Below are 122,897 nucleotides of genomic sequence, written 5' to 3'. Positions count from 1 at the left end.
GACAATCTAAAAAGACTATTGCATGTGATTCATTTAGCTCCAGATTCAAATTCTTCCTCTGCTATCTTATCATTAGATGTTGAAAAAGCCTTTGATTAGGTTAGAATAGCAATACTTATGGATGGTACTACTGTAGGTCATCTGGTCTTAGGTGCTAAATATATCAATCTGATTAAAGTTTTATACCTCAACTCTGGCGCAATGGTGATGACTGGTACTAATTGTTCATCTCCAGAGCGGCTATGCCAAATGATGTGTCACTCCCTGGCCATAGAGAGGCTTTTATTCTCTATTTTGGTTAGGCCAGGGCGTGACTAGGGTGGGCATTCTTGTTTCTTTACTTCTATGTTTTCTATTTCTTTGTTTTTGGCTGAGTGTGGTTCCCAATCAGAGGCAGCTGTCTATCGTTGTCTCTGATTGGGAATCATACTTAGGTAGCCTTTTTCCCACCTGTGTTTTGTGGGTAGTTGTTTTCTGTATAGTTGATTTGCCTTACAGAACTGTTTGTGTTTCGCGGTGTTATTTTGTTAGAGTATTTTGATTAATAAAGTATCATGAACACTTACCACACTGCGCTTTGGTCCACTATTCCTTCCGACGAGAGACGTAACATGATACAAAATGCACCATATGTAGATCATTTATGTATTTTAAAAGTTACATACATTATCTTGAAAACTTTTGGGACCATGTCAACAATAAGCCTTGTTCACACTGCAGGCCTTAAAGTGGCAATATGTCATTATTTGGGGTGACCTGACCAAATTCACATAAAAATGTGAGTTATAGATCTACACTAATACTTGAAAGCAAGTCTAAGAAGTGGTAGATATGTTATATGTGCGCTACTTCTATTCTTAAGTTTTGTTTTTGCTTCTTCTACTTTAAGTTTTCTACACCAGCTTCAAACAGCTGAAACAACAGTATTTTTCACAGTGGTTTAGAAATCAGGCAATGGCAAAGCATTTTCTACATAGTGCAACTTTAATGCTCAAATATTTTTTTTTAAAATCAATTTTAAAATACTGACTGTCCAAACAGCAAGTTCCAAGTGACCAAATAGGATTTGTGTGTGTTCAGACAGCCGTCATTTTCTGACATGGCTATGCTAGTTGTCATAGTAACGGTGGGTGTTTGCACAGTGGTGTAAGCTGACTGGTGGTGCTGTGCTTCCTATCCCTCAGAAGTTCTGTGACAAGCTAAGGTGACACAATGCCTACCATGGTTGTTTCCCAGTTGCTTTGAATGTTTAAAATCATAGTGTTAGAACACTTTTAAAGCCTCAAAGGATAAGATGATCCAACTTTCAAAACAAGTCCTTTTTGGCTAGCCAAGGCAGTCCACTAGGTAGCTGTTCAGCTTTCTAGCACAATCCATCATTTACTTCTAAACAATTAACAAGCTAATTAGCTACCACATGTTGTTGTCAAACTGTCAACAGAGAGGCTAGTAAGCAACAAGATATGCCAAATAACAGTCTAAAAACCATTTGTGGGCAAATCAACCAGATTTGAATGTTCAGACACAGGTCACATGGCCAAGAATCAGATTTGTATCTGGCTTCAAACCACCTAGGAAGGTAGTTTGAAATGTGGCTTGAAATATCGGATTCCATGTGTTTTTTGAATGTTCAGACTGCAGGAAACATTTTTGACTATGAACACGGCTTTAGATACCAGGGAGATGACATTTACAAGAGTCTGGAAGCGATTGTGACCAATAATTATACTTCCTTTTTTAAATAAGGTTTAATGTGATTATATAGATGGACTCAGTCCACATTATTGTTCCAGTCTCGCAATTAAAATAAATGTGTCACCTCTAAACTCTATAATTCCTCTGTGGCAAGTAACAGGATATTGGGACAGGCTTCATAGTGCAATCTCCAGTTTTATTTGGAATAGAAAAAGACCAAGAATCAAATATATAAAATGTCTTTAGTACCCTCCCCGTTATGTACCTTCTGTTCACAGAAAGCCATCGGCTCATTTATGCATGTAATGTGGAATTCTCATCAGGTTTATTGTTTTTGAAAAAAGATCACAATATCCCTATCCCACATACTTGGTACCTTGCTCTCCTGTTCTGTTGCTGTTGAATGGCAGCACATCAGTATCAATGTCGTTAGATCACAAAAGGACAGTGGCTAGCAGGCCTAACCACTGCAAAGATAATATTGCCCAAGATGGAAGCCCTAACGTACACTGGCATGGCTCCAATGGCTATTCTCGTTTTTAAGATGCTGTTCTTTTAGAATTGACCACTGCTCATTGTCATGGAGCCAATGAAATAACCTTATTAATGTGGTCAAATGCAGCTGAAAGTGTAAGATCTCTTACTATGAGAAGTTCAATCTAAAGGGTTACTCGGGTGGGAGGTGTTGGGTGGATTTTATTTTGGGTTTATTTTCTAATGAATCTTGTTGTTGTTTTTACTTGTAGTGGTAGAATCCATTAGAGTAGCATCTATTGTTTATTGTACAATGAATGTACCTTATGTTATTGATAAGCATGTAATTATTATCATGTGATATGGATGTGCAGTGACATGGTATGTCATTTGTCCAGTGCTGTTTATTCTGCCGATTAATTGAATACAGAATAATAATACAAGTTGTAAAAAATAAAATGAAATTAAAAACATCCCATAATGCTGAGGGTCATGTATAAAAATGCTGGGCATTATTTTGCCAATTATTGTAGTTACCGTGGCTATGCCCCCATAGGATGACAATGCCCCGATCCACAGGGCACGACTGGTCAGTGAATGGTTTGATGAGCATGAAAACGTTGTAAACCATACGCCATGTCCGTCTCAGTCACCAGATCTCAACCCAATTGAACATTTAGGGGAGATTCTGGAGCGACGCCTGAGACAGCGTTTCCCACCACCATCAACAAAACACCAAACGATGGAATTTCTCAGGTATGTGTGCAGTGGTAGAACGCCATGCTCTCAAGAACATTTTGATTTTCGGGCATTACTAAATTACATCAAAGCTCTTGCACTGAACAATTTAAAACATTGAATCGAAATTTTTGTCAGAACCGCCTCTTACCTTTCGGTCTCATTAAATATTTTGATGCGTCTTTGCCTCTGTAATGAGTTTAGCTACACACATACAGTATGCACGCGCGCAAACACACAGTTTCAAATATACAGGGCTTCAAACATCTGAGACTGCCAGTCTCCCTCTCTGTCAGCACGGATGAATCCAGATGGAGGGATCCTATGTATCAAACTCGACAACACACACTCCAACCAATCAAAGAACATACAGTGTGGACCCAGACCCAGGAAAGCCATTATCTGAACAAAGTAATCATACCATTTACCCATGCACATGGAAGTCTGGGGAACTTATTTGCGTGTATGTGTGTGTGTGTGGTGGCAGCGTGTGTGTCTCTAGAAACAATTAGCTGGATCTCTCTGTTCAGTTCTCTTCATGGACTATGTTTGATGATTAACTATCCATCCCTGTGCCCACATCAGTACCACTCATGCGTAATCGGGTTGGCTGGCATTTGTCTGAATCAGTCGGGGCGGATGTACTTACTCAAGTGTTCTGTTTCAGGGAAATGTACAGTCCCAACCCCCTTAGCTTTATTACTAAACTCACCATAAACTCACTATAGTAATCATAGAGTATAGCTCAGTACCACAAATACTATAAAATTCACTAGATTAAATGCTAGCCATTCTGCTCACAGAGCCAATAATGTTATTTTTATATACAGGTAGATAACCAGGCAATTCCAATCGAAATTCACTTTCTGAATTGAAAATAGCCAATTAAGGTCTGTGAATATATTGTCAATTCACTTCCAGAAATGATCAAATTGAAAAAGGAATTGACCCTGGATGTTCAGCTTACAGTCACTTCGGAAGCCAATGTGTTGCTTTGCTGACCACCAACATGGCCTTGATATCATAGTATAATATATAACCACTAAGCATAGAGTCTTGCTCCCAGAGACAGGACAGATGAAGGCAGAGGCCAAGCCATTAATAAACCTATTTACATGAATAACACAGCCCACATGGCAGAATCTACAGCTGCCATCAGAGGCTCTGACTGCATCCAAAATGGCACCCTATCCCCTTTACCGTGCACTACTTTTGGCCAGAGTCCTTTTGGCCCTGGTCAAACGTAATGCACTATAACAGGAATAGGGTGCCATTGGGGACGTAGCCTCCGAGACCGCTGTCACAATCTCCTGTCACGCGGGCATCAAATGATGTAGCCAGGCAGTGCTATAGCCACACGAGAGATCGACGGTGACATTTCATAACAACTAGCCAGTCTGGAGCCATGCACATGCAAAGGCTTTTGGCTGCCGGAAGCTGTTGATCATACAAGGTCTGACGTAGTGCAGGGGTACCATGTCATTGGTTAAGGGTGGGGGGAGGGTTGTGTGTGTGCTCATGCATGCGTGTTTGCATCTGTGTTAGTGGACAATAGAACAAGGCCCACAAGCAGTAACCCTGACACCTTTCTGACAGTAACAATTGCCACAGGCAAAGTTATTAGAAATAGAGATTAGGGAGATGAAGGTACAGCAAAGAAAGAGAGAGACCTTGAGAAGAAGTCAATAGCATAAACATGTATCAGGCATTAGTTACACCCAATTCTCATTCTCCCCATTCATGAAAAACAGAAAAGGTCTCACTGTAAATAGACAGGCTTTTAATTTCAAAGGAAGGGGGGAGAGAGTGAGAGACCTTAACTGAAAGTCAATAATGTAATTTCTCTGTAATTTCACTCATTTCTCACTACCCATTTACCAGTTACACCACACCTAACACACAGTGAGGGGCTCTCAATCATGAAAATGCTGACTGCAACTGCCAAACGTGCTACTGGCCCTAATCGAACGGTGTTGAGTAGAGCAGGTAATGTACAGTGCCTTCGGAAATTATTCAGACGCCTTAACTTTTCCATATTTTGTTACGTTACATCCTTATTCTAAAATGGAAAAAAAAAAAATCCTCAGCAATCTACACACAATACCCCATAATGACAAAGCAACAACAGGTTTTTAGAAATGTCTGCAAATGTATTTTAAAAACTTCAAAAAATATTCAGACCCTTTACTGTTAAACTCAAAGTTGAGCTCAGGCTTGTCCTGTTTCCATTGATCATCCTTGAGATGTTTCTACAACTTGAATGGAGTCCACCTGTGGTAAATTCAATTGATTGGACATGATTTGGAAAGGCACACACCTGTCTATACAAAGTCCCACAGTTGACAGTGCATGTCAGAGCAAAAACCAAGTAATGTGGTTGAAGGAATTGTCCAGAGAGCTCCAAGACAGGATTGTGTCGAGGCACAGATCTGTGGAAGGGTATTAAAAAGCATACAGTGGCCTCCATTTTTAAATGGAAGAAGTTTGGAAACACCAAGACTCTTCCTAGAGCTTGGTCAGGGAGATGGTCACTCTGACAGAGCTCAAGAGTTCCTCTGTGGAGATAGGACAACCATCTCTGCAGCACTCAACCAATCAGGCCTTTATGGTAGAGTGGCCAGACAGAAGGCACTCTTCAGTAAAAGCCACATGAAAGCCAGCTTGGAGTTTGCCATAAGGCACCTAAATACTCTCGAACCATGAGAAACAAGATGGTCTGGTCTGATCTGATGAAACCAAGATTGAACTCTTTGGCCTGAAGGCCAAGTGTCATGTCTGGAGGAAAACTGGCACCATTTCTACAGTGAAGCATGGTGGTGGCAACATCATGCTGTGGGGATGGTTTTCAGCGGCAATGACTGGGAGACTAGTCGGGATCGAGGCAAAGATGACTGGAGCAAAGTACAGAAAGATCCTTGATGAAGAGCACTCAGGACCTCAGACGGGGGAGAAGGTTGACCTCCCAACAGGACAACAACCCTAAGCACACAGCCAAAACAACACAGGGGTGGCTTTGGGACAAGTCTCTGGACTTGAACTCGATCAAACATCTTTGGAGAGACCTGAAAACAGCTGTGCAGCAACGCTCCCCATCCAACCTGACAGTGCTTGAGAGCATCTGCAGAGAAGAATGGGAGAAACTCCCCAAATACAGGCGTGCCAAGCTTGTAGCGTCATCCCCAAGAAGACTCGATGCTGTAATCGCTGCAAAAGGTGCTTCAACAAAGTACTGAGTAAAGGGTCTGAATACTTATGTAAATGTCAAATGTCATTTATTTATTTTTAATAAATTAGCAAAAAAAAACTATTTTTGCTTTGTCATTAAGGGATATTGTGTGTAGAAAATATGAAGAAGAAAAAACAATTCAATCAATTTTAGAATAAGGCTGTAACACAACAAAATGTGGAAAAAGTCAAGGGGTCTGAATACTTTCCAAAGGCACTGTATAGAAATAAAATTAAGGGAAAATAGTGATTCTACTCAAATGTTTTTCCTAATTTGTGTGATGCCAGAACTGCCAGACGTATCAATATTACTTTCGCCACATCCGTTTACGAACCAATAAGTTGCTGCAAACAACGAACACCGTTTCTTCCCCTCGGACATCAATGCACGCGCGAAGAGCACAATATTTACTGCAATTCTTATCTTTTTTTTTCACAATGCTGCGTGAAGTCTCCTCAGTTCGCGCAACAGAAACAATAACAACAATGCTGGGGGGAGGGGGGGGCGTGGCGCTGTTTCCACCTACTACAGAAAAGTTATAACTGGAAAAGTATAAACATTTGAAATGTTTATGACTTTCTAATGTCAAATTATTTTTAATTTGGAAGAGTAGTTTTTACTTAACCAGGTAGTCCCATTGATGTCAAGCAAGAGGGTGTGTGGTTGCACACCCACACACAAGCATAAACTTCTCAACCTTAAAGAGATCCTTCAACACATTAGAAATCACATGAACTTAAAAAGGTTAACATAGATTTTTCCCTCATTCCTCACTTTTGAGAGTAATCTAAATAAAATGAAAATGACGAGTAAGCATACGGGTATCAAATGTTCACACAAGCAATTTCCACTCAAGCAGGTGAGGGGAAAGGGGCTCTCCTTCCACAATGACCATATACTTCTGGGCCTTCTGGGCCTCTACTCCTGACCGGCTCCTTTCACTCAGGACTCCTTTATAAAAAAATGTATACAGTGCCTTGCGAAAGTATTCGGCCCCCTTAAACTTTGCGACCTTTTGCCACATTTCAGGCTACAAACATAAAGATATAAAACTGTATTTTTTTGTGAAGAATCAACAACAAGTGGGACACAATCATGAAGTAGAACGACATTTATTGGATATTTCAAACTTTTTTAACAAATCAAAAACTGAAAAATTGGGCGTGCAAAATTATTCAGCCCCTTTACTTTCAGTGCAGCAAACTCTCTCCAGAAGTTCAGTGAGGATCTCTGAATGATCCAATGTTGACCTAAATGACTAATGATGATAAATACAATCCACCTGTGGGTAATCAAGTCTCCATATAAATGCACCTGCACTGTGATAGTCTCAGAGGTCCGTTAAAAGCGCAGAGAGCATCATGAAGAACAAGGAACACACCAGGCAGGTCCGAGATACTGTTGTGAAGAAGTTTAAAGCCGGATTTGGATACAAAAAGATTTCCCAAGCTTTAAACATCCCAAGGAGCACTGTGCAAGCGATAATATTGAAATGGAAGGAGTATCAGACCACTGCAAATCACCAAGACCTGGCCGTCCCTCTAAACTTTCAGCTCATACAAGGAGAAGACTGATCAGAGATGCAGCCAAGAGGCCCATGATCACTCTGGATGAACTGCAGAGATCTACAGCTGAGGTGGGAGACTCTGTCCATAGGACAACAATCTTTCGTATATTGCACAAATCTGGCCTTTATGGAAGAGTGGCAAGAAGAAGGCCATTTCTTAAAGATATCCATGAAAAGTGTTGTTTAAAGTTTGCCACAAGCCACCTGGGAGACACACCAAACATGTGGAAGAAGGTGCTCTGGTCAGATGAAACCAAAATTGAACTTTTTGGCAACAATGCAAAACGTTATGTTTGGCGTAAAAGCAACACACCATCCCCACTGTCAAACATGGTGGTGGCAGCATCATGGTTTGGGCCTGCTTTTCTTCAGCAGGGACAGGGAAGATGGTTAAAATTGATGGGAAGATGGATGGAGCCAAATACAGGACCATTCTGGAAGAAAACCTGATGGAGTCTGCAAAAGACCTGAGACTGGGACGGAGATTTGTCTCCAACAAGACAATGATCCAAAACATAAAGCAAAATCTACAATGGAATGGTTCAAAAATAAACATATCCAGGTGTTAGAATGGCCAAGTCAAAGTCCAGGCCTGAATCCAATCGAGAATCTGTGGAAAGAACTGAAAACTGCTGTTCACAAATGCTCTCCATCCAACCTCACTGAGCTCGAGCTGTTTTGCAAGGAGGAATGGGAAAAAATGTCAGTCTCTCGATGTGCAAAACTGATAGAGACATACCCCAAGCGACTTACAGCTGTAATCGCAGCAAAAGGTGGCGCTACAAAGTATTAACTTAAGGGGGCTGAATAATTTTGCACGCCCAATTTTTCAGTTTTTGATTTGTTAAAAAAGTTTGAAATATCCAATAAATGTCGTTCCACTTCATGATTGTGTCCCACTTGTTGTTGATTCTTCACAAAAAAATACAGTTTTATATCTTTATGTTTGAAGCCTGAAATGTGGCAAAAGGTCGCAAAGTTCAAGGGGGCCGAATACTTTCGCAAGGCACTGTATATATATATATAATTATTTTTTTACCCCCTTTTCATGGTATCCAACTGGTAGTTACAGTCTTGTCTCATCGCTGCAACTCGCGTATGGACTCGGAAGAGACAAAGGTTGAGAGCCGTGTGTCCCCCGAAACACAACCCAACCAAGCCGCACTGCTTCTTGACACAATGCCCACTTAACCCGGAAGCCAGCAGCACCAATGTGTAGGAGGAAACACCATGCACCTGGCAACGGCGTCAATATGCACTGCACCCGGGCCCGCCACAGGAGTCGCTAGTGCGATATGGGACAAGGACATGCCTGCCGGCCAAACACTCCCCTAACCCGGACGACGCTGGGCCAATTGTGCACCAATTGGGCACCGCCTCATGGGTCTCCCGGTCGCGACAGAGCCTGGACTCGAACCAAGAATCTAATGGCACCAGACCACTGCGCCAAAGGCCCATTATGCTCAGGACTCCTTCTACGATTACCACCTTCTCCGCAAAGACATTTACATATAAATCATTCCATCTAACCCATAACACATTCATTGCTCTCTACTTATATAGTTATAAACACACTAAAACACTTGCTCAAGTCAGTTGCAAAAAATGTGTTTCCACCAATCCCTCATCTGGAACAATGATCACTTTCATGTTCTACCTAACTAAAACCATATTGACTTTCACAGGGAAGAGAGGACACATGTTATAACACTTACCAACCTTGATAAGAATGATATTGGGGCAAGCTACATTCTAGTGGCTCCCCTCACTGTCTCTAGAAGCCTTGCCTTCCCAAATCATAATTAGACCCATTGATAAATTATCCAACCCAAATTTCGAACGACATTGCTTAGTGATTCATGTTAGTTCTATCACTCCAAGTTAAAACCCTCAACGTAGCATACACCGTCACTAGAAGAATGTACATTTACATGAACATACAGTATATTAATTTTATACTTCTAGTATTAACTTCTCTCATCACGGTCATAATTACAGATCAGTATCTTAATGCATTCTTAGTCAAAATGACTATAAATTGTGCAGTGTGTAGTCCTCCACAATCAACTTGATATCCCAAATAAACAATTTTGGGCAAGTCTAAATCAATTATGGGCACGGCACTCATTCTTCTGAAGTCTCTTCGTTGTCTTCTTCAGATAGCTTTACAGTTCCTCTTCCCAATGGCACACATGTTCAAAGTGGATGGCCCATGATAATGTCCCCATTTACAATGTATGAGGAATAATCTGATTTTCCCAGACAGACTCATGTCTCACCTGAGCCGCCACCACCTTTATCACCCATTATGTTTTCTCTATTTGCCGACCAGTATACCAGAAACATGAGAGAAGTTTAGAACGAATCTCTCTCAATGCTCACTCCATGTGGACGGTCTCAGGACTCATGTAGAAGTGGTGAAGGACAAGGCCATAGTGAACGCCATTGTCGCCATTACTTAAGCCGGTTAGTGGTGGTTGAGGATCACACTGTTCTCGGTCTAATTATACCTTCCATGCATTTAGTCGCCTTTGCCATAACCTCGAAAGAGGACAGACCAGAACAACGGTTTAGTTTGTGGCATTTCTGAGTCAGGAATTCCAGGAAAACTCTTCACTGTATGACAAATTATTACTTCAACCAATATTCTTAATACAAATGTCTAAGACACATGTCAAAGAGAATAACAACACATAGTTGAAAAAAAATTGTAGACCTCCACAAGTCTGGTTCATCCTTGGGAGCAATTTCCAAATGCCTGAAGGTACCACGTTCATCTGTACAAACAATAGTATGCAAGTATAAACACCATGGGACCACGCAGCCATCATACCGCTCAGGAAGGAGACCCGTTCTGTCTCCTAGAGATGAACGTACTTTGGTGCGAAAAGTGCAAATCAATCCCAGAACAACAGCAAAGGACCTTGTGAAGATGCTGGAGGAAACAGGTAGAAAAGTATATATATCCACAGTAAAAACGAGTCCTACAGCAGGGCAAAAAAGTTTTTAGTCAGCCACCAATTGTGCATGTTCTCCCACTTAAAAAGATGAGAGAGGCCTGTAATTTTCATCATAGGTACACTACATCTATGACAAACAAAATGAGAAAATCCAGAAAATCCAGAAAATCACATTGTAGGATTTTTTATGAATTCATTTGCAAATTATGGTGGAAAATAAGTATTTGGTCAATAACAAAAGTTTATCTCAATACTTTGTTATATACCCTTTGTTGGCAATGACAGAGGTCAAACCTTTTCAGTAAGTATTCACAAGGTTTTCACACACTGTTGCTGGTATTTTGGCCCATTCCTCCATGCAGATCTCCTCTAGAGCAGTGATGTTTTTGGGCTGTTGCTGGGAAACACGGACTTTCAACTCCCTCCAAAGATTTTCTATGGGGTTGAGATCTGGAGACTGGCTAGGGACTCCAGGACCTTGAAATGCTTCTTACGAAGCAACTCCTTCGTTGCCCGGGCGGTGTGTTTGGGATCATTGTCATGCTGAAAGACCCAGCCACGTTTCATCTTCAATGCCCTTGCTGATGGAAGGAGGTTTTCACTCAAAATCTCACGATACATGGCCCCATTCATTCTTTCCTTTACACGGATCAGCTGTCATGGTCCCTTTGCAGAAAAACAGCTCCAAAGCATGATGTTTCCACCCCCATGCTTCACAGTAGGTATGGTGTTCTTTGGATGCAACTCAGCATTCTTTGTCCTCCAAACACGACGAGTTGAGTTTTTACCAAAAAGTTATATTTTGGTTTCATCTGACCATATGATATTCTCCCAATCTTCTTCTGGATCATCCCAATGCTCTCTAGCAAACTTCAGACGGGCCTGGACATGTACTGGCTTAAGCAGGGGGACACGTCTGGCACTGCAGTATTTGAGTCCCTGGCGGCGTAGTGTGTTACTGATGGTAGGCTTTGTTACTTTGGTCCCAGCTCTCTGCAGGTCATTCACTAGGTCCCCCCGTGTGGTTCTGGGATTTTTGCTCACTGTTCTTGTGATTTTTGACCCCACGGGGTGAGATCTTGCGTGGAGCCCCAGATCGAGGGAGATTATCAGTGGTCTTGTATGTCTTCCATTTCCTAATAATTGCTCCCACAGTTGATTTCTTCAAACCAAACTGCTTACCTATTGCAGATTCAGTCTTCCCAGCCTGGTGCAGGTCTACAATTTTGTTTCTGGTGTCCTTTGACAGCTCTTTGGTCTTGGCCATAGTGGAGTTTGGAGTGTGACTGTTTGAGGTTGTGGACAGGTGTCTTTTATACTGATAACAAGTTCAAACAGGTGCCATTAATACAGGTAACGAGTGGAGGACAGAGGAGCCTCTTAAAGAAGAAGTTACAGGTCTGTGAGAGCCAGAAATCTTGCTTGTTTGTAGGTGGCCAAATAAATTCATTAAAAATCCTACAATGTGATTTTCTGGATTTTTTTTCTCATTTTGTCTGTCATAGTTGTAGTGTACCTATGATGAAAATTACAGGCCTCTCTCATCTTTTTAAGTGGGATAACTTGCACATATGGTGGCTGACTAAATACTTTTTTGCCCCACTGTATATCGACAAACCTGAAAGGCCGCTCGGCAAGGAAAAAGCCAGTGCTCCAAAACAGCCATAAAAAAGCCAGACTACGGTTTGCAACTGCACATGGGGACAAAGATTGAAAAATAGAACTGTTTGGCTATAATGACCATCGTTATGTTTGGAGGAAAAGGGGGAGGTTTGCAAGCTGAAGAACACCATCCCAACCGTGAAGCACAGGGGTGGAAGCATCATGTTGGGGGGGTGCTTTGCTGCAGGATGGACTGGTGCACTTCACAAAAGAGATGACATCATGAGGAAGGACAATTATGTGGATATATTGAGGCAACATCTCAAGACATCAGTCATGAAGTTAAAATGTGGTAACAAATGTGTCTTCCAAATGGACAATGAACCCAAGCATACTTCCAAAGTTGTGGCAAAATGGCTTAAGGACAACAAAGTCAAGGTATTGGAGTGGCCATCACGAAACCCTGACCTCAATCCTATAGAAAATTTGTGGGCAGAGCTGAAAAAGTGTGTGCGAGCAAGGAGGCCTACAAACCTGACTCAGTTACACCAGCTCTGTCAGGAGGAATGGGCCAAAATTCACCCAACTTATTGTGGGAAGCTTGTGGAAGGCTACGCAAAACGTTTGACCCAAGTTAAACGATTTAAAGGCAATGCTACCAAATAGTAAACTTCTGACCCACTGGCAATGTGATGAAATAAATAATAGCTGAAATAAATCATTCTCTCTACTGTTATTCTGACATTTGACATTCTTAAAATAAAGTGGTGATCCTAACTGAGGATTAAATGTCAGGAATTGTGAAAAACTGAGTTCAAATGTATTTGAATAATATGTAAACTTCCGACATCAACTGTATCATTTTATACACTTCTATATCCCACTCAAGGTGTATATTCCAACCAACTTGGAGTAACTGTCAATCATTACCAACATGTATTTCTTCCTTTTACAGTCCGGCATGTGAACAAAATAAATGTGCATATTTAACCAAAAAAGCCTTAGGGGACTGGTCATAGTAAAATAGACTAGAGACAGGCTTTCCTCATTCAGGGGAAGCGCTCGCTCTCTCACCCCTGTGGTCCGAATCACACATAAGACTATTGACAAATTATAAACTTCTTCGTAATTATCAGTTTTAAATATTAGCTTTAATCTCACCCAATATCCAAATCAAATCAAATTTTATTTGTCACATACACATGGTTAGCAGATGCTAATGCGATTGTAGCGAAATGCTTGTGCTTCTAGTTCCGACCATGCAGTAATATCTAACAAGTAATCTAACCTAACAATTTCACAACAACTACCTTATACACACAAGTGTAAAGGAATGAATAAGAATATGTACATAAAAATATATGAATGAGTGATGGCCGAACGGCATAGGCAAGATGCAGTAGATGGTATAGTAGATGGTCTCCCTAGTCTTTCTAGTGAGGGTGATCAGGCCACACCAGAAAGTCAGAACAGAGGTCAAAATTAAATTTGTGTGCTTTTTAAAGTGCATCCTTTGTTAACCGTAAAAGAAACAACACTAAAACCAAATAAAATAGACAAATAGTGCAAATTCAAATTCACACACAATTCACAGACCCACTCTGACTCTCACTCAGTCAAAACAGAAAACAAAGGTGGTGCCCCAAAAAGATAGACCAAAAAAGCGCTCTTTACGCTGTGTAAAATGTATCGATTTATTTGCTCAGAGTTCTGGTTCAGGTGCCATGTCTGTTTCTCTGTAAAATGACAAATCAGCTGCTGTGGTGCAGTCGAAGTAGGAAAAACACACTCACGCACACTGACACAGTTCATGTAGCCTACTGTTACCAGTTAGGCCTAATATGTTGGCTGTTTATTGTATTGAATATATTTCATACCTGTTGTATACTGTAGTAGTCTAATTAAGAAAGGGGGTTTCAGGCAAACATTTAGACACTAGGCTACTTCAATATAGCCTAACAAGTTGTTAGATGGGCTTTTATAACACATATGTAAGACAATAGGCTAACGAGTAACAGCAAAAGCACTAGCTCATGTCAATCTAATATCCCCCATAGTACAAAAGTTGACCTATTCTATTCTGTGTGCAAAATAAATATTCCAAACATAAGGACAGTTGTGGGCACGATAGATCCCAAATTAATACAACCACTAGCTTCCAAAAACTTTTTTACACAATGAGGCTGACGCAACAGTTCAGAACATTTAACTTAAAATATAATAAACTATTACGCAAAAAACACCATTCTCAAAAGTGGCAGGATTTGCGCATTTTTATGGTGAAAATTGTCTTCCCCAAAACTTGAAATTTGCGCGCTTTGTATGTATGTTAGTTTGGCTCTACACCCCTTGTAAACTGGATTAATGTGCTTAATTTTAAGAAACTATTTGGCCACTTTAGTTGTGATACAAACTTTATCAAAACGTATAAACTATGGGCTAGGCTACATGAGGTGTGCAACTATGATTCAAAAAAGGTGCAAAAAAAGGCATTGTTTCTTGCCTTAAGCTGTGCATCATTCACAAGTGACGATGTATAATTCAAAGGGATAGGCTAATATTGTCACTCAGACTATTCTTGATTTAATCTTGTCTTTAAATATACTAAATAAATATACAGTATGTGGAAAATTTGTTTTGATTTAGAATGGACCATTATCATGCACCTGTCTCGAAACAGGGAAAAAATAGCCTTTAAAAAGCTGATGGGATCCTCCTCTTTTTAATAGAGGCCATCACTCTGTTTTCTCGCACAATTGCATATCCTATAGAAATGTTACGCAACATGAGCATATGAGCTCTCATTAAGTGTTTTGATAAGATTTTCGATTACATTTGCATTGATAGAGTGATTAGAGGGACAATAGAGTGCTGAGTACCAGGCAGTTAGCAAGTTTGGTAGGCTACTAATGACCATCAGCAGCATCAGAGCTTGGAGGAGCCTAATAACCGTGATTAAACGGTCACTTGGAATTTGACTGCCTTCATTACTCATGACCGCCGGTGTGGCGGTAATACGTTCACCACAACAGCCCTAGCAATAGACATCTACTAGACATATGTGCAGTGCTTTTTTACTAAACACAAGTCATCATGTATTATAGGAAAGGTCAATTCGGGGACTTGCTGTGTATTTTAATTGTTTTATCAATGTTTATTCACTTCTGAATCTCAGTCTCTTCAGCCCAGCTAGTGAGTTTGAGCTGTAGTAGCAAGTGACTATTGGTGTCGGATTACATTACATAGCCACCGCACTGAAGGTTGGAAAGCCCTCCTTATTTCATTCGCTGAAAGGCACCACTTCTTGGCAAAAAGATACGCATTCACGTGCCGCACTGTCCAACGAACCACAACACAGGAAACCTATCCGCATCCACATAAACTAGTTCTTTCATTAACAAAGAACGTTGTATGTGGAATTCAGTTCCTTAATGTAGCCTTTGGATGTATTACACAGTCAAAACATTAAGGAACTGTCAGTCTCTCTCAGTTTTCTTCTTTTGAATTATATGAGGCCTAATATTTAAACATTTAGATGAGTGGGCAGGGGGGGGGAAACTTAAAATGCACTCATTTTAAATATGTAGTTATAAGGTATTATATAATCCAATGGTCATCTATAAGGAATTAATTCAATGAATTCCTTTGTCTAATATATGTATCTATTCATTCACCACTAGGAAGGGTTCACTTAATTTTAAGAGTCCATAAAAGGACATTTATAAGGCATTTAGGGGTAATAATAAAAGATATGCCTAAAACGTATTAAGCCCTTTAGTCCTTTCAATAAACCATTTGGAAGACCTTATTAATAAGAGCTGTCCTAACCTGTTAGAAGCTGACAGCTGCAAGCACGCGTTTGCATGAATCTGCCTGCGTCAAAGTGTGGAAAATGGTTTGGAAATTATGAAGATGTATCAATCAATTGCATCGCCTGTCAGTGTAACGTAGGTGTTTGTGAGCAAAATGAACAATTTGCCTTCTCTGGAAGATAATGGAAATAATATTCTTCCTCTTGTTTTTCTTATTTTTTAGTGAACCACCTTTGTTTGATGATTAACCTTGCTTGAGACCTGATGACTTGATTTAGCTTGCCAAGCTAATGTATAGGCTTTAGCTCAGTGGGCTAACACAATCTTGTAGTAAAAAGGAGACGTGGGTTTGAAACCCGGTGGGTCACACTGGCAGTTATAAATTGATCAAGCAATGCCCGGCAATGGCTAAATAGGTGCTGCGTTAACTCATCTGAATAGAGGGAGTTTACACTTGATTTAGGAATTGGCAGTCCCATTCAAGCTCATTCCGATATCACTTGCTACCTGTAAAATTCCTGCTGCAAATTTGGCTCCTGCTTCGCACCATTCACAGCGATCTAAGACTTCCAAGACACACCATAATGCTGGAACAAGCCCGGTGCCCAACAGACTGATCAAACCTCTCTCTAACACAAAACACCAGCCAAAATACTGTCCAAACACTACAGTTCACCTCCTGTTCTCAATTATAACTTCTTTAGAGGGCATCAAAAATCCACCAACTCAAAAATGTTGTAACACGATCTGTCAGATGCTTTAAGACAAGAGGACTCTCACCACGTTGTGGAGCTCCCCAAAAACAGACGGTTCTGTCTGACTGAGACATATTCCACACTTCAAGACACAGCCACGCAGAGCCTCTTGTGTCAAGTGGGCCACACACAGCAATAGAAGAGCTGTAACCAGTCAATCCTTCGAGTGAACCATTGCATCAGTACATCAATAGAGGTCTGGTTATGCTGCAGGCGGTCTCTCTGTTTATTGGCTAACTCCCCTTATTTTTAGAGGGAGCACAGAGGGATATGTGCTAATCATGTTAATGGAAAAATTAAAACCCAAAGGACAGCCTGGTAGCTGGTTGGATGGCAACATCAGTGTTCTAGCCTTCACATGGTCAAGCCTGGAGTTATCACACTCATTGGGGACCTATGGAACATACATGTCTGAACAGTACATGTGAGAAGTGATATTTTTTTATTTAGGCTACTATAGCTCATATGATTGATATATAATTATTGCTGGTGCATTTTATACCGGCCGCCCCACAGCTGAGGGTAGGACAGCAAATACTTTCCATAAACTGCAGTGAGCTCAGTAATGCCGTACAACAAACTAGTAATATGTCGGAACCTAGTCTCCATTCTTCCAGTACCTTCTGATATGTCCATTCATATTGTCCATGAACTTCAATCCAGTTAGCAGCATATGTTGAACGATTTGAGTGAGAACACCAACTTGGCACTGGCCCAAATGTGTGCCCACAGTGATTTCTCTGCTTGCGTTGATGTTCGAGGTGCTAGGAACACCATCAATTATATCCTTTCTGCCAGGGATGACAGGATGTCGATCTTCCTCTTCCTGCTCTGGACCCCCTGGACTCCTCCGGTGCCTGTTGTGTTCTTTGTCCTCATCAGAAGACACAGCATAGAGGTTGTGAGATCTGTGGCAGCTCTCTATTGTCACATCCTACTTCTTCTAAGCAGCCTTCGAGTGACTCATGACTGCCTATGACTGCTGTCCACCCTCAAAATATGATCTGATTACCTGGCATTGGTTTATTAATGAGTCATGCAGTTGCACAATAATTCAAACCCAGCATATTGATTTGAATCCCTTACATATTTTAGCAGTGGTGCCATCTGCACTGTGCTGCAAATCGCTGCATAGGATGATATGTTGGTTGTCTGAGAAAGTTCATGTTTCCCAAGACAGACACAGTATATCCTCCAACCCCTTGGTGTTGAATTGGAGTAAACGAAATAGCTTAGCTCACTTTGTACCATATAGTCTGGATGGGCAGACAAATGCTGATCAGCTGCACAGGTGTGCTGAGTAAGAAATGCTGCAGTGCTGTCCTCGGTGAGCAGGCTAATGCGGTGAGAGGAGCGGTCCAGGGATCTGAAATGACCAGGTGTGGGGAGCCGAGTTGTCCATGGTGCTGAAATGGGAGACACAATTGAGCTATAGTACACCGAGCTATCTATGGTGCTAGAGTTGCCAACATGGTACTTAGTGGCATTGTCCATGGCACTGTAATAGTAGCCAACATGGTACTATAGTACACCTTGGTACTTAGTGGAGCTGTTCATGGGTCTGAGATGAACAGCGCTCTGCTGTGTTGAATTGATCTGTCTTTGGTGCTGAAATGACAGCTGTACGTCTTGCCATGGGTTTTCAACATAATTAATCGGATTGATCAAAATTGCAGCGACGTAAAGTACTAAAGTAAAAATACTTTAAAGTATTTTGACTTTTTCTCAAATAGTATTTTGCTAACTTTTACCTGAGTCATTTTCTATTAAGGTATCTTTACTTTTACTCAATAATGACAATTTGTTACTTTTCCCACCACTGCAAAATTGCAATATTGACAATATTATAACAACATCAAATAGTAGCCCCTTTTTCTCCCCAATTTTGTGATATCCAATTGCGATCTTGTTTCGTTGCTGCAACTCCCCAACCGGCTCGGCAGAGGCAAAGGTTGAGTCATGCATCCTCCGAAACATGACCCGACAAGCCGCACTTCTTAATCACACACTCGATTAACCCGGAGGAAAGCTGCACCAATGTCTTGGAGGAAACACCATTTAACTGACGACCGAAATTAGCTTGCAGGCACCCGGCTGCCACAAGTAGCTAGAGCGCGATGAGCTAAGTAAAGCCCCCGGGCCAAACCCTCCCCTAACCCGGATGACGCTGGGACAATTGTGCACCGCTCTATGCAATATATTTTATTGCATCTCAGCCGCATTTAACCCCCTAGAGTCAATTGACGCACCAGTGCAAAAAAAATCCCATCAAAATCCATCCGTTTTGCTCAGGGACCACAAGTGTCATGGGACCCGTCTGAAGGTAACCGGCACCAGTTTAAAAGACAAATGGAAGTGTGAAGGTAGTTTTGTGCCTACCCCCCAAAAATGGGGTTAAATAATTATGTGTTAAAAATATCTCCTAGATTTAGGACAGACACTTCAAAACCTTATTTCTTCTGATAATTTTTTGGACTGTCCTTGAATGTGTTATTCAATGTGTTTCTATGAGCTTTAGTAGTAAAGGCCAAAATCACAATTTTATAAAATCATTTTGTCATATTTTTTTTATATTCCTAAACGGGTCCTAAAATTCTAATTCAAATAGCTAAATGATACATAGTATGACATAGTATTAAAACAATTCCATGTCAGTTTAGAACCCCCCCCCCCCCCCCTCCCTCCCCCCAACGATTTATACTTTAAATATATTTTGATATATCATTTTAAAAATGAGTTTTATGGTCTACTATAGCGTTTTTTTATATTGTCACATTTGACTTTGGAGTCAAACATTTCACATATCCCGGACAGAGGTGGCCAGTAATTAAGCGTTTTATATCTACCGTTTACTGTCTGCATATTTAATGTACAGTATGCCTGTTTGAATCATGTAACAGTTCCTTTGGGGATATGGTGTCCCCATGCATACATACTTCCATAAGAAATTAGAACCACTCTAGAAACTGAGAAACAAATTAGATTGCTGTAATAGTGCTGCACTAGTATTCAGATGGCTGAGCGCCACATCAAACCAACAGCTCTCTCTAGCAATAATGGAAAGCAAGCAAACATATTTCAGTACCAAGGCAAACACTTCACCTGTTACTTGTGTGATTTTAGTAGCCTAGCGGTGGTGGTGGCAGTGGTAAAGATGAAGACAGTGAATGATGAGCGTTCATTTGGCAGAAATGGGCTGGACCACTACCAACTCCCATTCAATCCACTTATGCAACCTAGCCCGGAGTTGTACGACGACCTGGGGAAATAGACCGTAGCCTGGCTGAGAACTCAAGCACACGCCGGCTTCATTCTGTAGCCCAAACTGACGTGCTGACTTCGGAACTTTGTCACACATAAAAATGAGACAGTAGAGAGACAAGAGAGAGACAAGAGAGAGAGGGAGAGAGAGAGAGAGAGAGAGAGAGAGAGTGTCACTACAGCCCATATGTTAACGAAGGCCAGAAAGTATCACAAGAGAGTATCGTTCTTCGAAGAGGAGGACGAACAGTGCTGGCTGGATTGAGGAAAACGACGGTGTGAATGAACATGACCTAATACCCGTTCAACAAGTCCGGAACTCGTCGGGATATTGTGTTTATAATATGTGAGTAAACTAGCCTACTGTCTATGGATAACTAATTTTAGGCTTGATAACGTGGGCACGGGAACTGTGGATTAACTTGTTTACTTAAAACTGTAGAAATGTCATGAATTATTATTTTATGACACAGACTACTTTAAATATACATTTCTATACATTTCTTTCATTGGTCCAATGAAAAATTATAACTTGTCATGCGCTCTTCGAAGATCAAGACTATTCACATTTGTTGCACTGACATGTCATATAAAGTCCTCCAATACGAAGCTTTTAACCTGGTAGCTAATAGTGCAATGGTGTTGTTTTGGGCCAAACCCAAATGTAGAATTATATCCTATTGTCGTAATCTAGCTGCATTTTTTTGGACATTGGCAGCGTTTGTGACAATATTTGCGCCACTTCGTTCGCTTGTCACACATGACATTGTGCAGACAAGAGAGCGTCAGTTTGGTTGATAATGCATGACATGCTGACTAGACCGCGTCCGCGTGCGCCATCGCATGTTCGTTTTGTCCACCCACACCAGACGCGATCAGGACACACAGGTTGAAAAATCAAAACGAACTCTGAGCCAACTATATTCATTTGGGGACAGCTCGAAAAGCATTAAACATGTATGGCAATTTAGCTAGCTAGCTTAATGTTGCTTGCAAATTTGCCCTGGGATATAAACATTGGGTTGTCATTTTACCTGAAATGCACAAGGTCCTCTACTCCTACAATTAATCCACAGATAAAAGGGGAAACAGAGTTTGTTTCTAGTAATCTCTCCTCAATCAGGCTTCTTCTTCTTGGGTACAATGATTGAATAAATCTTTTTTGTGTACATTTATTTTGTGATGCGAGCGGTTTTGTCAGCATGTAAGCCGACATGTAGCCTACATACACTACATGACCAAAAGTATGTGGACACTTGCTCGTCAAACATCTCATTACAATATCATGGCCATTAAATGGAGTTGATCCCCCCTTTGCTTCAATAACAGCCTCTACTGTTCTGGGAAAGCTTTCCACTAGATGTTGGAACATTGCTGTGGGGATTTGCTTCCATTCCGCCACAAGAGCATTAGTGAGATCAGGCACTGATGTTGGACGATTAGGTCTGGCTCGCAGTCGGCGTTCAAATTCATCCCAAAGGTGTTCAATGGGGTTGAGGTCAGGGCTCTGTGTAGGCCAGTCAAGTTCTTTCACACCGATCTGGACAAACCGTTTCTGTATGGACCTCGCTTTGTGCATGGGGGCATTGTCATGCTGCAACAGGAATGGGCCTTCTCCGAACTCTTGCTACAAAGTTGAAAGCACAGAATCGTGTAGAATGTCATTGTATGCTGTAGCGTTAAGATTTCCCTTCACTGGAAGTAAGGGGCCTAGCCCGAACCATGAAAAATAGCCCCAGACCATTATTCCTCCTCAACTAAACTTTTCAGTTGGCACTATGCATTTGGGCAGGTAGCGTTCTCCTGGCAACCGCCAAACCCAGATTCGTCCGTCGGACTGCCAGATGGTGAAGCGTGATTCATCACTCCAGAGAACGCATTTCCACTGCTCCAGAGTCCAATGGTGGAAAGCTTTACACAGTTTGGAACTCGGTAGTAAGTGTTGCAACCGAGGACAGATCATTTTTACGCTCTACGCGCTTCAGTGGTCCCATTCTGTGAGCTTGTGTGGCTTACCACTTCGCGGCTGAGCTGTTGTTGCTCCTAGATGTTTCAACTTCACAATAACAGCACTTACAATTGACCGGGGCAGCTCTAGCAGGGCAGAAATTTGACAAACTGACTTGTTGGAAAGGTGGCATCCTATGACGGTGCCACGTAGAAAGTTTCTGAGCACTTCAGTAAGGCCGTTCTACTGACAATATTGAGCTATGGAGATTGCATGGCTGCGTGCTCGATTTTAAACACTTGTCAGCAACGGGTGTGTCTGAAGTAGCCAAATCCACTAATTTGACGTGGTGTCCACGTAGTTTTTGTGTATATACAGTTGAAGTCGGAAGTTTACATACACTTAGGTTGGAGTCATTAAAGCTATTTTTTTCTACCACTCCACAAATTTCTTGTTAACAAAGTATAGTTTGGCAAGTCTACTTTGTGCACGACACAAGTAATTTTTGCAACAATTGTTTACAGACAGATTATTTCACTTAGAATTCACTGTATCACATTTCCAGTGGGTCAGAAGTTTACATACACTAAGTTGACTGTGCCTTTAAACAGCTTGGAAAATTCCAGAAAATAATGTCATGGCTTTAGAAGCTTCCGATAGGCTAATTGACATCATTTGAGTCAATTGGAGGTGTACCTGTGGATGTATTTCAAGGCCTACCTTCAAACTCAATGCCACTGCTTGACATCAAAATCAAAATAAATCAGTCAAGATCTCAGAAAAGAATTGTAGACCTCCACAAGTCTGGTTCATTCTTGTGAGCAATTTCCAAATGCCTGAAGGTACCATGTTCATCTGTACAAACAATATACGCAAGTATAAACACCATGGGACCATGCAGCCATCATACCGGGGCGGCAGGGTAGCCTAGTGGTTAGAGCGTTGGACTAGAGCGTTGGACTAGTAGTTTGAACTACACTAGTAGTTCAAACCCCCGAGCTGACAATCTGTCGTTCTGCCCCTGAACAGAACCCACTGTTCCTAGGCCGTCATTGAAAATAAGGGTTTGTTCTTAACTGACTTGCCTAGTTAAATAAAGGTTAAAAAAAATACCGCTCAGGAAGTTCTGTCTCCAAGAGTTGAATGTACTTTGGTGCGAAAAGTGCACATCAATCCCAGAACAACAGCAAAGGACCTTGTGAAGATGCTGGAGGAAACAGCAGTACAAAAGTATCTATCTATAGCCACAGTAAAACGAGTCCTATCGACATTACCTGAAAGGCCGCTCAGCAAGAAAGAAGCCACTGCTCCTAAACCGCCATAAAAAAAGCAAGAACACGGTTTGCAACTGCTCATGGGGGCAAAGACTTTTTGGAGAAATGTCCTCTGGTCCGTTGAAACAAAGATATAACTTTTTGGACATAATGACATTATGTTTGGAGGGAAAAGGGGGAGGCTTGCAAGCTGAAGTACACCTTCCCAACCGTGAAGCATGGGGGTGGTAGCATCATGTTGTGGGGGTGCTTTGCTACAGGAGGGACTGGTGCACTTCACAAAATAGATGGCATCATGACAAAGGACAATTATGTGGATATATTGAAGCAACATCTCAAGATATTAGTCAGGAAGTTGAAGCTTGGTCGCAAATAGGTCTTCCAAATGGACAATGACCCCAAGCATACTTCCAAAGTTGTGGCAAAATGGCTTAAGGACAACGAAGTCAAGGTATTGGAGTGGCCATCACAAAGCCCTGACCTCAATCTTATAGAACATTTGTGGGCAGAACTGAAAAAGCGTGTGCGAGCAAGGAGGCCCACAAACCTGACTCAGTTACACCAGCTCTGTCAGGAGGAATGGGCCAAAATTCACCCAACATATTGTGGGAAGCTTGTGGAAGGCTACACGAAACATTTGACCCAAGTTAAACAATTTAAAGACAATGCTACCAACTAATTTAGTGTTTGTTAACTTCTGACCCACTGGAAATGTGATGAAAGAAATAAAAGCTGTATTAAATCATTCTCTCTACTAGTATTCTGACATTTGACATTCTTAAAATAAAGTGGTGATCGATCCTAACAGGATTTTGCCTGTGCTTAGCCCTATTCCGTTTCTTATTATCCTAAAAACCTCCCTAGTCCTGCTGATGACAAGCATACCCATAACATGTGTTGTGTTGGATTTGCCCCAAACATAACACTTTGCTCTTATGTCCTTAATACATTAAGTTCATTTCTTTGCCCCAAAAAATGCAGTTTTACTTTAGTGTCTTATTACAAACAGGATGCATGTTTTGTAATATTTTTATTCTGTACAGGCTTTTTTCTTTTCACTTTTCACTCTGTAATTTAGGTTAGTATTGTGGAGTAACTACAATGTTGTTGATCCATCCTCAGTTATCTCCTATTACAGCCATTAAACTCTGTAACGGTTTTAAAGTCAGCATTGACATCATGGTGAAATCCCTGAGTGGTTTCCTTCCTCTCTGGCAACTGAGTTAGGAAGGGCGCCTGTATCTTTGTAGTGACTGGGTGTATTTATACACCATCCAATGTGTAATTAATAACTTCACCATGCACAAAGGGATATTCAGTATCTGCTTTTTTTTACCCATCTACTAATAGGTGACTTGCTTTGCGAGGTATTGGAAAACCTCTCTGGTCTTTGTGGTTGAATCTATATTTGAAATCCACTGCTCCACTGAGGGACCTTACATATAATTGTATGTGTGGGGTATAGATATGAGGTAGTCATTCAAAAATCTTGATAAACACTAATGCACACAGAGTGAGTCCATGCAACTTATTATGTAACTTGTTAAGCACATTTTTACTCCTGAACTTATTTAGGCTTGCCATAACAAAGGGGTTGAATACTTATTGACTCGAGACATATCTGCTTTTCATTTTTTATTAATTTGTAAAAATTTCTAAAAACATCATTCCAATTTGACATGATGGGGTATTGTGTAGGCCAGTGAAACAAAATCTAAATCTAATTGATTTAATATAAATTCAAGCTGTAACACAACAAAATGTGGAAATAATAATGGGGTGTGAATACTTTCTGAAGCCACTTTACATCTAGCACAGTCCTTTGGTAAGTCATGCAGTGTTTAATGTCCTTCTAACTATGGGTGTTTTGTGTTGGGTGTTTTGGGTGTTTTTGATGATTAGCGAGCTGGTGCCACCTTACATTGTCAGGCTAAGCTGATTTTACGGCTGTATATTAAAAATGACGTTTGAAAAGTCAGTAGAAATACTTTAAAATGAACCTGTCAAACAGTTCCCCAACCCTGCTGTATTGGGGATAGTAATAGCTCAAGTCTTGTGTGTTGTGATTTTGATATTTACTTAGATATTCCTTGGGTATGTGTTGAGTTTGTGAATACGACACAAGTGGATATCTTGCATTTTAAGATACCAATGCCACATGCCTTGCTTTCATGTGATTTGCGTCTTAGGTGTAGAGACCCTAGCCTGGTCTCTGATTTGTTTGTGCTCTTACCAACTCCATTGCTCATTGTCAAGCTCATTGTTTGGCATGACAATCAGTGACAATGAATTGGCATGATATCACAACCAGACTGGCACTCAGGCTATGGAGACCCAATAGAATTAGAATGAGTAGAATTTATATACTGTATTTCTTCAGTCCATGGAATTTTTTTTTTGTGGTCTGTCAATATGGCAACACAATAGCCACTTGCGTGTGTAGAATAGTGAGAGAGGCACAGAATTCAGACAGTATTTTCAGCAGAAGATACTTTCTTGTACTCTGTCAGTGGGTATTGTTGGACCTTGACCACCCAGGAATTAAAGGTCATGAATTTCTCCAGGCAGTGACATTTGTCCTCTGAGAAGATCATCTGTGACCTTCCAAGACCTCCCGTTGTCTTTATGTTTAAAAAAAAAAAAATCCTAGACAAAAACAAAACATGAAGAACGTGAACTGGGTCATTCCACGAAATGAGTGCCTTTGGCATCTCTTTGATATTTTAAGTGGATATTGTGCACAAATATAGAATTTTAAAAAGCTTGATATATTCAATGAAGTCCTCTTTATTATGGACCATATGGAAAATTGATTGAATCAGAATAGAAACTGGTTGAATAAAGACTTGCTAAAGTGCCCAAAAAAATCAGCATTTTGACATGCCTCTCAGTGTGACATCCACTGTGAATTCTGGGAATATTTTAACCCACTTAATCCCAACATTTATCCAAGTTTTCAACATCATTGTAAAGCCATAGGTATGTTGTTGCTTTGACAAAGTCATTTCTGAAGATTAGTGATTCAAGGTTAAAAAAAATATATATATAAAAAGACAACCTGTCCCTCATTTTAAGGTCAACCCTGTTATGTGAACTGAACTCTTGTTTTAATATCAAATCAAAGTTTATTGGCCGAGTGCACAGTTTATCAGGTGTTGTCGCGGGTGCAGCGAAATGCTTATGTTACTAGCTCCTAACATTGCAGTAAAATGTCAAACAATTAAATGTAAGAAAATAAAAAAAGACATGAAATCAAGAACGGCTGGACAAATCTGATTAACCACCCATATAGCACTGTATCAGTAATCAAATGCAATCTATACATATGTACACCGGGAGAATTTGCACAATATCAGCTAAGAATGTACAGCAGTAGATACTGCATATTAGATTAAGCAATATCACGAATCCAGTGTATAAATACATATGCAGTGTGTATAAACAGTGTAACTAAAATACAATGTACAGTAATATAAATATTATGATGAGCTACGTCGGGATTATAGTATTTAAATTCACGGTGTGAAACAGGAAGTTCAATGTCTCTAGCATATAGCAGTGTTGGGTGTGTGTGTAGGTGCGTGCGTGTGTTTGTGAATATGAGGTGTGTGTGATGGCTTGTGTGTGTTTGTGTGAGTGAGTGTGCATCACCTGGTAGACGGTTAGTGGTGGCTGTTCAACAGTCTGATGGCCTGGTAATATAATCTGTTTTTTAGTCTTGGCTCTGATGCACCTGTACTGTCTACATCTGTCAGACGGTAGCGAAGTGAACAGTCTGTGGCTGAGGTCCTTCTTGGCCTTCCTTTGACACCGGGTGCTGTAGATGTCTGGGAGGGCAGGCAGCGTGTCTCAGGCGATTCGTTGTGCTGCCTGCACCAACTTCTGGTGAAACTATTGCTTTTAAAATCATTTTTTTCAAATGAAACAGTTAACATCTAATAGTCAAATCATAGTGTAAAAGCAGGTGAGCTGGTTCTACCTTTTTTGGCCATTTTCCGGTGTTTTGTGGTGGAAAACTGAGCAGGTTGAGCACAACACGATAACCCTGTTACCCATAGATAGACAGGCTAGAAATGTTTTATCAATTTCTTTGTTCAAGTGAAGCTTGCATTGAATTGCCCCTCCCTGTTGCACACAAGGGGACGGTTAACCCTGTGACTTTTTTTGGCACTTAATAGGCACTTAGTAGTCATTTTATTTAACCTCGCAAAATGGTTGAACATGTGCTCTTTATGAATGTTAAAATTAGGTTAAATAAAATGTTGTTTTTTTTAATCACCAAGTTACACTACTACTTGATGGCTCAATCCTACTACTGTATGTGTTTTTACACATTTTTACACATTGGATTGGGGTACTAATTATGGTGCAAAGCAACTGTATTGTCAAAACAAAAATCTTTGGTAGTTTGTTCCAGGGCAGTGGTAATATTTCCATTTCCTGACAAATTTGGACAAATTCTGACCTGGCATATGCTTTCTTTTGGACTTAAGGTATATCAGACAAGCTACAGGACCAGTGATTTATTAATGAATGTAATTAACAGACCTGTTCAAAATGTAGTCTTGATCAAAATGTAGTCCTGACCTAATGTCACTCAATGTCCCATTGCAGCTTACGTGTACTAAAATCCTCTGGAGTGTCATGGAAATAGTGTAGGTCTACAATAGTAATTAGTACTATATAATAAGGCCCCACAATAGACTAACATACTGTCTAGTAGGTGTACTTGTACGTTAAGCAACCTCACTCTACAGAAACAGGAGACAGGCTCATGCACTATGGGCCGTTCATGCTCTGACAAGGCTACTTACAATAGCGATTGAGGCCTTTGTATTGTATAATTAGTTGGGGCCGAACCTGTGACTAAATGGCTTTGTCAGGTCCAGGCATTTTCTTAGGCAGTGTATCAGGCCAGTCAGTGTCCCCACCGGCTGTGACTGTAAAAAAGGCCAAGCCTGTACCTGTGACGTTACCCAATGCCGAAGTTTGGCTGCCGACTAAGTTATCAGTGTGTTTACTGTTTACTATTCAGGGCCAGTGAAAATTGTCGAAGCTGCGAGTAGAGATGGTGAAGCTATGGCAGTGGATGCCCAACAGTCTGTGGATGTCAGTCGGTTGAGAGATCCTGAAACACTAATCATGAAGGTTGATTTACTGCGCAGGGGACTAATTTTACAGGACAAACTAACAAAAATGTAAGAAACTGGACATTGTCAAAGCGGCTAAAAGATTCTTGGATCTCCAGGATTTCATGGCTGAAACAATGCAGGGTATACTGTCTGAAGATGCTTCCCCTCTCAGGCCTCAGAGCCTGTGTAGGAATCTTGAGTACTTTTTACTAAGTGAAGGAGTACATTAACTTTTGTTTAATTTTTTGAAAAATTACATTACTGTGTCCTATTTTTATTGTTTAGTTATTTTTTGTTAAAGGATCTCAGTTTTTACCCCACCCAGTAGGTTGCAGCAATACACCTATTTGGATGTAGTATGTCAATAAAACCTTAAAGAAGAAGATTGTGCATTCATCCCTTGTGGGTTTTACGTTTCCTGTCTTCTTTGTAGGCCAAGTGTTTCCTCAAGTAAGTCTACTGCTTTCCCAGTAGGTCCAGTCTATCTTGCCCTATCGGTAGGTCAAGAGTATCTCGGCCCTTCGTTAGGTCAGATGTGTCCTTCTCCCCCAGTATACTCTGTTTTTTTATTTATTTTATCTTTATTTTTTTCTACTTTTTACCCCTTTTTATCCCCAATTTCATGATTTCCAATTGGTAGTTGATGTGTGTTTTGTCCTACTTTTTAATTTTTAATCCCAGCCCCCATCCCCTCAGTAGGCCTTTTCCCTTTTGCTAAGCCATCAATATAATTAAGAATTTGTTCTTAACTGACTTGCCTAGTTAAATAAAGGTTAAATAAAATGTATTAATTAATTGTATAAAATATTCTGGGCCCTCAGTTTCCTGCGCCATTGAGCTCGGAAATAACACAGTTGTAGGCATTTGTGCAAGGGATAAGAGGTCATTAGGTAGGCCTGCTTCTTTGCGTAATCAGGTGCTTACTCAACATTGACAGGAGCACTCTAAACCAAAGACAATGACTAAATTGACAACTCATAAATAAAATGAAATAAACCAAAACTTGTCTCTCAGAATCATAGGTTGTGCATTCTGCAAACAATGTGTCGACTCCGACAATAAGGACGGTAAAAGACTGGAATAATAGTATTTTGAATGCATTAACATAAATCACCGTAACCAAACAAACGTTGTAGATTAGAAATTGTAGGAATGAACTGTAAATGTGCTACTGGTGATACAGCGTATGTAATGGGGAATTGATAGACACTAACAATCAAACGCAAACAAATCAAATTAAATCAAAGTTTATTTGTCACGTGTGCCGAATACAACAGGTGTAAACCTGACAGTGAAATGCTTACTTACAGGCTCTAACCAATGGTGCCAAAAAAAAAGGTATGTGTGTGTGTAGGTAAGTAAAGAAATAAAACAACAGTAGAAAGACATTTGTGAAAATAGAAGCAGGGCTACAGTGGGGCAAAAAAGTATTTAGTCAGCCACCAATTGTGCAAGTTCTCCCACTTAAAAAGATGAGAAAGGCCTGTAATTTTAGGTACACTTCAACTATGACAGACAAAATGAGAAAAAAAATCCTGAAAATCACATTGTAGGATTTTTAATGAATTTATTTGCAAATTATGGTGGAAAATAGGTATTTGGTCACCTGCAAACAAGCAAGATTTCACGTCATAGTTGACAAGTACCTATGATGAAAATTACAGGCCTCTCTCATCTTTTTAAGGGGGAGAACTTGCACAATTGGTGGCTGACTAAATACTTTTTTGCCCCACTGTATATACAGACACCTGTTAGTCAGGCTTATTGAGGTAGTATGTACATGTAGGTATCGTTAAAGTGACTGTGCATACTGTATATGATGAACAGAGAGTAGCAGAAGTGTAAAAAGAGGGGTTGGCGGGTGGTGGGACACAATACAGATAGCGCGGTTAGCCAACGTGCGGGAGCACTGGCTGGTCGGGCCAATTTAGGTAGTATGTACATGAATGTATAGTTAAAGTGACTATGCATAAAAGAAAAACAGAGAGTAGCAGCAGTGTAAAAGAGGGGTTGGAGGGAGGGGGCACACAATGCAAATAGTCTGTGTAGCCATTTGGTTACCTGTTCAGGAGTCTTATGGCTTGGGGGTAAAAACTGTTGAGAATCCTTTTTGTCCTAGACTTGGCACTCCGGTACCACTTGCCATGTGGTAGTAGAGAGAACAGTGTATGACTGGGGTGGCTGGGGTCTTTGACAATTTTTAGGGCCTTCCTCTGACACCGCCTGGTGTAGAGGTCCTGGATGGCCGGCAGCTTTGCCCCAGTGATGTACTGGGCCGTACGCACTAACCTCTGAAGTGCTTTGCTGTCGGAGGCCGAGCAATTGCCGTACCAGGCAGTGATGCAACCTGTCAGGATGCTCTCGATGTTGCAGCTGTAGAACCTTTTGAGGATCTCAGGACCCACGCCAAATCTTTTCAGTCTCCTGAGGGGGAATAGGGCCTTGTCGTGCACTCTTCACGACTGTCTTGGTGTGTTTGGACCAATCTAGTTTGTTGTTGATGTGGGCACCAAGGAATTTGAAACTCTCAACCTGCTCCACTACAGCACCGTCGATGAGAATGGGGACGTGCTCGGTGCTCCTTTTCCTGTAGTCCACAATCATCAGTCTTGGTTACATTGAGGGATAGGTTGTTATTCTGGCAACACCCGGCCAGGTCTCTGACCTCCTCCCTATAGGCTGTCTTGTCGTTGTCGGTGATCAGGCCTACCACTGTTGTGTCGTCAGTAAACTTAATGATGGTGTTGGAGTAGTGCCAGGCCATGCAGTTGTGGGTGAACAGGGAGTACAGGAGGGGACTGAGCACGCACCCCTGGGGAGCTCCAGTGTTGAGGATCAGCGTGGCAGATGTGTTGCTACCTACCCTCACCACCTGTGGGCCGACTGTTAGGAAGTCCAGGATCCAGTTGCAGAGGGAGGTGTTTAGTCCCAGGATCCTTAGCTTGGTGATGAGCTTTGTGGGTACTATGGTGTTGAACGCTGAGCTGTAGTCAATGAACAGCATTCTCACATAGGTTTTCCTTTTTATCCAGGTGGGAAAGGGCAGTGTGGAGTGCAATAGAGATTGCATCATCTGTGGATCTGTTTGGGCGGTATGCAAATTAGAGTGGGTCTAGGGTTTCTGGGATAATGGTGTTGATGTGAGCCATTACCAGCCTTTCAAAGCACTTCATGGCTACGGACGTGAGTACTACGGGTCTGTAGTCATTTAGGCAGGTTGTCTTTGTGTTCCTCCTGCACAGGGACTATGGTGGTCTGCTTGAAGCATGTTGGTATTACAGACTCAATCAGGGACATGTTGAAGTCATTAAACAATGAATGTGCACAAATTGGGGGGAGAGCGCATTCACACTCCCCTTCATCGACTGTGTCATCCGCTTAGCCTCCCCAATGGATTAGTTCACTAAGATGGGCGCAAATCAGACATAATCTGTTAAAATATTTTTGCTACTGCTCCAGCAAAAAAAAAATATTGGTCGACAAACAGCCTAACGATCAAACAATCAACCAATCAATGGACCAGTTGACTAATTGGGGTCAGCCCTAGTTTCAACACCAGTGTATTAGCCCTTTCTTGGTTTGTTTGTTGTTATTTTATGCAACATGTATTTTCCTTCTCCGTTTGCATGCATTCTGTAATGTTGATATTTTGCATCAGAAGTATGGACTCTATTCGCCTTACACCCTCCCCCTGTTCAGAAATGGGAGTCCATTTTTTTCTGCCACAGCATTCGCCTCAAATGGATGCATTTGGAACGGTGAAGGCTCCTCAGAGGAGGAAGGGGAGTACCATCCTCCCCAGTGAATTTCATAAAAATGTCAATTGTAAAACTAAAAAAGACAGAAAAAGAAAAAAGAAAAAAAAAGATAAAACTATACTAAATATATTTACGTCACCAAATGTATTAAAACACACTGTTTTTAAATCAAGGTCTACAGTAACCTCCACAGCACTCTATAGGGTAGCACCATGGTGTAGCCGGAGCACAGCTAGCTTCTGTCCTCTTCTGGGTACATTGAGTTCAATACAAAACCTACAAAACCTCGTTAGATACTACTGCACTGTTGGAGCTAGGAACACAAGCATTTCGCTACACCTGCAATAACATCTGCTAAGTATGTGTATGTGACCAATAAAATTTGATTTGATTAGATTTTTAGGAGGCTCATGGTTCTCACCCCCTTCCATAGACTAAACAGTAATTATTACAACTTCCGGAGGACGTCCTCCAACCTATCAGAGCTCTTGCAGCATGAACTGACATGTCCTCACAATCAAAGGATCAGATAATTAATCACTACTGAAAGCATAAGCCTCAGTTAGCTAGCACTGAAGTGTATACAATGTGGTGAGTAGTTGACTCAAAGAGAGAGAAAGACAATAGTTGAACCGTTTTGAAGAACTTAATTTAAAAAATAAAGGAGAAGCAAGAGAGCGTGAGAGAGATATTTCATAGCCAAAACAATTAAACTCAGTTTTTCACAATTCCTGACATTTAATCCTCTGTCTTAGGTCAGTTAGGATCACCACTTTATTTTAGGAATGTCAAATGTCAGAATAATAGTAGAGAGAATGATTTGTTTCAGTTTTATTTCATTCCTCACATTCCCAGTGGGTCAGAAGATTACATACACTCAATTAGTATTTGGTAGCATTGCCTTAAAATTGTTTAACTTTGGTCAAACGTTTCGGGTAGCCTTCCACAAGCTTCCCACAATAAGTTGGGTGAATTTTGGCCCATTCCTCCTGACAGAGCTGGTGTAACTGAGTCAGGTTTGTAAGCCTCCTTGCTCACACATGCTTTTTCAGTTCTGCCCACACATTTTCTATGGGATTGAGGTCAGGGCTTTGTGATGGCCACTCCAATACCTTGACTTTGTTGTCAAGTTATTGGAGCAGTGGCTTCTTCCTTGCTGAGCGGCCTTTCAGGTTATGTCAATATAGGACTTGTTTTACTGTGGATATAGATACTTTTATACCTGTTTCCTTCAACATCTTCACAGGGTCCTTTGCTGTTGTTCTGGAATTGATATGCACTTTTCGCACCAAAGTACGTTCATCTCTAGGAGACAGAACGTGTCTCCTTCCTGAGCAGTTTGACCGCAACTCCAATTGACTCAAATTATGTCAATTAGCCTGTCAGAAGCTTCTAAAGCCATGACATAATTTTCTGGAATTTCCAAGCTGTTTAAAGGCACAGTCATCTTTTGACCCACTGGAATTGTGATACAGTGTGTGTGTGAAATCATCTGTCTGTAAACAATTGTTGGAAAAATCACTTGTCATGCACAAAGTAGATGTCCTAACCGACTTTCCAAAACTATAGTGTGTTAACAAGAAATGTGTGGAGTGGTTGAAAAACAAGCTTTAATATCCAACCTAAGTGTATGCAAACTTCTGACTTCAACTGTATATAATGTATTCTATCCTATTCTACTGTATCTTAGTCTATGCCTCTCTGACATTGCTCTTCCAAAGATTTATATATTCTTAATTCCTTTCCTTTACTTTAGAGTTGTGTGTATTGTTGTAAAATTGTTTGATATTACATTGATATTGATATTACTGCACTGTTGGAGCTAGAAACACAAGCATTTCTCTACACCCGCAGTAACATCTACTAAACACGTGTATGTGACAAATAACATTTTATTTTATTTGTACAAATACTTCCCAAATATCAATATTAGTATTGATATTATTAAGCCAAAATCAAAAACAAGTAATCGAATGTGCCTTATGCCTATGACTCTCATCTCTGGAAAGAGCAATTGCTCAGATTCAAACCTGGCTGAGAAAGCCATGATATGTCAGTGCAAACTGTAGTTGTATTACTCATGCATCTGTTGTGTTTCATTAAAATGCTATTAACGCCAGGAGGATTTCTCACTCGGTATGTGTGGCGCTCTGTCACTGGCTCACCTCTCACTGAGACGGCTGGGGTGGCTGGGTTCTAATGAATACACTGCTGTCCGGCTGCCACTCTCCATTCTGTTGTGAAAGTCGGGGTGGCGTGGGGTGGTGGAATTACGTGGCTGTGTGTCAAGGAACAACAGAGACTGTGCAGACAGCAAAGATGATACCCTAGATGAGCCCTTATGCCAGAACGTAACATTAGCTCCGAGCTTATATTACTGGTCTCTTTGAATGGTGAAGGGTCATTTAGTAGACTTTGTAAAACAGGGCCACAACTGAAGTCAGCTCTTTATAGTTGAAGGACAAAGCAGCTTGTTTTAACTTGTAGAGGGGCAATTTTCTTTTCTTTTTGGTAGTAAACTTGGTGGTAAGTATGTTTGCAAAAGTCAAGGCTCTTCACAGAGGAAGTAACCATGATGTTGTTTTCTCCGTCTCTGCAAGGAAAAGGGCGGCGGAACTTGAGCTCCCGGCCCACCGGCGGATGACAGGGGCGCGGGAGAAGGGTCGTCGACCAGCGATGCGTGGGCCGGCCTTCATGTTCAACGACCACACCACCAGCATGACCGCCGAGGAGGAGCGCTTTCTGGACGCCGCCGAGTATGGCAACATCCCTGTGGTCCGCAAGATGCTGGAGGAGTCCACCACGCTCAATGTCAACTGTGTGGACTACATGGGCCAGAACGCATTGCAGCTTGCGGTGGGCAACGAGCATCTGGAGGTGATGGAACTGCTCTTGAGGAGGGACAACCTGGCACGCATTGGTGACGCCTTACTCCTGGCTATCTCAAAAGGGTATGTTAGGATCGTGGAAGCCATCTTGGCCCATCCATCCTTCCAAGCCAGCGAGCGGCTGACGCGGAGTCCGTGTGAGCTGCAGGACGATGACTTCTACTCGTATGACGAGGATGGCACACGCTTCTCGCCCGACATCACCCCCATCATTCTGGCTGCACACTGCCAGAAGTACGAGGTGGTACACATGCTGCTGTTGAAGGGTGCTCGCATTGAGCGGCCACATGACTACTTTTGCAAGTGCCCAGAATGCACCGAGAAACAGGGCAAAGACGCTTTCAGCCACTCACGTTTGCGCATCAATGCCTACCGGGGCCTGGCTAGCCCGGCATACCTTTCGCTGTCTAGCGAGGACCCGGTGTTCACTGCACTGGAGCTCAGCAATGAACTGACCAAGTTGGCCAACATCGAGAAGGAGTTCAAGGTAGGACACTTTTGAGCTACTCTCATTCAGGATTGCAAAATTCTGGAAACGTTCCTAAATTCAGTTAAAAAAATAATAATCTATTTCTAAGAACGTTCTCAACATTGTTTGGTTTTTCAGAAAAACCTAGGAATTTGAGGAAATGTACAGAATTTTGCAAACCTTCTACTCAGAAGCTTAATGTTCAATGTCTGTTGTTTTTTTCTGCATTTATTTTGATGCCATAACCATTTTTGATCGGTTTCTTGGCATAGTATCTACTAGGGCTGGGCGATATGGCCAAAATTCAAATTTCAGTGTTTCCTAGGGGACCCTATAATCTTTGGCTACATCTTTATTCATATAGCCAACATATTCATGCTTCGCCCATTCCTCTTTGATTTAGAAGATACTGTTGCACAAACAACATGCTGATTTAAGCCTCTACCAGTACTGGCATCAGGCTGTATTAGCAAGCTACGTTTGCTCTGACTCAGTACTTTTATTAGCTAGTTAGCTAGCCAGCGAACTAGTGATTAGCATCAGTGGCTAAAACAATTTAGCTTAACTTGCTAAGAAAATACAAACTTGCTGTTTGCAGATGTAAGAAACACAAACTAATATTGTAATTATAGAACGCTTGTGGATGTATATTAAGATCAAAAGTGGAAACAATGTCGTTGACCATGCAGACTGAATGAAAGTGTCTCGTAGTCAAGCAAAAACAAATGCGCTCCTTGAGTGACAGGGGTTGGGACAAGGTCTGTGTGGAAAGCGGCTTGGAGAGAGAGAGAGAGAGCGGAGAGGGATGACTCAAGTAGCGGAGTAAACTATAAAAATGGACGTTACACACGGCGTATCACATTTAACAAATCAAACATTAAAATACCATTATAGAAGGTAAAGTAAAAACCCAAACCGGTCCGTGCATAAATACCGGTATATAGTAAAATATGGTATATCTCCCAGCCCTAGTACCTACAAGATTGATGATTGTTATCAGGTAAAGTCTTGTACAATAGCAATGTGTTGATGCGGCTTAACTGCTCCTTTAATTTCTGCCTCATGTTTTTATTTAACACCGATGTTGTCATGTAATGAATCTTCAACCTGTGTGTGTGTATGTGTGTTATGTTGCTGCCACCACCAGGATAAAAAGAGCCATAAAAAAGAGACCATGCAGCACAATTGCTTCTCCCTGGTAAATATGTTTAATTACATCAATTTATTGACATTGTAGATAAACATTCTGAAATAGACTTGAATTACAAGAGCAGTTAATGGGAGATAGGGGGGGAAAAAACTAACATGTCCTCTTAAGAACTTTGATTTTTTTGTATTGCTTGTAAAAATGAGTTCACTGAACCACATTGCCACAAAACCTTGTTATCCACATTTGCTAAGGTGTTCCATGCTGTTAAACATATGAAACATTAACAACCATTTTGAGCTTGTATGATGCAACAAGCTACACTAAATTTGTTTTAAATGAGAACATTTTAGGAAAGGATGCTTGTTTGTAGTCTGGACACCAGTTTTTTTTTGCTTTTTAGCTAACATTCCACTCCCCACTGGGCACAAACGGGTTAAATCAATGTTGTTTCAACATAATTTGTCAATGTATTGTGACGTGAAATCTACATGGAAAATACATTGGATTTGAAAAAGTCTAAACTGTTGTTTTGAGAGGGAAATTACAACCACATGACTGTCACCATGGTAACCAATTGTCAACAAACCTTGCATAAAATATGTTGAATTTCTACCTTTGAAACAATGTCAGATCTTCAATGTAATGTCCACAGTAAGAAAAAAACTATAGGCTGGGCACCACCTCCTACTGGAAAGTTGATCTACCTATAGATACCCTTTGGTTTCCCATCCAGGGTTTTAACCAAGCCCGGTCCTGCTTAGTTTTGATATCTGTCACCAACTGTTACCAATGTGCTATTGTGAGGATGATTGTTGAAAAATGTCAATTTAGTAGATTCACTGGTGCTGCTATCGAAGTCATTCCAAAGTGTAGGTTTAACAGAGCAAATGAAATGTAACCATACTGTATATCATCAATGATGCTATTTAGGCCTGTATGGGATTTGCGAAGTCATCAACAGCTATTGTTAAAATTCAACCCAGGATTAAACTAAAAATAGACAATACATATAGTCCTAGGTTTTCACACGTTACATAGCTCAATATCCGGCCTCATACAGGGCTTGTTATCTTTTTGCTCTGAAACCGGTTTTCTTCCATCTGTTCTCTGAATTGTCATTTGCCTCCCTCTGTGAGAGATCATATCAGAACATGTTCTAGTGAATCAAGCGCAGTAAATGGTTCACTGCCTCTTACCACATGGTGCAATGCTTCACTTTACAGTTGGATCACAATGTTCAGTTATAAGTAACTGGAAATGTAGGAATCGGACTTGCCTAAAACTGTATTCAAATTGTCTCCCATTCTATTCTGTCTTTGGACAGATGGATTACGACAATCGATCGATCACAATGAGAAAGAATAAAGCATTAGACATGAACAAAGTGGCAGAACAAAGTATACTCTGAACGTCGAGTTGTTCCATGGAAATTAAATCAAGAATACAGTGCCTTGCGAAAGTATTCGGCCCCCTTGAACTTTGCGACCTTTTGCCACATTTCAGGCTTCAAACATAAAGATATAAAACTGTATTTTTTTGTGAAGAATCAACAACAAGTGGGACACAATCATGAAGTGGAACGACATTTATTGGATATTTCAAACTTTTTTAACATATCAAAAATTGAAAAATTGGGCGTGCAAAATTATTCAGCCCCCTTAAGTTAATACTTTGTAGCGCCACCTTTTGCTGTGATTACAGCTGTAAGTCGCTTGGGGTATGTCTCTATCAGTTTTGCACATCGAGAGACTGAAATTTTGTCCCATTCCTCCTTGCAAAACAGCTCGAGCTCAGTGAGGTTGGATGGAGAGCATTTGTGAACAGCAGTTTTCAGTTCTTTCCACAGATTCTCGATTGGATTCAGGTCTGGACTTTGACTTGGCCATTCTAACACCTGGATATGTTTATTTTTGAACCATTCCATTGTAGATTTTGCTTTATGTTTTGGATCATCGTCTTGTTGGAAGACAAATCTCCGTCCCAGTCTCAGGTCTTTTGCAGACTCCATCAGGTTTTCTTCCAGAATGGTCCTGTATTTGGCTCCATCCATCTTCCCATCAATTTTAACCATCTTCCCTGTCCCGGCTGAAGAAAAGCAGGCCCAAACCATGATGCTGCCACCACCATGTTTGACAGTGGGGATGGTGTGTTCAGCTGTGTTGCTTTTACGCCAAACATAACGTTTTGCATTGTTGCCAAAAAGTTCAATTTTGGTTTCATCTGACCAGAGCACCTTCTTCCACATGTTTGGTGTGTCTCCCAGGTGGCTTGTGGCAAACTTTAAACAACACTTTTTATGGATATCTTTAAGAAATGGCTTTCTTCTTGCCAGTCTTCCATAAAGGCCAGATTTGTGCAATATACGACTGATTGTTGTCCTATGGACAGAGTCTCCCACCTCAGCTGTAGATCTCTGCAGTTCATCCAGAGTGATCATGGGCCTCTTGGCTGCATCTCTGATCAGTCTTCTCCTTGTATGAGCTGAAAGTTTAGAGGGACGGCCAGGTCTTGGTAGATTTGCAGTGGTCTGATACTCCTTCCATTTCAATATTATCGCTTGCACAGTGCTCCTTGGGATGTTTAAAGCTTGGGAAATCTTTTTGTATCCAAATCCGGCTTTAAACTTCTTCACAACAGCATCTCGGACCTGCCTGGTGTGTTCCTTGTTCTTCATGATGCTCTCTGCGCTTTTAACGGACCTCTGAGACTATCACAGTGCAGGTGCATTTATACGGAGACTTGATTACACACAGGTGGATTGTATTTATCATCATTAGTCATTTAGGTCAACATTGGATCATTCAGAGATCCTCACTGAACTTCTGGAGAGAGTTTGCTGCACTGAAAGTAAAGGGGCTGAATAATTTTGCATGCCCAATTTTTCAGTTTTTGATTTGTTAAAAAAGTTTGAAATATCCAATAAATGTCGTTCCACTTCATGATTGTGTCCCACTTGTTGTTGATTCTTCACAAAAAAATACAGTTTTATATCTTTATGTTTGAAGCCTGAAATGTGGCAAAAGGTCGCAAAGTTCAAGGGGGCCGAATACTTTCGCAAGGCACTGTAAATGCTCTCAGCAAACAATCACATTTGGACTGTTCTCCATGCTCCTATCCGGCAGGCAGTACCGGTGCATCAAGGCTTAGACCAACAGACTCTTAAACTGCTTCTATCCCTTGGCCATAAGACTGTTAAATGGCTAACAACTACTGCTCCCCCTCACACCTACGCTGCTGCTAAAATGATTTTTAAAATGTTTATTATTGAATATTAAAACATACAATCTACTTGCAGTGAAGCCGCTTAACATTTACATTAGATTCAGACATCTAACAGATACCCATGCAGAGCGACTCACAGAAGCAACCAGGGTCAACGCCCTGCTCAAGAGCACATTGACAGATCTCTCACAAGGTCAAAAACTGGGACCTGTCATTCTATCGTCGTTCTATCCCCAGCCCAGAAAGTCCACTCCCACTTGTCTCCAATCTAATCGAATAGAATCCACAGATTGCAAGTTGAAGATTAATATTTTTACTAAGAGTATTAGTATATTAGTAATTGACCGACCATGTCTCTCCAGATCTCCCAACAATGCTATTTCTAGGGTCAATTTTAGATTAATGTTATACTTTTTCAGCCATTCCTGAACTTGAGACTGCGTATCCTCACAACATAATCTGAAGAGCTGCGATGATTGTATGACCCAAATATTCAAAAAACAATTGGTGGCAAGAATTCTATATAATAATTTAAGTCTTGAATCTTGTGTCGTTTTATTTATCAACTCTTATCAATACACCCTGTAGCATGAAAATGATACATCAGAAATCTCTTCCCAGCAATCTGTAAAGCACAGTTTTCAAAATCCTGGTCCTCAAATGAAACTGGTATACTTTCCTATTTATGCTATTTTTATTCCTCCGCCAGTTTGATCCTTTATATTGGGAAGACAGACCAGTTCCCTACCTCCTCCCGCTGCCACCTGCTTCTTCCATTTTGGGGGTAATGCTGTAGTCAATTGGTTGTAATCTTGGATTGAGCCAACCTTCCTACACAATTCTGATAACTCCATGAAAGACATCTACCATTCCAATTTAAAATATCATTTAAAAACAAAATACAATTTTCAAACATATTTTCCATAAATACAGGACTTTTATCAACCAGCACATTTGAGTTGTAAAATTATTATTGATTTGATATATTACTACCACTATGCTGCTGTTCATTGATTGCCATTAGTATCTATATATTTATCCTGCTACTGGTCACTATTACTCCTGTTTGCATGTATGTATTATCATTAGTATATTACCAAAAGTATTTATATATTTCTGCTACCAGTCACTTGTCAGCCCTGTTTACATGTACTACAGTGCCTTGCGAAAGTATTCGGCCCCCTTGAACTTTGCAACCTTTTGCCACATTTCAGGCTTCAAACATAAAGATAGAAAACTGTATTTTTTTGTGAAGAATCAACAACAAGTGGGACACAATCATGAAGTGGAACGACATTTATTGGATATTTCAAACTTTTTTAACAAATCAAAAACTGAAAAATTGGGCGTGCAAAATGATTCAGCCCCCTTAAGTTAATACTTTGTAGCGCCACCTTTTGCTGCGATTACAGCTGTAAGTCGCTTGGGGTATGTCTCTATCAGTTTTGCACATCGAGAGACTGACATTTTTTCCCATTCCTCCTTGCAAAACAGCTCGAGCTCAGTGAGGTTGGATGGAGAGCATTTGTGAACAGCAGTTTTCAGTTCTTTCCACAGATTCTCGATTGGATTCAGGTCTGGACTTTGACTTGGCCATTCTAACACCTGGATATGTTTCTTTTTGAACCATTCCATTGTAGATTTTGCTTTATGTTTTGGATCATTGTCTTGTTGGAAGACAAATCTCCGTCCCAGTCTCAGGTCTTTTGCAGACTCCATCAGGTTTTCTTCCAGAATGGTCCTGTATTTGGCTCCATCCATCTTCCCATCAATTTTAACCATCTTCCCTGTCCCTGCTGAAGAAAAGCAGGCCCAAACCATGATGCTGCCACCACCATGTTTGACAGTGGGGATGGTGTGTTCAGCTGTGTTGCTTTTACGCCAAACATAACGTTTTGCATTGTTGCCAAAAAGTTCAATTTTGGTTTCATCTGACCAGAGCACCTTCTTCCACATGTTTGGTGTGTCTCCCAGGTGGCTTGTGGCAAACTTTAAACGACACTTTTTATGGATATCTTTAAGAAATGGCTTTCTTCTTGCCACTCTTCCATAAAGGCCAGATTTGTGCAATATACGACTGATTGTTGTCCTGTGGACAGAGTCTTCTACCTCAGCTGTAGATCTCTGCAGTTCATCCAGAGTGATCATGGGCCTCTTGGCTGCATCTCTGATCAGTCTTCTCCTTGTATGAGCTGAAAGTTTAGAGGGACGGCCAGGTCTTGGTAGATTTGCAGTGGTCTGATACTCCTTCCATTTCAATATTATCGCTTGCACAGTGCTCCTTGGGATGTTTAAAGCTTGGGAAATCTTTTTGTATCCAAATCCGGCTTTAAACTTCTTCACAACAGCATCTCGGACCTGCCTGGTGTGTTCCTTGTTCTTCATGATGCTCTCTGCGCTTTTAACGGACCTCTGAGACTATCACAGTGCAGGTGCATTTATACGGAGACTTGATTACACACAGGTGGATTGTATTTATCATCATTAGTCATTTAGGTCAACATTGGATCATTCAGAGATCCTCACTGAACTTCTGAAGAGAGTTTGCTGCACTGAAAGTAAAGGGGCTGAATAATTTTGCACGCCCAATTTTTCAGTTTTTGATTTGTTAAAAAGGTTTGAAATATCCAATAAATGTCGTTCCACTTCATGATTGTGTCCCACTTGTTTTTGATTCTTCACAAAGAAATACAGTTTTATATCTTTATGTTTGAAGCCTGAAATGTGGCAAAAGGTCGCAAAGTTCAAGGGGGCCGAATACTTTTGCAAGGCACTGTATATACACTACATGACCAAAACTATTTGGACACCTACTCGTCAAACATCTCATTCCAAAATCATGGGCATTAATATGGAGCTGGTACCCCCTTTTCTGCTATAACAGCCTCCACTCTTTTTTGAAGGTTTTCCAAAAACTGTTGGAACATTGCTGCAGGGACTTGCTTCCATTCAGCCACGAGCTTTAGAGGCACTGATGTTGGGCGATTACGCCTGTCTCGCAGTCGGCGTTCCAATTCAACCCAAAGGTGGTTGATGTCTGGGCTCTGCGCAGGCCAGTCAAGTTCTTCTACACCGATCTCGACAAACCATTTTTGTATGAACCTCACTTTGTACACGGGGGTATTGTCATGTTGAAACAGGAAAGGGCCTTCCCCGAACTCTTGCTGCAAAGTTGGAAGCACGGAATCTTCTAGAATGTCATTGTATGCTGTAGCGTTAAGATTTCCCTTCACTGGAACTAAGGCGCCTAGCCCGAACCATGAAAAACAGCCCCAGACTATTATAGTTGGCACAATTCATTTGGGCAGGTAGCGTTCTCCTGGCCTCTGCCAAACCCAGATTTGTCCGTCGGACTGCCAGATGGTGAAGCGTGATTCATCATTCCAGAGAACGCGTTTCCACTGCTCCAGAGTCCAATGGCGGTGAGCTTTACACCACTCCAGCCGACGCTTGGCATTGTGAATGGTGATTTTAGGCTTGTGTGCGGCTGCTCGGCCATGGAAACCCATTTCATGAAGCTCACAACGAAAAGTTATTGTGCTGACGTTGCTTCCAGCGGTAGTTTGGAAGTCGGTAGTAAGTGTTGCAACTAAGGACAGACGATTTTTACGCGTTACGTGCTTTAGCACTCGGCGGTCCCGTTCTGTGAGCTTCTGTGGCCTACCACTTCCCGATTGAGCCGTTGTTGCTCCTAGACGTTTCCACTTCACAATAACAGCACTTACAGTTGACCGGCACAGCTCTAGCAGGACAGACATTCGACGAACTGACTTGTTGGAAAGGTGGCATCCTATTCCACTAATTTGAAGGGGTGTACACATACAAAATGATCTGCCTATCATGTCTACACTGACACTATTACACACACACTCACATACACACTCTCACCACCATGCAAACACCCACCCACCACTTATGCTGCTGCTATACTGTTTACTATTATTATTATTGTTGTATATTATTATTATTATCTATCCCGCTACAAGTCACTTTCTCTTAATCCCTGCCTACAGGGATGCATCTTTAATTGTGTTCTTAGAGCAAGGTTGAAACAACAATGTGATAGATTTTTTTTCACTCCAAGCTACATTTTTTCAAATATTTCCATAATTACTGCACTTTGCTAAACTCATAAAGGTGGCGTATCGGGAGTATCGGTTATTAGCTACGTCTATTATAGGATGATAGTACTATAATATTATAGGGATTGAATGAAGCTCAGTGTTAAATTCAAATCTCCCTATCACCATATCTAAGCCAATATAATACCAATCTCGATGAAAATTTGCAAATCATCGTGATTGAAGGTACACATCACACTCCCTGCCTCTTGTGTGAGCTGTTCGGCTGTTACCGAGAACCACATGCCCGATTTTCTAACAGGGTTGTTAGCAATTGATTTTTTTTGAGTATTTCATACCCAGCTCAAATTCTAAACGTCAGATTAAAATGAGACTATAGCATCCATAAAGTGACTATAGGACTTTAAAAAAATGTCTGACTAAGTTTTGTCGGCGCAACAGTTTTTATTAAATGTTTAATTTATCGCCCTCAGTGCTAATTTCTGTCTGTTAAGAACCAACGATGTGCTACGTTTTTGTAGCATTTCTGACAATGCTAACATCATTTTTTAGCCGAAACTCAGTGTTCTAACACCGGATTGGTTGCTCGGCAACAACACAGTTGCTTGCACCATGCTACCACTGCCGGTCATAATAAGTATATGGAACAAAGCTAGGATACTGTATAATGCTAGCTATATGTTGGCATTCAAGCTGAGGTTAATCAATAAATGCAAACAAATATTTTGATTAGCTAGCTAACTAGCTAGCGTTATGTAGCTAACAAGGAAAGCTAGCTAAAAAGCTAGCTATATTTTGCCAAGTAAGGTTTTTCACATAAGGCTGAAGTCGTGTGTAAACTGCTGATCTAGACACTTACGTGTAATCGGAGCACAAACAACTATGCACAAATAAATTGGTCCTTGGCTGCTATGATAGGCAATTAACTTTAGTTAGCAAAGTAACCTTAGTCAACATAAGATTGTAACGTTAGCTAATGTGTATGGCCAGTTCATGCACCACAATAGATCATACTTTCTTACACAAAACATAACTTGCTAGTTACGTTAAGTTTAAAACCACCACATTTTGGGAAACTGCCACACGACTCACGTTAATTGGTATTTTGGTATGTTATTGGGATCCCCGTTAGCTGTTGCAAAAGTTACCCTTCCTGGGGTCAACACAAAACATAAAAAATGACATAATACAGAACATTAATAGACCAGAACAGCTCAAGAACAGAACTACATCAAGCATTGCACAGACCAAGCAAAGTATTGTAGGATGAGGTAGACAGATTTCAGACAGGACAAACACTGCAGTTACAGTATCTATGCTACATTTCCTCGAAGAACAACCAAGACCACACAAACCATAGTCGAGAAAACAAATTGTTTTGTTAAGAAACAATAAAAGTAAGGTATACCAAACTTTTTTTTTTACGTACTTAGAGGACCGTTATTAGCATGTTTTAACCACTCATATAAAACAGGTGAAGGTCTGATTTGAATTTTTTCTGAAACAGGACCGAAATGGTAAATATAAAGATCCAGTCCGTTAAAAAATTCGAGGCCCCTTACACTTCAGTGTTGTGATGCAAGCATTCTAGCAAAATGCGTAGGGTTTAGAATTTAAACGGTATTGTCAGATATTATTAATCCTAATCCAATTTTTTTTTACATGGACGATACATTGGAGTTAATATTAAACAAGTACTGGAAACAATAGAACACTATGAAAATTCTGGGAAACCAGGCCTGGTATTCATAGCTGACTTTGAAAAGGTTTTTGATAAATTACGGATTGGGATTTATAAAAAATGCCTGGAATATTTAATTTTGGAGAATCACTTATACAATGGATTAAAGTTATGTATAGTTACCCGAGGTGTAAAATAGTAAATAATGGCTACATTTCAGAAACTATTAAACTGTGAAGAGGAGTAAAATAAGGTTGTCCTCTATCGGCATATCTATTTCTTATAGCCATCGAAATGTTAGCTATTTAAATCAGATCCAACAATAATATCAAGGGGCTAGAAATCCAGGGCTTGAAAACAAAGGTGTCATTGTACTGTGATTTTTTATTTTTTATCCACAATTTTGATACAGGATCTTGATACTTTTTCTAACCTCTCATGATTACAACCAAAGTATGATAAGGGTACTACTATATTAGGTATTGGATCACACAAAAATACAACTTTTACATTACCGTGTAGTTTATTAATAAAATGGTCTGACAGTGATGTGGACATACTCAATATTCATATCCCGAAATAAATAAATAATCTCACTACAATAAATTTGAATAGAAAGTTAGGAAAAATAGATAAGATGGAAAGGAAAAAACCTGTCTATTTGTGAAAATAATCACTCGGGTTAAGTCTGTAGTCATATCCCAGTTTACCTATTTGCTTATTGCCTTGCCTACTCCTAGCAACTTGTTTTTTACATTTTATGACCAAAAAATACTCTATTATATACGGAATGGCAAGCCAAACAAAATGAAACGGGCCTATTTATATAATGAATATGAATTCGGAGGGGAGAAATGATTTAAATATTAAAGCATTAGACCTCTCACTAAAGGTTTCAGTCATACAAAAGTTATACTTAAATCCGAACTGGTTCTGTAGCAGATTAGTAAGAATGTCTCACCCCATGTTCAAGAATGGCCTTTTTCCCTTTATTCCAAAATATACGCCATAGAAGGTTGGTTTAAATTTCAGTTTAATCGTCCATAAAAGACTGAACAAATAATACAACAAATATTATGGTTAAACTGAAATATACTAAGTGATTTAAAAAAACAAACATTATTTTTACAATAGAAAAAGTTCTAATCTTTGTAAATGATATAATAAATCCGACTGGTGGAGGTATGTCACACATGCAGCTAACAAAAATCTATGGTATATTCTGCTCTACCCAAAATTACAACTATTTGCAGCATTACCGCAAAAATGGAAGGGGTGGAAAGTAAGGAACTTGTCTGGCGATCCTGCACTAAAGAACAAAATTGGTTAAAGAAAATTGATAAATAGAAAAGTATACCAGTTTCATTTAAGGACCAAAAAAATTGACAGCTGTGCTATATAGATTGTAAAATAATTGGGAAGTTATTTTTGATGTACCACTTCCGTGACACATGGTTTATGAACAGATACACAAAATGACTGTACATTCAAAACTACAACATTATTGCAACCAATAGAATGTTATATACACGGGGCATATAACCATCCCAGCTCTGCAGATTTTGCTGTGAAGAGGCAGAATCATTATGAAAACTGGATGTTGTTCATCGATAGGTGGGAGAGGTTGAGTGGAGCTGAAGGGTGGGACTAAAAACAATATGAAAACTAATGCAAAATATAGTGTGTCTGTAAAATGTACCGTGCCTTCAGAAAGTATTCAGACCCCTTGACTTTTTCTACATTTTGTTACGTTACAGCCATATTCTAACATTGATTAAATAAATAATGACAAATCTTAGACATATAATAAGTAAAATAGAAACTGAAATATCACATGTACTTAAGTATTCAGACCCTTTACTCAGTACTTTGTTGAAGCACCTTTGGCAGAGATTACAGCCTCGATTTGGGGAGTTTCTCCCATTTGAGATCCTCTCAAGCTCTGTCAGGTTGGATGGGGAGCGTCGCTGCACAGCTTTTTTCAGGTTTATCCAGAGATGTTCGATCGGGTTCATGTCTGGGCTCTGGCTGGGTCACTCAAGGACATTCAGAGACGTGTCCCAAAGCCACTCCTGCGTTGTCTTGGCTGTGTGCTTAGGGTCGTTGTCCTGTTGGAAGGTGAACCTTCGCCCCAGTCAGGTCCTGAGAGCTCTGGAGCCGGTTGTCATTCAAGGATCTCTCTGTACTTTGCTCCGTTCATCTTTCCCTTGAGCCTGACCAATCTCCCAGTCCATGCCACTGATAAACATCCCCACAGCATGATGCTGCCACTACCATGCTTCACCGTAGGGATGGTGCCAGGTTTCCTTCAGATGTGATGCTTGGCATTCAGGCCAAGTATTTCATCAGACCAGAGAATCTTGTTTCTCATGGTTTGATAGTCTTTAGGTGCCTTTTGGCAAACTCCAAGTGGGCTGTCATATGCCTTTTTACTGAAGAATGGCTTCCGTCTGGCCACTCTACCATAAAGGGCTGATAGGTGGAGTGCTGCGGAGATAGTTGTCCTTCTACAAGGTTCTTCCATCTCCACACAGGAGCTCTGGAGCTCTGTCAGTGTCCATCGGGTTCTTGACCACCCCCTTGAGCAAGGCCCTTCTCCCACGATTGCTCAGGAAGAGTCTTGGTGGTTCCAAACTTCTTCCATTTAAGAATGTTGGGGTCACTGTTTTTGGGACTTTTAATGCAGCAGAAATGTTTTGGTACCCTTCCCCAGATCTGTTCCTCGACACAACCTGTCTCGGAGATCTACGGACAATTCCTTCGACCTCATGGCTTGGTTTTTGCTCTGACATGCACTGTCAACTGGACCTTATATAGACAGGTGTGTGCCTTTCCAAATCATGTCCAATCATTTGAATTTACCACAGGTGGACTACAATCAAGTTGTAGAAACATCCAAGGATGATCAATGGAAACAGGATTCACATGAGCTCAATTTTAAGTCTCATAGCAAAGGGTCTAAATACTAATGTAAATAACTAATAATACTTATGCTTATTATATATATATATATAACATTTTAACAATGAACAATGTTTGTGAACTAGGCCTTTATTACTCCTGTATGAGCGGAGAAAAGTACTTGTTAGCAGAGCAGAGAAAAATACTCCTCAGCACCGCCCCAAAACATCTTCCTGCGGCCATGACCTGACCTCCCCCTTGTACAGTGCAGAGTATTAAGATGTAAATGTATTTCAGATTTTCATACTTGAGTAATAATAACATTTTATGAAATGTGCATATATATAACACTGCCGACATCATTGCACACAGATATTCCCATTGGGTCACCACTACCGTAGGCATATGGCTCTTTTTGTCCAGCCAAGTAGTGCTCAGTTACTCAGAAATGCTAAAAGGGTTTTCTAAGAATTTGAGTTGTTTTCTCACTGATATAGCTTCTATAACAGTATGGTTGCTGAACAAAATACCACTAAGTTTATATTATGCTCGTGTCACATATTACTTTTGTAAATTAGATTTATGCAGACGAGCTTGCATTTCCCTGTCTACAGCAGCTGACTTGGCTCTAACCTGTGTTTTCTCTCCCTCCGTCCAGAATGACTATCGCAAGCTGTCTATGCAGTGTAAGGACTTTGTAGTGGGAGTGCTGGACCTCTGTCGGGACACGGAGGAAGTGGAAGCCATTTTGAATGGAGATGTTACTGCTGAGAAGGAGGCGGGGAAGGGTCTTCGCTCTCTCCTGAGCAGGGTCAAACTGGCCATCAAGTACGAGGTGAAAAAGGTAAGTAGCTAACAGTTTCCTTTATCTATTCTAAGGCCTTGCAAGCAGTTGACTTCGCTCTCTAATCTCTATCTTGTAAGTTATTTCTAGAATATAACAGTAGTTCAGTCAAAACAATTACCAAGACACACCACGTTACATCCAAAGGATTCCATTGTTACTTGCCTGTGTACCAGATCTGCATCTCTGGCCCTTCTGTCCTTTCTACACCCCTCCACCGGACCTGCCTAAAATATTACCTGGTAAACTTTTACCTGAGCAACAAAAAAAAAAGGGGCATGCCTTCCAACTCAACAGGGCAACTTTTGTAACATTATCTGTCTCATATGCAGCATCCATCCATTTTTCATCAACATTTTGTCTCTACACTTTTTGCAACAGTTAGCAATTTGCATTGCTTCGATGCTGGGTGCTTTTGTTTTTTGCCAGAACTACAATATCTGATACTAGAAATCCCTATGCTGTACCTCCACGTTCAGGGGTCAACTAATAACTAAACATAATCTTAGTGCCTAGAAGTAACACAGCATAATTCCAACCAAAGCACAGTCAACATATTGAATGTACATGCACAGTGAGCCTCAAAAGTATTGGGATACTTGAAATGGTACAATAACTATGAGGTTAAAGTGCAGACTGTCAGCTTTAATTTGTGGGTATTTTCATATATTGGGTGAATTGTTTAGAAATTACAGCATTTTTTGTACATAATCCCCCCCTTTTTAGGGGACCAAAAGTATTGGGACAAATTCACTTATACTGTATGTGTGTTAAAGTAGTAACACATTAAGTATTTGGTCCCATATTCATAGGATGCAATGACCACATCAAGCTTGTGACTATACATTTGTTGGATGCATTTGTTGTTGTTTTGGTTGTTTCAGATAGTTTTGAGCCCAATAGAAATGAATGGTATATAATGTATTAAAAATGATGTTTGGATCCTTCCCTCTGTGCACACCATGTCATTTCAACGTGGAGTATTGGATCATATTTGGAAAGATAGATTGATCAGTGAGATTCCAACCTATTTTCACCCACTCAAAAAAGACAGCTAAAAGTTTGTTGAAATCCCAATGTGTTATCGCTGCACTTTCAACCATTTTAAAAGCACACCAAAGTTCAAATAGGAATACAATGTCAGATTTGTCATGTATTTATACAACAGCTTAATGTGCTGTCACTGTGCTTGATCTAATAGCCCAACCAAATGACATTGATTACAGTTAGTTGAAATTAGAGGTAGACCGATTATGATTTTTCAACGCCGATACCGGTTATTGGAGGACCAAAAAAAGCCGATACCGATTAATCGGAAGATTTTTATAAATATATTTGGAATAATGACAATTACAACAATACTGAATGAACACTTATTTTAACTTAAGATAATACATCAATAAAATCAATTTAGTCTCAAATAAATAATGAAACATGTTCAATTTGGTTTAAATAATGCAAAAACAAAGTGTTGGAGAAGAAAGTAAAAGTGCAATATGTGGCATGTAAAAAAGCTAACGTTTAAGTTCCTTGCTCAGAACATGAGAACATATGAAAGCTGGTGGTTCCTTTTAACATGAGTCTTCAATATTCCCAGGTAAGAAGTTTTAGGTTGTAGTTATTATAGGAATTATAGGACTAATTCTCTCTATACCATTTGTATTTCATATACCTTTGACTATTGGATGTTCTTATAGGCACTATAGTATTGCCAGTGCAACAGTATAGCTTCCGTCCCTCTCCTCGCCCCTACCTGGGCTCAAACCAGGGACACATCGACAACAGCCACCCTCGAAGCAGCATTACCCATCGCTCCACAAAAGCCGCGGCCCTTGCAGAGCAAGTGGAACAACTACTTCAAGTTCTCAGAGCGAGTGACGTCATCAATTGAAACGCTGTTAGCGCGCACCCCGCTAACTAGCTAGCCATTTCACATCGGTTACACCAGCCTAATCTCGGGAGTTGATAGGCTTGAAGTCATAAACAGCTCAATGCTTGAAACATAGCGAAGAGCTGCTGGCAAATGCACGAAAGTGCTGTTTGAATGAATGCTTACGAGCCTGCTGCTGCCTACCACCGCTCAGTCAGACTATCAAATATCAAATCATAGACTTAATTATAACATAATAACATACAGAAATACGAGCCTTAGGTCATTAATATGGTCAAATTGAAAACAAAATGTTTATTCTTTCAGTGAAATACGGAACCATTCCGTATTTTATCTAATGGGTGGCATCCCTAAGTCTAAATATTGCGGTTACATTGCACAACCTTCCATGTTATGTCATGATTATGTACAATTCGGGCAAATTAATTTCAGTCTTTGTTAGGAGGAAATGGTCTTCACACAGTTCGCAACGAGCCAGGCGGCCCAAACTGCAGCATATAACCTGACTCTGTTTGCACGGAACGCAAAAGAAGTGACACAATTTCCCTAGTTAAAAGAAATTAACTAAATATGGCGATATTAACTAAATATGCAGGTTTAAAAATATATACTTGTGTATTGATTTTAAAGAGAGGCATTGATGTTTAATGTTAGGTACACATTGGTGCGACGACAGTGCTTTTTTTCCGCGAATGCGCTTGTTAAATCATCATGTAACGGTTGTCGTCTTCCTCTTCTGAGGAGGAGTAGGAAATATCGGACCAATATGCAACGTGGTAAGTGTTCGTCATATTTATTACACTGAACACAGAAAACAAATGAACAAGCAAATAATGGAAACCCTAAAATAGTCCCGTATGGTGAAAACACTGAAACGGAAAATAACCACCCACAAACAAGAGTGGGAAAACAGGCTACCAAAGTATGGTTCTCAATCAGAGACAACGATCGACAGCTGCCTCTGATTGGGAACCATACCAGGCCAAACACATAGAAATATAAACACAAGAACAAAACATAGAATGCCCACCCCAACTCACGCCCTGACCAACCTAAAATAGAAACATACCAAAAGGAACTAAGGTCAGGACGTGACACATCACCCGTTTGGCGAAGTAGGCTGTGATTCGATGAGAAATTAACAGGCACTGCATCGATTTATATGCAAAGCAGGACAAGCAAGATAAACTAGTAACATCATCAACCATGTGTAGTTAACTAGTGATTATGTTAAAATTTATTGTTTTTTATAAGATAAGTTTAATGCTAGCTAGCAACTTACCTTGGCTCCTTGCTGCACTCGCGTAACAGGTAGTCAGCCTGCCATGCAGTCTCCTCGTGGAGTGCAATGTAATCGGCCACAATCAATGTGCAAAAATGCAGATTACCGATTGTTATGAAAACTTGAAATCGGCCCTAATTAATCGGCCATTCCAATTAATCTGTCGACCTCTAGTTGATATTACATTAAAGTACATGGTGCACAGATAACTTTCTTGATAAAAACATTAAGAAAACAAAAGAGATACATTGATTGTAGAAGGAACAAAACTGAACTACCCCCTACAGAGATCAATGGGGAACCAGTTGATAGAGTGACCATTGGAAAGTTTTCAGACCCCTTGGCATACTAATCAGGATCGAGGCAAAGATGAACGGAGCAAAGTACATAGATCCTTGATGAAAACCTGCTCCAGAGCTCTCAGGACCTCAGACTGGGGCGAAGGGTCACCTTCCAAAAGGACAACGACCCTAGGCACACAGCCAAAACAATGCAGGAGTGGCTTCGGGACAAGTCTCTGAATTATCTTGAGTTGCCCAGCCAGAGCCTGGACTTGAACCCGATCAAACATCTCTGGAGAGACTTGAAAACAGCTGTGCAGCGGCGCTCCCCATCCAACCTGACAGAGCTTGAGAGGACCTGCAGAGAAGAATGGGAGAAAGTCCCCAAATACAGGTGTGCCAAGTTTGTAGCGTCAGACCTAAGAAGACCCCAGGCTGGAATCGCCTCGAGTCGATTGTTAGCAAACATTTCTAAAATCTTGTTTTTGCTTTGTCATTATGGGGTTTCGTGTGTAGATTGATGAAGGGGAAAAAAATATTTAATTTTAGAACAAGGCTGTAACCTAACAAAATGTGTAAAACGTCAAGGGGTCTGAATACTTTCCGAAGGCACTGTATATAATTCCATATTTTTTCAACTGGTACTGGGAGACCTTCAGACGATTCTTGTGAGGCCTGTGGGTGTCCTAGAGCAAAACAACAACATGCACGTTCATGAGAGTATCATATTTACATAGAGGGGTCATAATAGTTTTGTAGGCCAAACCGTTTCAGACGCTACAGACAATTCTGTGAGATTGTCCTTATCCTGTAACTGCAAAGTTCATTTTCACCTCTCAACTTGTCCCAGGCTTTTAGTACCTCCCTCACAGTACACTCATCCCAAAAATGTATGAATGTCACACATTTCTTCCTTTCCAAAGAATCTTTAATAATAGACTCGCTGCTCCTTATTTATAGCAGTTCTGGCGTCGCCTTGATTCCTCATTCAACTGCATAATTAATCTGCCATATTTTCCAATTCAATCTTTGCTAGCCTCCTAGGGAAAAGGGAGAGCTGATGTAGGACAACCATGACATTAAAAATCCAAATGCACAGAGGTGTGTTATTCATTAACCTTGCACACTTGAGGATGGAACTTGTTCCTTACTACAGGTGGTAATGCACCTCTCACTGGCCCTGAATTCACGAGTCTGTGTCTCGAAATGAACTTGAACAAGTGATTCTCTGGGAGCAACAGCTTGGGGGTCAATCCCATTTCGATTCAACAATTAGAATTTGAACTGGAATTGGCCACCACTCCCATCCATTAAATTTTTCTTCAATTGGAATTGTGTGTCTATCTTTTCCCATATTATTATCAACATGTGAACCCAAACTATTTACCTCCCCTTGAGACAGGTTGATGTTCTTATCTTGTGGTGATTGGTCTTTACAGAGCAAATAACCAAATGTTTACTATTTTGAAATGGTTATGGATTGACTGGGCTGGCAGACAGTGTCAAGGAAACCCACAGAGGCCTCCCGGGTGGCGCAGTGGTTAAGGGCGCTGTACTGCAGCGCCAGCTGTGCCATCAGAGTCCCTGGGTTCGCGCCCAGGCTCTGTCGTAACCGGCCGCGACCGGGAGGTCCGTGGGGCGACGCACAATTGGCCTAGCGTCGTCCGGGTTAGGGAGGGCTTGGTCGGTAGGGATGTCCTTGTCTCATCGCGCACCAGCGACTCCTGTGGCGGGCCGACACATTGGTGCGGCTGGCTTCCGGGTTGGATGCGCGCTGTGTTAAGAAGCAGTGCGGCTGGCTGGGTTGTGTATCGGAGGACGCATGACTTTCAACCTTCGTCTCTCCCGAGCCCGTACGGGAGTTGTAGCGATGAGACAAGATAGTAGCTACTACAACAATTGGATACCACGAAATTGGGGTAAAAATTCAAAAAAATTCAAAAATAAAGGAAACCCACAGAGAGGGTTCGTTCATGTCTCGGTGGGTTTTGATTAAACACTTCCATTATATACACCTCCCCAGTTCTTCCTACTGGCGAAAGCCTAATGCATTTCTCCCAATTTGATCAAGCCTGTTAATGTGATTATATGAGAAGCTCTCTCTCTCTCGCACACACTCACATATACACACACAAACACACTTTATAGGCCCACTTAAAATGCAAATGACCAACCGATGACTGGTGCCTCCACTCCAGCAGTCCCTTTTCCTGATTTCCCCCTGGTGCCTACAGGATATATTCGGAACTGGGTCTTCGTACTCATTTTCCAGACTAAACTGCGTGACAGCCTAGAGGATGAACCAGGCCTGCCACTCAGCCTCTTTTCTTCCCAGACTGCTTGCCCATTGCATTAACTTTTACATGACATATTTTATTTCCAGTTCTCTCTCTCCTCCCCTACAGTTTGTGGCCCACCCCAACTGCCAGCAGCAGCTGCTGACGATATGGTATGAGAACCTGTCGGGCCTGAGGGAGCAGACCATCGCTGTGAAGTGCCTGGTGGTGGTGGCGGTGGCCTTTGGTCTGCCCCTACTGGCCATGGGCTACTGGTTCGCTCCCTGCAGTCGGGTAAGAGTACCACGTCCTCTGACCAAACCGCCGAGTGTCGTTTACCAACCTGAAACACTTGGTCAGAATTCAGATGTAGTCTTGGTCAGAGCAATGTTGATGGAGTATGTTGTTCACAAGACTGCACAAACGAACGTGTATGCTCACACAGCACTGTTTAACCACTTTTTTGATTTGGGTTGAATAAAATATATTGATTCAAAGCGTTAGAGGGGCAAAGTGCAGTTTTTTTTTTACCGTTTTGCCTCATTATTTGTCAACTCATGCACAATTTGTCTGTCCTTCACATCGGAGTGCCGGTGCAGGCTCTTTGCATGTCTTGACCAATCAGATTCACGGAAAACACAGGTCGCGTGGGCCGGGCACAAAGCTCAAGGCATGCTCTCCACTTTCCTCCGGTAATTATTTAGCAAGCGTGATAACACATCACTCCCAACAGACACAAGCAAAAACCTATATACCTAAACATTAGCGATCTAACATGTTGTATTGTATGGAAACGAGACCATTCTTCAGTGTGATCAACTGTAGGCGCTACTAACAACAGAAGCTGCATAGTGTAGCCTACTATGCACCCTGTCCCTCTGGCCAGGGTAAACAAGGCGGTAACGTTGTGTATTTATAGACCATTTGTTTGTGAGAAAATGTGAATGGGATCAAATTAGGTTAATATTCATACTTGGGCTGACTAGGCCACCTAGACTTTTTTTCTATCCAAAATCATTAGAACGCAGTTATTTACAACTCTACAAAGTTCAAACCAATAAGTATGATTGGCCCTAAACCTGCTGTTTCAAATCTCTCTTTCTTTCTTTTGCTCTCTCTGACATGCTCTCTCGACTTCTGAATACTCGGCTATGAAAAGCCACCAACTGACATTTACTCTTGAGATGTTGAACTGTTGCAACCCTCTTTAACCAATATGGTTATTATTTGACCCTGCTGGTCATCTATGAACATTTGAACGTGTTGAAGAATAATCTGGTCTTAATGGCCATACTCTTATCTCCACCCATCATAGCCAGAAGAGGACTGGCCAACACTCAAAGCTTGGTTTCTTCCTAGGTTTCTGGCATTCTGGGGAGTTTTTTTTTCTAGCTACAGTGCTTCTGCATTGCTTGCTCTTTGGGGTTTTATCTGTATATTACTTTGTGACAACTACTGATGTAAAAGAGCTTTATAAAATCAATTAGATTGATTGAATCTGATTGCTAATTGTTTTGCAATGTGAAAAGTAATATCTGCCAAACGAGTATAGATATAATTATGGCATGCAAGGCCACCCACCTCCATCATTCCTGCCACTCAGAACCTCACAACTGGAGTATGTCTCGGCTGAAATACAGAGACTGTGTCGCGACAGAATTCACCAATTGTGTTCCCTTCAATTATCTAAACTCAAACCAGAGCATATGAAGCGTATCATGTCTAGCCCGTAGAATGACATATAGAATAGTAATGTATAGGGCCTCTTTTGTCCATGTACCCTAACTCTTCCTCTTAAAAGTAAAACAAAGACATTTACAGCCACCTTTGAATTAAGTAAGTAAGTCTAGGAGTGTGAGTGCATAGTGTGTTTATTTGTTTATATTCACTTACCCTGCTTTTTAAATTTTTTATTTCACCTTTATTTAACCAGGTAGGCAAGTTGAAAACAAGTTCTCATTTACAATTGCGACCTGGCCAAGATAAAGCAAAGCAGTTCAACACATACAACAACACATACAACACATGGAGTAAAACAAATATACAGTCAATAATGCAGTAGAAAAATAAGTCTATATACAATGTGAGCAAATGAGGTGAGAAAAGGGAGGTAAAGGCAAAAAAAAAGGGTTTTAAAAAGGCCATGGTGGCGAAGTAAATACAATATAGCAAGTAAAACACTAGAATGGTAGATTTGCAGTGGAAGAATGTGCAAAGTAGAGGGAAATAATGGGGTGCAAAGGAGCAAAATAAATAAATACAGTAGAGGGAGAGGTAGTTGTTTGGGCTAAATTATAGATGGGCTATGTACAGGTGCAGTAATCTGTGAGCTGCTCTGACAGCTGGTGCTTAAAGCTAGTGAGGGAAATAAGTATTTCCAGTTTGAGATTTTCGTAGTTCGTTCCAGTCATTGGCAGCAGAGAACTGGAAGGAGAGGCGGCCAAAGGAAGAATTGATTTTGGGGGTGACCAGAGAGATAAACCTGCTGGAGCGCATGCTACAGGTGGGTGATGCTATGGTGACCAGCGAGCTGAGATAAGGGGGGACTTTACCTAGCAGGGTCTTGTAGATGACCTCGAGCCAGTGGGTTTGGCGACGAGTATGAAGCGAGGGCCAGCCAACGAGAGCGTACAGGTCGCAGTTGTGGGTAGTATATGGGGCTTTGGTGACAGAACGTCTGGCACTGTGATAGACTACATCCAATTTATTGAGTAGGGTATTGGAGGCTATTTTGTAAATGACATCGCCGAACGTGCCAGTAGTATAGCAAGGGTCTCTTGCAACGCTCCAATGAATGTTAGTGTTACATTTTATATCTTAAGGGATGTTGTTTGCAACGCTCCAGATTTCACTATAAAAATAATTTCCATAAAGTTAAGTGGTTGTAGCATAGTTACTCTATAGACTTCTCGCTTTGCATCCCACTGACCCCCACTGAAGGTATTACTTGCTATTACTTACCTACTGTATGCAAGTTGAATGCACTGATTGTAAGTCACTCTGAATAAAAGCATCTGCTAAGTGACTGAAGTGTAAATGTGATCCTTTTTATTTGATGTAGCTGGGAAATGTCCTGCGCAGCCCCTTCATGAAGTTTGTGGCCCATGCCGCCTCCTTCATCATCTTCCTGTGCCTGCTGTTGTTCAACGCATCAGACCGCTTCCAGGGCATCAGCACCATGCCAAACGTGACCGTCACTGACCACCCCATGCAGATCTACCGGGTCAAGACCACCGAATTCAGCTGGACCGAGATGCTCATCATGGTCTGGGTCACAGGTGAGACAGGATTTATTTGTTTAACATTTTGTGGTACTGTGCAGGGTTGCACTGCACCAGAGGGGCTTGGAAATGTGTGGTCAGAGGCAAAGGGATAAATCAGAGCCACGTTTCAGGGGCACGTAAAGATTCCATAAAGTTTCAAAGGAGAACAACCTCGGTGATTAAACAATGAAGTTCAACGATGGCTAAAAGTCTAAGCATCCAGGGGGGGCTTTATTGCTATAGGCCATAGAAATGCATTGAATAACACGTTCATAAATGGAAAAATAGATGTCTGTCCTATATTTAGGATATATAAGAAAGCTCAGGAAATATATATGTATATATACGATTTCCATACTTTCATTCATTTTTTTTTAACCAGTACCGAGTTACCCTCAAACAAACCCTGTGACACTTGTGGGGGTGGTAGAGCAAAACGGAGAACACCACTGTGTTCGTGAGTGCCTTAATAGTTTGTGGCCCAACAGCCGTTTTCGTGATAGGAACCATTTTTGGGATATCGCCTTGTCTGTCAAACAGTGCTGTAAATCTGCCACCTTCCACCGCAGATGCGCAGGCACTTCAATCGACTCTGATTTTATTTTTAAACTGAAAGTAGCTTTTCTCCAAAACCAGTACTTGTGTCAGTTAATTAGTTACCCAACTAAAGTTACCCAGACAAAATTGATTCACTGTTTACCGGATTTTCAGTACTTTATCACATTGTCCTAGGCTATATGGATATGAACAATAGGCAAAATATTCAATTTCAGACTGATTTCATGAGTATTATTAAGACACAAAGTAACATCAATGATGTTATTCTATCATATTCAAACAATAAAAAATACAAAAAAGTGATGTATGAATGTATTATCAGTTCATGAATCTACTTAATTGCATAGCCTAACAAATTAAAGAATGATTGACAATAAATAATTGTAATCAAATTCAAATGTTGATCCATAATAATGAGTGACCTGAATGCATCTCTATAGCCTTGGCGTTAACAAAATATTCATACAAATATGATTAGGCCTCTCATAGACTAGGCCTTTTAGAAAGAGGTTCAATCAAGTTAGATCTGCCAAATTAACATAGCATTGGAAGAAATACATAAATCCAGCCTTAGAGTTTAACATTTCATCATTATCCAAAAGAAAAATAGAATTTATAACATGCACAATTAGAAGCATCAATCTATATAGAGCAAGCGTGACTAAATTCGAGCCTAGAAACTTTGTTCACCGCATCCTCCTTCGATTGTCTCGCCTGGCTGCCACGAAAAGCCCCCACCTGCTGATCTGCACGAAGTGTGTGCGTGCCACTGGCGATGCACTTTGCTCGACATGCTAGCTGTTCTCGGCGGTGCATCATCACTTCAAACGCATTCCGTCGGGCTGTTATCGGTTGGCCTACTACTACTGGTAGTACCGGTAAAAGTTATGAATCGCAAATCACCATTACAACTGACACACTTCGATTTCATCAATCATTTTGACTTCAATTTGGTTGTCCAAAATACTATCAGCTTGACCTGTGTCTTTGCTGATGAATGCCTTGATCTCTGGCCAGTCAAATGGTTAAATTACATTGTTATTTAATCTATTCATCGCTTCTGAAAATGATGCAATAACCATGAATTTAACCAACTGTTTGTTTATAATGAAGGACGTCCTGCATTTAACCTGGACACATAAATAGTAGGAATTTGCGTTGGCTTCAGCCATGACGGCATGAAAAATGAAACATCTGCACGTCGCCTGCAGGTGCGAGTGTGTTTCACTGTCCAATCCGAGGCTCGAACATGATCTGGGCGTGTGATCTGAGGCTGTTTGGTCTCTTGGGCATCAACTTGGGTAAGTCTCAAGGGAGAGCGGACAGGGCATTATACACAAAGAGTGTATTGTATATATTGGCAAAAAAATAACGCATCTGATTTTTACTTTTTTTGGGGGGTGTGGAGAAAAGTGAGGCGGGGCATCCGCTAAACAGTAATTCAACTTTGTTCGGCTAAAAGTTATGGTATCAATATTATTGTAAGGATGAGGAGACCCTCAATGGTATATAGAGCAAGTCAGGATGTCATGTGAAACCATGTGTTCTCATATACTACTATTTAGTTTTCGAAAAGACACTCAAAATATCAACATTCATATACAAATTCCTTAGAATCCCTATATTTACATATATTTACTTTAGACCATATTAAACAGATATATGAAACAAACAATTCAAGATGGCGCCGACAGACATGGCAGCTCTGCTTCTAGCTCCTTAGCAACTTTGCAGTATTTTGTTTTTTTGTGTGTTATTTCTTACACTATTAGCCCAGAACGTTTTTTGGTGTTTTTACATACAGCTGTAAAAAACTTTTGGATATCAGAGCGGTGGTAACTCACCAGCACTACAACCAGGAATATGACTTTCCCGAATTGGATCCTTTGTTCACACCCCCCAGGGCAATTGAACTTATCCCAAATGCTGCTCCAGGATGCCACCGCCCACTTCTAGACCAACTCAGGAGGCAGGCACACCATCTACCGCTTCCGATTATATTACTCTCTGGTGTTCAGACTCTGGACAATAAAGTAGACAAGCTCAGGGCGAGGATCTCCTTCCAGAGAGACATCAGGGACTGTAACATACTCCGTTTCATGGAATCATGACTCTCTCTGGATATACTGTCCCCGTCCATACAGCCAGCTGGGTTATCAGGACATCGCACAGACAGGAATGAACATCTCTCCGGGAAGAAGGTCTTTTGGTTCACCTGACCTAGAATACCTCATAATCAAATGCTGACCGTATTACCTCCCAAGAGAATTATCTTTGGTTATAGTCACAGCCGTGTGTATTCCGCCTCAAGCCAATACCACGACGGCCCTCAAGGAACTACACTGGACTTTATGCAAACTGGAAACCACATATCCCGTAGCTGTAGCTGGAGATTTTAACAAAGCTAATTTGAGGAAAATGCTACTCCATCCCCCGTGGCCAACGTGAGTAAGAGATTGAAGCGAGTTATCCCTCGCAAGGCTGCCGGCCCAGACGGCATCCCTAGCCACGTCCTCAGAGCTGGCTGGAGTGGAGTGTTTTCGGACATATTCGATCTCTCCCTATCCCAGTCTGCTGTCCCCACTTGCTTCAAGATGTCCACCATTGTTGCTGTACCCAAGAAAGCAAAGGTAACTGAACTAAATGACTGTGCTTTGAGTGGCTAGTTAAGGATCATATCACCTCTACCTTACCTGACACCCTAGACCCACTTCAATTTGCTTACCGCCCCAATAGATCCACAGACAATGCAATTGCCTATGCACTGCATACGGCTCTATCCCACCTGGACAAGAGGGGCCCGGGGTCTGAACCCCGCCCTGTGCGACTGAGTGCTGGACTTCCTGACGGGCTGCCTGCAGGTGGTGAAGGTAGGAAACAACACCTCCACTTCACTGATCCTCAACACAGGGGCCCCACAAGGGTGCATACTCAGCCCCCCTCCTGTACTCCCTGTTCACCCATGACTGTGTGGCCACACACGCCTCGAACTCAATCATCAAGTTTGCAGACGACACAACCTTAGTATGCTGATTACCAACAATGACGAGACAGCCTACAGTGAGGAGGTGAAGGACCTGGCAGAGTGGTGCCTGGAAAATAACCTCTCCCTGAACATCAACAAAATGAAGAAGCTGATCGTGGACTACGGGAAAAAGTAGAGGGAGCACGCCCCTATCCGCATCGACGCAACCGCAGTGGAGAAGGTTGTAAGCTTCAAGTTCCTCAGCGTATACATCCCTGATGATCTGAAATGGTCCACCCACACAGACAGTGTGGTGAAGAAGGCGCAACAGAGCCTCTTCAACCTCAGGAGGCTGAAGAAATTTGGCTTGGTCCCCAAGACCCTCACAAACTGATGGACAATTGAGAGCATCCTGTTGGCCTGTATGCAGCCCACGACGTGGTTAGTCATTGTGGCTGGGACCGCGGATTGTCCCGGGTTTGTGGCTGTCTAGATTCCTGCTGTTTGTTGTTTTCAATTTCCCCTGTGACCTGCCCTGTCTGGAACTGTGAGGAGTAACAGCCTAACATACGTTGCTAGCTACCATGACAAAGACCAAAGCTGGCGGGAGTACCGTTGAGGACAGTGCCAGTGGTGTCTCTCTATCGCATGTGAAGGATCTTTTAAACGAACAAAAAGATAACTATAAGCAGTTACAACAACAAGAAAATAGTTTCAAGTGTTTTGTCCAAATACTCGTGGATTCTACTAATAAAAGAATGGACGACCTGACCAGAGAGGTCCAGGATCTGAAGAAGAGTCTCCGGTCATCCTAGGGTCAGCTCGATGAGTTGAAACAGGAGAACGGCAAGATGAAAGCAATCTGTAAGTCATTGAGAGAGGACATCAGTCCTGTCTGTGAATCCATGATAACAATTACATATAAATCAGACTCTCTCGATGGACAATCAAGGCAAAACAACATGGTTGTGGAAGGAATTGCAGTATCTCCACATGAGACCTGGATGGAGACTGAGGACAAAGTGAGGGAAATGTTCTTTGAGAAATTGAAGATGGACTACAGGAATATTGAGGTGGAGCGCTCCCACAGGACTGGAAAACCCACCACCGGCCCAGGTGATAGACCCTGGCAGATAGTGGTCAAGTTCCTGAAGTTCAAGGACAAGGTATCTGTTCTGGAAAGAGCCAAGAACTTGAGAGGAATGTATATCTTCCTCAACGAGGACTATCCTGAAGCTGTGCGCCAGAAGAGGAAAGAACTGATCCCAGCCATGAAAGCTGCCATAGCGCGTGGGGACATTGCGTACATCCGCTACGACATGCTCATTGTCCACCATCTCTACCAAAAGCCTGGAATTGATGAGAGAGCCAATCCTATGGGTTCATAGCCTCAACCCCACAGCGCACACACACCAATTGATCAATGGACTGCTGAATGTATATTTTTTTCTCTTGCTTTGTCTGCTCTTTTCAATATTATGTCTATCTGTGATAAGCTACCCGGGAAAGGGCTGAAAATAGCCCATAATAATATATGTAGTCTTAGAAATAAGGTTCATGAAATCAATAACTTGCTAACATCAGATAACATTCATATATTAGCCATTTCTGAGAATCACTTAGATAATTAATTTGATGATACATCAGTAGCAATACAAGGATATAACATTTATAGAAGAGACAGAAATGCTTATGGGGGAGGAGTTGCTGTATATATTCAGAACCATATCCCTGTAATGCTTAGAGAAGATCTTATATCTTATTACCCTCATAGATATCATCCTAACCAACTTCCCCTCTAAATACACCTCTGCTGTCTTCAACCAAGATCTCAGCGATCACTGCCTCATTGCCTGCATCCGTAATGGGTCAGCGGTCAAACGACCTCCACTCATCACTGTAAAACGCTCCCTGAAACACTTCAGCGAGCAGGCCTTTCTAATCGACCTGGCCGGGGTATCCTGGAAGGATATTGATCTCATCCCGTCAGTAGAGGATGCCTGGATATTTTTTTTAAATGCCTTCCTAACCATCTTAAATAAACATGCCCCATTCAAGAAATTTAGAACCAGGAACAGAGCCCTTGGTTCTCCCCAGACCTGACTGCCCTTAACCAACACAAAAACATCCTATGGCGTTCTGCATTAGCAACGAACAGCCCCCGTGATATGCAGCTGTTCAGGGAAGCTAGAAATCATTATACACAGGCAGTTAGAAAAGCCAAGGCTAGCTTTTTCAAGCAGAAATTTGCTTCCTGCAACACTAACTCAAAAAAGTTCTGGGACACTGTAAAGTCCATGGAGAATAAGAACACCTCCTCCCAGCTGCCCACTGCACTGAAGATAGGAAACACTGTCACCACTGATAAATCCACCATAATTGAGAATTTCAATAAGCATTTTTCTACGGCTGGCCATGCTTTCCACCTGGCTATTCCTACCTCGGTCAACAGCACTGCACCCCCAACAGCAACTCGCCCAAGCCTTCCCCATTTCTCCTTCTCCCAAATCCATTCAGCTGATGTTCTGAAAGAGCTGCAAAATCTGGACCCCTACAAATCAGCCGGGCTAGACAATCTGGACCCTTTCTTTCTAAAATTATCTGCCGAAATTGTTGCCACCCCTATTACTAGCCTGTTCAACCTCTCTTTCGTATCGTCTGAGATTCCCAAAGATTGGAAAGCAGCTGCGGTCATCCCCCTCTTCAAAGGGGGGGACACTCTTGACCCAAACTGCTACAGACCTATATCTATCCTACCATACCTTTCTAAGGTCTTCGAAAGCCAAGTCAACAAACAGATTACCGACCATTTTGAATCTCACCATACCTTCTCTGCTATGCAATCTGGTTTCAGAGCTGGTCATGGGTGCACCTCAGCCACGCTCAAGGTCCTAAACGATATCTTAACCGCCATCGATAAGAAACATTACTGTGCAGCCGTATTCATTGATCTGGCCAAGGCTTTCGACTCTGTCAATCACCACATCCTCATCGGCAGACTCGACAGCCTTGGTTTCTCAAATGATTGCCTCGCCTGGTTCACCAACTACTTCTCTGATAGAGTTCAGTGTGTCAAATCGGAGGGTCTGCTGTCCGGACCTCTGGCAGTCTCTATGGGGGTGCCACAGGGTTCAATTCTTGGACCGACTCTCTTCTCTGTATACATTAATGAGGTCGCTCTTGCTGCTGGTGAGTCTCTGATCCACCTCTACGCAGACGACACCATTCTGTATACTTCCGGCCCTTCTTTGGACACTGTGTTAACAACCCTCCAGGCAAGCTTCAATGTCATACAACTCTCCTTCCGTGGCCTCCAATTGCTCTTAAATACAATTACTGACTTAGAATACGTGGACTACAAAGGGACTGTAAATACTACAAATACTTAGGTGTCTGGTTAGACTGTAAACTCTCCTTCCAGACACATATCAAACATCTCCAATCCAAAGTTAAATCTAGAATTGGCTTCCTATTTTGCAACAAAGCATCCTTCACTCATGCTGCCAAACATACCCTTGTAAAACTGACCATCCTACCAATCCTCGACTTTGGCGATGTCATTTACAAAATAGCCACCGAATACCCTATTCAACAAATTGGATGCAGTCTATCACAGTGCAATCCGTTTTGTCACCTAAGCCCCATATACTACCCACCATTGCGACCTGTACGCTCTCGTTGGCTGGCCCTCGCTTCATACTCGTCGCCAAACCCACTGGCTCCATGTCATCTACAAGACCCTGCTAGGTAAAGTCCCCCCTTATCTCAGCTCGCTGGTCACCATAGCATCTCCCACCTGTAGCACACACTCCAGCAGGTATATCTCTCTAGTCACCCCCAAAACCAATTCTTTCTTTGGCCGCCTCTCCTTCCAGTTCTCTGCTGCCAATGACTGGAACGAACTACAAAAATCTCTGAAACTGGAAACACTTATCTCCCTCACTAGCTTTAAGCACCAACTGTCAGAGCAGCTCACAGATTACTGCACCTGTACATAGCCCACCTATAATTTAGCCCAAACAACTACCTCTTTCCCAACTGTATTTAACTTATTTATTTATTTTGCTCCTTTGCCCCCCATAATTTGTATTTCTACTTTGCACATTCTTCCATTGCAAAACTACCATTCCAGTGTTTTACTTGCTATATTGTATTTACTTTGCCACCATGGCCTTTTTTGCCTTACCTCCCTTCTCACCTCATTTGCTCACATTGTATATAGACTTGTTTATACTGTATTATTGACTGTATGTTTGTTTTACTCCATGTGTAACTCTGTGTCGTTGTATCTGTCGAACTGCTTTGCTTTATCTTGGCCAGGTCGCAATTGTAAATGAGAACTTGTTCTCAACTTGCCTATCTGGTTAAATAAAGGTAAAATAAAATAAAATAAAAAATAAAGTGTTATTGAAGTGTTTTGGTTGCAGGTTCACTTGGCACATCTAAATCCTTTTCTTTTGGGGTGTTGCTATAAGCCACCAAGTGCTAACAGTCAGTATCTAAATAATATGTGTGAAATGCTTGTAGTGCATGTGATGAAAACAGAGAGGTCTACTTTCTTGGGGACCTGAATATTGACTGATTTTCACATCAAGCTGTCCGCTCAAGAGGAAGCTTCTTACCGTAACCAGTAATCTGGTTCAGGTTATTAATCAACCTACCAGGGTGTTTACAAACACTACAGGAACAAGATCATCCATGTGTAGCAATCACATTTTACTAATGCTGTAGAACTTTGATCTAAAGCTACTGTATATCCGTACCCATTGGATGCAGTGATCACATTATAGTGGCTACATCCAGGAAAGCCAAAGTTCTAACAGCCTGGCCTAAAATAGTGTATAAGAGATCATACAAAATATTTTGCTGTGACTCATATGTGGATGATGTTAAAAATATGTGTTGGTCTGATATGATTAATGAGGAGCATCCAGATGCTGCACTTGATGAATTTATGAAATTGCTTCTTCCAATTATTGATAAACATGCACCCGTTAGAACTGTTAAGGCTCCATGGATTGATGAGGAATTGAAAAACGTTATGGTTGAAAGAGATGGGGCAAAAGGAGTGGCTAATAAGTCTGGCTGTACATCTGACTGGCTGACTTACTGCAAATTGAGAAATTATGTGAGTAAACTCAACAAAAAGAAGAAGAAACTTTATTATGAAGCCAAGATCAACGGTAAAAAGAATGATGTAAAAAACAGCCAAAAGGGAGGAGGTCAGAGACTTGGCCGTGTGGTGCCAGAATAACAACTTATCCCTCAGCGTAACCAAGACTAAGGAGATGATTGTGGACTGCAGGAAAAGGAGGACCGAGCACACCCTCATTCTCATCGACGGGGCTGTAGTGGAGCAGGTTGAGAGGTTCAAGTTCCTCGGTGTCCACATCAACAACAAACTAGAATGGTCCAAACACACCAAGACAGTCGTGAAGAGGGCACGACAAAGCATATTCCCCCTCTAGAAACTAAAATGATTTGGCATGGGTCCTGAGATCCTCAAAAGGTTCTACAGCTGCAACATCGAGAGCATGGTTGCATCACTGTACGGCAATTGCTCGGCCTCTGACCGCAAGGCAGTACAGAGGGTAGTGCGTACGGCCCAGTACATCACTAGGGCTAAGCTGCCTGCCATCCAGGACCTCTACATCAGGCGGTGTCAGAGGAAGGCCCTAAAAATTGTCAAAGATCCCAGCCACCCCAGTCATAGACTCTTCTCTCTACTACCGCATGGCACACGGTACCGGGGTGCAAGTCTAGGACAAAAAGGCTTCTCAACAGTTTTCACTGTAAAGGTCACTGTAAGGTGAGGAATTGAGACCTGTTGTATTCGGCACACGTAACAAATACACTTTGATTTGATTTAGGATAGATATAGGTCTGTAGCAGTTTGGGTCAAGAGTGTCTCCCCCTTTAAAGAGTAGGATGACCACAGCAGATTTCCAATCTTTGTGAATCTGAGACGATATGAAAGAGAGGTTGAACAGGCTAGTAATAGGGGTTGCAACAATTTTGGCAGATCATTTTAGAAAGAGAGGGTCCAGATTGTCTAGCCCGGCTGATTTATAGGGGTCCAGATTTTGCAGATCTTTCTATCTATCTGGATTTGGGTGAAGGAGAAATGGGGGAGGCTTGGGCGAGTTGCTGTGGGGGGTGGAGGGCTGTTGATCGGGGTAGGGGTAGCCAGTGCAAAGCATGGCCAGCCGTAGAAAAATGCTTATTGAAATTCTCAATTATAGTGGATTTATCGGTGGTGACAGTGTTTCCTAGCCTCAGTGCAGTGGGCAGCCGGGAGGAGGTGCTCTTATTCTCCGTGGACTTTACAGTGTCCCAGAACCTTTTTGAGTTTGTGCTACAGGATGCAAATTTCTGTTTTAAAAAGCTAGCCTAAGCTTTCCCTGAAAAGTTGCATATCACGGAGGCTATTCAATGCTAATGCAGAACGCCACAGGATGTTTTGGTGCTGATCAAGGGCAGTCAGGTCGGGAGAGAACCAAGGGCTATATCTGTTCCTGGTTCTAAATTTTTTGAATGGGGCATGCTTATTTAAGATGGTGAGGAAGGCACTTAAAAAAAATAACCAGGCATTCTCTACTGACGGGATGAGGTCAATATCCTTCCAGGATACCCGGGCCAGGTCGATTAGTAAGGCCTGCTCGCTGAAGTGTTTTAGGGAGCGTTTGACAGTGATGAGGGGTGGTCGTTTGACAGCAGACCCATTACGGAGGCAGGCAATGAGGCAGTGATAGCTGAAATCTTGGTTGAAAACAGCAGAGGTGTATTTGGAGGGCAAGTTGGTTAGGATGATATCTATGAGGGTGCCAGTGTTTACAGATTTGGGGTTGTACCTGGTGGGGTCATTGATAATTTGTGTGAGATTGAGGGCATCAAGTTTAGATTGTAGGATGGCCGGGTTGTTAAGCATGTCCCAGTTTAGGCTACCTAGCAGCACGAGCTCTGAAGATAGATGGGGCCAATCAATTCACATATGGTGTCCAGGGCACAGCTGGAGGCAGAGGGTGGTCTATAGCAAGCGGCAACGGTGAGAGACTTGTTTCTGGAAAGATAGATTTTTAAAAGTAGAAGCTCGAATTGTTTGGGTACAGACCTGGATAGTAAGACAGAACTCTGCAGGCTATCTCTGCAGAAGATTGCAACACTTTGGCAGTTCTATTTTGTCGGAAAATGTTATATTTAGGGATGGAAATTTCAGGGTTTCTGGTGGTCTTCCTAAACCAAGATTCAGACACGGCTAGGACATCAATGATGAGAGAGATATTGTCCCTAGAGACGTTTAAACCAGGTGATGTCATCATATATGTGGTAGGGGGAACTAATGGTTGGTTAAGGCATATTGAGCAGGGCTAGAGGCTCTACAGTGAAATAAGACAATAATCACTAGCCAGGACAGTAATGGACAAGGCATATTAGGGAGAGGCATGCATATTAATATGTATTTCCATTTCTCCTGACAGTGGAAGAACTGCTCTGGCGCGTTGCATGAACAGGGGTGCGCTTCACCTGTACTGGGCCAAAAGCGAGGCAGAGCAAGGTTGTTATAGTTTTGTGATTTAATATTTTATTTTATTTTTAGATTTTTATTAGAAATTCAGTTTAGTTTCGGTTAGTTTTCAGACCTGATTTACTCGTTTTATTATTTAGTTTCAGTTTGCATTTTATTTTGTTATATAATTTAGCTAAACTTTTAGTTTTAGTGTTAGGGAAAGACAGTAGCCTATTTGTGGGATGCTAGAAGCCGTTTATTTGTTGAAGGCCTATATTTTGTTGGGGGGGAGATGTTACTTCTTGTCACTAGAGGGCAGTAATACTTAAGGTACTGGGAGAGGACGATAGACTTGGATAGACGTAACATCTCTGTATCTGTATCATGATGGCGTCAGTGAGAGCGTGGGTAGCGCCATTGAGGCCATATCCATCTTGAAAAATAAAATGTTCTTCTTCACAAGTATAATTCGTTGGCTGATCCCACCTGATGACCCGGCTGTTACGTATCCAAATGGGGAATCAGGTCATGCCAACCGGGTCATCAGGAGGGATCAGCCAATGAAGATGCAAGTCCTGCCCAGTTGGCTAAGTCCTCAATGGCGCTGTCCATGCTACAGTACCACAGGCTTTTAGTCACTAGAGGACTCCATTCAACTCCATGGACAGGACAAAGGTTTGGTTAGGTTTCAATTATAAATCAATTCTAATATGACTTAGATTTAAAGGATGAGCGCCTACACTGGTGCAAGAAATATGGTGGAAGGAAACTCTCTTGACCATGTTTACACCAATCCGATGCTTTTTAAACTTTGGTAGTTTAAGTAAGAATAATCAAGTACCATTACCTTTCTTTATCTGACAGAAAGGAAGGAGAAAAAATAACAAATTAACTCATGGCACATTTGACATGTTTTGTTTATGTCATATTAACTTCTTAAGGCTGCAGGGGCAGTATTGAGTAGCTTGGATGAAAGGTGCCCAGAATAAATGGCCTGCTCCTCAGTCTCAGTTGCTAATATATGCATATTATTATTAGTATTAGATAGAAAACACTCCGAAGTTTCTAAAACTGTTTGAATGATGTCTGTGAGTATAACAGAACTCATATGGCAGGCAAAAACCGAGAAGAAATTTCCAAACAGGAAGTGAGAAATCTGAGGTTGGTATATTTTCAACCCATTCCCTATTGAAATCATATTGGGATATGAATGAAGATTCACTTCCTATGGCTTCCACTAGATGTCAGCTGTCTATAGAAACTTGAATGAGGCTTCTACTGTGTTGTGGGACTGAATAAGAGGGGAATGAGTCAGCTTAATGGCAGAGAGCCATTTCCTGGTCACGCGCATACCACATGATATCTTCCTGCGTTCCGTTCCTACTCGAGACACTAAGGAATTCTCCGGTTGGAACTTTATTGAAGATTTATGATAAAAACATCCTAATGATTGGTTATGTACTTAGTTTGAAATGTTTCTTCGACCTGTAATATAACCTTTAGAAGTTTTTGTCCGATGAAATGGTCGACCAGCACCAGCGTTTGGATAGGTGTAACCAAACGCGCTAACAAAAGTAGATAATTGGACATAAATAACGGCCATTATCGAACAAATCAAGCATTTATTGTGGACCTGGGATTCCTGGGAGTGTATTCTGATGAAGATCATCAAAGGTAAGGGAATATTTATCATGTAATTTCTGGTTTATGTTGACTCCAAAATGGCGGCAAATTGTATTATATTTCTGAGCTCCGTCTCAGATTATTGCATGGTTTGCTTTTTCCGTAAAGTTTTTAAAAAATCTGACACAGCGTTTGCATTTAGGGTTAGATATATCTATAGTTCCATGTGTATAACTTGTATTATCATCTACATTTATGATGAGTATTTCTGTTGAATCGATGTGGCTATGCAAAATCACTGGATGTTTTTGGAACTAGTGAATGTAATGCGCCAATGTAAACTCAGATTTTTGGATATAAATATGAACTTTATCAAACAAAACATACATGTATTGTGTAACATGAAGTCCTATGTCATCTGATGAAGATCAAAGGTTAGTGATTCATTTTATCTCTATTTGTGCTTTTTGTGACTCCTCTCTTTGGCTGGAAAAATGGCTTTGTTTATTCTGTGGCTTGGTGGTGACCTAACATAATCGTTTGTGGTGCTTTTGCTGAAAAGCATATTTGAAATCAGACACTGGTGGGATTAACAACAAGATTACCTTTAAAACAGTATAAGATACATGTATGTTTGAGGAATTTTAATTATGAGATTTCTGTTTTGAAATTGGCGCCCTGCACTTTCACTGGCTGTTGTCATATCGTCCGGTTAATGGGATTGCACCCCAAAGAGGTTTTAAACCTATATCATTGACTAACCCCTTCAAATAGGGTTAATAAAAACAGCTGCAACAAGAGCAAAAGCATAAGCAATACAACCAAACAAGATTTTCTGACTTATTATCAAGAAGACTGTGTTTCATAGAGGTGGTCGTTTGATTTCTCAAACCTGATGACATGCTGAATATTCTCACCACAACACTTGGGATGCACGGGCAGAAATCAGATCCAGTTCCACAAGGCACAGCTTTGGATAAACAGCCATCCTTGCCTGCCAGAACTGGAGAGGTGACACTACCAGGTATTTCCGCAGCTCACTCGGGACACTTAATGCCCTGCCAGGTTGACCCCCCGTATGGACAGTGACCTCAGACACAATCTTCGAAGTGAGGAAATCCGTACTTCTGAAGAACTGTGTTTGAGATGCTTGCTGGATTCAACGTGCTGGCATCTTGCTGGAGTCCTGCTGCTCCACAGCTGTATTCTCTGATTTGCTGAAGTACAAAAGACTTCCCTCGTCAGTGGCCATCACTGAAGCTGGAGACTTACATTTCCCCCGCTAACTTTAAACATCAGCTATCTGAGCAGCTAACCAATCGCTGCAGCTGTACATAGCCCATCTGTAAATAGCCCACCCAATCTACCTACCTCATCCCCATTTTGTTTTTATTTACTTTTCTGCTCTTTTGCACACCAGTATTTCTACTTGCACATCAACATCTGCTCATCTATCACTCCAGTTTTAATTTGCTAAATTGTAATTACTTTGCTACTATGGCCTATTTATTGCCTTACCTTCTCACGCCATTTGCACACACTGTATATAGACTTTTTTTCTATTGTGTTATTGACTGTATGCTTGTTTATTCCATGTGTAACTCTGTTGTTTTTTGTGTCGCACTGCTTTGCTTTATCTTGGCCAGGTCGCAGTTGTAAATGAGAACTTGTTCTCAACTAGCCTACCTGGTTAAATAAAGGTGATGTTAGCAAAAAGTTTTTTTAAATTTTTTTTTTTAATATCTTCAACAACTTCTCAAGCTGCACTAGCTTAGCACACTCACACACCTTGCTCACCCTCGTATTTCTTCCCTCTTAGCTACTGATGGTGATGCCCAAGCTAGGTCTATTTGAAACATCGGCATATACCGGCAGCAATTACCTGCCAGATTCAGAAGCTCGAAAATGCCATGAGAAAAAAACTCCATTACAGTTTAGAAGAAACTAAACAATTTAACATGGTTTTTATTTGATTTATTTTGCAGTCAAAGATTATAGTTTCAGTATAGTTTTAGTTTTAAATATGTTTTTTTTTAAACATTTCTATCAAGGCACAAGGTGAGACCCAGATGCAGACAGGAGGCAGATGGTTGGCGTCTTACAATGTTTATTAATCCAAAAGGGTAGGCAAGAGAATGATTGTGGACAGGCAAAAAGGTCAAAACCAGATCAGAGTCCAGGAGGTACAAAGTGGCAGAAAGGCTCGTGGTCGAGGCAGGCAGAAAGGTCAGGCAGGTGGGTACAAAGTCCAGAAACAGGCAAAGGTCAAAACTGGGAGGACTAGAAAAAGGAGAATGCAAAAATCAGGGGAACGGTAAAAACGCTTGTTGACTTGAAACATAAAGACGAACTGGCACAGAGAGACGGGAAACACAGGGATAAATACACTGGGGAAAATAAGTGACACCTGGAGGGGGTGGAGACAATCACAAGGACAGGTGAAACAGATCAGGGCATGACAAGTTCAGTTTATTATATTAATTTTTTATTTATTTAGTAGACACTCTCATCCAGAGTGATTTAGAGGAGCAATTAGGGTTAAGTCCCTTCCATCTCAACAGACTTTTCACCTAGTCAGCTCAGGGATTGAAACCAGCGACCTTTTGGTTACTGGCGCAACTCTCTAAACTGCTAGGATTTTCCTTTTCAGCATATACTAAATTGTTTTTCCAAATTTCGTTTTTATTTTGGTTTTCGTTTACTAAAATAACCTTGCGGCAGAGGCTGCCGAACTATTGTCAAAAGTCAGACTAGGCGCACTGCATAGTTTCCGATGGCACTCTATCCCCACTCTTCGATCCAAACGGAAATTGACATTTTTTTTGGTTTGGTGCAGCAATAGAGCTGTGTTTGTACCAGGGTTTAGAGTTTTTAATCTGTAGTGTTTAAATAAATGCACAGTTAGATTAATTCAGTTGATTTAATAAACAAATTAACCTATTGTCAGGCCCTCAATGTGGTTTCTTTAGGTAGACATTAGGTGATTACTGAATCAACACACTGCAGTCTCACTATTGCTAGTCATGTTAATTAGTGCACGACATAGCAAAACAATTCACAATGGAAAACGAAAATGAGCATTCTTAATGGATAAGTCCAGATAGTCCCTCTTCGTTTCAGAAGTTTCTTTCAGTTTCGTACCTAATTAACACAACCCATTTCCTCTTGATGTTGTTTCTTCTGCAGATATTTTTCTCTCAGTTTCAGAACATTTTAATCTGTTTGGTGCCTATTGAACACAACCCACAACTTTGTTGATTCCTCTGCAGGGATGATGTGGTCGGAGTGTAAGGAGCTGTGGACTGAGGGGCCCAGGGAGTACATGCAGCAGCTGTGGAACGTTCTGGACTTCGGCATGCTTTCCATCTTCATTGCCGCTTTCACCGCTCGGTTCTTTGCCTTCCTCCAGGCCACCAGAGCCCAGCAGTACGTCAACGAAAAGATCCACACCACCGACCTCTCCCTAGTGACCCTACCCCCGGAGGTCAAATACTTTACTTACGGTGAGAGAAGAGCTACTGTATCGATGCACCCAATCAAATGTTATTTGTCACAGAAATAGTGACACGGGCAATAAATACACAGTGAATAATATTAAGGAGTAAAAGTAGCATGGCTATATAGAGAGTACCAGTACCGAGTCGATGTGCAGGGGTACAAGGTAATTGAGGTTGCTATCAAATGTTATTACACGTGATTAGTAGATGTTATTGTGGGTGTAGTGAAGTGCTTGTGCTTCTATCTCCGACAGTGCAGTAATATCTAACAAGTAATATCTAACAAATTACACAACATATACCCAATACACACAAATCTAAGTAGGAATGAATTAAGACTATATACACATATGGACAAGTGATGTCAGAGCGGAATGGACTAAGATACAGAACATTTTTTATACATATGAGATGAGTAATGCAAGATATGTAAACATTATTAAGTGAATGAGATACCGTAGAATAGTATATAATACAGTATATACATATGAGATGAGTAATGCAAGATATGTAAACATTAAGTGAATGAGATACCGTAGAATAGTATATAATACAGTATATACATATAAGATGAGTAATGCCAGATATGTAAACATTATTATGTGACAAAGATACCGTAGAATAGTATATAATACAGTATATACAAATAAGATGAGTAATGCCAGATATGTAAACATTTTTAATGTGACTAGTGTTCCATTCCTTAAAGTGGCCAGTGATTCCTAGTCTGCCTATAGGCAGCAGCCTATAATGTGCTGATGATGGCTGTTTAACAGTCTGATGGCCTTGAGATAGAAGCTGTTTTTCAGTCTCTCGGTCCCAGCTTTGATGCACTGTATTGACGTCGCCTTCTGGATGATAGCGTGGTGAACAGGCAGTGGCTCAGGTGGTTGATGTCCTTGAGGATCTTTTTGGCCTTCCTGTGACATCGGGTGCTGTAGGTGTCCTGGAGGGCGGGTAGTTATCCCACAGTAAAGCGTTGGGCAGACCGCACCACCCTCTGGAGAGCCTTGCGATTGCGGGCGGTTGCAGTTGCCATACCAGGTGGCGGTACAGCCCGACAGGATACTTTCAATTGTGCATCTGTAACAATTTGTGAGGGTTTTAGGTCACACGCCTAATTTCTTTAGCCTCCTGAGGTTGAAGAAGCTCTGTAGCGCCTTCTTCACCACACTGTCTGTGTGGGTGGTCCATTTCAGTTTGTTAGTGATGTGTACACCAAGAAACCTGAAGCTTTCCACCTTCTCCACAACGGTACCGTTGATGTAGATGGGGAGGTGCACGCGTTGCTGTTTCCTGACGTCCACAATCATCTCCTTTATTTTGTTGACGTTGAGTGAGAGGTTGTTTTCCAGGCACCACACTCTCAGAGCCCTCACCTATTCACTGTAGACTTTCTTGTCATCGTTGGTAATCAAGCCTACTACTGTTGTGTCATCTGCAAACTTGATGATTCATTTGGAGGCGTGTATGACCATGCAGTCATGGGTGAACAGAGAGTACAGGAGGGGGCTGAGCACGCATCCTTGTGGGGCCCCATTGTTGATGATCAGCGGAGTGGAGGTGATGTTTCTTACCTTCACCACCTAGGGGCAGCCCGTCAGGAAGTCCAGGACCCAGTTGCACAGGGCGGGGTTCAGACCCAGGGGCTCAAGTTTAATGATGAGCTTGGAGGGTACTATGGTGTTGAATGCTGAGCTATAGTCAATAAACAGTATTCTTACATAGATATTCTACTTGTCCAGATTGGACAGGGCAGTGTGCAGAGTGATGGCAATTTAATCATCTGTGGATCTATTGGGGCGTTAAGCAAATTGAAGTGGGTCTAGGGTGGCAGGTAAGGTAGAGGTGAAATGATCCTTGACTAGTCTCACAAAGCACTTCATGATGACAGAGGTGAGTGCTACAGGGCCATAGTTTTTAAGTTCAGTTACCTTTGCCTTCTTGGGTACAGGAACAATGGTGGCCACCTTGAGCATGTGGGGACAGCAGACTGGGATAGGGAGATATTGAATATGCCCGTAAACACACCAGCCAGCTGGTTAATGGTGGTTAATGGTTAACCCATTTAAATATTTTACTCAGGTTGGTCATGGAGAAGGAGAGCCCACAGTCCTTGGTAGCGGGCCACATCGGTGGCACTGTGTTATCTTCAAATCGTGTGAAGAATGTGTTTAGCCTGTCCGGAAGCAAGATGTCAGTCTAGGCGACTTGGCTGGATTTCCTTTTGTAGTCCGTGATTGTCTGTAGTCCCTGCCACATACATCTCGTGTCTGAGCTGTTGAATTGTGACTCCACTTTATCTCTATACTGACGTTTAGCTTGTTTGATTGCATTGCGGAGATAATAACTACACTGTTTATATTCTGCCATATTACCAGTCGCCTTGCCCTGGTTAAATGTGGTGGTTTGCGCTTTCAGTTTCGCTTGAATGCTACCATCGATCCAGGGTTTCTGGTTAGGGTAGGTTTTAATAGTCACAGTGAGTACTACATCTCCTATACACTTTTTATGAACTCAGTCACCGTATCCGTGTATGCGTCTAGATTATTTTCGCAAGCTACCCGGAACATATCCCAGTCCACGTGATCAAATCAATCCTGAAGCGTGGATACCAATTGGTCAGACCAGCATTGAATAGTACGAAGCACGGCCACTTCCTGTTTGAGTTCCTGCCTATAGGACGGGAGGAGCAAGATGGAGTTGTCGTTTGTTAAAATCCCCAGCTACTATAAATGCACCCTCAGGATATGTGGTTTCCAGTTTGCATAAAGTCCAGTGAAGTTCTTTGAGGGCCGTCAAGGTTTCGGCTTGAGGTGGGATTTAAACGCTGTGGCGATGATGGATAATTCTCTTGGGAGATAATGGTTGGCATTTAATTGTTAAGTATTCTAGGTCGGGTGAACAAAAGGACTTGAGTTCCTGTATGTTCCTAGAATTACACCATAAGTCGTTAATCATGAAACATACCCCTCCGCCCTTCTGAATCCTGGAGAGATATTTATTCCTGTCTGCGCGATGTACTGAGAATCCTGCTGGCTTTACCGAATATCCCGAGAGAGCCATGTTTCTGTGAAAGAAACAGGCCCCGATGTCTCTCTGGAAAGAAAGACTGAACATTAGCGAGTAATATACTCGGAAGCAGTGGGTGGTGTGCGCGCCTCTATGTCAAACCAGCAGGCCACCTTGAGTGCCTCTCCTCCACCAGCGATGTTTTGGGTCGGCCTTTGGAATAAGTTTAATTTCTCTGGGAAGAGTGAACAAAGGATCTGCTCCAGGAAAGTTGTATTCCTAAGTCGTAATGCTGGTAGTTCTGATGAGTTACCGCCTCTCTAATATCCAATAGTTCTTCCCGGCTGTATGTAATACCACAAAACATTTCCTGAGCTAATAATATAAAAAAGAGTACATAAAGAAACCCAAAACTGCAAAGATTTCTAAGAGCTAGTAGCGATGCTGGCATCTCCGTTGGGGCCATCTTCCAGTGTCTTCCAGTGCTATGTTCATATAGGTAGGGTTAAAGTGACTAAGCAAAAGTATAGAAAGCAGACAGTAGCGTGTGTATGTGGCGTCAGTATGCATGTGTGCGCGTGCTCTGTGTGTGTGGGCGTCTGTAGTGTGTGTGTGTGTGTGTGTTGGGATGTCAGTGTGAGTGTGTGGGTGGTGCAAAGAGTGCAAGAGAGTTAGTGCAGCCTCCCGGGTGGCGCAGTGGTTAAGGGCGCTGTACTGCAGGGCCAGCTGTGCCATCAGAGTCTCTGGGTTCGCGCCCAGGCTCTGTCGTAACCGGCCGCGACTGGGAGGTCTGTGGGGCGATGCACAATTGGCCTAGCATCGCCCGGGTTAGGGAGGGCTTGGTCGGTAGGGATGTCCTTGTCTCATCGCGCACTAGTGACTCCTGTGGCAGGCTGGGCGCAGTGTGCGCTAACCAAGGTGGCCAGGTGCACGGTGTTTCCTCCAGCGCATTGGTGCGGCTGGCTTCAGCGTTGGATGCGCGCTGTGTTAAGAAGCAGTGCGGTTGTGTATCGGAGGACGCTTGACTTTCAACCTTTGTCTCTCCCGAGTTGTATGGGAGTTGTAGCTACTACAACAATTGGATACCACGAAATTGGGGACAAAAAGGGGTAAAAAAAAAAGAGAGTTAGTGCAAAAAAGGGTAAATGCAGATAGTCCGGGTAGCCATTTGATTAGCTATTTAGCAGTCTTATTTAGTCTTAAGGCCTGGGGGCTCTTAAGCTGTTCAGGGTCCTGTTCCAAACTTGGCAACAGTGTTTGGCTAGAATCTTTGACCACCGCCTGGTGTAGAAGTCTTTGATGGTAGGCCAGGGATGTACTGGGCCGCACTCACTACTCTCTGTAGCGGCTTGTGGTCGGATGCCTTGCAGTTGCCATACCAAGCGGTGATGCAGCCAGTCAAGAAGCTATCAGTGGTGCAGCTGTAGAACGTTTTGATGATCTGAGTGCCCATGCCAAATATTTTCAGCCTCCTGAAAAGGGGGAAGTGGCGCTGATGTGCCCAGTTCACAACTGTGTGGGTGTGTATGGACCATGTTAATTCCTTATTGATGTGGACACAGAGGAACTTGAAGCTCTCGAACCGCTCCAATACAGTCCCAGAACCGCTCCAATACAGCCCCATCGATGTGGATGGGTGCATACTTGCCCCTCCGTTTCCTGTAGTCCACGATCAGCTCCTTTATCTTGCTGTAGTTGAAGGAGAGGTTGTGGTCCTGGCACCATACTGCCAGGTCACAGATTTACTTACTCCTTATAGACTGCCTCATCGACATCGGTGATCACTCCTACCATCAGCAAACTTGATGATGGTGTTGGAGCTGTGCGGGCCATGCAGTCGTGGGTGAACAGGGAGGAAGGGACAAAAGCATAATCCCCTGAGGGGCCCCGTGTTAATGGTCAGTGTGTCGAATGTGTTGTTACCTACCCTGGGGGGGGGCCTGTCCCGGAAGTGCAAGATTGAGTTGCAGAGGGAGGTGTTCAGTCCCAGGGCCCTGAGCTTGGTGAATGGTGAAGCTGTAGTGAATGAACAGCTTTCTTTTTTTTAAAGTAAAAATCTTTAATACACAGAAGCATCCAGGGTCAATGCCCTGCTCAAGGGCATGTTGACCGATCCAACCACCAGGCCAAAAAACGTGAACCCAAACTCTCCAAGATCCCCCCCCCCCACCCACCCATAGTTCCCCAATAGCTGTCCCTCAACCATTCGAGACCCCTCCCACAGGCCCTCCCAGGGAAGAAAATAAATAACTAAAAAATACCATTTATTCCATTCCCCACCCCCGATAATCCCTAAATGCACCAACAACCAAGAGAATGAACTAAATAGAAAAAAGGAAAAGACAGAAGAAAACTGCAAACAACAAAACAAAGAAATAATAAAACAAAATCATGAATTTAAAACAAAGGACATCAAGGACAACTGTATGCGTTTGTGTGCATGTCTGGCACTATTACGTGTATGTGTGTGTTGTTGTATGTGTTTATTTGAATGAGTGTGTGTATATGCATGTGTACAAACACATGCACGGCATCAGCCTCAGGCAAACAAGCATTCTTACATGGGTATTCCTTTTGTCTCGGTGGATGAGGGCAGTGTGGAGTGCAATAGAGATGGCGTAATTTGTGAATCTGTTGGGGCAGTGTGCGAATTGGAGTGAGTTCATGGTGTCTGGGATGATGGTGTTGATGTGAGCCATGACCAGCCTTTCAAAGCATTTCATGGTTAAAGATGTGAGTGTTATTGGGCGATAGTCATTTAGGCAGGTTACCTTGGCGTTCATGGGCATGGGGACTATGGTGGTCTGTTTGAAACAAGTTGGTATAACAGACCGGGTCAGAGATGATTGAAAATGTCAGTGAAGACACTTGCCAGCTGGTCAGTGCATGATCTGAGTTAATGCAAATTAATTACTTAAAATACATACAATGTGATTTTCTGGATTTTTGTTTTAGATTCTGTCTCTCACAGTTGAAGTGTACATATGATAAAAATTACATGCTTTGTAAGTTGGAGAACCTGCAAAATTGGCAGTGTATCAAATACTTGTTCTCCCCACTGTGTATAAAATAACTTAACTGGCTGATGCAGGTTTGATACCCGTGCCGACTGCCACCGGGAGACCCATGAGGTGGCTTTTGGTTTTAATTTAGACATCTATATGTAATTATTAGCGGAGAGTCACGTCATATTTTATATATTATACACTGTAGGCCTACCCTAGGCGACATGAGTCTCACTAGTGTTTAGTAATGTGCTGTTAAAAGTGGTGTAGGTCTTATTTATTTAAAGAGCGTATTGAAGTTAGAAGCAATAGGATTTGAAGCAAAAGCCTACAACTATTTTAGCACTGTTTTGCGCTGTTCTGAGACAAGCATGGGGAATGGGCTTGATAAATCAATCACATTTTTATTTTCACGTAATCTCAGTTTGGATATTGGTTAGACTGGAATTAGAAAATTAGGGTGCAGAAATGTTATGCTTTTAGTGTAACCTTTATTTAACTAGGCATGTCAGTTGAGAACAAATTATTATTTATAAGGACAGTTACTCCTTCCTCCCTGGCAGGGAATTGAACCCTGGGCTCCCGCGTGCCCTGCCTGCACGACACAAGGATTCTTTAGCTAAATAGCCCAGTACTGTACTGCCGACAGTCACGTTGTACAGTGCCATATTTTCCGTTCCATCCTAACGAAAACACAGGGTTCTAAGTTTTTCTTGGAATAGAAACACCATAATATTAATCAAATGAATTAAGAAAGTAGCAGTCAAAAGTTTGGACACACCTACTCATTCCAGGATTTTTCTTTATTTTTACTATTTTCTACATTGTAGAATAATAGTAAATACATCACAACTATGAAATAACACATATGGAATTGAACCCCGGTCTCCCGCATTCATTTGTACAGCCATTATTGAAGTTACTTGAGGTCACGAGAAAGTCTGGACATGGCCTGCAATCGCCAATTGTGTGGAATTAAAGCACTTTCCCATGTTTACTATAGTATGTATTGTAGGCTATGTTTACTTGTCAGGCTGCACAATAGCCTACTAAACAAATGTAGGTGGTTTCGCGCCGCTCTGAGACAAGCATAGGGACTGGTCTTGATAAATCAATGAGATTATTATCTCCATTTGGGTATTGGTTACACTACAATTAGGGTGTGGAAATGTTATTATATTAATTTAGAATCCTCCAATCCTCTTATGCTGTAGCCTAATCACGACCATCACGTTGTATAGCACCATATTTTCATTTTTCTCGGAATAGAAACACCTTAATGTTATTCAAATTATTTAAGCCAAATTTCTTAATCAATCCATATACCATGTTATTACAAAAAAGGTTTTAAATTCTCTGGTAATGCCAATATGGAAGACTATCAAATGCTTCTCAAAGATACCCACTAGTTGTCAAACTAGCACTAACTTGCATTAACAGAAAAAAATTCTGACAATTAAATAACGTGCCACAGAATGCCGCAGCAGCCAACAAGGTGTGCTGCATAGTGATGCAACTTTTAAAGGAGGAACCACTGTACGGTCACTATGAAGACAACGCCGTCGATGCACTTATTAATGAAGCCGGTGACTGATGTAACTGATTTCCCAAAGGAAGGGAGAGGGAGGGCCTTGTATGCGTTACTGAGTGTGGAGTAAAGGTTATTTAGAGTTGTGTCGCCTCTATTTGCATAGGTGACATGCTGGTAAAAATCTGGTAAAACGGATTTTGTTCAGCGTGGTGGTAGTGCCAGCATTGGTTTGTGGTGATAAATAGACAGCTACAAAAAAATATAGATGGGAACTCTTGTTAAATAGTATCTTCTGCAGCTTATCATGAGTGATTCTAACTCGGGCAAAATAAAAACTCTAGACTTCCTAAACATTAGAGATTGCGCACCAGCTGTTGTTATCAAAGAGATACACCGCTGCCCCTCTTGCCTTACCCGAGTCTGCCATCTGATCTTGACGATGCATAGAAAAAACAGAGTTGGATATCCATGTCCTCGTTCAGCCAGAAACATAGGATATTACAGTTTTTTCAGGTCCAGTTGATAGGATTGTCTCAAACGGAGCTCAACCAGTTTCTTCTCCAGTGACTGCACGTTCGCCAACAAAGTAGAGGGCAATGATGGTCTACTTGCTTGCCAACATAGTCAAGACACCACATCGCTTGCCTCTCTTTCGCTGCTGCTTTCTCTTTCGAGTCCCAGGGATCAGGGCCTGGTCCGGGGTAAGCAGAATGTCCAAAAACCGTCATCAAATCGAGGTTAATGATCACTGTTCTGATGTCCACAAGCTGTTTTCAGTCATATGAAATGATGGCAAGAAACATTATGTACAAAAAAATGTTAAGATCAGCAACAACCAAATTATTTTTAATGCAGACTTCGCCAGGAGCAGCTATCCACTGCAGCGCCATCTTCTTAAACCTGTGATAGGTACAGTTGATACAAGTAGGCATCTTGCACACATCTACAAATACCACCACAAATGTCAATACAGATGTTTCCTGATCACTTGCCCTGCAAGACGTGTAACAGTGTTAGCAATGATTATGCTTAAGGGCAGGCACACTAATCTCAAGAATCACTAGATTCTTACCGCAGGTTAAGCTCTAATTGTCTAATCGTACACAGTGACGTACACATACAGAATTACTTTAAGGGCAACATTATCCACCTAGTACACTGCACGCAGAAGGGAGACAAATGATCATTAGGTATATCATTAGAACATGCAAAAGGGCAAACATTTAAAATCACATAAACACCTGTTTTTAATTTGACATTGAGAGCGTAAGTGGTCTTTGCAAATCGTGGTAGCACCTTATTTTATTGTCCTGTTTCATTTAGCTTTAGCTGACGTTTACTGAGAAATGGTATGTATTGGTGCTTGTGTTGATGAATCCTAAAGAAACAAAAGACTACTTTTAGGGGAATTATTATACAATTACTATTTGCTCTATTATTTCAAAGCCCACAAAGACATAGTGGGACTGTAAAACAAAGTGTAACCCAACCATTGTGCAGAACAGTCATATAGCGCAATGCATTAAACACATTGTTCATGTTGCTGTTGCCCATTCCTCCACGTAGCAAGGGACAAATGGCTGCCGTCGGACCCCCAGCTGATCTCAGAAGGGCTGTACGCCATCGCTGTGGTGCTGAGCTTCACACGCATCGCTTACATTCTGCCGGCTAATGAGAGCTTTGGACCACTCCAGATCTCCCTGGGCCGCACGGTCAAAGACATCTTCAAGTTCATGGTCCTGTTCATCATGGTCTTCCTGGCGTTCATGATCGGCATGTTCATCCTCTATTCTTACTACTTGGGTGCCAAGGTCAACCCGGCCTTCACCACGTGAGTGCTATAGCAGACATATAGAGGACACTTGTGTATAGAGAACACTTATTGGAATAGACATATGGTGAGACACTTATGGGAACAGACTTATAGGGACTCACCACATTTGAGAACATTAATTGATGGTCACTCAGGCAGGTCTGGAGTCAGTGACAGGAACAGTTACTCCGTAATGGACTGACAGTCAGTAGGGAGGCTTTGTACACATTCAACCATACTGTTTTGTCCCCAAAGCCCCTAAAATGAATACACTCCTAAAACATAAGACTTGAGTAATACTGTAATACTGCTTGGGACCTATCTACATTTTTTTTTAAACTCCAACAAATGAGTTCTCCATTCATGTAGGGAGCTCTTTTCTTCCTCTATTGAGCCCATTCATGCAGTGCTAGCTCATTCAGTCTATCGACTCAGTCATTGTAGTGCAGAATGAAGTTGAAAATGGCCAACCTTGGACTCCCTTTCTAAGAGTTCTTCAAAACTGAATTGGAAAAGGCACTGCCGAGCTTGTGGCAGCTCAGCAAAAATAACTAATTTCACACTGGAGTGGATTACCGCCAAGGTTACTGTTTCCAAACTGAGGCTGAGAAAATGAAATCCTTCCTATTGTTATGGTTATTATTTTCCTCTATTGTTCTAGTGTCCATATTGCATTTCATTAGTCAAGCTGCCTTGGCATAAATGGAACACACACACACACTTACAAATGCAACACATACACACATCTAACATTGCCAAGAGTCACAATGGTCATTTATGCTCTTACCAAGGACATCTGTGGAATTCATAAAATACAGCAACATCACCTGAAATAAAAAATAACTATAATTTCATGGCAACAATTCTCACGTTATAAATGTTTCTCGAAGGGACTTTGGCAACCAGAATACTATAACACAGGATGATAAATTTTAGTATTAAGCAAGACATGCCAATATATTTGGTTCATTCCCCACGCACTTAGGCTACACATGAGATGACATCACTTTATTTAAAGCAGCACTTTATCGCCTGTCACTTTGGGCAACAGCCAAATGTAGTTTGTGATTTCGCTAGGGCACAACAACAAACTAGAAACCCCTAAACTGATCAGCCTGTCCTATAGCTTTCTTATCCCCTTCCTTCCTTCCTTGTCACCATAGGGTGGAGGAGAGCTTCAAGACTCTGTTCTGGTCTATATTTGGACTGTCCGAGGTGTCCTCTGTGGTGCTCAAGTACAACCACAAGTTCATCGAGAACATCGGCTATGTGCTCTATGGAATCTACAACGTGACCATGGTGGTGGTGTTGCTCAACATGCTGATCGCCATGATCAACAGCTCCTATCAAGAAATCGAGGTGAGTGACTGGTGTTGTGAAGTTGCCCCTAGATACTGATCTTGGGTAAATAAGAGAAATTCCCCACTAATCATTAAGGTTAGGATTGGGGAAGGGAAGCAGATCCTAGATCTGTACGTAGGGGGAAACTTCACCGCAGAGGTAAGTCAGTGGCATCTGTAGACCCACCATGTCATCTGATTATAGTTATAGGGATACTAGTGTATTTTTGTGTAATCGTTTTGTATGCAGGGCATTCGGAAAGTATTCACTTTTTCTAAATGTTGTTACGTTACAGCCTTATTCTAAAATGAAAAAAAGAATCTCATGAAGTTACACACAATACCCCATACCCCATAACGACAAAGCAAAAACAGTTTTTTAGAACTTTTTGCAAATGTGTAAAAACAAAACGGAAAAATCACATTTACGTAAGTATTCAGACACTTTATTCAGTACCTTGTTGATGCACCTTTGGCAGTGATTACAGCCTTAACTGTTTTGGATATGATGCTACAAGCTTGGCACACCTGTATTTGGGGAGTTTCTTCATTCTTCTCTGCAGATCCTCTCAAGATCTATCAGGTTGGATGGGGAGCGTTGCTGCACAGCTATTTTCAGGTCTCTCCAGAGATGTTCGATTGGGTTCAAGAAAGGGCTCAGGCTGGGCCATTCAAGGACATTCAGAGACTTGTCCCGAAGCCACTCTTGCATTGTCTTGGCTATGTGCTTATAGTCGTTGTCCTGTTGGAAGGTGAACCTTCGCCCCAGTCTGAGGTCCTGAGAGCTCTGGAGCAGATTTTCATCAAGTATCTCTCTGTACTTTGCTCCGTTCATCTTTCCCTCGATCCTGACTAGTCTTCCAGTCCCTGCCACTGAAAAACTTCCCCACAGCATGATGCTGCCACCACCATGTTTCACCGTAGGGACGGTATTGGCCAGGTGATGAGCGGTGCCTGGTTTCCTCCAGACGTGGCGCTTAGCATTCAGGGCAAAGAGTTCAATCTTGGTTTAATCAGACCAGAGAATCTTGTTTCTCATGGTCTGAGAGTCCTTTAGATGCCTTATCCAAAACACAAGCGGGCTGTCATGTGCCTTTTATTGAGGAGTGACTTTCATCTGGCCACTCTACCATAAAGGACTGATTGGTGGAGAGCTGCAGAGGTGGTTCTGGAAGGTTCTCCAATCTTCACAGGGGAACTCTGTACCTCTGTCAGAGTGACCATTGGGTTCTTGGTCACCTCCCTGACCAAGGCCCTTTTCCCCCGAGTGGTCAGTTTGGTCGGGCGGCCAGCTCTAGGAAGAATCTTGGTGGTTCCAAACTTCCTCCATTTAAGAATGATGGAGGCCACAGTGTTCTTGGGGACCTTCAATGCTGCTGAATCTTTTTGGTACCCTTCCCCAGATTTGTGCCTTTTAAAATGTTTAATACATTTGCAAACATTTATAAAAACCTATTTTCGATTTGTCATCATGGGGTATTGTGTGTAGATTGATGAGGGAACATTTTAATTTAATCCATACTTTTCAGAATAGACTGAATATGTCCAAAAGTATGTGTACACCTGCTCGTCGAACATCTCATTCCAAAATCATGGGCATTAATATGGAGTTGGTTCCCCTTTGCTGCTATAACAGCCTCCACTTTTCTGGTAAGGCTTTCCACTAGATGTTGGAACATTGCTTCGGGGACTTGCTTCCATTCAACCACGAGCATTAGTGAGGTCGAGCACTGACATTGGACGATTAGGCCTGCCTTGCAGTCGGCGTTCCAATTCATCTCAAAGGTGTTCAATGGGATTGAGGTTAGGGCTCTGTGCAGGCCAGTCATGTTCTTCCACACCGATCTCGACAAACCATTTCTGTATGGACCTTACTATGTGCACAGGGGCATTGTCATGCGGAAACAGGAAAGGGCCTTCAACCAAACTGTTGCCACAAAGTTGGGAGCACAGAATCATCTAGAATGTCATTGTATGCTGTAGCATTAAGATTTCCCTTCACTGGAAGTAAGGGGCCTAATTTGAACCATGAAAACAGCCCCAGACTATTATTCCTCCTTCACCAAACATTACAGTTGGCACTATGCATTTGGGCAGGTAGAGTTCGCTTGGCACCCGCCAAACCCAGATTCGTCTGTGGGACTGCCAGATGGTGAAGCGTGATTCATCACTCCAGAGAACAAATTTCCACTGCTCCAGAGTCCAATGGCGGCGAGCTTTTCACCACTCCAGCCGACACTTGGATTTGCACATGGTGATCTTGTGTGGTTGCTCGGCCATGGAAACCCATTTCATGAAGCTCCCGACAAACAGCTGACTTTGCTTCCAGAGGCAGTTTTGAACTCAGTGGTGAGTGTTGCAACCAATGAGAGAAGCACTACGCGCTTGAGCACTCAACGCTCCCATTCTGTGAGCTTGTGTGGTCTACCAATTTGCGGCCGAGCTGTTGTTGCTCCTAGACCTTTCCACTTCACAAAAACAGCATTTACAATTGACCGGGGCAGCTCTACCAGGGCAGAAATGTGACGAACTGACTTGTTTGAAAGGTGGCATCCTATGACAGTGCCACATTGAAAGTCACTGGGCTCATCAGTAAGGCCAATGTTTGTCTTCGGAGAATGCATGGCTGTTATTTATTTTATACACCTGTCAGGTGTGGCTGAAATAGACGAATCCATGAATTTGAATGGGTGTCCACATACTTTTGTATATACACACACACACACACACAAATGTGTATATATATGTGTGTGTGTGTGTGTATGTATATATATATATATATATATATATATGTATATATATATATATGTGTATATATATATATATATGTGTGTGTGTGTATATATTTATATACTTTGATGTAATGTCCTTAAAACAAGTCAACATGAGGCTCAGTAGTGTGTGTGGCCTCCACGTGCCTGTATGACCTCCCTACAACGCGTGGGCATGCTCCTGATGAGGTGGCGGATGGTCTCCTGAGGGATCTCCTCCCAGACCTGGACTAAAGCATCCGCCAACTCCTGGACAGTCTGTGGTGCAACATGGCGTTGGTGGATGGAGCGAGACATGATGTCCCGGATGTGCTCAATTGGATTCAGGTCTGGGGAACGGGCGGCCAGTCCATAGCATCAATGCCTTCCTCTTGCAGGAACTGCTGACACACTCCAGCTACTTGAGGTCTAGCATTGTCTTGCATTAGGAGGAACCCAGGGCCAACCGCACCAGCATATGGTCTCACAAGGGGTCTGAGGATCTGATCTCGGTACCTAATGGCAGTCAGGCTACCACATGGAGGAATGTGCGGCCCCCCAAAGAAATGCCACCCCACACCATGACGGAGCCACCGCCAAACCACGTCTGTCACGTGCTCAGTGTGAACCTGCTTTCATCTGTGAAGAGCACAGGGCGCCAGTGGCGAATTTGCCAATCTTGGTGTTCTCTGGCATATGCCAAACGTCCTGCACGGTGTCGGGCTGTAAGCACAACCCCCACTTGTGGACGTCGGGCCCTCATACCACCCTCATGGAGTCTGTTTCTGACCGTTTGAGCAGACACAAGCACATTTGTGGTTTGCTGGAGGTCATTTTGCAGGGCTCTGGCAGTGCTCCTCCTGCTCCTCCTTGCACAAAGGCGGAGGTAGCGGACCTGCTGTTGGGTTGTTGCCCTCCTACGGCCTCCTCCACGTCTCCTGATGTACTGGTCTGTCTCCTGGTAGCGCCTCCATGCTCTGGACACTACGCTGACAGACACAGCAAACCTTCTTGCCACAGCTCGCATTGATGTGTCATCCTGGATGAGCTGCACTACCTGAGCCACTTGTGTAGGTTGTAGACTCCATCTCATGCTACCATTAGAGTGAAAGCACCGCCAGCATTCAAAAGTGACCAAAACATCAGCCAGGAAGCATAGGAACTGAGAATTGGTCTGTGTCACCACCTGCAGAACCATTCCTTTATTGGGGGTGTCTTGCTAATTGCCTATAATTTCCACCTGTTGTCTATTCCATTTGCACAACAGCATGTGAAATTTATTGTCAATCAGTGTTGCTTCCTAAGTGGACAGTTTGATTTCACAGAAGTGTGATTGACTTGGAGTTACATTGTGTTGTTTAAGTGTTCCCTTTATTTTTTTGAGCAGTGTATACAGTAATATATATATATATATATATATATATATATAATATATATATATATATATATATATAATATAATATATATATAATATATATATATATATATATTATATATATATAATATAATATATATATAATATATATATATATATATATATATATATATATATATATATATATATATATATATATATATATATATATATATATACACACACACACACACACACACACACACACACACACACAGTACCAGTCAAAAGTTTGCACACACCTACTCATTCAAGGGTTTTCTTTATTTTTACAACTATGAATTAACAGATATGGAATCATGTAGTTACCAAAAATGTGTTAAAAATTCCGAATATATTTTATATTTGAGATTCTTCAAAGTAGCGACCCTTTGCCTTGATGACAGCTTTGCACACGCTTGGCATTCTCTCAACCACCTTCACCTGAACCACTTCACCTGGAATTCTTTTCTAACAGTCTTGAAGGAGTCCCACATATACTGAGCACATGTTGGCTGCTTTTCCTTCACTGTTGTCTAACTCATCCCAAATAATCTCAATTGGGTTGAGGTGAGGTGATTGTGAAGGCCAGGTCATCTGATGCAGCACTCCATCACTCGCCTTGGTCAAGTAGCTCACCCATGCTGGTTAAGTGTGCCTTGAATAAAAAAAAAACACTGACAGTGTCACCAGCAATGCACCCCCACACCATCACAACTCTTCCTCCATGCTTCACGGTGGGAAGCACACATGCAGAGATCATCCATTCACCTACTCTGTGTCTCACACAGACACAGAGGTTGGAACAAAAAATCTCAAATTTGGACTCGTCAGATCAAAGGACAGATTTCCACTGGTCTAATGTCCATTTCTCGTGTTTCTTGGCCCAAACAAGTCTATTCTTCTTATTGGTGTCCTTTAGTAGTGGTTTCTTTGCAGCAATTTGACCATGATTCACGCAGGACTTCATGTGTCTTTTACTTGAACTCTGTGAAGCATTTATTTGGGCAACTTCTGAGGCTGGTAACTCTAATGAACGTTATCCTATGCAGAAGCAGAAACTCTGGGTCTTCCTTTCCTGTGGTGTTCCTCATGAGAGACAGTTTCATCATAGCGCTTGATAGTTTTTGTGACTGCACTTGAAGAAACCGACTGACCTTCATGTCTTAAAGTAATGATAGACTGTTGTTTCTCTTTGCTTATTTGAGCTGTTTTTGCCATAATTTGGACTTTGTCTTTTACCAAATAGGGCTATCTTCCTGTATACCAACCCTACCTTGTCACAAAACTGATTGGCTCAAACGCATTAAGAAGGAAAGAAATTCTACCGATTAACTTTTAACAAGGCACACCTGTTAATTGAAACGCATTCCAGAAGCTGGTTGAGAGAATGCCAAGAGTGCGCAAAGCTGTCATCAAGGCAAAGGGTGGCTAATTTGAAGAGTCTCAAATATAAAATATTTTTTTATTTTTTTTAACACATTTTTGGTTACTACATGATTTCATCGTTTTTATGTCTTCATTATTATTTACTATGTAGAAAATATAAAAAATAAAGAAAAACCTGGAATGAGTAGGTGTGTCCAAACTTTTGACTAGTACTGTATATCAGTGGCCGTCTGTGACGTTTAAGATGAGGGAGGAAGATTTTTATTTTTCTGAGAATGGCCTTATTTCTATTACAGCATATTGTATGACTGTCATTCATATTCCATTCACTCAGTTCAATGAAACAATTGAGTTTCTATTGAAAAATTCAGGTATGTTTATCCCCGTTTTGTTCCGTTTGCTTCTGTTTAAGATTTGTTATCTAAAAGTCACAAACTATTGTTATCTCAGAGATTATGCCTACAGCAAAGGAAATGAACAGGTTATTATTATCAGTTCAAATAGGTTTTTGATAATGTGTGTTTGTAACATTAGCTAGCGTCACTAAGTAAATCTCTTAAGGGGGTGTTTGCTCAGAGAGAGAAATAACTCTGCTTATCTCTCAGGACGATGCGGACGTGGAGTGGAAGTTTGCACGCTCCAAGCTATGGCTGTCGTACTTTGACAACGGCAAGACACTGCCTCCTCCCTTCAGCATCGTTCCCACTCCCAAGTCCTTCTACCACCACATCAGGTGGATAGTCGGCATGCTGCATTGCCGACAAAGGAGTGTGAAGAAGGATCTAGAGCTGGGGTTGGACAGTTCAAAGTCCAGGGTATGGATGGATGCATGGATGGATGTGTGTGTGTGTGTGTGTGTGTGTGTGTGTGTGTGTGTGTGTGTGCGTGTGTGTGTGTGTGTGTGTGTGTGTGTGTGTGTGTGTGTGTGTGTGTGTGTGTGTGTGTGTGTGTGTGTGTGTGTGTGTACAGTGCCTTCAAAAAGTATTCATACCCCTTGACTTATTCCATATTTTGTCGTTACAGGCTGAATTCTAAATGGATTCAATATTTTTATATGCTCAACCATCTTCACGCAATAAACCATAATGAAAACATGTTTATAGACATGTTAGTACATTTATTGAAAATTAAACACAAAAAATATCTCATTGACACAAGTTTTCACACCCCTGAGTTAATGTTTTGTTGAGGAACTTTTGGCAGCGATTACAGCTGTAAGTCTTTCTGGGAAAGTCTCTTGTGCAACATTTTCCCATTATTATTTTCAAAATTCTTCAATCTCTGTCAAATTGGTTGTTGATCATTGCTGGACAACCAATTTCAGGTCTTGCTACAGATTTCCAAGCAGATTTAAGTTAAAACTGTAACTCGACCACTTAGGAACATTCACTGTCTTCTTGGTAAGCAACTCCAGTGTAAATTTGGCCTTGTGTAGATTTGGCCTTAAGTTATTGTCCTGCTGAAAGGTGAATTCATCTCCCAGTGTCTGGTGGAAAGCAGACTGAACCAGTTTTCCTGTAAGATTTTCCTTGTGCTTAGCTCCATTACGTTTATTTTTCTATCCTGAAAAACCCACTCATCCTTAATGATTACAAGCATACCCATAACATGATGCAACCACCACTATGCTTGATAATATGGAGAGTGGTACAGTACTCAGTAATGTGTTGTATTGTATTTGCCCCGAACATAAAACTTTGTATTCAGGACAAAAAGTTCATTGCAGTATTACTTTAGTATCTTGGTGCAAGCAGGATGCATGTTTTTCAATATTTGTATTCTGTACAGGCTTCCTTCTTTTTACTCTGTCATTTAGGTTAGTATTGTGGAGTAAGTACAGTGCTGTTGATACATTAAACTCTAACTGTTTTAAAGTCACCATTGGCCTCAGGGTGAAATCCCTGAGCCGTTTCCTTCCTCTCCGGCATCTGAGTTATAGGAAGAACGCCTGTATCATTGTAGTGACTGGGTGTATTACACCATCCAAAGTGTAATTAATAACCATGCTCAAAGAGATATTCAATGTCTGTTTTTATATATTTTTTTTTCTAGCAATAGATGCCCTTCTTTGCGAGACATTGGTAAACCTCCCTGGTCTTTGTGGTTGAATCTGTGTTTGAAATTCACTGCTCGACTGGGGGACCTTACAGAGAATTGCATGTGTGGGGTACAGAGATGAGTTAGTCATTAAAAAATCATGTTAAACACTATTATTGCACACAGAGGGAGTCCATGCAACTTGTTATGTGACTTGTCTGTAAACATTGGAATAAAAGCATAATTAAATAGTTGCCATCAGCACAGTTAGTCATCAACCCTCTATATAAAATGAAAACAGCCTAACCAGCTCTACTAGGGGGAGTAAAATTGTCAGATGGAGGTGTTCTCTTATTTATGTCTGGAAGTAGCTAGCAAGCTAGCCAACATTAGCCAGTTAGCTTGGGTGCTTGGCTGCCATTGTGAGGTCAGAGAACTCAAATCAAACCTACTCCTCTGCTCTGCTCCAAGTGGGAAAACCAAACGGACTAAAGCCCTGAGCGCACTCTGGCACTACAGATTGAATTTACGAACACACCCTTACTGTCTCTCTCTGTATCCCTCTTTCTCTCTCGTTTTCCCTTTACATTAACTACATTTGACCACATTGATTTCTTCTCTGAGGCATATTTCACATGGCAATCTGACAAGTGGAAAGGAAAAGTTGCGGCATTCTTATCTCAATAGGCAAGCTAGAAACAAAATGGGTTGAAACCGCTTCTGTTACCCTGAACCCAAGGTATTTCTTCCATTATCTACCTATTGATCGGTTGGGTGGGGGGCTAAGAATGTCCTTGGGTAGACCCCCTGTTAGCCTGTAGGGAATCAAAGAGTGGCTGGGTAGTGGGAAGAAGACATGACTGATGACTAATAAGGCTCTCTGTGCACTTGAGGCCAGATGGCCTCCGGTCATATATATATATATATATATATATATTATTTTTTTTAACCACACTATCGAACTATACTTAAGTAAGTGAAGCCTCTCCAAGCTCCTTAGCCGTAAGACACTGACAGCTAATGCACGGCCTTCATCAGAGCAGTGACAGTGACAGTTGAGACCCTGGTAGTTTTACAATGTTTCAGGAATGATGCAAAACAATGTGGTATTCATTTTTTGATCCCCCAAAATGTATGCTTGCGTGTGTGCTTGCGAGTGTTAAAACCAGGGGTTGGAACCCAAATTATTTTCCAATAATTTTGTTCTGAACAGAACAACTATTTATTTTGTTTCATACCACGGTTCCTACCAGCAAAACAAGGTTCTGAACCGGTTTGAACCAGTTTATATTGTTTCTTTCTGTTTCTTTTTTAACCTGTGAAATCAACCGTTTTTAACATTTAGCTCATTACATGACTTCACCAATCAGTGAGGAGAGAGCAGGCAAACTAGTTATTTACATGTGTGTAGCCTATGGCGCAAGATGCTACTGAATTTGTGTAGGTGGAGAGAGAGCAAGAGAGATATTTTGTGGGTGGGGAGAGAGCGAGAGAGTTGAGGAGGAGGCTTGAAGCGCTGGGCATCTTGTTATGACATGCATTATCTAAATTAGGTCCACAGAATTATACTAAGGAGGAGCGGCTTTTATGGAGGAGCTTTGAATGTCCTTTGAGCTAGCTAGCTGACACGCTTGAGCTAGCTAGCTAACAGGCTCGTGATTGCAGAGCGGCACCAGAATTAAAAACACATCTTACATTTTGTAGTTAATAAATCCAACGTGAAATATGATAACTAGGCCTATAATATCCTTGACTAGCATTGAAAATATTTTTCCATTCTTCGCAAGCCAATTACAAATGTCTCTCCCTATCTTCTGAATCAAGCTTGTAATGTCAGTAAAGGAGTCTATGTTTAGGGTGGGGGAGGATCGCAGGTAACTTAAACATGCACACTCACAGGAAAAGATTTTCATCTTGCAGGCAGACACTGGAATACATTTCTGAGTGACAGAGTAGGGCTTTGTTGCGTTTTGTTGTGGGACTAGAAAATAAATGCCTGGAATGTAAAAGAATGATATTAACCGGTTCCCATGATTTTTAAATAACGTTCTGTTCCAGAACATTATGGATCACTTTCGTTCCAGGTTCCATTTCTGTTACTTGAAAGATTTAGTTATTTTGGTTCTGATCCGGTTCCAACCTCTGGTTAAGACTCTCATTGATAATTTGTCCTTATTTGTATAATGGTTAATTGAGTATCCAGATAAAAAATCCAAATGTACTTTTGTTTGTGCCTGTCTATTTTTGCAGCTCAATCTCTTCACCCAGTCCAACCTACGCATTGCAGAGTCCCACAGCATTCTGAACCAACCCACCTGCTATCAGGTAAACTGACCTCTCCGTCAGTCTAAATATAATGTTTAGCAAAATGTCACATTTAAAGACTGACTGCCCATAAAAAAACAACTTCTCATTTTGAAAATGGCCTATGTGGCATCAATGTGAGACAGAAACATTTATTCTAGTGTCAAAAATGACTACAAAGTATAAATAGGATCATTTTGGTCATAAAGCTAGTCTGGTCATAATCTGAGATTTGGGAGATGATAGGTATGTCGCGATGAAGGGTACCATGACAGTTTTCCTTGGGTTGATTTCAATCCTGCCCACAGCAGCCAAGTAATCATTTACATTTTAGCAGACGCTCTTATCCTGAGTGACTTACAGAAGTGAGTGCTTACATTTTCATACTGGTCCCATGTGGGAATCGAGCTCACAATCCTGGCATTTCAAGCGCCACGCTCTACCGACTGAGCCACGCGGGATATCATCAATTAGGAGCACAGCTGCACGGTACCTGATCATAATGCCCATGGTCAATTTTGTTTGACATTCAATATCCCAATGAGGCTAGTTAGGGACCATCAGTAAATGACCTCAATGTATATGGGACGAATATTTAAGAAATGTCAATAGCTCCAAATTTCAATTACTTAAAAACCTCAAGCCAATTATAAATTGTAGAAATTCATATACAAATATTGAAAGCATTTAATGAGACAACTAAAAGATGTGCAACATGAAAATATTGTCCAATTTACTTTGTGTAATTTATTGACGGTTCCTAACCAGCCCAGAGAGAGGTTATCCAATGTCAAACCAACTTTGCCATGGTCGCACACCAGCCAGGTTAAGCTAATTTGCGAAAGAAGTTGGCTAGCACTAGCTTGCCTAGGCGACTTCGAGACACAAGATTTGGGCCTGATTTCCCAATAGCGATGGAACCTAGGCTTACCAGTGTGTTAGCTATGCATCTTTCCTACAACGACCGAAGATGTAACATGCGTTTCACCACGCAGAAAGAATGGTCACTAAGTGTGTCGTTGGAGCATATGTCTATACTGATAGGATCGAAAGAAAGGGATTGCTGCTCTCGGGTCAGCTTTCTCTATTCAAATCTTTCCTTAACATTATTTCACAATACACAATACTGATGATCAGCTCCTAGAGAGATATTACCACCTACGGCTGCAAATATTGATTCGGATTATTGTAATGCTTACCCAATTAAAATGCACTAAATCACTGATTTGGTACATCATTGCACGCATGTTAGGCTATACTGTACATCATTAAATATATTGAGAAAAATTACAAACAGTAGCCTAAAAGTAGCAAAATAGAACAATTTATTGAACATGAAATGTATTTAAATATGATTGATATAAGCCTTAAGCCTTTATTTTAATGCAGTCATCTCGGTTTTCATTTAAATAATATTGTTATACTCCGCTTGTTTGTATCAATTGCATAGACATCGACAACTTTGTTTTGAAGTCATCGGCAGTCACGGATGTTTAGCGGAGATCTTCTGTGTATACAGTGATGCGGGGAGGAATCTAACCATGCACTTAGCTGTTCAGCAAGTTGTCTGAGGCATGCGTTAGATTACCTGCATTGTCAAGTGCATTGTTAATTATGAGCTCAGAGTTTTAACGATGCTCATACGAAGGTTCTAACGATGAACTTAGCATTAAGATGCTTTTGGGAGACCGGGTTGGTTAGACTGTTTCAAGTTATCTAGAAGGATGAGTGACTGTAACTGTGAACTGTTTTGGCAGAGTGAATGTACGAACACTTGCCACTTGCAAACACACACACAGGAGACCCACAATAAACCACCCCCTCCAAGACAACTCTCGTTTGTCTTCAGTCATGGCTGCTGCATTTGTTAATGACCAAGCTGAAGAACAAGACGAAATCAGGAAGTTTAGCCCCACTTTAACATAACAGCATATACTGTAGGCCTACATTTTTACAATTTTCCTTCCTTGTTACAGCAAATCATGAAGCGACTCATCAAACGCTACGTTTTGAAAGCACAAGTGGACAAAGAAAACGACGAGGTCAATGAAGGTAAAGTTGCATCTTCACTTTTACTTTGAAGTACTTCATCAGAAATAGTCTTTGAGAATCGTTTGCTGTGTTGTTACACAATGCAGAAAATTAACAATTCTCAGGGGTAGAAAGAGGTCTACAAACTGCAAATTCCACAGGGTTCCCATTGGGGTTTGAAGCTCAAATAAACCGTGCTAACTGCATTGTGTACAGTATATAAAAATATATTGAATTATGGAGAGTGCATCAGTTCAACATTGTCATGCAGGGAATATTTCAGTAAATATTTCATTTGAGAACCCTTTAACAGAATTCCTCAATACAAACAACTTGAACGGACCTCACATTATTTCTGTTAGGACCTCACATTATGTTACTTCGCAGGTGAACTGAAAGAAATCAAGCAGGACATCTCCAGTTTACGTTACGAACTCCTGGAAGACAAGTCTCAGGCTACAGAGGAGCTGTCCTTGCTTATCCAGAAACTGAGTGACAAACTGAACCTAGGCCCTACTACACGCTTTCCCTACAAGTGACCCCCGCCAACCCACAGTTCAAGAGATGCAAGAGGGAAGAGTATATCAAAGCAGCCAACATCCCAGCATTTCCTCACACACTCCACAGTAACCCACTGGCCAGGTTGTTTTGTAAATGATAATGTGCTATTTTTCATGAAGGTAGTTTAAACAGACAAAAACAGCACAAGGAAATAGTGAAAAGGATTGCCTCACTCTTCTGTTGTAGGGAGAGGCTGCCCTTAGATGTTAAGATTGGGGGAGTGGAAGCTGATCCTAGATCTGTACCTAGAGGAAACTTCACCTGAAAGCCACAATTTTCCATTATGACAAATATTGTGTTAGTGTTAGAGATTTTTCAGATTAATATTAAATATTGGCAGGGGTTCTAAGCTGACATATGGAATTGTTTTAAGATGGTCATACTATGGATCATTTAGCTATTTGAATTAGAATTTTTGGACCCCTTTAGGTATCCCCAAAAAATGATTAGATAAAATATTGAATTTGGCCTTTACTACTATAGTCCAGAGAAACACATTGAATAACACATTCAAACAGTCAACAAATAAATCATGTGAAACAAGGTTTTGAAGTGTTTGTTCTATATCTAGGAGATATAAGAAAGCTCAGGGAATATATTTTTTTTACACGTCTTTAACCACTTTTTTGGGTAGGCACAAAACCACCTTCATGCTTCAATTTTTTTTGTATAACCGGTACCGGTTACCTTCAGACAAATCCCGTGACACTTGGGGGGACATAGAGCAAAACGAAGAACATCATGTTCGTGAGAATCTCCTCTTTCCACACTGGGGTCATATAAGTTCGTAGCCCAAACGGTTCGGGTGCTACAAACAGAAGTTGGCACATCGACGGTACCAACTTCAGACGAGTCCCCTGACACTCTTTGGGTTCGTAGAGCAAAACGGACACCACCGTTGTGTTCGTGAGAGTCTCCCCTTTCCATAGAGCGATAGGTAACCTACAGACGTTTTCGTGAGATCACCAATTTTCAGGATGTCTCACAGGATGTCTCAGCTCTGCCACCTTTCACCGCAAATGCGGAAGTGCGACATCGGCAGATGAGGTGGATTGAGATGCGTCCAATGCAAAGAAGCAGATACAGTATTTTATGCAACAAATAGTGCTATAGTCTCTGTTAAGACATATACACTTATGGCCAGGGCTATCAAACTCATGCTATGGCCGAGGGTCTGCTGGTTTTTGCTTATGCTTTTCAATTAAGACCGAAACAACCAGGTGAGGAGAGTTCCTTACTAGTCAGTGACCTTAGTTAATTAATCCCGTACAACGGAGTAGCGAAAACCCGCAGCCCCTCGGCCCTCCGTGGAATGTGTTTGACACGTGCCTTAGACAATGGTTGTGTAATACTGGTTTCATCCGTTCCTTTCTCTCGTTAGAGATTTTGAACCAAACAGTAGGTTTATCTGACAAGAATTTCCCTCAGAAATCAAAAATAATCAGTCATTGATTAATGTCATTGTGATGTTTTTTTGCCCCCCCCCCAAGACACTGGTCTTGTTGGTCTTAGTGCTTTGGCTATTTTGTAGGATTCTAGAAATTGTATGTTTTAGAAGTGTCCAGCCCTGGTCCTGGAGTGTGTAAAATGTGAATACATTTTACAGTATAGGGGAATAACATGTAACCTGTAACACCTTCATAAAGCTCGACATTAAGATTCAGAAATGCCTATTTCAACAGCCACAGGGTGCTCATGTAAATATAAACATATAAATACCATATAAATAAAACTGGTATAATGGGCTTGAAACCCACAGCCTTTTGACTGGTAAACTCATTAGTGCACTTAAGGCCTAATTGAACTGCATGGTGGACGATCATTCTATTCATTCTAATTCTATGGATGTAACAGCCATCTGACATTATTGTTACGATATACAGTAGTTGACATTCCATCTTAGATGGGACTTGCTTGAGCATTTCTCTCAGGTCAAATGTTACAAATTCTATATATAACATGCCTCTTGCAGTATATTCTATGCTATAACACATATTTATATGTGGGTCTCCTTATTCCATTTAAAATTCCTTGTACTGCAAATGTCAAATACAACATACAAGACTATGTCAAATACATTGCCACCTTATTGATCGAGGTCCTTGTGTGGGTCAACCTATTTTCTGTGTAGAGTAGCCCTGGTGTAAAATTGTGGATAGAAAGTGGATATTGCCTCTCCGGGGCCAGGGTTGGTTAAGCATTTATTGGTATGGTAAATATCTTTAGATTTCCTTAATAACCTATGCAGGATATTTCATTCCCTTTGTCCGATAACCATTTTGTAATTATACTAGAGAACAGAAGCATGCATTTGAATCCATATTGTATTTGATAGAAATCCTTTCCTTAGGATGTTCTTAGACACTGTAAAGAATGTTTTTTCTAACTCAATAACTGTAGCATTTCAGTTACAGTGGGGGAAAAAGGATTTAGTCAGCCACCAATTGTGCAAGTTCTCCCACTTAAAAAGATGAGAGAGGCCTGTAATTTATCATAGGTACACTTCAACTATGACAAACAAAATGAGAAAAGAAAATCCTAAAAATCACATTGTAGGACTTTTTAAGAATTTATTTGCAAATTATGGTGGAAAATAAGTATTTGGTCACCTACAAACAAGCAAGATTTCTGGCTCTCACAGACCTTCTTTAAGAGGCTCCTCTGTCCTCCACTTGTTACCTGTGTTAATGGCACCTGTTTGAACTTGTTATCAGTATAAAAGACACCTGTCCACAACCTCAAACAGTCACACTCCAAACTCCACTATGGCCAAGACCAAAGAGTTGTCAAAGGACACCAGAAACAAAATTGTAGACCTGCACCAGGCTGGGAAGACTGAATCTGCAATAGGTAAGCAGCTTGGTTTGAAGAAATCAACTGTGGGAGCAATTATTAGGAAATGGAAGACCACTGATAATCTCCCTCAATCTGGGGCTCCACGCAAGATCTCACCCCGTGGGGTCAAAATGATCACAAGAACGGTGAGCAAAAATCCCAGAACCACACGGGGGGACCTAGTGAATGACCTGCAGAGAGCTGGGACCAAAGTAACAAAGCCTACCATCAGTAACACACTACGCCGCCAGGGACTCAAATCCTGCAGTGCCAAACGTGTCCCCCTGCTTAAGCCAGTACATGTCCAGGCCTGTCTGAAGTTTGCTAGAGAGCATTTGGATGATCCAGAAGAAGATTGGGAGAATGTCATATGGTCAGATGAAACCAAAATATAACTTTTTGGTAAAAACTCAAAGGGTCCAGGACTCAAAGGGACCTATATTAAAACCACTGTATCAGCAAAACATTTACATAATGTACTGACAAATCATATTAAAAAAATCCGTGTAAAGGAAAGAATGAATGGGGCCATGTATCGTGAGATTTTGAGTGAAAACCTCCTTCCATCAGCAAGGGCATTGAAGATGAAACGTGGCTGGGTCTTTCAGCATGACAATGATCCCAAACACACCACCCGGGCAACGAAGGAGTGGCTTTGTAAGAAGCATTTCAAGGTCCTGGAGTGGCCTAGCCAGTCTCCAGATCTCAACCCCATAGAAAATCTTTGGAGGGAGTTGAAAGTCCGTGTTGCCCAGCAACAGCCCCAAAACATCACTGCTCTAGAGGAGATCTGCATGGAGGAATGGGCCAAAATACCAGCAACAGTGTGTGAAAACCTTGTGAAGACTTACAGTTCCTTACTAGTCAGTGACCTTAGTTAATTAATCCAGTACAACGGAGTAGCGAAAACCCGCAGCCCCTCGGCCCTCCGTGGAATGTGTTTGACACGTGCCTTAGACAATGGTTGTGTAATACTGGTTTCATCCGTTTATTTCTCTCGTTAGAGAGAAATAAATACCCATTGCCAACAAAGGGTATATAACAAAGTATTTAGATAAACTTTTGTTATTGACCAAATACTTATTTTCCACCATAATTTGCAAATAAATTCATTAAAAATCCTACAATGTTATTTTCTGGATTTTTTTTTCTCATTTTGTCTCTCATAGTTGAAGTGTACATATGATGAAAATTACAGGCCTCTCTCATATTTTTAAGTGGGAGAACTTGCACAATTGGTGGCTGACTAAATATTTTTTTGCCCCACTGTATAGTGTTCTCTTTTCAATCTAGTTTTGAGGACAACAGAAAGTTTAAAACAAATATTTGTATGCATACAGTTGAAGTCGGAAGTTTACACACACCTTAGCCAAATAGATTTCAACTCAGTTTTTCACAATTCCTGACCATTTTATTTAGGGTTACCACTTTATTTTAAGAATGGAAAATGTCAGAATAATAGTAGTGATTTATTTCAGCTTTTATTTCTTTCATCACATTCCCAGTGAGTCAGAATTTAGGTCAGGGCTTTGTGATGGCCACTCCAATACCTTGACTTTGTGGTCCTTAAGGCATTTTGCCACAACTTTGGAAGTATGCTTGGGGTCATTGTCGATTTGGAAGACCCATTTGCGACCAAGCATTAACTTCCTGACTGATGTCTTGAGATGTTGCTTCAATATATCCACATAATTGTCCTCCTCATGATGCCATCTATTTTGTGAAGTGCACCAGTCTCTCCTGCAGCAAAGCACCCCCACAACATGATGCTGCCACCCCCGTGCTTCACGGTTGGGATGGTGTTCTTCGGCATGCTAGCATCCCCATTTTTCCTCCTAACATAATGATGGTCATTATGGCCAAACAGTTCTATTTTTGTTTCATCAGACCAGAGGACATTTCTTCAAAAAGTCCGATCTTTGACCCTATGTGCAGTTGCACACCGTATTCTTGCTTTTTTTATGGCGGTTTTGGAGCAGTGGCTTCTTCCTTGCTGAGCAGCCTTTCAGGTTATGTCGATATAGGACTCGTTTTACTGTGGATATAGATATGTTTGTACCTGTTTCCTCCAGGATCTTCATAAGGTCCTTTGCTGTTATTCTGAGACGGATTTGCACTTTTCGCACCAAAGTACGTTCATCTCTAGGAGATAGAACGCGTCTCCTTCCTGAGCGGAATGACAGCTGCGTTGTCCCATGGTGTGTATACTTCTGTACTATTGATTGTACAGATGAACGTGGTACCTTCAGGCGTTTGGAAATTGCTCCCAAGGATGAACCAGACTTGTGGAGTTCTACAATTTTTGGCTGATTTCTTTTGATTTTCAAGCAAAGATGCACTGAGTTTGAAGGTAGGCCTTGAGACACATCCACAGGTGTTCCTATCAGAAGCTTCTAAAGCCATGACATAATTTTCTGGAATTTTCCTAACTGTTTAAAGGCACAGTCAACTTAGTGTATGTATACTGTTGACCCACTGAAATAATGAAAAATGGAAAAAATTACTTGTCATGCACAAAGTAGATGTCCTAACCGACTTGCCAAAACTATAATTTGTTAACAAGAAATTTGTGGAGTGGTTGAAAAACAAGTTTTAATGACTCCAACCTAAGTGTATGTAAACTTTCGACTTCAACTGTATATGAAAATCCATAGCTGCTGTGTTATAAAGAAGGCTTTAGATAAGCAATGGAAAACCTCATACAATATATCTCATATATATACAGTATGTAATATTTAAATGTGCAATATTATCAAAGAGTGATTTCTTGTAGGCCTCTCCACTAGTTTTGGATAGATGCACCAACTATTTTGTGGAGAAAAGCTGGCATCATTATTTTTTTGGTTGCAGTAGGGTATTTTTTTTTACATTTAACTTATGCATTTTCATATATCCATATGTATGACTTTATTTTGATGGTTATAATTACATAATTGTACAATAAGATGATCTAGAAATGATATGGTGATGCATATTTTTAACCTGTTTTCTAGATAAAATTCCTTTGGAAAAAAGCAGAGTTGGAATGATTTTGTTGTTTTTGTCATAAGTAAATGTAATACAAAGGTATTAGGTAGATTTGGGACCAGGCAAAGCATTATGTAAACATAAACACTATGTAAAATGGCAACCTTTGGAGTTAAAATACACTCTCCTCTTTTAGCACAAACAAAAGGAGATGAGAAAACAAACATTGTTTAATACAAATCCAACATATTTCATGTTTTATTTTATTTTTTAACAATCCTGTTTAGTCATGGGTAAATGTAATACTAAGATATTAGGTAGCAAAGCCCTTATATCAAGTATAAACCTGGTAGAGAGCGTCACCATGAGGGAAACGTTCAAGACGTTCAATAGCACACAGTGGGATCCTTGCAAATAGTCTTTCCAAGCTAGAGGGCAGTGGTGCGCTATAGGAGATTGGGATTTAGGTCCCAAATCAATCAATTGCAGATAAAACAAACTTCACTCAGACTGTGCGGGTTCACTCAGACTGTATACGCTGTATTTTCAGGATAGTTGTTGTTTCTCGTCAATAACCAATAACAATGTCTGCAAGGGAAGAAGAGGAAGAAGTGGAATTGTTTCAGGCGTTTTAATGTGGTTAAAGTAGCTACCCAGTGAAAATCACATTTTTAAAAGTTCATATTCTTTTAACTCATATCCAAATGATGTTGACTCACCCTATACTCATTTTTGTGTCCAAAGCATTCATAGGAGAAAAAACCCCACCTCAAACTAAAAAATGCTTGCTATTTCCTCATAGAACATGTCATATTCATGAGGAGGATGGGCTGGCCAATCAGCGGTCTAGAGGAGGATGAGCTGGCCAATCAGTGGTCTACATGCGTTCATATTTTTAATGACCAGTATATGCCCAAACCATTCTGTTGTTGGGATACACCCACACCATTCCAACACAGAAAAGCTATTGTAATTATAGGTCATATTTATTAGAAATCTGTAAACACTGGGCAGGTACTTTAACATGTCCAATACAGCATAAATATTCTGAATGAACCCACAATGTGGTTTTCTTTTATCATCAGATACCTGTACATACACTGAATAAAAATATAGAAACACAACATGCACAAATGTCAAAGATTTGAATGAGTTACAGTTCATTTAAGGAAATCAGTCAATTTAAATAAATAAATGTAGCCATAATCTACTGATTTCACATGAATGGGAATACAGATATGCATCTGTTGGTCACAAATACCTTAGGGTGTGGATCAGAAATCCAGTCAGTATCTGGTGTGACCATCATTTGCCTCATGCAGCACAACATATATCCTTTGCATAGAGTTGATCAGGCTGTTGATTGTAGCCTGTGGAATGTTGTCCCACTCTTCTTCAATAATTGATCCCAGACTAGTAACACAATTATTGCTGTGTGAAGTTGCTGGATATTGGTGGGAACTGGAACATGCTGTCGTACACGTCAATCCAGAGCCTCCCAAACATGCTCAATGGGTGACATGTCTGGTGAGTATGTAGGCCATGGAAAAACTGGGGCAGTTTCAGCTTCCAGGAATTGTGTACAGATCCTTGCGACATGGGGCCGTGCATTATGCTGAAACGTAAGGTGATGGCGGTAGATAGATGGATCTCGTCACGATATCTCTGTGTATTCAATACCCTGGTGAGGACAACGAGCATGTAAATGAGCCTCCCTGAGACGGTTTTTGACAGTTTATGCAGAATTTCTTAAGTTGTGCAAACCCACAGTTTCATCAGTTGTCTGGTTGACTGATCTCAGTTGATCCCACAGGTGAAGAAGCCAGATGTGGAGGTCCTGGGCTGGTGTGGTTACACATTGTTTGTGGTTGTGAGTCCAGTTGGATGTACTGCCAAACATTACATTCTCTGGCAACAGTTCTGGTGGATATTCCTGGAGTCAGCATGCCAATTGCACACTCCCTCAACACTTGAGACTTCTGTGGCATTGTGTTGTGTGACAAAACAGCACATTTTAGAGTGGCCTTTTATTGTCCCCAGTGTAATGCTCATACTGTTCAATCAGCTTCTTGATATGCCACACCTGTCAGGTGGTTGGATTATCTTGGCAAAGGAGAAATGCTCACTAACAGGGATGTAAACACATTTGTGCAAAACATTTTAGCAAAATAAAAGTTTTGTCCACATGGAACATTTCTGGGATCTTTTCTTTCAGTTCATGAAACATGGGACCAACACTGTTCAGTATATATCATCATGACTCAGCCAAAATAGTTGACTTTCTGCTTTCTGGCAAGTCTAACTGGTTCATTGGCTGGGGGAACACCTTTATTTCTAAAACATAACCCACTCTCCTCCCAAACGTGAATGTGCAAGTCATATTGCAAAACCAACAAAGGTGTATATAAGGCCAATACAAAGAGGAGAGCAGGTATTGCATTTTGCGTTAACACACTACTTGGCTCTACAAACCACCGCTGATAGCAGAGAGTAAGTGAATGCATAGCAAAACTTTTAATCTACTCTTCTTGCCTGTTTAGTTATAGGTTATGGTTGATTTGTATAAAAAGGGTAGAAAACATGCACATTCAATATATTTATGTAAGTGCTGCTGGCTATTCTGAAGTAGGAAACTGACAATAAAGAACATTGACTTTGTACTGCACACTTCAGAGAGGTAACTAGTGTGCAGAGCCCTTAATTTTCTGTCTTTCTTACTAATAATTACTGTTTTTGTTTTCTCTTTAGTGTCTCTCACACTCACATATTTTCCAGTCCGAGGTACTGTATGTTGACCTGATCAATGTTCCATCAATGTTGAACTTTTCAGTTTTAAGAATGGACAGCTATTGAAGTGCAAAATACTGTAGCCAACATTTACCCTGGTTGTCAGTCTGTTTCTGCTCTCTTGCCAACATTTCATGGAATTTTCATGCAAAACTTGGCTATTGAAGTAGACTTTTTAAAGGCCCAATGCAGTTAAAAATGTGATTTACCTGTGTTTTTTGATATAGATAATTGTATAATTTTAATTTAAAACAATCATGGTAAGGTACTAAATTGTTACCCAGAAATGATTTGATATTGAGATTTAAAAAAATGGCTACATTGGACCTTTTAACCTTTTCTTTTAAACACAGAAACAATTATGGATATAGAGTTTGCTTATTAAACAGTCAATTGCATTTTGCCCTTTAACTCTCTGTATAACTCTCTGTTGTAAGAACCAGACATTTTGTCAGGCCGTACTAGGGTTTCATTTGGTAGAGATTAGGCGCGTTCTCACTGCACCTTAGCTCAGGGCTAAGAGCCTCCTTAGCCCAGCGCTAAGAACAATGCAGTGTGAAAAGGCCTATTTTTTTCCCCTGCCCCGTATAATTAAGAATTAGAATACAATGTATTTGAATAGGATCTCCATGGTCTGTGCTTTAACAGGTCGTGCTGAGGTCATCCGAGTGATGCTCAAAGACCAAGGGGCAGAGTTTGATGAGAAGGTCATCACCATGGAGATGTGGAAGGAGAGCACTCTCAAAGCCAGCTGTGTGAGTAACCCGGTAACCAGTGTACCATAGTCAAGTTATGTTATTGCATTTCACATCACTTTTACATGCAGACAAAAATGTCTTCATTAATTCAGGGGTTGGTGGGGAGGGAGTAACCTTCGGGGGAAAAAAAGTACTTTCAAAAAGTGAATAAATGTGTATCCTTGGCTGAATGTTTATTGATACACCGTCGACAATGTTCTCCTAAAAAGGTCAGTTTAGATAGCAACTGAGCAAACATGACACTGGCAACCCGGGCTTCTAAGCAACATTACCCATGTGGGCCTTACAGAGAAGGAGAGAGCCCCTAACAAGCCTTACAGGGGGAGGTTGGGATGCAAGATCAGCCAAACAGAACTTGATAAACATATCAATAGAAAACATTCCTACCACAAATACTGTCTTTATAAAAAAAGCACACTGTGCATTATGCATAGCTCACAAGGTGTTGTTCATGCACTTATAATGCATTATGAAGAGGGTATTCATAGGAGGTATTCATCTCAGAATCATGAATTTGAATCATGACGTTGAGATGCTAAGTGATTCAGGACATGACAAATCACAATTATGATTTTTGACAGAGGATTAGAAGTGAATTGTTGATCATTTTTCCTTTGCTTTTTGTACACAGTTGTTTGGTCAGCTCCCTATATTTGAAGACGGTGACCTCACTTTGTACCAGACCAATGCCATAAGGAGACATCTTGCACGGAAACTTGGTAAATGGAGAACAAACAGACAATCCTGCTTGCAACATATTGAAATTCATATTGACTCACCCAATATGTCTTGATCAATCCTCTGCTCCAGGACTCTATGGCAAAGACCAGAGGGAGGCTGCTCTCATTGACATGATGGATGAAGCCATTCAGGATCTCCTAAACAAATACGTAAAACTGATGTTCGAGAAAGATGTAAGTGTTCAAATGTATGATAAATGTAACCACTTTGATCTAAACCCATCGTCTCCCTCATAATACAGATCTGTTGCTGGATCTTAATTTGACCAGTTTTGTCACAGTAGTAAAATAATCCTGCAGCAGGAGGATTTGATTATTCTCAAAAAGGCTTTTACAGAAATGTGTTTTGTTTACGTGAGAGATCTAGTGAGAGAAAGATAACTGTTTATGGTACTACTAGGGCACTTATAATTTCCCGCAGAGCAGGAAAATTCTCTGCGACAACAGTGATCAAATGAATATAGTATATGTATATCATAGTATAGTAGTAGTATAGTATTGACTGTAGGAAAAATTGGCACTTACCTACTGTAACTGCAATGCAAGTTTGATTAGATTGAGCCCCAAAATGATTAATAATGATATTTGGTTCCCCAGGACTCCGGTAAAGAGGGGTACCTTAAGGCACTGCCAACAGATCTCAAGCCCTTCGAGAAAACCCTGTCCGGCGATAAAGGAAGCTTTCTGGTTGGCGACAAGGTACATTCACTTATATTTTCTAATTATCATCAAAGACGTCAACTGGCATATACTGTACATGGGGGTAGGGGTAAGGGGTTAGGGGTGGTTTTGGACCTGGACTTCTCATGTACTCATGCTCTCTTCCTCTCTCTGGCAGATCTCCTTAGCCGACTACGCCCTGGTGATCCTGCTGATCCACCACCAAGTCCTCAGCCCCCCCTGCCTGCATGCCTTCCCCTCCCTCCAGAGCTACCTGAAGAGGCTGTGTGCCCGACCCAACCTGCATGCTTACTTTCATAGCGACGACTTCAAGAACAGACCCATCATTCCTGGGAAGAGAACCTAAAGTCCATGTGGCCTTAGTCCTCTTATCATACCTCAATATTATATAATATCTAATAAGCCACAATATGTTTACATTCAACCAGAATGGATCACCTTGAATTGTAATTAGGCTGTATATTGAGTACTGTGTGTCTTGGTGGAGTAGGTTTCTGTCTGTTTGTGCCTGGTACCAGTTCTACCCACTTGTGGCGAGGAGTGTTAAAAATTATGTTATTGTTTAATAAAGGACATTTGCATATACATAGAATTTTCGCTATTGTTTTGTGTGTCGAAAATATTGGCAGATACGTTTTATATAAAAGCAATAATACCCTTGAGGCTGTGATCTATCAGATATATTGTAATGACTAGGTAGTTTTCCAGCCACCTTCTCCCAGCCATGCATGACAATATATCCAATATACCATGCCCTCCTGGGCTTCATTACTTAAATATTTTAAATGTAATATTTTCCTTTTAGAATAAGTGGTAGTAGATCCTATTGACACTTGTAGAAACAATTGACTAAAACATTGTCTCAAGTATTCTATTACAAACAGCAGCTCAACTTACCTACAGTGAAGAGCCAAATGTGCAAGTCATGGTTGTTGTCAGGTGTCAAGTTAAGAAAAAAAGAGTGTGAGGAGACAATATATAAGGAAGGAGGATCAGGTTTGGTATTTGCAGTCATATATTGTGAGCATTTATACTGAACAAAAATACAAACGCAACATGTAAAGTGTTGGTCCCATGTTTCATGAGCTGAAATAAAAGATCAACAGAAATGTTTCATACACAAAAAAAGCTTATATCCATCAAATGTTGTGCAAACATTTGTTTACATCCCTGTTAGTGAGCATTTCTCCTTTGCCAAGATAATCCATCCACCTGACAGGTGTGGCATATCAAGAAGCTGATTAAACAGCATGGTCATTACACAGGTGCACCTTGTGCTGGGGACAATAAGAGGTCACTATAAAATGTGCTGTTTTGTCACACAACACAATGCCTTAGATTTCTTACATTTTGAGGGAGCGTGGCATTGGCATGCTGACTGCAGGAATGTCCAACAGAGCTATTAACAGAGAATGTAATGTTAATTTCACTACCATAAACCACCTTCAATGTCATTTTATAGGACTTGGCAGTACATTCAACTGGCCTCACAACCGCATACAATGTGTAACCACGCCAGCCCAGGGCCTCCACATCCAGCTTTTTCACCTGCAGGATTGTCTGAGACCAGACCAGCCACCCGGACAGCTGATGAAACTGAGGAGTATTTCTGTCTGTAATAAAGCCCTTTTGTGGTGGAAAAACTCATTCTGATTCACTGGGCCCGGCTCCCCAGTGGGTGGGCCTGGCTCCCACGTGGGTGGGCTATTGCCTTCCCAGGCCCACCCATTGCTTTGCCCCTGCTTAGTCATGTCAAATCCATATATTAGGGCCTAATTTATTTATTTCAATTGACTGTTTTCCTTATATTTACTGTAACTCTGAAAAATTATTGAAATTGTTGGATGTTGCGTTTATGTTTTTTTTTCGGTATAATTGAAAGAGACTCATTGGGCTTAGGAAATGTCAACTTTTTGCAGCTCTACATTTGTTTGCTCTCAATTTCCCAATTTACTGTGGTTTGGCCTAATTCCAGGCATGCATGGAATTCATGGACAGGTAAACTGTAGCATGTTCATGGACCACACCTTAGAGAAGGCATTTTTAAATGCTCACATGAGGAGATATGCTTGAAGATACATCTACAGTACACTCTTAGAAAAAGGGTTTAATGGGTTCTTAGGCTGTCCCCATAGGAGAACCTTTTATAAAAATCCTTGTTTGTTCCAGGTATAACTTTTTGGTTTCAAGTAGAACCCTTTCCAAAGAGGGTTCTACATGGAACCTGAAATGGTTCTACCTGGAACCAAAATCGGATTTTTACCTGGAAACAAAAAGGATTCTCCTATGGCAACAGCGGAATAATCATTTTGGAACCCTTTTTTCTAAGAGTGTAGACAGGGTGACTCAGAATGGTAAACTTTTCCTTTTTCTCCAAGATCGCATAGCAGTTTAGACGTCTTTTGTCCTCGTCTTGTCGTGTCCTGTATATATATATATTTACAACTTTTTTCATATACATTTTATTTTTATTTTCCATCAACTCATCTTCTAAACACTCTCCTGCAACCAGCCTCACCAATTTATATTTATAAAAAAGTATTATTTACCTCAGATCTGCAATCCTTCAGGAAGCTAGCCAGAAACTCCAGGAGGCTGGCCAGAAACTAGCCAGAAGCTAGCCAGGAGCTAGCCCAGAAGCTAATCCAGAAGCTAATCAGAAGCTAACCACGGTTTGTGGTCATCGGCTGTCCTTTAGCTCGAAAATCTATCGAAAATCTATCGCCAGTTTTGTACGGCGCAGCGCGGCTCGGAACGGAACATACCGGACCAATTTTTCTCTCCATGTCCCTGGATTTCAACTGCTCTCTGGACATTCATACCCGGATCTCACAGCTAGCTAGCTGCTATCCGTGTGACAGTCGGCTTTCGTCGATTCCGGAGCAAACATCGATTGTTCCGGTGCTAGCCAGCTCCGTCAATCACTCCTGAGTTCCATCATTCACTCCTGGGCTGCAGTCACCTATCCGGACCCGTTTCACTGCCTACGCGGAGCCCCACCGGGCCTTCACAACCGGATTGCCGACGTTATCTACCTGAATGAGATCCGGCTGGCTCCTCTGTCGCGACGTTACCTGAACGCCCATCTGCGGCCCGCTAACCGTTAGCTGTCTTACCGGCTGCTATCTGAATAGACAATCGGACAATTTATTTATTTTTATTATGTTTTCTTCTCGGGCCTCTATAACTATATCTATTGTTCTTATTTTTGTTGTTGTTGTGTGATTTGGATTAATCCCCTCTACCACACGGAACCCTACTAATCTACTGACCGAACGCAAGAGGTGGCTAACAACAGACCTCCATCCTATGCTAGCTTGCTACCGGTTGGCCTGGCTAGCTGTCTAAATCGCCGTGACCCTAAACCAACCTCTCCACTCACTGGACCCTTTTGATCACTCGACTAAGCATGCCTCTCCTTAATGTCAATATGTCTTGTCCATTGCTGTTCTGGTTAGTGTTTATTGGCTTATTTCACTGTAGAGCCTCTAGTCCTGCTCACTATACCTTATCCAACCTATTAGTTCCACCACCCACACATGCAATGACATCTCCTGGTTTCAATGATGTTTCTAGAGACAATATCTCTCTCTTCATCACTCAATACCTAGGTTTACCTCCACTGTATTCACATCCTACCTTACCTTTGTCTGTACATTATACCTTGATGCTATTTTATCGCCCCCAGAAACCTCCTTTTACTCTCTGTTCCAGACGTTCTAGACGACCAATTCTTATTGCTTTTAGTCGCACCCTTATTCTACTCCTCCTATGTTCCTCTGGCGATGTAGAGGTGAATCCAGGCCCTGCAGTGCCTAGCTCCACTCCTATTCCCCAGGCGCTCTCTTTTGACGACTTCTGTAACCGTAATAGCCTTGGTTTCATGCATGTTAACATTAGAAGCCTCCTCCCTAAGTTTGTTCTATTCACTGCTTTAGCACACTCTGCCAACCCGGATGTTCTAGCTGTGTCTGAATCCTGGCTTAGGAAGACCACCAAAAATTCAGACATTTTAATTCCAAACTACAACATTTTCAGACAAGATAGAACTGCCAAAGGGGGCGGTGTTGCAATCTACTGCAAAGATAGCCTGCAGAGTTCTGTCCTATTATCCAGGTCTGTACCCAAACAATTTGAACTTCTACTTTTAAAAATCCACCTCTCTAAAAACAAGTCTCTCACCGTTGCCGCCTGCTATAGACCACCCTCTGCCCCCAGCTGTGCTCTGGACACCATATGTGAACTGATTGCCCCCCATCTATCTTCAGAGCTCGTGCTGCTAGGCGACCTAAACTGGAACATGCTTAACACCCCAGCCATCCTACAATCTAAACTTGATGCCCTCAATCTCACACAAATTATCAATGAACCTACCAGGTACCTCCCCAAAGCCTTAAACACGGGCACCCTCATAGATATCATCCTAACCAACTTCCCCTCTAAATATACACCTCTGCTGTCTTCAACCAAGATCTCAGCGATCACTGCCTCATTGCCTGCATCCGTAATGGGTCAGCGGTCAAACGACCTCCTCTCATCACTGTAAAACGCTCCCTGAAACACTTCAGCGAGCAGGCCTTTCTAATCGACCTGGCCGGGGTATCCTGGAAGGATATTGACCTCATCCCGTCAGTAGAGGATGCCTGGATATTTTTTTTAAATGCCTTCCTAACCATCTTAAATAAACATGCCCCATTCAAGAAATTTAGAACCAGGAACAGATATAGCCCTTGGTTCTCCCCAGACCTGACTGCCCTTAATCAACACAAAAATGTCCTATGGCGTTCTGCATTAGCATCGAACAGCCCCCGTGATATGCAGCTGTTCAGGGAAGCTAGAAACCATTATACACAGGCAGTTAGAAAAGCCAAGGCTAGCTTTTTCAAGCAGAAATTTGCTTCTTGCAACACTAACTCAAAAAAGTTCTGGGACACTGTAAAGTCCATGGAGAATAAGAACACCTCCTCCCAGCTGCCCACTGCACTGAAGATAGGAAACACTGTCACCACTGATAAATCCACCATAATTGAAAATTTCAATAAGCATTTTTCTACTGCTGGCCATGCTTTCCACCTGGCTACTCCTACCCCTGTCAACAGCACTGCACCCCCAACAGCAACTCGCCCAAGCCTTCCCCATTTCTCCTTCTCCCAAATCCATTCAGCTGATGTTCTGAAAGAGCTGCAAAATCTGGACCCCTACAAATCAGCCGGGCTAGACAATCTGGACCCTTTCTTTCTAAAATTATCTGCCGAAATTGTTGCCACCCCTATTACTAGCCTGTTCAACCTCTCTTTCGTGTCGTCTGAGATTCCCAAAGATTGGAAAGCAGCTGCGGTCATCCCCCTCTTCAAAGGGGGGGACACTCTTGACCCAAACTGCTACAGACCTATATCTATCCTACCATGCCTTTCTAAGGTCTTCGAAAGCCAAGTCAACAAACAGATTACCGACCATTTTGAATCTCACCATACCTTCTCTGCTATGCAATCTGGTTTCAGAGCTGGTCATGGGTGCACCTCAGCCACGCTCAAGGTCCTAAACGATATCTTAACCGCCATCGATAAGAAACATTACTGTGCAGCCGTATTCATTGATCTGGCCAAGGCTTTCGACTCTGTCAATCACCACATCCTCATCGGCAGACTCAACAGCCTTGGTTTCTCAAATGATTGCCTCGCCTGGTTCACCAACTACTTCTCTGATAGAGTTCAGTGTGTCAAATCTGAGGGTCTGTTGTCCGGACCTCTGGCAGTCTCTATGGGGGTGCCACAGGGTTCAATTCTTGGACCGACTCTCTTCTCTGTATACATCAATGAGGTCGCTCTTGCTGCTGGTGAGTCTCTGATCCACCTCTACGCAGACGACACCATTCTGTATACTTCCGGCCCTTCTTTGGACACTGTGTTAACAACCCTCCAGGCAAGCTTCAATGCCATACAACTCTCCTTCCGTGGCCTCCAATTGCTCTTAAATACAAGTAAAACTAAATGCATGCTCTTCAACCGATCACTACCTGCACCTACCCGCCTGTCCAACATCACTACTCTGGACGGCTCTGACTTAGAATACGTGGACAACTACAAATACTTAGGTGTCTGGTTAGACTGTAAACTCTCCTTCCAGACCCATATCAAACATCTCCAATCCAAAGTTAAATCTAGAATTGGCTTCCTATTTCGCAACAAAGCATCCTTCACTCATGCTGCCAAACATACCCTTGTAAAACTGACCATCCTACCAATCCTCGACTTTGGCGATGTAATTTACAAAATAGCCTCCAATACCCTACTCAACAAATTGGATGCAGTCTATCACAGTGCAATCCGTTTTGTCACCAAAGCCCCATATACTACCCACCATTGCGACCTGTACGCTCTCGTTGGCTGGCCCTCGCTTCATACTCGTCGCCAAACCCACTGGCTCCATGTCATCTACAAGACCCTGCTAGGTAAAGTCCCCCCTTATCTCAGCTCGCTGGTCACCATAGCATCTCCCACCTGTAGCACACGCTCCAGCAGGTATATCTCTCTAGTCACCCCCAAAACCAATTCTTTCTTTGGCCGTCTCTCTTTCCAGTTCTCTGCTGCCAATGACTGGAACGAACTACAAAAATCTCTGAAACTGGAAACACTTATCTCCCTCACTAGCTTTAAGCACCAACTGTCAGAGCAGCTCACAGATTACTGCACCTGTACATAGCCCACCTATAATTTAGCCCTATCAACTACCTCTTTCCCAACTGTATTTAATTTATTTATTTATTTTGCTCCTTTGCACCCCATTATTTTTATTTCTACTTTGCACATTCTTCCATTGCAATACTACCATTCCAGTGTTTTACTTGCTATATTGTATTTACCTTGCCACCAAGGCCTTTTTTTGCCTTTACCTCCCTTCTCACCTCATTTGCTCACATTGTATATAGACTTGTTTATACTTTATTATTGACTGTATGTTTGTTTTACTCCATGTGTAACTCTGTGTTGTTGTATCTGTCAAACTGCTTTGCTTTATCTTGGCCAGGTCGCAATTGTAAATGAGAACTTGTTCTCAACTTGCCTACCTGGTTAAATAAAGGTAAAATAAAAAAATAAATAAAAAAACAGATTTTCTGGTATGCACTGACTGGCCACAGAAGTCTTTATGCAGATCATGAGATTTTGCCAAGTCATAGAAATGTCCATAATAGTTGTCTGTAGATATATAGTACTCACATTTGAGTTACCCCATATTTACACCAAGAACCTTCCAGAGACATACATAAAAAGCACACATCTTGCCTCAAGTCATTAAGTCTATATTTTTCCAAAGAATATACCTAGGTTAATATTGCAGTTAAGTACACTGAACAAAAATATTAACGGAACCTGCAATAATTTAAAAGATTTTACTGAGTTACAGTTCATATAAGGAAATCAGTCAATTGAAATAAATTAATTAGGCCCTAACCTATGGATTTCACATGACTGGGCAAATGCACAGCCACGAGGGGGCCTTGGAGGGCACAGGCCCACCCACTTGGAAGCTAGGCCCAGCCAATCAGAATGAGTTTTTCCCCACAAGCGGTCATGCACAGTCAAATTAACGCCTACAGCTGCTAAATGTACACCTACACACGATAACTTGACGTGTTCTTTAACATGCTAATTTTACTAACCAATTTCCCTAGCTCCTCCTTTCAAACAGATTTCATTAATCGGTGTACAGTCAGTTTAAAGCATCAACACCATATTGTGAGAAAGAACTTCCTTATCCATTGCAAACAAACCCTAAATGGCTGCACTTGGCTTCTGCTCTCCAATAATCCTGGACTTGATGCCCTTCAGTCCACGTTATAACAAGGTTGATTCGGGAGGGACAAAATGGACCCGTAGAGAGAACACTGTGTTCCAGCGAACTCCCATGGCATTTGTTAATTTCTCTTTTTATATAGATTTTCTAGCTTGAAAAAGTGGTAGAATTTGCTAAATAGGCTATCCTACAATGAGTATTGACGGCTATTTCTCCAAAATTTCTGACAGCATGCCCAGCAGCACTACTAATAACTCGACCAACATTAGCAAAGCTAACACCATTGCGGATCCAGGCACAATGGACCTGGTGATTCAAAGAATGACGGAAAACATTACTAAAGTGATCGATATTAAGATAGGAATGGTCTTGGAAGCAATAGCAAGCCATTCAGAAGAACTACAGAGGGTTGTCAAGCGTGTGGATGAGGCAGAAGGAAGAATTGCTACTGTGGAAACTTCAAACTACATCAAACTTCAACTACATTTATGGACACTAAGATAAAGGCACTTGAGAAACAGGTGCGCAAAATGGCGGAGCACATTGACTATGACTAAGATTATGGTCAATGGATCGCCTAAAAAACTCCACACCTGAAGAGGCTGCTGCATGTATTGACTCTCTCGGGTAAATAACTTTAAGCTGCACCTTGGATAACTTTTAAATTTGGATCTGATCATGAAGGAGTGATGTGAGTTCTCAAGTGCTCCTGTTCAGTAATATTCGTATTTTATTATTTTCTTGCTAAAGCAACTGCCACTATAGCTCAGACTGAGATATGTGTGAATCTATATTGGTACCCAGGCTTGGTTTTAGGTGGAAGAGCCTCAATCTTCTTTTATTGATTTTAATTTCCAATAATATAAAGGATGAGGCTATAGAGTGGCTATGCGGACTTAAGAGTCTACATTGGAGAGTTCAAATTCCCTGCATGTTAGTGTAAAAGTTGTTAAAGTACTGTGTGAGTTTCACCAGATTCATATATTAATATCGCATGTTGATTTGTTATTATGCATGTCTGCATCCTGGGAGTAGGGGAGTGTGTACTTACGTTTTGCCCTGCGTGTTCAAATCATTTTGATGCACTATGAGAGGTAGGCAGGCTTTTTCTGTCGTCTTCAGAAACGTTTGATTATTTTAAGCACAAAGTCATACACACAGTGTTTTGTTCATGAATAATGTTGTATATTTAGAGGTTACTCATAAGTGGATGGTATTGTTAAGATGCACTTGTAATTGTACTTTTTAGGATGATATCAACATTCTGAATTCAACATGTGGTTGGATATCAGGATATTGTATGTGTGAACGATGGCTAGCTCCTCGAATGATCCCAGATCCCAGTATTGTGCATCTGTTGTAGAAAGAGGCGACGATTCGCAGAACATATGAGCTCTACAAATGTTTTATTTTCTTTTGGATGCAAGCATGTGGTTTTATCTGTGTTAAATATATGTTGATGCATAATAAGGAGAGGCTGTAAAAAAAAAATGTATTCGAAGGTCATTTTGATGCACTATGAGAGAAAGAGTCGATGTTTCTCAGAACATATATGCTCTACAAATGTTTTATTTCTCTTTTGGATGCAGATGCAGGATGCAGAGAGTGAGTTCTGCTTGATTAAAACTACCACACACAACGCAGAGTTACAGGGGTGCAGTACATTACTGGCATTAGCTAGTGGGAAAACCCCCTTTTGGATCTTTACATGTTTCCTTTTCAGGTTTAGTATAGTTCAGGGTTCATATCGTTTGTTTATGCTCGGTGAGATTTAGGAGAGTTCACCACATGGGAAAAGGTACCACCCCATCTTTACAGTAAGATTCAGTCTGGATATTGGTTGGTCAAAGTGCAATGGCAGGTAACAGACTGTGTGTATGTAAATGGTACATTAGAGGGAGCCATAACCCCATTAAAAGGAAGAAGGTACTGCTGAAGTTAATGAGCAGCAAGGTTGACTCACTTTTGCCCCTGATGCCAACCAAATTAACGTGATGAGGGACAAGGTTTATGATTGTGGTTTAAGAGATCCTGCTTTAATCCGGAGGCAAAAATAGACATGGTTTTTAGGGATGCTGACGGAGAAGGGGCAGCTGATGAGGGTGATCCCTCAAGATAATGTCTTGGGCTGCTAATGAGTGCCATCCATTCCTCTGCAATATTTGAGGGACCTGATTGGCAAAAATGCCTTTCTTGCAACTCTCAAGGTGAGTTACACTTTTACACCAACAGACACATTTGTTTATGGTAATATGTATGACTTGAGTAAGACATTTGGTTTTTATGTTATGTAATGTGTCCTTCATTTACTGTTTGTATTCTGTGTGACAGCACTCTATGATGGCGTATACAAGCAGGAGGTCACATGATTGCGGTCTGTTCGGTACTTGGGGGTGTAGAGACACACATTTTTTCAGAGAGGCTATACAGGCAAGTGTGTCGCCTACAACCTCCTGTGCCAAAACTGAAAGAAATTGCGGAATATGACTCAGAGAGAAGTTGGAGAAGGTAAATAACTTTAGACTGTCATGGATATTATGTGACTGTTAATTTGCACTAAGTTTGAAAAAATATTAGGGTTGTAGTCTTTTTTAAGGGTAGTGATAATCAGTTTATTGTTCTGCTAATTTGTCCCAAAACACTTATTGAACTATTTAAGATCCAGTTAGCACAAACTGTTGACGAGGCACAGGAAGCGGTCATAGAGGCCACCAAACAACTGGTCATGTTGGTTTCAGTGCGATACATTCGTACATTGGAGGAGAGGGATGCCCTGGGGAGTCAGCCACAAAGTTCTACTTAGAAAGCAGGTTACGGGATGAGGAATCTCATAAGTTGAGTTAAATTCTTCAGGGCAAATTCATAATGTGACTTTTTTTGATTTATGATTTAAAAGTGTCTGGAGTGTCTAGGTCTCCTGCCTTACATTAATAGACCCTCAAGCCTCTTCAGAGAGGTTTTCATCCACGCTGAGAAGCCTCTTTTGGCCAAAGACATAGCTTCTCTCTTCAAAGCAGAGCTCGCCCCACCTGGTACCAATCAAAGAGCAATAGAGAGCAGAGTCGTATGTTTCTGGAGGGACTGGCTACTGGAGGTGGAAGGTTAGGTGCAAAACCATGATCATTGAAGTAACACGGCCCACATCAGTAAAATATATCACCTAATCACTCTCACAACTGTGGGACACCATGTTATAACCTTATTCTTTCACATAATAGATCAATTAAATACCAAACTACTTTCACTTAGAGTATCGTGTTCTCCAATAAGTTACTTATGGACCCCCCCCCCCCCCCCCCCCCTCCCCTTCTTTTTTCAGAGGGGAACGCATACCCTTTAACCCTGGAGAAGGTTATCATTTTCACTTCGGGGGCTTCAGCCATTCCTGGGCTGGGATTCCTAGCGGAGCCACAGATACAGTTCTTCCACAAACAAGAGAAGGAGGCTGCCAGGATCTTCCCGGAAGCAAATACATGCAGTATTATTTTAAGGCTGCCAATACACCCAACTTACGCAGCCTTCGGGGAGAAAATGGAGAGTGGAATTCTACAGTCACCAACATTTGGTGTCATTGTCAAAGACAGCCACCCTAGTCATAGACTGTTTTCTCTGCTACCGCATGGCAAGTGGTACCGGAGCGCCAAGTCTAGCTCCAAGAGGCTTCTAAACAGCTTCTACCCCCAAGCAATAAAACTACTAAACATTTAATCAAATGGCTACCCAGACTATTTGCATTGCAACCCCCCTCCTCTTTCACGCTGCTGCTACACTCTATGCCTAGTCACTTTAATATCTCTACCTACATGTACATATTACCTCGACTAACCAGTGCCACCGCACATTGACTTTGTACAGGAATGCCCTGTATATAGCCTCACTATTGTTATTTTACTGCTGCTTGTGATTTAATTATACTTGTATTTATTTAAGGTATTTTTCTTAACTGAATTGTTGGTTAAGGGCTTGTACGTAAGCATTTCACTGTAAGGTGTATTTAGCGCATGCGACAAATAAAAATTGAATTAATTTAAGGGGAATTATCTAAATGTTTATTGCAGCCGATGTTAATTGGTTATGTGTCCCAAAAGGATTGATATTAAAGTTTCCGACAGGATCGACCATCAGCAAAAGAAGTTGTGGTGAAAGTTTTTTAAAGTTTTTTATACAACCAATCAGAATCAGTTGGACACAGTAATACATAATGCAGCTTTATTATTTTAATTAATGTACGATTTCTTAGTCGGTAAACTGAGCATTATGCAAAGCAGTTAAGTCATGTATGAAAAAGGACTATAATGTTACAATATGTGCAATGTTACCATAAATCTTACAGTAAATATGGACAACATTTCATTTACATGTAATTTTCACATAGGTTGTGGTGCAGCAAGTTGATGAGGGTAGTGGAGAAGCACTGGTGGGAGAATGGTCATTAAGTCTCACCATCTACTTTGTTTTGCTTACGGTGAGGCTGTTGACCTATCACCATTATGTCAGGTCCCACAGCTCCTCCATGTGCTCATGATCACTGGTGATAAGGTGTACAATGGTAGTATCGTCAGCATGTTTAGGTGTTGGGTCCATTCTGGGGATACACATTGTTGTGATAATGTAAAAAATCTAATTTGTTATTACAGGGTTTTCACACAGAGGCCTGAGTCTAACCAGTTTGTGGGTCAGGATGGTGTTCAAAGAAAACGCAATCTGACGTATGTAAAATGCATAATTGACAAATTTGTTGGGACAACAGGCAAACTGGAATTGGTCCAGTGAATTTTTCTTGGTACACCGACACAGACACTGCAGTCAAAAATGCCAACCAGCGGTGGCTGAAGAGGTTTTTCCTGACCTCAAACATTAAGAGATTCTGATTGAAGTGTCTGAAAAAATTAAAACAGAACCATTAGAGCAGATTCCTTTTTTTTGTAATCTTTACTGGCACAGTGGTTTTAAAATAATTTCTAATTGTAGTCACTTTCAATTGATTCATTGACTCCAAGAACTATAGATTGTTTGCAGTTCGTAACATGAACACACAACTGACATTTAAACGTTGCTTGACCGTAGATTGGGATACATGTTTTAATAACATTGGATATTTGATTGGACTTAATGTTGCATACCTTGCAGTGTTGTGCATGCCAACCAGGTGAGAATCACCAGAATGAATTGATACTTGATTAATCAGGTCTTCTCTGCTGTTTTATCAGCCTCCCCCTTGCCCAATCCAAGCTCCTCTTCATGGTTTCCTTTTGCAAGACACAATTGTGTGAAAATAAAGCGGAAGGAGTGGGAAGCCTACTCCTTTGAAGCAGTACTATATAGTACTGGTACATGCCTGAAGTTGTTGTGTTACCCTAATAGGCTTTGATGGAATGTAAATATTCCAAAAACGAAGTGAATGTTAAAGTCTACTCGGTTAGAAAGCTGATGTTGTAGATGTTAGCAAAGGTTTTACAAGGTTGTCACTGGCCAAATTTGCTTTATGTGAGCTTTTCAGTGTCTTCATGCTAATCGAGGGCTAGCGCGGCTAACGCTAGCAGTAAAATGACAGCCACTCCGGCTGAAGAAGTTGCCTACCTTCAGCTGTTGTTTTGCTTAAATACAAGGCTTTGGGCTAAAAACGTAACTCAAAGACATGTCCTGCTTCAGTACTAGTCGATAAGTCACATATATGTAGCTTGTTTTACTTTAGTCAAAGCAAAATAGAGACAACATACTCCAAAAATCAACAACTACCAGGATTAATAGCGTTAGCCCCAGCAGGATGTTTTTGGAGTATCATTGTTGTCTAATCTACAGTATGTATGCCTGGCCCTGCATTCAAGCAACAATTTTGCTAGTATGTCATTTACCTTGATAGTATTAACATAGTTCAATTTGTTTCCGTGGCGGTTATGGTTTACGTGTTTTTTCAGCAGGGCTTTTAATAAAACACAAGACGGCACCGTTCACTGCGGTTAGCAGTGTGGCCGGGCAGAGTTTGAGGCTAACTAACGTTATATGATATAATACGGCAGGGTTTCAAGGCTACCAACGTTAGCTAAATTAGCTAGCCAGTATATGATTCTGGTGCTAGATTAATGTTAGCTGAATTTTATAGCCAGTGATGAGAAACAGATCCTTCCACTGTAAACTGGATGATAAACTTTATGATTCATTAACAACAAATTTCAAAGACAAAACTGTTAAGTTGTGAAGGTTCATACTCTGCTTGCAGTGGAAAAGGAAGTTCTTTCAAACTGTTAAATCTGGTTGAAAGGAGGAGCTAGGGAAATTGGCTGGTAAAATTAGCATAGTAAAGAAAATGTTAAGTTAGTGTGTAAATTTAGCAGCTGTAGGCGTTAATTTGACTGTGCAGGACCGCTTGCAGCAGTTTATTTAGCACAAGTTGGACCGCCTGCAAGCACATTTGCACGCGCTTATTTGACGCGTGTAGGCGTTAATTTAGCGCCTGCACTTGCAAACACGGAACTCAAACCGGCTGCGCGCGTGCGACATCATGCATAAATTGTTTTGTCGTTAATTTAGCGCCTGCACTTGCAAACACGGAACTCAAACCGGCTGCGCGCGTGCGACATCATGCC

At 41.4% G+C, this 122,897-nt stretch overlaps 2 protein-coding genes across 3 annotated transcripts; both read left to right on the top strand.

Annotated features, from left to right (window-relative positions):
* The first annotated feature begins 20,126 nt into the window (after positions 1–20,126).
* On the top strand, positions 20,127–98,294 carry LOC110505159 (short transient receptor potential channel 3). 2 transcript variants are annotated; one of them, XM_090219907.1, is made up of 13 exons: positions 20,127–20,436; positions 34,803–35,577; positions 36,707–36,757; positions 49,254–49,439; positions 55,299–55,463; positions 58,231–58,447; positions 74,355–74,588; positions 83,697–83,961; positions 85,107–85,302; positions 91,421–91,630; positions 95,103–95,177; positions 97,133–97,208; positions 97,575–98,294. In XM_090219907.1, coding segments are annotated over exons 1-13 (2,604 nt in total). In that variant the 5' UTR covers positions 20,127–20,434; the 3' UTR covers positions 97,727–98,294. The 2 variants fall into 2 exon arrangements, with proteins under 2 accessions (XP_090076033.1, XP_090076032.1); XM_090219906.1 differs by lacking the exon at positions 20,127–20,436 and having other exon boundaries at positions 34,427–35,577.
* Positions 98,295–105,823: 7,529 nt separating this feature from the next.
* On the top strand, positions 105,824–109,176 carry LOC110505158 (glutathione S-transferase P). Its single transcript, XM_021584182.3, has 7 exons — positions 105,824–106,040; positions 106,299–106,331; positions 106,986–107,092; positions 107,727–107,814; positions 107,906–108,009; positions 108,433–108,534; positions 108,674–109,176. Coding segments are annotated over exons 1-7 (624 nt in total). The 5' UTR covers positions 105,824–106,039; the 3' UTR covers positions 108,863–109,176.
* The last annotated feature ends 13,721 nt before the right edge of the window (positions 109,177–122,897 follow it).

This window comes from Oncorhynchus mykiss, chromosome 25 (genome assembly GCF_057628025.1).
Source record: "Oncorhynchus mykiss isolate SJ-2025 chromosome 25, ASM5762802v1, whole genome shotgun sequence".
NCBI classification, from domain to species: domain Eukaryota; kingdom Metazoa; phylum Chordata; class Actinopteri; order Salmoniformes; family Salmonidae; genus Oncorhynchus; species Oncorhynchus mykiss.
Note: the sequence above shows the minus strand (reverse complement) of the source record. Positions and strands in the feature narration are given on the sequence as shown.

Bases quoted from the DNA above. Each gene is read 5' to 3' on its own strand.
- LOC110505159 (XM_090219906.1), top strand. From the start codon at position 34,735: ATGTTTGCAAAAGTCAAGGCTCTTCACAGAGGAAGTAACCATGATGTT. The intron at 55,464-58,230 runs GTAAGAGTACCA...TATTTGATGTAG, and splicing joins GGTTCGCTCCCTGCAGTCGG to CTGGGAAATGTCCTGCGCAG. The intron at 83,962-85,106 runs GTGAGTGCTATA...TTGTCACCATAG, and splicing joins GTCAACCCGGCCTTCACCAC to GGTGGAGGAGAGCTTCAAGA.
- LOC110505158 (XM_021584182.3), top strand. The intron at 108,010-108,432 runs GTAAGTGTTCAA...TTGGTTCCCCAG, and splicing joins AACTGATGTTCGAGAAAGAT to GACTCCGGTAAAGAGGGGTA. The intron at 108,535-108,673 runs GTACATTCACTT...TCTCTCTGGCAG, and splicing joins GCTTTCTGGTTGGCGACAAG to ATCTCCTTAGCCGACTACGC.